The 144,179-nt window shown below is 36.8% G+C and overlaps 5 protein-coding genes across 7 annotated transcripts; 2 read left to right on the plus strand and 3 right to left on the minus strand.

Moving 5' to 3' along the window:
* Window positions 1-14,265: 14,265 nt before the first annotated feature.
* On the plus strand, window positions 14,266-41,853 carry LOC103042601 (death-associated protein). Its single transcript, XM_007252289.4, has 4 exons — window positions 14,266-14,463; window positions 15,812-15,911; window positions 36,289-36,331; window positions 41,288-41,853. Exons 1-4 carry the CDS (start codon window positions 14,409-14,411, stop codon window positions 41,405-41,407), a joined length of 318 nt encoding a protein of 105 aa, XP_007252351.1. The 5' UTR covers window positions 14,266-14,408; the 3' UTR covers window positions 41,408-41,853.
* Window positions 41,854-44,348: 2,495 nt separating this feature from the next.
* Window positions 44,349-85,565, minus strand: ankrd33ba (ankyrin repeat domain 33ba). Its single transcript, XM_007252288.4, has 5 exons — window positions 84,521-85,565; window positions 82,192-82,926; window positions 56,324-56,453; window positions 52,848-52,988; window positions 44,349-49,570 (listed from the first exon to the last, which is right to left on the minus strand). The coding sequence occupies exons 2-5, from the start codon at window positions 82,636-82,638 to the stop codon at window positions 48,723-48,725; spliced, it is 1,566 nt and encodes a 521-aa protein (XP_007252350.1). The 5' UTR covers window positions 82,639-82,926; window positions 84,521-85,565; the 3' UTR covers window positions 44,349-48,722.
* Window positions 85,566-94,607: 9,042 nt separating this feature from the next.
* Window positions 94,608-107,932, minus strand: ropn1l (rhophilin associated tail protein 1-like). 3 transcript variants are annotated; one of them, XM_022681934.2, is made up of 7 exons: window positions 107,759-107,932; window positions 107,587-107,666; window positions 106,274-106,424; window positions 105,110-105,233; window positions 104,831-104,992; window positions 103,523-103,698; window positions 94,608-94,884 (listed from the first exon to the last, which is right to left on the minus strand). In XM_022681934.2, exons 2-7 carry the CDS (start codon window positions 107,612-107,614, stop codon window positions 94,827-94,829), a joined length of 699 nt encoding a protein of 232 aa, XP_022537655.2. In that variant the 5' UTR covers window positions 107,615-107,666; window positions 107,759-107,932; the 3' UTR covers window positions 94,608-94,826. The 3 variants fall into 3 exon arrangements, with proteins under 3 accessions (XP_022537655.2, XP_022537667.1, XP_022537659.1); XM_022681946.2 differs by lacking the exon at window positions 107,587-107,666 and having other exon boundaries at window positions 107,768-107,932; XM_022681938.2 differs by lacking the exon at window positions 107,587-107,666.
* A 2,170-nt stretch (window positions 107,933-110,102) lies between these two features.
* On the plus strand, window positions 110,103-114,705 carry ndufb4 (NADH:ubiquinone oxidoreductase subunit B4). The gene is made up of 3 exons (XM_007252286.4): window positions 110,103-110,320; window positions 112,592-112,735; window positions 114,560-114,705. The coding sequence occupies exons 1-3, from the start codon at window positions 110,144-110,146 to the stop codon at window positions 114,620-114,622; spliced, it is 384 nt and encodes a 127-aa protein (XP_007252348.1). The 5' UTR covers window positions 110,103-110,143; the 3' UTR covers window positions 114,623-114,705.
* On the minus strand, window positions 114,706-130,464 carry hgd (homogentisate 1,2-dioxygenase). Its single transcript, XM_007252285.4, has 14 exons — window positions 130,268-130,464; window positions 127,152-127,223; window positions 126,171-126,259; window positions 125,951-126,056; window positions 124,482-124,541; window positions 124,300-124,391; window positions 124,145-124,179; window positions 122,977-123,056; window positions 122,787-122,886; window positions 122,522-122,646; window positions 118,101-118,205; window positions 116,267-116,393; window positions 115,994-116,175; window positions 114,706-115,116 (listed from the first exon to the last, which is right to left on the minus strand). The coding sequence occupies exons 1-14, from the start codon at window positions 130,280-130,282 to the stop codon at window positions 114,973-114,975; spliced, it is 1,332 nt and encodes a 443-aa protein (XP_007252347.2). The 5' UTR covers window positions 130,283-130,464; the 3' UTR covers window positions 114,706-114,972.
* Between the last annotated feature and the right edge of the window lie 13,715 nt (window positions 130,465-144,179).

Consider the following 144,179-nt stretch of genomic DNA (forward strand, 5'->3'; position numbering starts at 1 on the left):
AAGTATTAGAAGTGCTTGGTAAATGACTTGTAATCTGGTACCGATTACAAACTAAACAGCTCTTTACATAATCTTTCAGAGAAATAGCTAAAAATGTGCACCGTGAGCTGCCAGCAGGAGGACTGGTAGACATAGGGGAGGAAATGGTAGAACTCCAACTCCCAGTATCCCTGGCGGTGATCAGCATCAACCAGCTGCACCTGTGCTCTACCCTATATAAACCTCAGTCAAACCAGACCTTACTGTTGCACCTTTGCAGAGGGGTGACTGGTAACAGAGGGTATAAATTAAGAAAAGAAAAGAAAAGAAAAGAAATGAAATGAAAAGAAAAAAATGAAAAGAAATGAAGAGGAAAAAAATGAAAAGAAAAGAAAAAATTAAAAGAAATGAAAAAAACAGAAAAGAAAAGAAAATGAGATCTCAAAGAAAGGAAAGAAATCTGAAAAGAAAGCCACAAAAAAACTAAAGAAAATATCTCAAAAAAGAGCATAAAGAGAGTACTGCGCTGTGCTCAGCCAATTTTGAGTTGGGTTGTGTTTTAGTTTGGTTTATTTAAAGTTGAAAGCTGATTTTCGTTGGTACATGCTGTTTTGTGGCAGTTCCTTTCTGTGTTCTGTTTCTTGCCTTTCTTTTAACACCTCTTGTGAGTTTTTTTTTTTCCCACCCATTCTCCAACCTCCTTGGAGATACAGTTGCTTAAGCACATTACCTGTAACATTTCAGACCATTATTAGAACTGACTAATAAATAATAGAACTCTATTCATATAATTACATACATTATATATTTATTATATAAATGTCCCTATTTGCTCTGCACTCCAACACCTACCCCAACCGCAACAAAAAAAAATTGTATCATTACCTTTAAAAACAGGGTTGAGTCAAGGCTCTGTGTAGAACCATGGAAATGTAAAGAACCGTTCAAGTACAAAAATCATCTATTGCCTGGGAAAAAAAAACAAAGCAGCCAAACATTTGAGCACCTTTGGTCAACATACAGTTTCACATCTATTGGTGTAAAAATTAACTGATTGTCTTTTACAGATGTTCATTCTTCTGATGCTTATCTTGTGGTGAAGAAACTGAACCTTTTTGTTTTAAACTGCACAAAAGAACAGTATATAAACACTCCAGAGTCTGTAGCTGTGCTACAGTTACTCCAATATAGCAGGATACATTTTTTAGTTTTGACAGACTTGGTTTCAGAACAAAATTAACAAGCAAGAGTTCCGATATTTCCATTTAGGGCAAAATATATATATGGACCTGGTTTCGCGTAATTGGTTTTATTAATTTAATGAACTGTGTCTAATTCAAAAAGGTGGTATTTGGGTGTCTGTGGATTCTTAAAAAAAGTCTTAAAAGGTCTTAAATGCATTTAGATGACTACAGACCTTAATTTGTGTTTGAGTGATATTAAAAAGTCTTAACGTGAACTTCTTCAAATAAGTCAAAAGTATTCACATTCAGGTAACACTTTATGATAACTTGCAGTAATATACCATTCCTTAATATACTATACCCTTCCTGCACCACAGGGTCCTGCACTACTACCCTCCCCATATAAACCAACAGGGAAGCAAAATGGTGTATGTTTATACTTCTCATCCAACCACAATCAGATTCACTCTGGCTGGAGAGATTTATCTGGATAGTTAGTTTGAAAACCAGCCAGAATGAAAACAAGACAGAATGAAAACAAGCTGAAATGAAATAGGAATAACAAGTCTATTTTTAAAATGTAAAGAATAAAAAGTACAGATAATTGTGTGAAAAAAGTAATCTGAAAAATAATTACCCCAACATAACAAAAAATTCTACTTAAGTAAGGTAACGTAAGGTAAAGTATTTCTACTTCATTACTTGACACATCTAAATTCCCCCTATACCTGCAGATACCCTGGATTTATTCAGTGCTGTTTGGCAAAATCATCTTCATTTTCATGCAGTTTTTAAAAAAGATTTAAAGTTTAGCCATTTTGTCAAATTTGTTTATTAAAAGTTTAATCACCTGTTTCCTAAAAATTTTAGACAGGTTTTAAAAGTTTTCCTCTGATAGTGAGGACATAAAGTTTAACTAATAGATATTCTCAGTGTACCCTTAAATTAAATTGCTGTCTATTACTTTCAGACTGTTCAACATAAAACATGCTGTAGTACAAAATGTTACCGGTTACCGGTTGTGTTAAACAACTACGGCAAAGTCTGAACATTAGCAACCTTGGGGAGGAAAGGTACAATTATCTAATGCCTCCACGAATCACAGACAGTAAAAGCTCAGGAGTCGACTTCTAACGTCGCTTCCTCCTGGCACAATGCGTGTAAAATTAAATTAAGCATATGTACCTAATAACTCCATTTCCCTCACACGCTGCCAATGATTACGCCTGCGTTGTGTTCCAAAGTTCTGTCTGTTCCACCGCACACAGTGGGAGCATAATCTAATGTGGCATGAAAAAAAGGTCTTCAATCATACACTGCGGTTCTTTTCACTGCAGTACAAACACCACTAGGACATGAAATTCTTTACTTTACATTCCGTCTGACAGTCTAGACTGGAGGTGTTTGGCACAAAGCCAGTTATACAGCTAATGTGAATTTTCAGGTCACATCCGCCCGACCAGCATAACGTTTTTTTAAACTGATATATAAAATTATAGCAATTCACGTAACACACAACAATCTATCCACCCATTATAATTTTCATTTGTGACAGGCAGGTAAACTGGCAAAGCGATGTGGGAGAAGCAAGATAGTATTGCTGTCAAAATGCCACATTCTGAGTTCTGATCTTATATACGGTAGCAAAAAGTAATTTGGCGTTTGATGTGTGAAAAGCTTTTAAAACTACAGTGTCTACGGTAGTGCAAGGGTAAACTACTGCATGCTAACTGGGTGGATACATGTAAAGGTTAGCTTTTCATGGCATTTTGGACTGAGGAGTGCATGCCATTATGAATCAGACCAGGCTAGGCAGCTAGAGGACTAGAAAAAAATTCTTGGACACAAGAGACAGTTACACCTACAAAAGCAGAACAAACCTGTTCAATAGCCCTAATTTTTAATTTACTACATTATTTGAACACACAAATTGTCCTTTATACTGTATAATAATTTCCTGATGAATGGGCCAATAGAAATTCTACAAAACTACCTAAAATAAACTCATTTTACATTGGCTTCCATTAAGTGTTGGTAAGGTTGTATCTCTTTCTTAAAAAAAAAAAAGCTGTTTTGGAGATACGTATGTTTACCTATGTTTTTTTTTTATTGGGCAGTGACAATGTACCTTGTAAAAGACTGTAAGAGTTTAATTCATACTGTCTAATTTATCTGATAAAATATGATTTGCTAGTGAGGGCCTTGGGAACGAACATGATTCATATCGTGGCTGTTTGTCCAAGTGAAAATTCCCAGTTTTCCTTAACATTAATAATTCGTACAAAATAGACAGAAATGGAACTAAATTGCCTAAAATTTGACCATATTTTGTTTACTTCCATTAAAGCTACAATTGTTTTACCTTCGTCATTTTAGCTGTAATATAAAATGGTACCAGTATTATTACCATCATGTTAAACATCTACAGCAAAATCTGAAGGTCAAGGCACACTATGCAACCCTTGGTTGGTTTTCTCACGAGGCTTAAACTACAGGCTGGAAGAAAATATTTACTGTTGTACTGCTAAAAGACTGTCAAATGCAAAGGAAAAGGAATTGTGCTTTGCATAGTTGAAAGTAAAATACAGTCAGAAAAAAAATCATTAGGTCATTAGTAAACGCTAATCTAGACACAGGCACTATGTTCATTAGTTTTATGGCTAGCGAACATGACTAGATCTTGTAATGGTTTCTGAACGAACACATGCAGCTCATTGTAAAACACGTCAAACCAAACCTGCACATAATAATGGGTTATTTATTATAGTAAATACACATACCTGGACTGAACTTCACTTCTGAAGCAAGTTTTTTAAATAGCAAAACAATAAAAAAGCAGTTATTTACATGTTACCAAAACAACACTGCTTAGCCAGCAAGCTAGCTAACTATCTATTTGAACAAACATCCCTACTAGCCACTTCGCTATCCAGTGTTGTAGAAAAGAAAATGAAAGGTGGGTCAACACCCACCTCTCGCCCGGGGTACAACTCCCCTGCATGTTCGTTTGATAGAGAGAGTCAGACAGGTGGAGTGAAGTTGAAAGCAAACCAAGTATTTATTACAAAGTACTGGATCCAGGAGAACATACAAAACCAATTATTAGCTGTCTCAGAATAAGTTCTGACCCCCCTCTAATCTAACTCCATGTTTATACCCCAAATGACGTGAAACCTGCTGATGAGGCGTTGCTAAAATCATCTCATGTTAGCGTGCGTAATTTCACGTGTTAGTACTCAAGTTTCACAGGTCTGACCGGACCACTAGTGTTTGGCCTTGACTATATCCAGCCGGACAGTGTAGTATTGTTTCAAGAATTGACTGGGTCCAGTCAGACAGTGCGATATTGTTTCAGTAATCAGACAGTGCCGCCCTGTTCGTTCCGAAGTCTCCTTTGTATCAATTCAGTTCGTACAGAGTGCACTAGCTGATGATTGATGGCCGTTAGTCAGAAACATGCAGTGAACGAAATGCTTCAAGCATAAGCTACACACGTCACACAATGGATTCCATATATTATATGTTAATGTGTTAGTAACGCGTGGTTAGTCCGCCATATAATAGGTCCTATGTGTTAGTAAACGCCTTATGTATCATGTGGGTTAATTTGTCATAATAAGGTCGGTGTTAGTCACATGCCTGATCAAACAATGTTTTACTATATATGTAAAGAATATATTGTGATTATTGGTTAATCTTCTATATAAATGCGTGTAAAATACACTGTGAGTAATAAAAATGATCAAATACAATGTGAGTATTGGTTATGCATATAGAATACAAGGTTTCACACAATGATTATGTAATTATAGATACTAAGATAAGTAATCATAATTGAAAGATATTCGTCAATACACCCAAGGTAAAATAAACAGTTACCCTTCACCAGCAACAGATTATATCCATAAAACAGCCTAACAAACACCTGTACAAGCAATGACGAACACAGTGAAAGCACAAACGTTCAGAGAAAGAGAGAAACCTTCCAGTGTTACTTATCAGCCTTTTAGCTCTCATATTAATCAACTGAAAAATGTTGCATAGTGTACCTTTTTTGTTTTGCCAAGCTGTTTGACCAGCATGACAAGCAAGACCATGGTTGACTAGCATCAGTAGACTGGTTGACTAGCATGACCAAAAAAAATATCTATCCACTCACACTAGATTTTTCAGCGAATATTCTTATATGAAATTATTTTATTTCAGTAGGATATGCTGTGATGGACGATTTTACCTCAGCTTTACCGAGTGAATACATTGGTGACAAAAAAAAATCCTTGTAAAAATATCTTTTGCGAGTTAGCTTCTCAGCTGAGTGGAACTGAACTTAATACAAATCACTCTGCTGTCCCTGACTAGCATAGTTATACCTTCAGATATAGCTACTAAAACACTGTGTACTGTACTATACTCTAAAAAATATCAAATTATCTGGAATTATCATGTTTACTTTTGTGTTTTAATGCTAATAGTTAGGTTAGCACCTTTAGCATGCTAATTGGTAGCTGAGCAGAGCTGATGGCAAATCACCCACAGCAATTTAGATACAGTTTCATAGCAAAACTCAGAGTGCGGAATACTGTACAATGGTGAGTGTGTTGTGATATAATTATGTTCACATAATTATGTTTATCTTATTATGTTCACTTTTGTGTTCCGCTGTTCATGGGAACTGCAGTAGCTAGTTAACTGCCAAGATTAGCTCCAAGCTAATTACCTCACTGCTGCCAACCACAGCAGTTCTGGACTTATTTATAAGACTTTGTGTGCTGCAGTAAAGTTAAATTATCTTGTATAATTATGTTTGTATTTTAGATTTTTTTTTCCCAACCCATTTAACCTAGCTCTCAATCAGCCACCATCCCCTTTATTTGCAGTGTCATAAACAAGAAACCTAGACAGCTACAAATTAGAACTTTATTGTCTTTAGTGACAAATGCACATGTTGTTTGGAATCTGGCTATGGTCGAGTTTGAGTATAGAGTCATTAAGGTGAAAGCTTTATCTCTGTCCTTTCTGTAGAGCAACACACTTCCCCACCTGCTGGTGTGATGATCACAGTCAGTGACAGTCAGTCAACCCTGGTAGTGATACAGGAACAGGATTCGTTACATTATAAAGTAACATAAGTGGTTAAAATGGTTAATTTTAGCATGATTTGTTATGGCAGCTTAGTTGAGGTTCTTGGTAATGGCGTATACTTATCATATAAACACAGTTGATGGTGCATTATGATCCCAATTCATAATGCATAATAAACATGGCTATAATGTGTTGTACATTTTTATAAATATTGATAACCATGTTTGTAATGCTTTATGAATGCATTATAATGTGTTATGATTATGTTTATAGAGTCTAATAGAACATGTTACCAGAATTTCTAACTTTTTGTCTCTTTTTGTTTTAAAGTTATTAGCAATGAAATTTTTCGGTAGGGCTATATTATGTTCTATATTGAATTCATGAATTCATGAATGTTGCCCTTTACGTAATTCAGCTTTAAGTCTGATGCTAACTAAAATAAGTCCATCAAAGAAGGATAAATATCTCCAAGTGTGTTCCAGAGTTCACACCTCATATTAAACTCTCCCATATACATAAACATGCAGAGGGAATTATTGCCTTTGTGCGCTCCCCAGCCAGACTATTAAACAATCTGGATCTGCTGATATTCGGCAGGTGATTATCTGCGGTGCAGCTTGGTCTAAGCATATGCGTCTAGTTACCTACAAGAGGCAGCTCTTCAGTCTGGCTGTCAACCATTATAGACTCCCCTGTGAAAACACAACACCACAACAGCACAACCATCAGCAATCCCATCTCCAGAGAGCACAGATCAGGATACAGGCTGACGTCAGAACAAAAGCTTCTAGCTTGAGAGTCAATAAACTACAGCTAATAGGTTCCACTGAAACTCATCTGTAGGATGGGTATTTTCAGTAGGATGTTCTGGTGTGTCTGTGTGTGTCTGGATCGTTTGGTGTGCACATGTATGCTGTAAAGCAGGAGTCTCCCCTCTGGTGGCCACGCTTGATATCATACACATCTCAACACTTAAAAAGAAGAATTATAGAGTATTGAAGATCATAGACAGCTGCTATCTAAATATTGTTTTTTTATTTCATTAAACCCCATTAAATCTAAACACATTGTTTTAAGAGCTTAATCATCTTTAACATTGTTAGTCTTGTAAAAAAAATATAACAACAATAGATCAAATCAACTTTAATTACTTTTAAGTCTTGATTAAAAAAATCACATTATTTTTATTTTTGCTCTAGTCAAGCAATCAAGACTGAGAGCATCTTTTAGCAAAGCATTGTTATTAGTGATGGTAATAACAGTAGAAGCATATACATAGTTATAGTCCATGTAAACATCACTGTAGTCTATAATGAATGGTGGGCACTAGTGCAGTATATCTTATTAAAGATCACAGACAGCTGTAGTCTAAATATTGTTTTTTATTTCATTAAACCCCATTAAATCTCAACACATTGTTTTGAGAGTTTAATTTTCTTTTAACATTGTTAGTCTTGTAAAAGAAAAACAATAGATCAAATCAACTTTAATTACTTTTAAGTCTTGATTAAAAACAATCACATTATTTTTATTTTTACTCTAGTCAAGCAATCAAGACTGAGAGCTTATTTGTGCAAAGGATTGTTATTAATGATGGTAATAACAAGCATATAGTTATAGTCCATGTAAACATCACTGTAGTCTATAATGAATGGTGGGTACCAGTCAGTGACAGGTGGGCAGTTGATCAAGATACCAGAGACAGTTGATGTCTACAAGAAAAATAAAATCTTTATATTTTTCAATGTTAATTCATGTAAAGTTTTGAAAATAAAATATTCCAAGTCATTTATTATGCATTATGCATAAGTTTCCTACTCCAAATTCAGAAGATCAGATGTCTAAGTTCAAATGAAGCACAATTTTAGTCTGGCCAGGGGACTGGACTGCCCTAAGTGTCTTATATAACTGATACAGTTCTCTGAATATTTCTTGCCACCAGATCGGGGCCACATAATGTGTCTTAACCTTAAATGTCCTTTAACAATGTTAGTCTCATTCAAAAATTAAATGATCAAATAAACTTAATTTATTTTACTCTAGTCAAGCAATTAAGACTGAAAGCATCTTTGTGCAAAGTATTGTTATTAATGATGGTAATAACAAATAGTTCATAGCAAATAGTTATAGTTCATATACTGTAAATGTCAGTGTAGTTTATAATGGATGGGACAGGTAGCATCTGCTTAGGGTACCAGAGACAGTTGATGTCTGCAAGTATAATATTTGGAATAGGCTTCATAAGCTTTATAATTGAAGTTATTGGTATTTTAATAAGCCTAAAATGTATATAATTGATTAATTATTCAGGGCCAATTGGGCAATTACTATTTAATTTGTAGAGTTTGTAAGTAGCCTGCAATAATATATTTTCATTTTAGACCTTGACATCCTTTGAAAGAGAATTTTGTTTCTACTACTTAAGTAAATAGTTACCAGTGCAAATAAAATCCTGTTCCCTACTCTATTTCCAAAGATTAGGTCAAGTAAATTGGTTTTCATTATCATTCCTCTGTGTAATGTATATTTGAGAGGGTGGTTAAAAAAAACTCAAATATTGGTGCTGTTTGGAAAAACTGCAAATTCAGCATCATTTACTACACTTTGGCAGTTTGGGTTTTGCCCTACTCTTATAAAGCAGGTATCTATGTGCTGTGTTATCTCAATTAACAGATAGTGCTCTTGCATCTGTCATACTGGAAGACTTCATTTAACAATAGAAGCAGACACCGGGGCTAAGGGGAGGCACGAACTGAGAAGATGTGCTGAAAGAATATTTCCCAGAAGAACAGCACTCTTTAAACAGCATTTAAACTGTCAATGCCAGATGAATGTGTGTGAGAAATGCAGCACGAAATGTGCCTTCATATGGCTGCAGTGTGCTCTCGCATTTCTATTTTAGCACTGGGAGGAATTACGCCCCATACATTGTTTTGGTGGGAAAAGTAACTGACTGAAACTGCTGTCTCTCCAACACTGAACTAAACTTTAACTTTGCATTTTGTCTTAAATTTGTTGATCATTTGAAACCCTGCAGCCAGTGCATACCATGCTGGAACTGTGTTCTCTGTACTGATGGTGCTCCATTTAATACTTAAGGGATGAGTAGGAGAGTCTGGTATGAGTTGGGGAGTTGAGGATGAATGCAGATCAGAAGACACAATTAATCCTAACATTTTCCGTATAGTGTAAATCTACATATGCTGTGGAAAAAAATAAAACATAAATAAAACACATGAGACACATGCCAACTAATTTAACCTGACCTAGTGAGCTTCATTAAGCCTAGACGTGTCACTGCATTAAATGTAGCAGAAATAGTTCTATACATAATTTTCTATTAATGCAGGAACATAATTTCTTAGGATCAAATTGGATGATTTTCTCAGAAGGTTTGAACTCAGAAATTCATTCATTAAATTAGTTAAATTGCTATATACTGACCCCAGGGCTTCAGTCAGGAGAAATGAGAAATGATCTCTATTATTACTTCTTTAGAGACGGACAAGACGGGGTCTCTTTTCCTCTTCTAATGTCTGCTCATGGATCTTCAGGCAATAGAAGAAAATAGGCAGAATAATAATAAAGGAGTCATTAAAAGGGCTTTATCTTCGCTGACCATAGAAAAACATGTATTTCCAATATAGTATGTTTGCAGGAGAAGGAAAAAAAACGTTATAATTTCAATGTAAATTATTGTAAAGATGTTTTTATTCCAAGTGGTTTTGGAAATGTTCTATTGTCTGTTTATTTTGCATTTTCATAAAGTATTGTAAGACTTTTCTACTTGAAATTCAGAAATTCTTATGCCTAAGTTTAAATAGTCTGGCAAGTGGACTGGACGGCCCTCAGAGTCTTGTACAACTGGTGCAGTTCTCTGAATATTTCATGCAACCAGATCGGGCCACATCATGAGTCTTAACTGAGAGGGAGCTTACTGAATCATACCAAATGCAGGCCTTCATTACACAGACAGATGGAGGAACCCCCTTCAGGACTGCAGTTTTGGCATATAAGAGGGTTCTGAGTTTCAGCTTCACCAGTGAACCCTCCATTTGGCATTGCAGATTACAACAAATGAACATGAATTCAGCTCTGTGGGCCAATTGTGTTGGGATAAAAGTATATAATGAGTGTATAATGAGTGAAAGTTCAGTGGGGACTATATAATTGCTTCTGATCAGCTTGTTAGAAATATCTAAAATACTGAAGCTGAAAAGGCTATTCACCATTAATATTTACAGCAGCCATTTATAATAAGTTACAGATAGTTGTGTATTTCATTCATTTTAAAGCTTTTAACTACTGAACATGTGTATTTTATTAACATTAAACCTCCTAAACTCCTTGGAACTACTGAACGTGTATTTTACTCATGTTAAACCCCTTACCTCCACACAGATTTGTTTTATTCACATTAAACCCCCTTAACCCCTGGAAACTAACAAACATGTCTATTTTACTAACCGCAAACCTTTTAACTTCCACACAGATATATACTTTTTTTTTTTTTTTACATAAAACCTTCTAAACTCCTCGGAACTACTAGTGGTTCCTGGCTTGTCTAGTATTTCCTCACTCTTATAATTATTTTTATTTGCAATCCCACAAAAGAAGACTCTAAAAGAAGACTAGAGAGAAATCTGTATAAATATTAAATCCAATTAACTAAAATATTAAATTGCTTTTTTTAATGTCCATTACATTGGTTGCCTGTGTTTAACATTTTTACTTTAGATTCGATAAAGAGCTTTTTATTTCACAAATCATTCATAAACAGTTACATTAACATGATAAAAGTGTTTTAAATAACACAAAGTTATATAAAGTAGTTCTTGTTTTGCCTCTTTGGCTCTAGTGCTGCAATGACCTAATATGTAAGTTTCATTTTCTGATGCAGTGGGAGGTGTTAAGCTACTGTAATTTTTTTTGAATGACTAGTTCATGTTCTATTCTGATGGGAAATAGGCTTTAATTAGCTTTATGTGCAACAAAACATAAAAAAAGAAAACACATGCTGCCCACTGTAATGGACGTAGGGTCTGAAAGGGTTAAGTGTCTTGGGCCATACCCGACCCAGTGACAGAAATACCCCTGGACAGGACACCAGTCCATCACAGGGATCAACACACAACCATTCATATCCACACACTCACACCTAGCGTAGCATTACCACAGCTACATGTTTTTTTTGTGAGGTGAGAAGAAACTGGAGTACCCAGCAGGGGTCTCTGAAGCTCTGTTATATGTGCTACCTGCAGCACCACCATGCCATCCACATAAAAATCCTCAGGGTGTAATAAAAGTCAGGATGCATTAGGGGTTAAAACCAACTATGCATTTATGAGAGACTTAAGAAAGCCTGGGACTATTTGGATGCATTTAACTGATGTATTTGGTGATTGTCAGTATCATAAATGTGTAAAAGAAGTCTTTTCTTGGACCATTATTAGAACATTGTACTCAAAGAATATCAAAATGGTCACTTTGTGCTGAATGACAGTTGTGTTTGTCCAGCTCTAGTTGGAGTCTATATGCCTGATTCTGGCACAAATGCTTGGTTCAATGAAGTAATGAATATGCCAACACCTTGGTTTAAAGCTTAATACAGGAATCAAACCACATTTGGCTAAATTCTGCATGCCTGATGCCAAGTATCGTCAGATACTACCATGCATCAGCTGGGCTTGTGCTATTTCTTAATGCTGTTTGGGTATCTATGTGGTCTAGACTCTAGAGGACACCCAGGAGTGTCAAAAGGTTGGACAGAACAAACCACTGGTCTGAGGGTTTAGCATGTTCAGAGATCTGCCAAAACCAAAGCATATGCAGAACATAATAGGTTTACCACAGATGTTTTGCTATTAACAAAAGATGAAAAATGGAGCATTTCTGTTGGTCCATTTTTCATATTTTCATACAATGCAAACAAATACTTCCAGATTAAAGATTGACACTAACTGACCATTGTCTTACAAAAACAAGATTTGCTAAAAAAGGCGTTAGCACATGGAAGTGAGCAAATAACCAGTCAGTTCATGTCTAGCAGGTTTAGGTCAGTAAATGGTTCATATTCATATTCTTCATATTCTGTGAAGTTTACCCAATACACAATTGTCATTCTTTCATCATCCATAAAGGATGAAGACCATTTCCTGGCCTTAATAGATGTCTTTCGAAGGAAAACAAGTTTACCCAAGGGGCTTTTCAAGTCAAGAGGCTTTTATTGTCATTACATCTGAGTACAGGTACACAGTGTAGTGAAATTACGTTCCTCCGGAACCATGGTGCAACATGGAACAAGCAATAGACAAACATAAAGTTCAAGAGTGACGATATAGCAACAAAAAACTATAACACTGAATAATGGGTGTGGTCGTCCACAATGCTGGTGGCTTTGCGGATGCAGCGTGTGGTGTAGATCTCTAAGATGGAAGGTAGAGACTCTGATGATCTAGATGATCTTCTCGGCTGTCCTCACTATCCGCTGTAGGGTCTTGCGGTCTGAATTGTTGCAGTTCCCAAACCAGACGGTGATGCAGGTGAAGCAGGTGCTCTTTAAAACTACATCTAGATGACTCAGTTTCTATATAGATTCAACACTAAAACCAGTATTCTTGTTTACCAGCAGCTCAAATACTGGATCACCAAGGACAGCAGAGTAATTTACTGCTTTCATTCCTATGTTACCTTGGATTTGATACTTGTGAAATCTCAACAGCACAGATGTATTTGCTTTGATATAGTTGCACAGCTGTGGTTCCCTCTTACATTTTGTTGATAATGTCGTTGCTGTGTAGCTACTATTGTATCACAGATGGTTTCAGGTATGCTGCTTAGTGGTTGCTAAGTGGATGCTATAGTATCCTAGTTGGTTAATGTGGTGTTAATAAGTGTTTTCTTGTTGGTTTATATGATGTAGTCTAGTATCTCTGCTATGATTTTGCTAAGTGGATGCTACAAGGATGCTACAGTGTGGAAAAGTAATTGCTACGGTATATCAAGCAGTTGATGTTGCATAGTGATTGCTAGACAGTCGCTATGGTATCCAAGGTGGTCGCTGTGGTATCCCAGGTGGTCACGGTGGTGTCTCAGGTGGTTGCTTATATTTAATCTCGTAATATTATGACTTTATTCTTGTAATATTATGATTTTATTCTTGTAATATTACAACTTTAATCATGTAATATTATGACTTTAATCTTGTAATATTACAACTTTAATCATGTAATATTATGACTTTAATATTGTAATATTACAACTTTAATCATGTAATATTGACTTATTCTTGTAATATCATGACTTTATTCTTGTAATATTATGACTTTAATCTTATAATATCACAACTTTATTCTTGTAATATTAAAACTTTAAACATGTAATATTATGACTTTAATCTTGTAATATTACAACTTTAATCATGTAATATTATGACTTTAATCTTATAATATCACGACTTTATTCTTGTAATGTAACGACTTTATTCTTGTAATATCACAACTTTATTATTGTAATATTACAACTTTAAACATGTAATATTATGACTTTAAACTTGTAATATTAAATTTTTAATCATGTAATATTTTTACTTTATTCTTGTAATATCACGACTTTATTCTTGTAATATTACAACTTTAAAATGTAATATTATGACTTTAAACATGTAATAATATGGCTTTATTCTTGTAATATTATGACTTTATTCTTGAAATATTACGACTTTATACTTGTAAAATTATTACTTTATTCTCAAAGTGATCGTTTTTTTTAACTATCCTCCTAATCCACTGTTTATATTTAAATTGTCCTAATAAACTTGAAAAAATGAGTTAGAGATTATTTTAGAGAGGAGCGGATACTGTAGTCCAGTATTAAGCGGCAGCAGCAGTGGAAACGAGCGGTTCTCCCACTCCCAGCTCTTGGTCTGTGCGACTCTCCATACTGTAGAGGAGAGGCGTCAGAGCGCACGCTGCGCTCCTATTGGCTGAGGCCGTGCGCGGACGTCATGACGTGCCTATGCCAAACAATGGGCAGGAAAAAGCCACGTTGACGAGCTGGGCTAAAGTCTACCTGATCCGGTTCTCCTCGAGAAGACGAGCGTTTATTTTCCTTTAGCGAGCCGCTGCTGCTCAGTTCAGCTCCAGACTCGGTCTCTGAGCCATGTCCTCTCCGCCTAAAGAGAAGAACGACACCCGGGCTGGACACCCGCCTGCAGGTATTACCATCTAACACCACCACAAATCACAACAACCATAACAACAACACTGCTGCTACTTCTGGAGCTGAACACTGACCAGCCTGAGAGCTCCACCAACCTGAACACTCCTCAGATTAACACACAACTCGAGCTTTAACGAGACAAGCCATATTTGTACTGGTGTGTCCACACTTGTGACTGGGTTTATCCAGGCTGGAGAAAAAAAATCCTGCCTTGGGAAATTTGTCTGCTCTATGGCTAACCTAGCTTATGTTTACATAGCCTAGGCTAATTTAGCTAAGCTAATATTGTGTCACACCTTAAGAACGGTCAGTGTAATGTTTATTAAATTTAACTTTCAGACCGTTTAATGCTAAATGTAAAAATAGAAAATAGCATGTAAAAACTCAATATTTATATATATTTTAATGTAGTGCAGTGGACAAGAAATAAGTTTTTTTTTTTAAATTATTTTTTTTTATCTCTGCCCCTCACAATCGTAATTTCAGGAAAACTAAAAAAAAAAGACTATTTTCTTTATAATCTGATTTTTCTGTTTTTGCATTTTGCAAGTTGGATTATACCATCAGATTTGTGTTACACGATACAAAAATAGACAAATCTGAAAATCAAGAGAAGATTCAACTTTTCATTCTTCTTGAAATTCTGTTTGCAAAAGGCTAAAATGAAAAACTCAATAATTGAAAAATTGGATTAAAACCCATTTCTTCTTCATTTCAAATTTAGCTTAATACAGTCAGAAAATTAAACTGCTAAACGTTAACGTTACACTGACAAGAACCCTCTGTTATAATATAAACATTGGTAATTATGTGACTTAATAACTGGAATATGTTTCTAGAATTAGAGTATTTTAAAGGTTTAGTCTGTAGCTGTAGCTAGCTTTCTAACTTAGTTAACTAGATCAATTCTATGTATTTCTGTGTCTCACTTTAGCTTGCTAATTTAGCTAAGCTAGCTAACCTAACTAACTAGCTGACATGTCAGTTTCATGTGTGCTGAAATTGAAAGTCGTGTTCCCACAGTCACCCTGCCCTCTGGACTGTGTCCAAAAAAATCTGATAACACATTGAATACGTGTGCTTAACAGCAGCTAGTAGGCCCCAGCCTGCCGCATGCAGTCCAAAATTATACAGGAGTTACAGAAGTTACAAGTTAACAACATATTACATAATAACTGTGTGATATTTTGGACTCTAGTTTAATGTAATTACTTTATGGTCATATTTTTGAGCTCCCTAGAGTTCACTGCCGAACACATTTCTCTCGGCTAAAGGTGAATGTGGGTTTGCTCTCTCTGATATCTCTGATTTGTGGCTTTATCTCATGTATTTTGTTGAAATAGTCAAAGCAGGAGGGATGAGGATAGTCCAGAAACACCAGACTGCAGAGTCAGCACCGGACAGGAAAGAAGACAAGGATAGCAAAGAGTTTGAGAGCTGCAGGTAAGAAAATGAACTTTGACCGTTTCTCACTGTGCATGTGCATTACTGTGTGAAGGCAGACCTTCCTCTTTTGTTGACGTTTATAGCTGTATCTGCCTCAACACTGTTTTTTTATTGTATGATCAAATATGCTAATATACAAGTCTTCACAGTCACTCTATGAGTTTGTAGATACCTGCTCATCCATTGCCATGCAGTGTTGTTACCATGCAGTAACAGCCACTGCTTTTCAGAGAGTACTTTATACAAAATATTAGAACATCCAAGGTGGCCTGTCATAATAAATACTTTTATCTGAATTATATACTTTCCCAGAAATAAGTGCTATATATACTGATAGCTAATATTTAAATATTAAAACATTAGATATTGATATTTAAAACCATTTTATGTCATGTTCATGTCGAATATATCTACAATATTCTACGTAAATTAAACATAAATAAACAAAGGCAGCATACTGACTGACCATGTTAAGAAAAAAGTAATGTGTACTATTAAAGCTTTTAAAAATGATTGAGGTCATGCCCATATATTGTATGAAAAGTCGATGATGTAATCATTTTGACAGGCCTAAACGGAAGTATCGGATTGCATGAAGAAAAAGAGGTTCTGAGGTTCTGATGTCAGGTGAATAGTTATTGAATATTTGGCATTGTACTGTAATCCTGCTACAGAATCTCTGTTCAGAATGTTCACTTATTAACTTATTCTATTAACTTAACTTAATGCTGTATTTGCTCTTTAGTGAAGTGATTAGGGAATCTTTGTTTGTTTGTGATACCCAGAGAACGCCTCATTCAGCACCACCTCACTGTATTATAGTATATATTGGAAATGGTAGTACACTACATTTAGTTTGATAGTGAACTATATAGGTAATAAAATGTACTGTTGAGATTTCGAAAAGCGCTACAAACTGGCTGACACACAATACAGTTCACTATTTCTATAAAAGAGAATGATTCTGAACCTAGATGTAGTGTCCCATTCTGTTGAGATTTAGGAATGGGATTTTCTGAGGTATGGAACGAAAAAAAAAAAAAATAATAATGAAGCATTATCTGAATATGATATGAGGCATATCTGGATTATATTTTAGACACATTACTAACCACTCAATCGTGTGAAGGATTATCAGTGTGCTAGATGTACCTACAAGGCAGGTACATGGGGTAAGCTTGCTCAAATTGTACACAGTGGGACTAAATACACCTGGAGTAGCATTACATAATAATGTAACCTTTTTTGTGCAGAGTTACAAAATAATGTGCAAACAGCATCATAGATACTTAACTAACATTCAACTAACTTTCAACTGAATATATATAAATTCATCTGAACTCTCAGCTGAATTTAATTTATTCTCAGTGGAATCTAATCCTTAAACTAAATATAACCCTAACCATTATACAGCCTTAAAACCTAACCCTCAAATTAGCCAAAAACTTAAAAGGTTACATTCAGTACAAAAACTTACAAAACCGTATGTGGCATCAGGTTTTGCCTTAATCATTTAAACTTTTGAGCTCGTAATCTCGTAACATCAGTGCTCTAAGGCTTTTGATCTTGTTAGCTTTTGAACTCAAAACCACATAAGCTTGTAAGCTCTTAAGCTTGTAGATTTATAACCATGTAAGCTTGTAAATTTAGAAACGTATTACCTTGTAAACTCCTAAGATTCTAAATTCATAACTGCCTATGCTTAAAAGATAGAAATTAGTGTTGAAATTGGTAAGCTTATATATTTTATAAAATGATTTATTATTTAATTCTATGCTTCTGTACTTGTAACTTCATATGCTTATATACACATAACTTTACAAGTTTGTATACTTCCTAAGCATGTAAACGCAAAACTTCGTAAGCTTGTGAATTCAAATCTTCGTAAGCTTGTAAATTTGAATGTTTGTAAGCTTGTTAAATAAAATTTTTGTAAGCTTGGGAACTTGTAACTTCATAAGCTTGTTTACTCGTAACTTCGTAAGCTTGTTTACTCGTAACTTCGTAAGCTTGTTTACTCGTAACTTCGTAAGCTTGTTTACTCGTAACTTCGTAAGCTTGTTTTCTCGTAACTTCGTAAGCTTGTTTTCTCGTAACTTCGTAAGCTTGTTTTCTCGTAACTTCGTAAGCTTGTTTTCTCGTAACTTCGTAAGCTTGTTTTCTCGTAACTTCGTAAGCTTGTTTTCTCGTAACTTCGTAAGCTTGTTTTCTCATAACTTCGTAAGCTTGTTTACTCGTAACTTCGAAAGCTTGTTTACTCGTAACTTCGTAAGCTTGTTTACTCGTAACTTCGTTAGCTTGTTTACTCATAACTTTGTAAGCTTGTAATCTCGTAACTTCGTAAACTTGTAATCTCGTAACTTCGTAAGCTTGTTTACTTGTAACTTTGTAAGCTTGTAATCTCGTAACTTCGTAATTTTGTATACTCGTAATTTTACAAGCTTGTATGCTTGTAACATCATAAGCGTTTGTACTTGTAACTTTGTAAGCTTGTTTACTCATAACTTCGTAAGCTTGTTTACTCGTAACTTAGTGAGCTTGTATACTTGTAACTTCGTAAGCTTGTATACTCGTAACTTTGTAAGCTTGTAATCTCGTAACTTCGTAAGCTTGTATACTCGTAACTTTACAAGCTTGTAAACTTGTAACTTCATAAGCTTGTATACTCGTAACTTTACAAGCTTGTAAACTTGTAACTTCATAAGCTTGTATACTCGTAACTTTACAAGCTTGTAAACTTGTAACTTCATAAGCTTGTATACTCGTAACTTTACAAGCTTGTAAGCTTGTAAACTCATAACTTCGTAAGCTTGTATACTCGTAACTTTGGAAGCTTGTATACTTGTAACCTAATAAGTGTGTATACTTGTAACCTCATAAACTTGTAACCGTGTAAATGTATAAATCCATTACCTTGTTTCTCTAGGTTTGTAAACATAAACTGCATGACTCTTTGCTGCATGTGTAAGGTGTGAGTCCTCATTGTGTATAATCTCAATTGCAGGTGAGCAGTTCTCATCAGGTTGTTGAAGAGCAGGCAAGTGTGAGTGTGCATGCGCGCTTGTGTGTGTGTGTGTGTGTATGTGTGGCACAGCTCCAGAAATGAACCCCATCTGGTATTCTTGCTCATTTTGCATTTAAAGGACAACTTTTCCACACTTACACACCAAAGCAACCAGAACATTTCCCACCACGGCAGCATTTGCACTGCCCAGCTGCCACCATTCAGCTTGATGAATATTTCAGCCTCTCTCAGGACCATGAAATGGAGACTGATTTCTGTTTGCGCTGCTGTTGGTATGAGAGTGCATTTTATTTACTTTTTTTTCTTCTTCTTTGGCGATGAGCTGAAGGAAACCTTTGTGCAGAGTCGGGCGTGTCCTCTCCGCACCACTGCCGGATATGACCACATCTTCCTATTTTTCTGTGTGGTTTAAGGGCCCTTTGAGTCGAGTGGCTCTATTGTACTGAACCCTTTTCTTAAGTTAGAACCTGGCAGTACTTTAAAAAGATGGTGAGTCATGGATGACGTGTTGCTGTTTGGTGTAGTGTTCATAAGGCACTTTGAAACATGTCAATCCATTTTTTTTTATTATTATGAGATTCCTTCTTTGAATGCTTCTTTTCAAGAGTCTCTATAGGCACTAGTGTGGCTGCAGGCTGTTCTGCAGGGTGCAGACACTGTTTCAGCTTAGCCTTCCGGATCATTGCCTGATTACTGATCCACATCTCAGGCTTGCAGGTGAGGGCTTATCAGTGCTCAGTGTTAGCTGCCTTCCAGCCTTCTGAAAAGCCCTGGTTAAATGTTGAACATTTCAGCAGTGATTAGTTTAATCTGTGGTCTAAATTAATGGTTAAAATGTTAAGTCTGAAAGCACAGATAGAAGAAATAGCACCTGAGGCTTGAGTACTTCAAAACCAGTTTAATCACATTAAAATGGCAGGTGTTGTAGATGTTAATGTTCATTCATCTCCAGACTGCATTAATTTAAACTGTTTTAGGGTCTTGTAAAATTGTTCCTAACGTGTTGTAGATAGAGACATTTTCTAATAGTGCTTCCTCATTGGAGTAAAAAGAAATAAGATAAACAGTTGGTATTAAACCTGCTGAAATAAGACTGGTTCAGACTCAAATTCTAGTCCAGTTGATTAAATAAAGGCACTGTTGCTTGGGTACTCGCTTGGGTGTTTTATGTACTTCCATTTCCTCACTATGTGAATAAAACAAGGGAAGCCTAGCTATGTAGTTGAAACGGTGTGGTAGCGTAATACACACTGTTGCAAATAGAATGCTGAGGAGTATAGTTCACAATAGTGTTCCAGATCTGCTGCTACAGCTGCAGAGGAGGAATCAACTCCATATGAATTCCTATAGCTTTAGAATAGAATGTATTTAAAGCTCCTGTATGTATCTAAATACTTTTGTTCATATAGTGTATCACAAGACAGTTTAAAATGTCAAAATTAATGTTAGTGCCTTGCCCCCCTGTTAGTTTTCACATTGCCTCAGATTTCTGGCAAACAGGGTGGAAACTGTGAGTTTTCCTGAGTTGGCACTTTGTGCCGGACTGAATAAGCATGGTTTAAATCTAGGAACGCATAGGGGCTTAAGCTGGTGAATGTGGTAATGGGATCCATCCAGCATGCCCCTATTCTATTGTCTCTCAATCCTGATCCTGGAGGCACCCTGCCCTCTACATTATAGTGCTTTCTTTGCTTTAACACACTCACTGTCACCATAAGAGATGTTTAATGAGCTGATAAGTTGAGTTAGGTATGTTGGGAGAAGGAAGACAATAGTACATATTCACAGTAGAATGTAGGACAGTAATTGAATGCCAATATATTTTGTGATTAGAAAAGTTTTATTATGATATGATTCTACTGACGTTTTAAAATGCAGTACTGTGCAAAGGTTTGAGTTGCATGAACTGAAAACTAAAGTAAGCAGTAGGAGTTCCTGCTTGTAAGAACTAAAGATCACATGAGTTAAACAAAATGCAGTAAGAATGAGCAAGATTTTTTTCTCTTTGATTTACCATCATTAAACACTGATTTAGCGAACCAGCTGTTTGACACTATAATTACTATAAATAATACTAGACATCCATGAGGAGAGCTAAGAGACTGTTTTAATAAAAGCAGTAATGTACAGTAAAAACACTTTCTGTTTGAGTGAGATTTGTATTAATTATTATATTACTGTTTTACTTGCTAAATAAACATTTACTGTCAAGAGGGGAAGCTTTTTTTCATTCCGAATGTTCACATGTGCCTTAAACTTTTGCACAGCACTGTACATTATTTGCAGAGTTCATCACACAGATGACTACCAGAGATGTATTCAATCAACCGGAGTTAAGAAATACAGCTCTGGAAAAAATTAAGAAACCACTTCAGTTTCTGAATCAGTTTCAGTTTGAGTAAAATTAACATTGTTGTTTTTTTCTATAAACTACGAACAGCATTTTAACAAAATTCCAAATAAAAATATTATCATTTATTTGGAGAAAATGGCTAAAATAATAATAATTGTTTATATAATTATTTAAAAAATATTTTATATAATACTCTATATAATAACTCTATATACTCTATATAATAACTCTATATACTCTATATATTTTGATAAAATATTTTGGCTGCATCGTCCAGCCCTTGCAGAATGTCTTTAGGACAGGGACTGAGAAACCATGCCCTCCACTGACTGTGTTCTGTGGTTGTTTCTTCAGGGTTTGAAACCTTGCTTCGAGCCTTGATTTGTCCAACAGTCTCGCTCTAAATATAGTAGCCCAAGATTACCATGGAAACCTAACCAACTCTGTGATTTGATTTGAGATGGGTGGATGCTGTTGATTCAGTCTGTGCAGGAGGGAGGGAAAAAAAAGCAGTGTTCCTGGTAATGTGGAGGAATGCAGGGGAATCCAGTCACTGAGTCTGGTGTGTGTGTGTGTGTGTGTGTGTGTGTGTGTGTGTGTGTTTGTGCCTGTGAGTGTCAAATAAGGATAAACACATCAGATGTGCTTGCTAGGAGGCCAGAGTTCCACAGCTTTATCTCAGCAAGTGCACTGTGTACTTTGTAGTGCTTGTCATGCATCCGTCTTTGTTTTCTCCTGGGTAACAGGGTGTTTGTGGCAGTGCATGCTTCATATGTCTAAACACCTGCCCCCCTTACACACATGCATACTCATGTACACACAGAGACACAGGGCAGCCACACCCCGTTCTTCTTTTTCCTCAAGCAGAGCATAGTGTGCCCAGTGTGGGAGCGGTAAGCAGGTGGCTTCTGGTGGAAAAATTGCGCATTTGTCGCAGCAAGTCAAGCAGGATAGTCTGGGGACTGCCTGCCGAATGCAATTTGGGCTCTTCAGATGGATGGTAGGCCGAAATGGAATTGCTCCGAGACGCTGATGCGATCTGCCATCAGGCCGGGCTCACGCCACGCTGCTGACATCTGCCGCTGTGCAGGATCCCACCCACCCATCCATCCCTCCATACCACAAGACCTAAGCCAAACCAGTGGGCCTGTTCCTCAGAAGGAGAACAGAGAGTGATTTGTAAGAGGGCCTCATGCTGTTCAGAATCGGGCCGGGGCGTTTAATTCAGCTATAGGGTCACTGACTTGTCTGATATCGGCATGCTTTTCCTTAAAGGTGGAGTGGCTTGACACTTTTTTTCTTTTAAGCTGAAGCTATAAAACAGTGGTAAAGCTTTGTAATGCCAAGCATGAAATCTAAAATGTTGCCGATGCATAGTTTATCTTTCTGTCCAGTCAAAACAAACAGCCATTAAGCACAAGTTGTTCATATTTCACAAGATATTTCTGAAGAAATAAGATATGAGATAAGCCAGGACTTTCCAAAACTCACGCTCAAGAAACCACTACCACTAAAAGAGACAATGTAAAAAAAAAATGACCCCTTACAGCCCTACAAGACCTGGTGAACCACTAAAACATTCCTTAATACTTGAGAAGATAAAGATACTTAACGCTTTCATCTTGGAGAGGGAAGAGAAAATCAAGTTACACTCTCACTCCAGATGTAAAACAGTCTACAGGTATTTTGGTTCATCCTTTTACTAAACAAAAGAAGACAACTCCATACAATGTGTCCTAGGAATGGGGAACGTGATCAGGATGCTCCTACAAACAGAATAACATAAGAAACCAGAAATAAATTGTTTTCAGAACTAAGGACAGCCCAAACCTAATACTATTTAATTGTGTTTGGGATTTATTGGATGGTAAGAAGAAACTAAAGTCAAAAAGATTTAGTGTACAAAGGCTTGTACATTAGTCATCCAAAAGCATAAGCTGTAAACAGAATGTTGTCTTTTAAATAAGTGAAAAAGACCAGTTGCCAGGATTTCAAAATGGGCCTTAAAAGTGTAGTATTTGTTTTGGGCCACAGGGTACAACCTTGGGTATAAATGGAGCATTGCATCATTCCCTGGGAACTTTGAATGTTTATTACACAGATAACACAGAAACAACTGTACAAACATCTAATAAGCAGAGGTGCTCTACAAATATTAAATCCTTTATTGATTGACTAAGATGCAATGACTGTATTTTAAATAATCCATAATCAAATGCAGCGTGTATTGATTGACATTGATATAGCTTATAGGCAGATAATATAAATATTTAAAATAGATTTTTTTGTTTTACTGTTCACCATACAAACTTAAGATTTAGATATACAACTCTGATAAATATATCATGTGTTTGTGTATGGAGTGTGTGTGTGTGTAAACACCTCCCTGGAGCATGCACAGCAAGTAGCAGTAAGGGTCGTGTCACTAGCTGAACCCTGCAGCAGCTTTTGGTTTCCTCACGAATCTGTTCTCACACGAACTGCCTTCGCTGCACTCAATTCACTGACTGTACTCAGTAAGCTTCATCTACCACTGTACAGAATCCAGCATTGTGCGTTTTTCACGATTTAACCACCTGAAGGCAATCTGAAACCACTCCCACTGCGCCAAGTGTACAGGAATGAAGTACACTGTCATTTGTGCTGCTGTTTAGTAGACATGATTCATCCAATTGTTTCAAGGTGAGTTTATTCACTGTAGGTACTGGTGCTGAGCACAGCTTCACACAGTGTTTCCATGCACAAGGTTGGCAGATCTTCAATATCTTTGATTGTCTCGAGTGCTTCCAGAATTTTCCACTGAAATGTTTGTTGAAAGTGTTTTGTTGAAGCATTTTACTAACATTTCATTCATTTTACTCAAAATTTGAGTTGTTCATATTCATATTGTTGGTGTAATTCCCGCTGCTGTTGTTCAATCAGCAGGTTTGTTTTTTCCTCCTGGTTAAAAACTTACTGCTCAAATGCATGATCCCCTGCCTTATCAAAAACTCTCACAGGGCAAGATATAACTGAGGGTGGGGCTATAACCTGCACTGCATGGACAGGTGTTGCATCATCAAGTGTAAACAATGAATGAGGAACATTGCTCATCACAGCGCTGTAAACTGTTTTTGAAACGATTTAGAGAAACCATTTATCCAGCACTCAGAGTGTAGCACCAGACTTTCAAAACACAACTTTATTGTGTATAAATACCATACAAAGCAAGTCATAAAGAAAACCATGTATTTCAGAGTTACTAAAAGAATAATAGCAGATTTACAACTATGGGTGTAAGGAAAGATCAAACATTGTATCACACCTCAATATTTAGTATTGCAATACTGAATCAGTTTTTCGTGTCAGATAGTGGTTCATTTTGTGTTGTGTTTAAACCCTGCCCGCTAGACAGACAGCAGTAGTGTATTCTTTTCTTAAATCCCACTGTTAAGAATGCATACCAAGTAAACCTTGTTTTTTTTACTTTTAAAGATATTTTTTTAGATATGATGGTGTGTTTTGTTTTCCAAAATTTGATTCAAACATTCACTATACATCGCCTTGCTCGTAGTGATATATTGAATCTTAACTATTGTATTGCAGTACATATTTTATTGCCAAGTTTTTGTTAATACTTAGTTGTATTTGAAACATGCAGTACAAATCTTATATTTTTGTTAAGCCATGTGTTTTGTCTTTAACTCACATTAGATTTATTATTTATTATAATAATATTTATTATTATTATAAAATGATTTCTGATTACATTTTACATTCCTGTACCAAACCTGTTAAGAACAACTGCAGTAAGAAATGATAAATTATCTCCCTGACTATTCTAAGGCTATTGGTCATTTGAAAGCTGAATATTACTATGCACTTTCCCCTGAACCGAATCCATTTCTTCAAGTTTAACTTTTATATTAAGCCCTATCTTTTTCAAAGTCCTTCAGATGCATATTTTGCTGTCTTATTTCTTCTGGTTATTTCTTCTTCTCAGTTGTGTTTCTGCAGTACCTCTGCCCTTGTACCATGTTCTCAATGCTCTATTGAGGTCTTCTCCTCAATGCACTGAAGACCAAGGAGATGATCGTGGATTTCCGGAGACTGAAACATTCCCATCAGCCTGTTATCATCGATGGACAGATCATTGAGAATGTTCAGTCATATAAGTATCTCGGAGTCCACCTGGACAACAAACTGGACTGGTCAGTGCAGACGAGTGCAGCATATAAAAAAGGACAGAGCAGGCTTTACTTCCTCAGGAAGCTTAAATCATTTGATGTGTGTAAAGAGTTTCTGCACACATTCTATCATTCGGTTGTGTCGAGTGCTGTCTTCTTTGGTGTTGCCTGCTGGGGAAGCAGCATTACTGTTAGGGACAGGAACAGACTGGATAAGCTTGTAAGGAAGTGTGTGTCAGTTATGGGCGGGAAAGTGGACTCTGTGGGTCAGTTAGTGGAGAAGAGGATGAGGTGTTTAATGGAGGGTATCCTCAGTAATAGCAGTCACCCTCTGCATGGGATCCTGGCAGCTCAGAGGAGCAGGCGCAGTGATAGACTCCTCTCTCTCTGCTGTAGGACTGAGAGGTTCCGCAGGTCATTTGTTCCTGCTGGAATTAGACTACTTAACACCTGATGTGTGTACTTAATAAGCACCATTTAGCACTTTTTTTTTTTTTTTGTACCTGGGTGTGGACTCTGTCGTGTATGTTTTTTTTTTTTTTTTTTTTTTTTTTTTTTTTGTTATTTGTGTGCTGTTGGACAAATGAATTTCCCCATTGGGGATTAATAAAGTATCTATCTATCTATCTATCTATCTATCTATCTATCTATTACACCAGGGTAACCTCAGGAAGAGTGTGTTGGAAGCCGGGAATCCTCTAAAATGTGCAATCCTACTGTAGTGCCGGACTAAGAGACTAAGCAGTGTTTGCTTATTTAAGTCTAAAATGTCTGGTCACTTTCTGAAACATACATACCGTGTTTCATCCCTTAATTCATCATATTGTATATCTGTTTGGTAAAATGGTACAAGGAACCTTGAACAGAACTACAGAACATTTACATTTGTGTAAGATATTATATTTAGTTATAGTGTTTATTAGTTTTTAAGGTATACATTTGATACATTTTATAAAAAATAGCTTCCATTATTGCTTATGTTTTGCCTAGCAACCACCTGAAATACTATTAAAACCACTACTTACTTAGCTACCACCTGGTATATGCTAGCCACACCCTAAAATACCAGAGCAACTACATAGCAACAACCTATCAATCATCTGCGCTACCATAACTATCAATTAGCAAAAACATTTTTGCCCTTAGTGACCATGTAGCAGCAGCCATTACGTAACCTGAGTCATATTTGTGTAAAGTGCTGTAATGTTTCTCTGGAACATCATTGCACATTCTTGCTTCACTTCAAATGCTTTGTCTGTCATCAAATGCATGTGTACAGCTTTCAGTGAGGGGGAGTTTATAGTGTGAATGGTATTTACAACAATAGGATAAAAAAAGTGAAATACACTCCCCAACTGTTAGAGGAGTGAAATATATTTTGATTCTTGAATAGCACTGCTTTAAATCAATAGTATGTATTGTGGCACTCCACTGACATATAATTGGCAGAACAGCAGTAATTTATTCGTTGCTACTCTGGGTTTAGCTACCTGCGCTGCATAAAATTCTGTAATATTACTCTACTCTCTTATTAGTCTACAGGGGTTGAACCACCTGGTTTAGACCACAATAATTTATTGTCCTGACCGAAAGTTCTGGTGGAAACAGGAGAGTTGAGATGCACATTGAATTCTGCCGTGATTTCGGCAGCCGTGGTTTTAGGTTTTTTGCATACCGTCCGGGTAAGCACCCGAACATCCCTTTCAGACAGCTTCCTCTTGCGTCCACAGTTAATCCTGTTGGATGTAGTTCATCCTTCTTGGTGGTATGCTGACATTACCCTGAATACCGTGGCTCTTGATACATCACAAAGACTTGCTGTCTTGATCACAGATGCGCCAGCAAGACGTGCACCAACAATTTGTCCTCTTTTGCACTCTGGTATGTCACCCATAATGTTGTGTGCATTGCAATATTTTGAGCAAAACTGTTCTCTTACCCTGCTGATTGAACCTTCACACTCTGCTCTTACTGGTGCAATGTGCAATTAATGAAGATCCAATTTAGCCATGAAACCTCCCACCCTAAAATGACAGGTGTTTCAGTTTCATTGTCCAACCCCTGTATATGCATCTGTCACTTTCATTGCTGATGTTGCATATTTTAACTTGTCCAGAAATGCATATATAAAATATTCCCCTCAACTCGTGACTCACTGCGTGAATTACATTCCTGTCTGTAGAGGGGAGCACTGGAGCAAAATATAACAAATCTTGCATAATGCTGCTTTAACTGTACAATACAGTTATATAAAATAAAGCTATAAAATTAGCTTTAGTCTCTTTATGTGGGTCTCAGTAAATCCGCTATGTTTCTTTTAAAGCTGGCCTTAATTATGATTCTCTAGGCATGATTGTAAATGAAAGGAATTAATGCAGCCCTTTGCTAATTGTAGAGGTCAGAGACCTGATTTTAATTCACATTCAGTGAATTGTGCAGCCATGACTTATTGTATTGGTGAATTAAACTGCAAAGAGGTTGGTTTCTCCAGGGGGAGCAGTGAGTGCGATAAGGGGTGAGGGAAAGAAACGCTAACTGACAGTTTGATGACCATTATTTCCATGCTAGTTTCCCCCTCGATGAGTTGGGTGGTGAAGTGTGTGTGCATGCCGTTGGAATAATTGCATAGTGGTATAGCTAATCTGCTCACATTTGCATTGCTGCTGTGTTGGACAAACCCTTTCCTGAGTAACTTTCTCATTACTGGTGCAGAAGCGTCGCAAGGTTTACCCGTCAATCAAACGTGATGTGCTGCTGAGCTAAATAAGCACTTGAGAGCGAAGTTCTTCACAGCTAAACAACCCAACAGGTCCAGCCTCTGTGCTGTCACACCTCATTGTAGACCATGCTGTTTGTTATGGGGGAAGGCACAGAGTCGTCTAGCAGAGGGTGAAATTTGTGCACATCAGGAGATAGCTACAGGTGTCCAGGTTCAGTCCAGTTTACCTTTGTTAGCTTTGTTAGCTCTACTGACTGCCAAGGAACCCGCAGATGTCTTGTTGTGACTTCCAAATCAATAGGCTCTGAGCCACCATGCTGACCATAAATAAATCCAGAGTGAGCGGTAGCTCAGGTGTTTCTAGGTTGCAGGGGCTAATTGCTAATCGTCTTGTTTCCTAAAGCTAAACTGTGAGGCCTCCTAGTTTCACTCCCTGCTGCTCCTGCTGAACCAACAGGCAATAATCAGAGAGACAGAAGCCTTCTAACTAAAAAATAACATCTTATTCTGCTGTATTTTTTGAGTCCACCATTTCTGTTCTGCAGAATCTGCTGGGAGATTTTTTTACACCCTCTAGTTTCCGTCTTAGAAGTTAAAACTCATTGTGCTTCTCTCAGCATCAAAAACCACCTCAAACAGTTTTGACACAAGAATTTTGAGGTCTGGGATTCGGTGTGGCCAGTCTTATTATGATTTCTCAATCAATAGGTTTAAGGATGAAAAAGCAGCTGCTGTGACTGGTCTATTGAGCCTCCAGTTCCCACCTACACATTCTCAGTTCACTCAGACACACAAACACACAAGTATAAACACACACACACACACACTGGTGTAGGTCACTGGCACAGTCTACACAATAGACTCTGCATTGTCTCAACACATAAACCAGAATATAAACCAGCCTTTTATTATAAGCTGCAAGGTTTAGCAATAGCCTGTTATTTGCTTTTGTCTCAATTTATAAAGGGTTTAGAATTTTTAAGTCAGACAAATCTCTAAAATACCTTATTACTCTTAGAGGTAACAAATTGTAAGAAGATCCCAAAAGACAGACTCTGCAAAAAAATATATATATTCTTTGCATTAAACTGAAACATGCTGAATAGCTAGTCAAAAACTGAGCAGAGATAAAGAAATTAAGGGATTTTTTTTACTTTGTTTGTTGAGGTCCTAAAGCATATTACATTATTAACCGCTATGGCTGTGTATTGGCAAATACCTTTAGATATGATTGGTAATAAAGATTCAGGTGTTCGGATTCAGTATAATGATACTAATAACACAACATTTATTAAATTTTTTAAATCAAATTTTGGTAAATGTATATTGATTTTTTGTGGTCTGTGTTTAATCAATAAAACAAATTTAACCACTTTCTGACAGCAGACTTTTCTTGTAAAATATTCATAAAAAAATATATAATGCGTTTCTGAGAATCAATAGACTTTTGCAAAATGTAATATTACAGTACTTCAGTATTGTGTACAGTATATTAGTATTTTTTTTTACAACACTAGTAGCCATTTACCCTCTAGTAATGATGATAATCAACGTGTTTATATGTGCTTTGTAACTGACTCTCATTTGCTGTTCAGGATTAACTCTTGGGAGCACAGTGCTGCTCTAACCTTAGACACAGATCTTAACACTGTGCTTGAACCACTTTATTTACATTATGCTTAAGATCACATAGTTAACAATGTGCTCAGCATGAAAAAAATCTGAAAAAAGGTAAACTTTGGGACAGTTTCCCAAACAGGGATTAAGCCTACACAGCATTCTGAATGAAGATGTCCATTGAGAGGAAAATATAGTAAACTCGGCTTTAATCACTGTCCAGTAAACTGACCCAATGGGTCAAATGTTTGGTTTGTTCTCATAATTTCTAATGAACACATTCAGTTACTTTAAAGTTGCATTCATTGCTGCTATTGAGAAGCATTGCTAATAGCTTTGGGATGTGAAACAGTGGAACTGTGTTCCCTGGAGTAATGTTGCTCCATCTATTGCTTTTGGGATGGTTTTGGGAGGTCATCATCAAACATCCTGACCTCACTAGCTAACTCTCTTGTCACTAAATGCAATCATGTTCTCATAGCAATGCTCCAGAAGCAATAGAAATTCTTTCCTTGATAGTAGAGACAGTTACTCCAACAAATACAGGATAAACTCATTTTATCAATAACCTCTAACTTAGAAGATGCAATAAATGAGCAGGTGTCCCGATATTTTTTTCCATAAAGAAATGGAAAGCAAAATATATAAAATGGTAATATATTTGCTCTTTCACACATGATGCAAGAGCAGAAATATGTAAGTGCATTATCTCTGTCTGCAGTATTTGTTCTAATTAGATTTCTCTGGGCCGACTGTGCCCTCCCCAATCACTCAGTCCCACCTCTTGTGCCTCATAGTGTTTGAGAGAAGCAGCTGATTCAGTCTGCATCTCGTCCTATTTCTTTTCTTTTCTCCGTGAAGAAAATTCACATGTAGCCCAGAGGTAGCAGTCCTCGTTATTAACCTTGACGTTAACGTTATTTCAGTGGGTTTTTTTCTTTCCTCCACTGAATTTGCCAAAATTAGTGAAGAGGTTCAGTCCTCAGCCTCGGAGCTGGCAGGGGGTGGGCTGCATATTTCAGTGAACTGCTAGCACGCTGCTGCCCCCCTCAGCCATGAAATGGCATTTCTCTGAGTGAATGAGACTAATAGTTAAAAGTAATAGTTTTAATCTGTGTGTTTTGGTTCTCCCTGTAAACTTTTCCGACATCCTGTTTTACCTGTCTGGAAATATTAGACTTAAAATCCAATCTGAACTGTAAAAGACATGTGATAAGAGTTTACACTGCTTCTCCTGCCCAGCCTCTTACGCCTTGTCCCCCTTAAATAAAGGCCATATAGAATGAAATCCCCCCATCGGCTCCATAAAAAAGCTGTTTTGGTTTCTCATTATTGTGATTCTGTGCTTCACTAGCACAGCCGTTGATCAAGATGGCACTTTTAAGTGTTGAAATGATTGCAAAGGACGTGACGTCAGGGCCTTTTAAGATTTCCCACACAAGTAGGAGAAAAAAAGTGGCAGCTTAATCTGAGATTACACAGTCCTCTCATTAAAAAGCCACGACGCAGAGACAGGTTCTGTCAGCCGAGCAGCCCTCTGATGCTTCTGGAAGGGATTATCCCTTTGGCAACTTTCTCTCTCTTTCCTTTTGCTCTCTCTCTTTCTCCCTCTCTCTCTTTCTCCCCTTCCCTCTTTCTCTTTATCTCTCTCTCTTTCAGCTGTCTCTGGAGCCCTCTTACCCCGTCACACAAAAGTAAGCCTCAAAACCCCTGACACAAGCCGGATTTCACAGTGTCACAGTAACAGTTTGTGCTTGTCATATTGATATATTCACGTTTATGCGCTTTTCTACACTGAATTGAGATGTTGAGATGTTGTGCGTCAATGTAGTAGCCATTCTATTTTTCTTTTGCGTAATATTTCACCATACGCTAATGGATACACAATGTAGCACAATGTAGTTCAGACATAATTGATGTAAAATAGATGTAAAAACTACTATTACTTTATAGGTGTAGCTAATTTTACAGACTGAGGGATTTGTGTAAAATAATGCAAAAATGTATGGATACTTCTATGTTAAACAGGTTTTCCAACTCACCCTAATTTTATATTGCTGATGTCACACAATACTATTGTAACTTCAAAATGGCAGCTAGGGATGTACGATTATATAGAAATTATATAGGTATAATGGCCAATATTTTAAACCAGTAATTGCTAATGTATTTATTTTATGCTGGCCACGCTTGTTTCAGTAATGTAACATCACTGTCATGCAACAGTCCTGCATTTGAAATTTTCTTCACCTATATATATAAAGTTTGTAAAAAAAAATGTGCAAAAAGGTTTTAAGTGACATTGAGCATATAAGTATAATAAAAAGATTTTATTCCTCAAACTATATCATTGTTAATTAATTCCAAAAGCACACGAACGCCTACATTTTTGTAATACATATTGACTTTCAAATATATATTTTAAACTTTACCTTTGGGAATAGCAAATTCTGTACATATTTATTGATATTTTTTATGATGCTTGGTTGTACCACCATGTTTAAACTGTATATTAGCTGGGCTAGCTGTCGCTGTCAGCAGTTTGCATGCCTCATACCTTTGCTTTATTACTACCACCAAGAAAGACATTCAAATATTTAAAGTCATGCATATAGATGCTGGTTTTACCTATGCAACAAGCTATTGGCCATTTTTTCTAGATATCAGCATGTCAAACACCTTATAAGTGGGGTAAGAAACCTTGCACAATCATAATTACCGTACATATGCTTTCAGTATTGGTTACTTACATTCTACTATGTAAATAACTTTGTAATTAAAATTTTTCAAGCCAATACGGGACCTGGAGTAGAGTTCTGTTTGTAGGCACTCGCCGACTCACTGAGTGGACAACAGACTGAGCCGGTGGCACCAACAGTCGCGTCCCCAAAACTGATTTTTCAGATGTTTTTTCCTTTGACAGACATAATTTCATTTTGGACTGCGATGAGAGTAATTTTTCATGTCAAGGTCAATTATCACTCCTGACCCTGTTCTATGGCCGCTCTGTTGAGGGGAAGGTTTCCTCTTGGAAAACAAACGAGAGTAATTTCCAGAGCTGACGGCTGCTTGGGCCCGGAGGCATGGTTCGGCACAGCGCTCCAATGGAGGCAGGCTACTTTCTCGTCCCATAGGAATTTTTATAGGTCATTTCGTACCTTGGTTGCAGTATGACGCACCTGGTTTAGCATCACCACACACAGAGACAAGCAAGTTCGTTAGCTAGGATTGGAATTGCAATTCGAATTGTACAATATTCCTTTAAAACATGCCTTCAACAATGTGGTGCATTTTTATGATACTAATCTGTATGTACACAATGTTTGGGCTAGGGTCATCCAAAACTCTGTCACACAGAATATGAAGAAAAACATATGGAACTATTATGTAAGCAAAAACATTTCAAACAAACCAAAATATTCAGTGTATAGCTCTATTTGAGTAATGTTCTAATCCATATTATGTCAAGAACTACTCAACTAATAAAGAAAAAAAAATACTTTAAGAAATGTCACTCAATTTAAAACATTTCAAGAACTTAAGGAAAGTATCCTCAAGTACAGGATACTCAAAAACATCATAATGAAACTGGCTCTCATCAGGACCGCCCCAGGAAAGGAAGATCAAGATTTACTTCTTTTAGACAATATTAGTTCATCAGAGTAACCAGCCTCAGAAACCACAAGTTAACACCACCACAGAAATAAGCACCTAAATGCTTCAGAGTATGAGTAGAGTAGGGTTTGGTTTGTTTAACACTTTTTAAGTTAATACATGATTCCTTATGTGTTCCTTTATAGTCAGTATTAATGTACAATGTAGTGGGAAAAAAGATTTGAATTCAAGTTGAAAAAAACTTTTAATGACTAGGTGTCTCCAAACTTTTGACTGGTACTGTACTTGTTCATACAATTGCCTGTAAATCTTCAGAAATTATCCAAACTGCAATAAGTCTGGCACCCACTATTAGGCCTCACTCAAACTGGAACAATAATTTATGATGTCTGGCGGGTGTTCAGCCTCACTCACTAGATGATACCTCATAACTTTTACAGATGTGACTGATCCCAATTAATCACTTGAGGTCACACATCATGATCATTTATACATTTTACATTCCATTGTTCTAATAAATTGAACTAAGAAATAAGAAAACATTGATCATTTAGTGAATTTCAGAATTTTCATGAAGATTGCGTAAGTGGATTTTTAAGATGTTTCTTTCCTTAAGAACAGATAATAATAAGAAAATAAGAAAATCTAATCTCATTAATAACTATACTTTTGTTGCCAATTATTCTGTGGTGTGGTTTAACTATTTTAACGTGGCTGGTTTAAGAAAACAAAAAGAGATTAAATGCATTAATTTATGATCAGTGCACCACTGACACACACATACACATACATTTTTCTGTGTATGCGAGTTTATATCGACTCCCACCGTGCTACACAACTTAACATAAATACTGTGTAATCTGTAATTGCCTTTCATATCACCAAATCCTTGTGCGTGCCCTTGCATAACTCTGTGCCTGCCTCTATCTTGCTTGGTTTTTAAATGAGACTGTTCACCTTCTCCTGCTATTTTTAGCCTTGACTGTAATTACGCTGATAATAATCCAGCTATTAGCTGTGTTGGAATGAGTGTGCGGCCTTCCCCATGGGCTGAATCTCAGATTAGCCTGATCTAGTGATGGTCACACCAGGGCTAGCCGTGCGTTAGCATCCTGTCCACGCAGCCCATTATTCACACTTGAACGTGCAAATGGCCCATTCCTGCTGCTGATGGTGGAGTGTGTTCCACGGGGGACTGGGAGAAGGCCCTAATTGAGAGTTCACAAGACAAACCTGGCAGCCAGGATGGCAACGCTTGTTGACCTTCAGCTAACCAGAGAGTGTATCTGTGTGATTAGTTGCGCCGCGGCCTCTCGGCCACTGCTGTCCGCTCTGTGTGGGTGGAAATAATGAAATCTGAAGTCGTTTTAGACTGACTGTATAGCCTTGAGATGGCAATTTCTGCTTGCTTTAACCTAAAAGAGCTGTTTATTGTGCATTTTCAGTTTTAGTTGTCTAGCTAAAGATGCACAGTTCTATCAGAAAATTATGACTACCTCCTTGTTTCTATACTCATCGTCTTTCTCCAGCTCCACTGACTATATAGGAGTACTTTGTAGCTCTGTGTTTATTATGTATTTTTATCCTCCCTCTTCAATGGACAGGACCCCACAGGACCACCACAGAGCAGGTATTTTGATAGTGGGTCAGATGCAGCAGTGCTGCTGGATTTTTTAACCCTAGAACACATTAAAATGTTAAAATTAGTAACACCACCACTAACGTTGGAAATAACACTGTATGACAAGTTTTTAAACCCTTTTTTAATTTTACAACATACAACAACACATAAAATAAAAAAGGTACCATGGATGACCCTATAAAAAAGCAACAATTCCAACAAGCAACAATTGGTTCAACAATTCCTGGAACATGTGAGAACCTGATTTAAACACACAAACACCAGGTAACATTGGTTAAATTATACCCATTAAATATGTTACTTTCACATCGGATGAAAATCACCCGAATGCATGCCTTTTAAAAAACACAGATGGGAGGAGGAAATCAACTATAACGTTAAATTAAATCAATGAGCGTCTTTAAGATCCCCAAAGTCCCATTCTACTCAAACAGCAGCAACACATTGAAAATCACAGGAAAAAATTGTGTGGTTGAAAATCACTCGGCCCTTTTTTCTAGGGTTAAACACTTTCAGCATCGCTGCTGGACTGAGAATAGTCTACCAACCAGAAATTTCCAACCGTCCTATGGGCAGCATCCTCTGACCACTGATGAATGACTAGAGGATGACCAACACAAACTGTGCCGCAACAGATTCAGTTCTAGCAGCTAGGTAGGCATATCTACCTGTACATAATGTTGGAGGTGGATCCTAAAGTATACAGACAAACAGATACTATAGGACTACAGCCTGTAATTATAGAACCTCAAAGTGCTCCTATATGGTCAGTGGAGTTGATATATATTAAACAGAGTGTAGCCACTAGTAGGTAGTGGCAAAGTTATGGCTGATCATATGGACTCACTGAACACACAGTTTTGCTGTGACATCCATAACCATGATGAGTGTATGTGAAGTTATTACCACAAATGTAGATAATCTGGGGCAAAGTTGGTGTACACTGGTCTGTATCATTTATATCATGTAAATTCATATCATGTACCTTGTATATCCATATTTACCTGTTTACACATTTTCCTGTCAGATGTTCTCTGTATTGTTTTAGAAGTTTATGATGATTTGGACCTGTAGAAATGCTTTAAAATGACTTTGTATGATGAATTAAATCTTGTTTTAAAATTTCCAAAGGTTTTTGCTGTTTTGCAGACATGGGATTTGAATGACAGCAACAGTATGCTTGTTTGCAGATAACATTCTGATTTTCACATGCTATTCTTTCTTTTTCTCTTTTCAGCCCACCAAAGCCAACAGTTGTGGTCTCTGGAGTGGTGACTAGGGTAAGCCAGAATTCTCTATTCACAATGATGCAAGTCCTCTACTTCAGACCAGTATAATCTAATGTCTGATGTGATTAGAAGGTTCTGATGTATGCAGGTGGCCCTGGTTTATCGGGCCTTGCCTTTCCTCCGAATTGTCTTCCGACATATGCTCACAAACTGTACGGGATGTATAATTCAGATGCTCTGTGACGTGTCCTCTGGGTAGCTGCCAGTCTCTGTAAATGTCTAGGGTCTGTGTGGGAGTGTGTGTGTGTGTGTAGGTAATCTGTGTGCAGGTAAGGTACTGTGCTTCACCCCTTCTCTCTGGAGAGCCCAGATGCTTACATGAAAGAACAGAGGAGGAAGGCTGTGCTTTACCTGAAGGATCAAACAAAGTCCACAGAAGGCTCTGGAAGCACATGCGCAGTGTCAGAGCCACATCGCACAGCTCCGGGAGATTTCTGCTGCACTGAACATCTTCAATCAGTTGTGTGAGGGAAGTGCTGTGCAAGGGTTCAGTCAAGTTATCATTGTCTCCAGGGGCCCATTCACAAGTTAATATACTGTGTATGTTAAGTTATTAGGTGACCCTATCATAAGTGGACAACATGAAGTACAGGTTTAATGTAGCTCTGAGCTGTGTTATAATATGACCACTCAAACCACACCTGCAGGTGGATGCATATGACTAGATACTATAGTGTAGCAACATCACCACTATCGTTAACTGCATCATCAGAGCAGAGATTAAAACTAGTGTTGTTTGCCTAAAATTGTCCATATGAACAGATCAATGACTTATAGACAATCAGAAATCATACCTACATTCAATGCAAAGAGATTGCAGACACACGCAGGTGTCACAGGTCAGTGCAGCATTCTTTAGCTTCTTTGGAACAGACACATCACAAGTCTGGGATACTGGTTCCTGTGCCATGACATTTGGCAAATTAGTGGGTTCTGAAACAGTATGTCACAATCTAATAAGGGTATAATAAATGCAATCTGCTGATGATTTGATTCAATTCACGAATCAGGATTCACTTAAAATTTTTTATTTTTTTTTGACTGACCAAAAATAAGGAGATTGAAAAAATTGGTGTGATTAGATTCAGTCAAAAATGACCATAGTATCTTCCACCCTTTACTTACACCCACTGTTTTTCTTGGCCTGCACTAGCAGAATCGCAACCTCTAGTGTTCAAAAAATGCAATTGCATAACATTTCATAAACAAAACAAGGAATCTTATGTTCCCACAAGTTCTTAGTGTTTTCCCCATTGCATGCATCATGCAACAATCCTTTGTTACACCCCTACAATCTAATAAAATGCATTTTCAGTTTGAAAATGAGCTGCTCTATGTTTAAAACACATACAGCTCTGGAAAAAAAAGAGACCTTTTAAAAATAATACGTTTCCTTAATTTAACCAAACTGAAAACCTCTGGAATATAATCAAGAGAAAGATGGATGATCACAAGCCATCAAACAAAACTGAACTGCTTGAAGTTTTGCACCAGGAGTGGCATAAAGTTATCAAAAAGCAGTGTGTAAAATGTTCATTTTACTCAAACATATACCTATAAGTTGCAAAATCAGAAAAACTGATTCAGAAACTGAAGTGACCACTTAATGTTTTCCAGAGCTGTAGTTTTCTAATAGCCAGTATACCTACCATTATTTGGTATTTTAACTGTTCTGTCTGTGCAGTACTCTAATTGACAACACGAACCATCAACAGATTCTTAGCAAATAGCCTTGTATCCCTGTATAAACACTACAAGACTTCAGCAGTAGCCTGATGCTGAGGATCCAAACTGTTTGTTTTGGCACATGCCTTGTTTAACCCCAATTATTAATATTGTCGGTAGTCTGGTGCATAATGTTCTTTGCTTTGTCTAGAACACTTTTCCCTGCCCTTGATTTGTTTTAAGCCAGTGTCACATAAGCAATGCGTAACCTCAGAGGATGCCCTATTAACCTCCTTTGTCTCCACTGCAGGACCCCTAGCAAGACTTGTTGTTGTTGAAAATGCAACACAGTTTTTTTTTTTTTATTCTGGCTGAACAACATGTCTTTAGTGCAGAAAACTATAAAGTCAACATAAAAAATTATATACATTGCATTATGTATCTTAATTAGAATTAAAACAGCTGCACCCTGCTCAAATCAGTGTGAAGAAAGCCATGCTGACCCTAATATCCTCCACAGTGTGGGATTGCCCTGCCTCTCTCCCAGCTTTTAAGCCGGTCCGTTACATAACGTCCATCAGCTGTATGGGGTTTTAGGGATGGGAAGGCAGATTAATATGAACTGGGTGAAGCGAGTAGGTTTTTCATATGGCTTTTTTTATTGTTTTACCGTATTTGGACCAATAGAAATAGTACAGATGGGTTCTACGGGATAAAGTAGGGAAATGGCCATGCAGTATGAATTATGACTATTTTTGGCACATGCAAACACAACAAACAATGGACTATAATGGGTTGGGATGTCATAAGAGGTTTGACTGGGGTTATGTAATGTTAATTATGACTGCTGCACACATGACACAAAAAGCACACGACACAGTAAAGGTTGTGTTGTCAAAAGAGGAATAAAGAATGCTTGTTCATTCTAAGTTGTCTGTTTGAGAATAAAGTAAGACCAGAGAGATTTACAACTTAACTAGCACCTAAAATGTAATTGCAGAAAATAGAAATGGAGGACAATTCTGTTAATCACTGTTTTGATGTCATAGAAAAAAAAAAGGGTTTCAAGATGTATTTTAGATTTAAACAGGCTGGAAAACGCTTTTGTGATAATGCTTTTTTGTCTCATAGTGTATATACAAATACTACAAATTTTATAAGTGGATAATATTTAATATAATCTAGGGGATGAAGAGATGTTTGAAATTGGATGTTCATGGATACTATGAATTATTGCCTCATGAAGATTACAAATGGACTACATTTTATTGTATTTGTAATGTCAAACTTTGTAATAAAAATGTATGAGGATGTGTTTTCTAGAGAATTCAGAGATATTTAGTACATCTGATTAAGCAAACTTAAGAGAGCATGGAACAGTAGGGTAATAATACAATTTTGGTATACAAGAAAAATATAGTGTGTAAACAGAACCAGAGCAATACAGAGTAAATACAACAGATCTTTAGGACAAACAGACAGGATAGTGTAGTAATTCTTTATTTCATATTTTAATTCATCATGGTTGTAATGTCTTAATATTATAAAAAAAATAAAATTATTATGAAGACTCTTGCAAGTAGTTAAAGCAATGGGCTGTAAACGACAAGGTTGTGGGTTAGATACCAGGGTTTGGTGGGCCACCACTGTTGGGTCTTTGAGCAAGGCTCTTAGCTCTCACTGCTCCAGTCCCCACAGCAATGGCTGCCCACCACTCTGGGCACATGTCTTTGGAGTGTATTCACTAGTGTGTTTGTGTGTGTTCAGTGCACGGATGGGTTAAAGGCTGAAGACATATTCCATCTGTGCACAGTATAAATGTCTTGTCTTGCATTTTCTTTTCTTGCATTGTGCGGATATTTTGCTTGCATCTACTCCTAGGGCTGTCAAACATTTTTATTATTATTATTATTAATAATATTATATTACATGTAAACCCAATATTAAACAGAAACTTTTCACTTGGAGTATACTGGCTCTGTACAGCTTATTGTCATCACGCCTTGCTTGCAAGAAACTGGGTAGTGAAGGGTGGTGAAGAATCTGATCAACCAACAAAAATGATTAGATCTTAAATACCTAGACCTGAAATTAAATATTGTCAACTTGCTTTACCTTACATTCTTTACCAATATAAGCAAATCATCCATCATGGTTCCCTGACTATGGCATATGGTGTGCAATGGACTTTATGTATGAAGAGAAGTTGGAAAAAGAATGTGTACTATGAATTATGAACTCACAAAGGTTATTAGTGGACTATAGATTAAACAGAATGTGCTGTCATAAAGTGATTGTGTATTCAAAAAGGTATTTTTGCTCACGAATAGAGATTGTATATTAACTGGTCGTATTAAGTTCATAAAAACCACAAAGCTAGACGTGAACTTCACGTGCAGGTAAAATCAAAGAAAATTAATTTGAGTGTTGGACCTTTAAATAATCCTCTTTAGCACAGAGAAATGTTGCCAGTGTATAATATGACTGTTCCTCTCAAACACACACACTTTCTCTCTCCCTCCTGCACTCAGATGGTAAAATACAGCTGTCTGAGTGTTCTGTGCCCCTCTTGTGCTGGGTGTGTTTTGTGTGAGCACTCGGGTTGCATTGTGAATTCCTGCTGCGTTTCAGAGGGATTTCATGTTTTATTTATCTGAGGACCTGTGACTCCCGCCCAGTGGAGCACTGGTATTAATTAGGCTGAGGCTAATCGGGAGCCACCAGAGTGTGTGGCTGTGAGTGTGTGGCAGGGTGGATATGCTTGCTTGGGGAACAGCTCTGAACTCTGGCCTTGCTCTGAGCCGTCAGCACCCTTTACCTGTTTAGTTTAGTGATCAAAATCTACACTTGTGTCTAAGTGTCTTAATCCCCTATTAGAGAACACAGACATGATCAGAATGCGGCTGCAGATTCGGACTCGCATCTGTCGTATAGAACATCTTGCATGTCAGCCTTCCTGAGTCACCCAGTGTATTTTTAGCCCCAAATATTCAATTTCTTCAGCGGATTTTCCAATCTGAGGCCATGTTGATCCCGTGACACTGCATTCTATTCCTCTTAATTGTTATTGCTTGTTTGCAACAAGTTTGATTTAAGTGTCGTCTGTTGATCTGTCTGATATAAAGAATCATATACATCATGTACAGCACAATACATTTTTTTTTACCTTATGCAATAACTGCAATAAAAAACTGATAGTAAAACAGGTTTTGTGCCAGTCAAACAATCCATTTTGTCTATTTGTAAAACTTTAAATTCTTTGTTTGTTGTTTTACTCCCCAGGGGGACAAGGACTTCACCCCCGCTGCAGCTCAGGTGGCCCATACAAAGCCTGTGCCAGCGGTGCAGAAGCTGCCCCCTAGCCACCACATCAACCAGCACATCCACCAGCCCCGCAAGTGAGGCTCCGCCCCTCCATCCCTTACACCTGAACCAGTGCACCGACCATTTCCAGGACCACACCCACCAACCCTCCCCATGCTCGTGCTCAGGTTACCAGGAACCCCTGGCTTAAAGCATTCCGCAAGACCCCATCTCTGTTCGTGCCTGCAAGAGTTCTGCCTTGACCAATATCAGAGGAAAACTGCTCGACCCAGTTCTGTTCTCGTTCTCTAGATCTTTACGACACTAAATTTTGAGGGCTTCATCACTATCACAGATTTGCCTGGTTAATTTTCTGGGTGTATTTAATGAAAGTTAAATTGAGCTTTATTTTTTCTGTTCTAGAGCAGTTGTTTCTGGAAGAATTATGTAAATTGTATAAATCTCTTTTGTGACATCAGTGGAAGATGTTTGATGTTAGGCATTAGGCACTAGGTGTGGCTGTCTAAATAAAAGAGTTAATATAACATCTGGTTTATTTTGTCTGTGTGTGGTTCCACAATTCACCTGTGTTTTGCACTGTTGAGTTCATTAAAGGGCTAGGTATCATACACTTCATCATGCACTTAATCAGTGATACATGATTTTGGTTAATGCGCATCAGATAATCACCTGCAGATTCTTTGAGTGGTTTTAGTTACAGACAGACAATGCACTGACCAATCACAGACGTTTCTTTTGGAAACTCACTATTTTTATAGGGGTGAAGTATGAGCTATAGGTGGGTTTCATGTGAGCAAAGGCTCTGTGTGGGTTTGTACATGTGCATGTACACCATTACAGCTCACTCTAATCTCAGATGGGTTCCTTCTAGGCCCCATAGGTGCAGTATATTTATGTTTACCCCCCTAGTGGTCTTATCACTAACCCTGATGGGGCCTACATATGACATCCATATGTGGGGCCAACATGGAACCCAAGGTTCTCTTGTTTCCATTTGGACTAACCATTCATGCCCCGCATGGGCATGTAATCTTGGTTTTTGGTGAAAACAATAACAGTTGGTGAGAAAGTTGTAGAGAATTTCAGAGGATTTGGGTGTTGATACTGACTTTCAGAGTGGTTTTGTGCAAAATGGGATCTAATAGCAACTGTTTAGCAAACACCTAGCAACATTACAGTAACCACCTGGAAAGAGTACAACAACCACCTATCAAATCCATACTAACCATCTAGAAACCACTTTAACACCATGGCAACTGTGTAACCAGTGTCGGTAATCTACAGCAATCACCTGGAAAAACCCCTTTGCAATACCATAACCACCAGAGAGCAACACCAAGCAAATAAATACTTGAATACTGTAGCAACAGCCTAACAACTGCCTAAAATTTAAATTCATGTTTTCTATATGTCATTCTATATCAAGTCTCTGAGGAATTGGGTGTGTTTTCCTACTGTCCTCACAGGTTTCCTGTGGCACTTCACTTTCCTCCCATCTTCCAAAAAAATCACATACAGGTGTATCTCAAAAAAATTAATACCATTGAAAAGTAATATTATTGAGTTATTTTAGTAATTCAGTTTAAAATGTGAAACGTCATCTGCTGGTGTTGGTCCTCTGTTATATATCAAGTCTAAAGTCAGTGCAGTGTTTTCCCACAAAATCCTACAGCATTTCATGCTTCTCTCTGCTGACAACTTTTATGGAGATGCAGATTTCATTTTCCAGCAGGACTTGGCACATGGCCAAAAGTACTAATTTGTCTTATATAATATTCAAATTTTCTGAGATACTGACTTTTGAGTTCTCATTGGCTGGAAGCCATAATCAACAACAATAAAAGAAATACACTTTTTTTATTAATTACTAAATTAAAGTATTGAGTATTGAGTTTAAGATGCTCCTGTAGTAGGATTATGTAAATTGCGTTTATTGCTTTTGTGTTAAATTACCCCTAGGTGTGAGTTTGTCACTGGTATTCCTGTCTTGTGTCTGATGTATTCATTATGAAGATACAATACACATCAAAACCCTCTGAATTACTTAGTTTACATCCTAGACATGTATTTATGCAGAAAATATAAATCACTGTTGCCTTTTTTTCCTGTAAAAGAAGAGAAGAATTCTACAGAGGTAATGTTTCCTCAAACTGAGCCTAAAATGCAGGCCAAATATTAACCCCACCAAGTGTTCTGAACTAAGGACCCACCCTAAGGCTGCTGCTGGTACTGGACTGTGCTGGAATAGAAGTTAAGCGCTGTGGACACACACACAGACATACACACTGCAGATCAGAGGGCTCTCTAGGCTCACCAGAAGTTTACAGGTAAGCCTCTGGCCTACTTTCCTCAAACTCAAAGCTTGGTATTCTGCCTGTTAGCTTACATCCCCCTGCCAGCCAGCCACCGCTGGCATCTTTCCCTGAACAGTGCCAGATGTTTTATCACTCTGGATGTTCTCCCTCTCCTTCTCCTTCTCCTTCTCTTCCCTCTCTTTGTCCACACGCTTTATCCTCACAGAGCAGGACTCAGGTGTTCTTCCCAGCTGCCAGACCCAAGCCATTCCCAGGCCTCCAGACCATTTCATACCTGGGAAAAGTCTTACAAAAGCTGCTTTGAGTCAGGTCAAGGTCTTACTGTTCCGCAGCACGTTATCTGCTGTTTACCTGCCCTGACTTTGAAGTAAGTCCAGGGTTGCTGCTGCCTCGGGGCTGCCTGACCTGAAGCCCCTTCCTGTGTTTGTTTTTGATAAAGTGTAGTTAGTCCTCAGTTAGCAGGTCGCTTTCCAGAGTGTCCACTAGAAGGTGCTGTTCACGCACACCTACACCTAATGGAGATTTGCAGAGGAGAAATGCTGACCCTGCAGCAGCACAGCTAAGTCCCTGAGCAGCTGTCGACCCACAGCACTGACCCCAATATACCTGAGGGCTTAATAAAAGCTGCATTTCTCCCTTTATACCCCTGACGCTCCGTCTATATATAACAATAAAAAAATAATAAAGAACAGCAGGGATTCCACTTCAGTCAAGTGCAGAACTGCAAAGTTTATTTCACATTTTCTCAGAGTATTGCTGGCCATTAGATTTGGTTTATGTAGGTAAAGTTTGTAAACACAGATTGATATTGCTTGACCTCGGGCCATGTTGGCCTGGCCTTTGTGTAGGTAAGCCTTTTGTGTGTGTGTGTGTGTGTGTGTGTGTGAGAGAGAGAGAGAGAGAGAGAGAGAGAGAAACTGTAGAGCTGTATACTGAGGAGGCACAGTGGTTCTGTTGTGTTCTAGATGAGAAATAAGCACATTTCACACAAATGTACCGTATAGAGTTTGAATATTTGGTGGACATTATCGTTTCCCATTGAAAAATACCATCCAATACTGTCTCTTTAAAACCTGAGATGTTTCTAGTGGTTACAATACATTTAGGGATGTCACAGTATTTCATTATGAGATCTAGTTACATTCAGTGACCACTATTTTTTCGCTACTTTCCTGCTTGTTGCTTTCTGTAGCACTTTCAGAGAAGTTCAATGTTTTTCAAGTCTTTTAAATTAATTTCTGAGAAATTCATTAGATAAAATATAATCAAAGTAATTCGGAGTGGTTTGATGTGAAATGGTTCATTGTAGAGAAACTTGTTAATTTTTCTTTCTTTTTTTTTTTTTTACAATGGTACTAATAGAAATGAAGGCTGCACAATTTTGGGGGTAAAGATTATAGCAATTTTGTTTTCGCACATTTTTACCAGATTTTACTAGATGTCAGTAAACCAACATGGCACATGATTACTAACACACTTCACTTCACCATATTTAAAGGAGGAAGAAGGATAAAACATGGGGGTGGAAACATCATACTTGGGGTGCTTTTCTGCAAAGGGGACAGTACAACTACATCGTATTAAAGGGAGCATGTATGGGGTCATGTATCACAAGATTCAGGCCAACAACCTTCTTCCCTCAGTAAGAGGGAAGTTAAGTCGAGGCTGGGTCTTCCAGCATGACAATGACCCAAAAAACACAGCCAGATCAACTTAAGAGGGGCTCTTTAACAAGCACTTCAATGTCCTGGAGTGGCCACGCCAGTCAACAGAGCTGAAACTCAATGTTGCGATACAATAAAATATACAGATCTCTCTGTTCTTTGTAGAGGGGAAACTTGCAAAATCGGCAGAGTAACAAACACTTATTTCCCTACTATATCACTGTAAACTGAGCTTTTAGAAAATCCTCTCAAAGGTGGATAGAGAAAACAAGGCATAAAGAAAACTCTGATACCTGAACTTGTGCATGTTTCTTATAGTATTTTAAATACCTCCTTACTCCCTTTATAGCGGTAACTACAAAAGTTATACGAATACAATGTCTTCATGCAGATAGCACTATATATTTTATATTTCAACAAATAAGTGTATAAATGTAAATACTGTTGTATTAGAAAAATATAACTATCTGACACTACATAGGAAGACATGTAATTTGGCATTTAATTTCTCTTTTATACATTTTTACACTGTCTTCTGTGTTTGTTGTGTGTAGATGTCTCTCTTCATGAGGTACTTTCCTCCAATAATAGCACAGTGTTTACGTCTCTTGCTGTGCACAAAATATTTTCAAAAACAAATGTGTAAATTGAGCCTTAAATAAAAGGGGCTTGAACAGTTTATATGCTACCTAAGCCAGCTGTCTAACCCAGTGGACGTATTAATAGTATCACCCTGCAGACATGTGATTCGTATCAGCATTCTAAATCCTAAATAACAGCATTTAACATCAAACCACTCTGAATGACTGAATTTTATATTTTGTAGGACAAACCTGATAACTGTATCCATGTCGTAGCATTATCTACCAATAAGACTGTGCTGGAGTGGGCTGTTCATTGACTGTTTGTTCGACCAATGCATAGAAATTCAAACAAACAATTAATAAAATGCCTAATGTCTTAATAAAATAATAGGAGGGGGGGGTAACATTATTTAAAAAACCTTCTCACAATACACAATATTTTTATCACAGTATTTTAAGAGACAAAATGCATCAGTAGTGGCTGACTGATTCTTAATAACTATTATTTATATAGTCTCTTGTAAGTAGTGCAGAATTTTATTCAAAATGTGCTGCACTTGTGCTGGTTAGTGTTCTTTAAGCACTGACAGCATGTCTGATATGCTCAGAATAATATATTCTGCATCACAATACAGTTTATCACTTTAAGATACAATACTGTCATACAGCCCACCCCCTACATTCCCTACTGTGCACACTGATACCACATTCTGATGCACGGTTACACCCCTACTACATTCTGTTCTGATTAAAACTATTAATATATATGATTCTAAGTTTGTTTCTACCTGTTGACCTTTCTAAATCCACATTTAGTGCAGTCCTTAAGCATCTCCTGCACTCTTAGGTTGACTGTAAGTAAGAGCATTACTTTCACAGAGCTAGCTTAAGAACCTCTAGGGGCTTTAAACAGGATACTTGTGCATAATGTAATTATACGGATGGCTCAGTACGGTCCTGTGGTTCTGCGTGTGCTCCTGCTGTGACACCATTAGACATGATTAAGGATTTATTGCCATAAAATATTGCAGATTTTTCTTTAAACGAGTGTTTCTGAGATGTGTTTGAACTGAGATGATTTGCATGAAAAAACAGCCTGAAAATTGAAAAGGAAAAACATGAAATACCTTCCCCCTAACCCTTCTATTACATTCATCTGAGCAGATCTGAGATGATTTTTTTGTTGGGATATTAATGACATTCAGTTGTGTATATGGTATATGGCAGTGTCCACACACATGATACGCAAATATTCTAACATTCTAACATTCGTTTTGTCCTTAAAACCTACAAAAGAATGAAATATCTTGTAGATAATTTGACTCAGTGAGCCAAAGCTTATAGAATTACAAAAAAACACTATCATACTTTCAAAATGATAAATATGAAAATAAATAGCTTCATACGTTTCAAGTATTGAACAACACCTGCAGCTTGGCCCAGCCTCAGATGTGTAGTGTGTACAGTTCCACTGTAAGCAGAATAACTGACGCTGTCAACAACTGACGCTGGTTACAAGGGTGCTGAAATGTGTGCAAGAACTGTGTTAAGCGTTCAGTCTTGTTGATCACTGAGCGAAGATTTTGTTGACTGAAATCCTCAACAGGTAGCTAGCACTAGAGGTGCCAAAGGGTAACTGAATTACAGGATTTTCCATTACAATAATACAAGAATTTAGGCTGTATCATTAACATATTACAATGTAATGCCCAGTTCTTCAACTAGCTAGGCAAATTATTGAGATGTAACCACAGAATGATGCAACCAACTTGTACAGAGTCGAGTTTCAACATGGTGTCACACATCCACGTTTTCCCCTCCACCTTCATCTAGTCCACAAACTACACTTTCTAGAATCCTCTTTAAGATGATGTCACTTTCACATGGTCTCACTCATCAAATCAGAAACTGCCTCTCATTATGCTCTGTGTACTAATCTGGCTCATCTGTTTTTTTATTGATTCTGTATATACAGCTCTGGAAAAAAATAAGAGGCCGCTTAAAAAGTATAAGTTTCTTTGACTTTGACCAAATTAAAAGCCTCTGGAATATAATCAAGAGAAAGTTAGATAGAACAAACCAAGCTGAACTGTTTGAATTTTTGCACCAGGAGTGACAAAGTTATACAAAAGCAGTGTGTAAGACTGGTGGAGGAGAACATGCCAAGATGCATGAAAACTTGTTTTCTTTGCATTATTTAAGGTCTGAAAGCTCTGCATCTTTTTTGTTATTTCAGCCATTTCTCATTTTCTGCAATAAATGCTCTAAATGACAATATTTTTATTTGGAATTTGGGGGAAATGTTGTCTGTAGTTTATAGAATAAAACAAATAATGTTCATTTTACTTAAACATATACCTATAAATGGCAAAATCAGAGAAACTGATTCAGAAACTTCCCTGCTGCAAATTAAATGTCATTACTGTTTTGTCTATTCTGGTTTTGTTTTTTTATTTTTTTATTTAGATTCTCTAATTTGTTTTGGTAGCTTGGTTATTTGTTGTCTTGGTTTTTGGTTTCTTATTTGGTTTTGGCTATATCTGATTTGGTTGCATCACCCTGCATTTACAATTACAGAAAGTCACTTATTTCAAAGTGTTAAGTTTCTCCTGGGTTTGTTCAAGGCCACCCCTGTTGTTGATTGGGTAACGTCATGGTCAATTAGCAAGCTACCTATCTAGCTAGCATTTTTTAATGCTAACTTTTGCCCTGTATATGTGTAAATACGCATCATATTTAACAGCTCAGGACCTAAGACTTCCACAGGCCAATCAGTTTAGATTTTTTTTTTTTTCTTATCAACAGCGTCAGTTATTCTTGTAACATCCAGTTACTTCTGTTTACGTTTGGAGACTTTTTTCTTGGTGATGGCCTCCTGCTTTTTCTTCTCTGCCTCTTCTGCTTTCTTCCTTTCCTCCTTTAGTTCTTTGTACCTCCACTTAGGGATCTGCAGGAACTGTCCGCTGGTGTTGCTGTTCTTGCGCGGGTCTTTCTCAGGCTCATATGTAGGAGGAGGGGCCTTGGTTATACGAAGTTTGGGCACTACCAGGCCCGGTCTTACACTGCTCCTCCTAACCATATGAAGGGGCATGAGACTGGCTCTCCGTGGATCCACCACCGAGGGGTCCAAGGAGTCCTTGTAGTTCTGAGGCTGTAGGCTAGAACGCCGGTCCTTGGGTTTAGGCACCAGCAGGACGCGAGCGTTCTGAAAGAGTCGGTTGTAGGTGTCCAGGTGTCCGGGGCCGAGGCCCTTTAGGTTTTGTGCTCGGTGCTTAGTCATTATCTCCTGGACTGAGTACCGCCGCTTGCCTACGCAAGGTGGGCTGCTAGGGCACACGGTCCGGCAGGTCAGAGCGATGAAGGGGCTCCCCAGCCCTGTGGTCATGCGCACCATGTGATCCAGAACTCCGTCCTCTGAGGCTTCAGTTACGTTGCTGATGTCAAAAATGTCCCGGATGGCTTCAGAGATCTTCTGGATGCAGCCTTTGGGCTGCTGGGCTTTGGAGACCAGTGCAGGCAGTAAGGGCCACTCGGGACGGTAGGCGTCGGAGCACTGCTCTGGACACGGGCGCTGAATCAGCCGCAGCATGATGAAGGCCAGCTCATATCGGCCAGTGAAGACTGCCCACTCGCGAGGAGTGAAATTACGGCCATGATCCCTGGCCTCAAGGTCCGCTCCTGGCACACAAACAAAAAAAAAATTGATTACATGCAGACCTGTGTTTACAATATACAGTAATATACAATAACATGCCTAAAGTAAAGGGACATCAGTATAAAGTATGAGGTGTTATCTTGTGAGTGAGAATGGATAGTAGTGCTTTTTGGTATGACCAAAAATGTATATCACTATATTTTTTAAGATTCTGATGGTTTCACGGAATATCACAGTATTTTTATTATTATAGTTTATTTATATATTTTTGCATGACTGGGCTTTTATATATAGGTCTGTGAATTACTGTACTGTTAGGAGTACATATAATATAAAACACTAAGGCTTTAAATTACAGCTCTAATTACTACTGGGTTTATTTTGTTCCACAAAATTACACAATATATGAAGAAATCAGACTTTGTTATAAAAAAAACAGATGAAGAATGTGAACAATAGACCCTTAAAAAGGGATACACCAACAACTTTCCAACAACTTTAACATGGTTTCCTTTACAAAACAATTTGAATTAATAGTTCAAGCCATTAAAGGCATTACAGTATTAAAATCAGCCACAATTACTTTCTTTCTCCAGTTCACGGGCAGACCGCGACTGTCCGTGTTGCACAATGCCAAGCTACGGCGTAGGCCAGGGTGTAGGATAAGCTGTAGGTTCGACTAAGGAGTATAAATTGGCTTCACAGACCTCAGCTTCCACTGTGCTACCTTGTTGTGCTAACTGGCTAGCGGTATCCAGTAGGAATGTGACGATTTCGATATTTTATCGAAATCAATCGAAAATATGTCATGGTCTTGAGCCTCGAAGTCAAAAAGAGGATCGACCATCCCTCCCGCAAATGGCGCAGCATGGACATTGTGACTGCTCAAAGAGCAGCCCTTTCTCCAGAGAATGTGGACATTCTCATCTTCTTAAAGAAAAACTTGAAATATAAAACTAACAGTTGTTTTGTCTAGCCTCAAATATGTTAATAGTTTTGGTACCTTAAGGAGCATCTTTCTCTCAGATAAAGTTAATAATATATCTTTGTTAAAGAAAAAAACTTTTCATTCTTAGGGACCGAGTCTTATTTTTCATGTTTAACTATTATAGTAAGATAGAGTTCAGTTTGTTAAGGCTCTAATTGTTCTATTATTTTTTACATAACTGTTCCTGTATTTTTTTATTATTTATTTTAATAGTGCACACTGCTGCTACCAAAAAAAGCCACTAGATGGCATTACATATATATCTTAATTAAATTATTTAAATTTAACCAGTAGTGCCTAATGTGGTGTATTACAGATCACTTGTATCACTTTGCATCACTTATATCAAGCCCACCTTTTGAAATAAGATATTGTAAATTTGATTAATCAAACCAATGACTGACCAAAGACTAATCTAAAACTGGCATAGGCCTCTCTGATGTAAAAAAAAAAAAAAAAAAAAAAGAGAAAATGAGAATCGAATCGAATCGAGGATTTAGAGAATCGTGACACCCCTAGTATCTAGTGAGCTGTCCCAGCGTGCTTGTTTGGAGGCGCTGTTGTACAATGTGTGCTTCTATACAGCACTCCGCTGTGAAAAATGTGAAAAATAAAAAAATTCATTCTAAACTGACATACAGTATACCATATGAACCTGTATACCGCCCAGCACTAATGGCTAGCATGCTCATGGGAGGGCAAGTCTGATAGTTGGCTCCAGGTGAATTAAATATTCCATCTCCCTTTCCTTTAAATTTTACAATTATTTAACATTCCTCGATCCATAGTGTCAAGTGGGTAGTGAAAATACATCATAGAAAGCATTACCACCCACAGTGGACAGTTCAGTGTGTGGTAATGATTGTGACCAGTAATGATTCTGGCTAGAATAATTCATGGCTTAAAATAAACCCACATTTAATGCAGGAGTCAATGTAGAGTGATTAGCTTTTATGGAACAAAGCAGAAGTCATGGGAAACACCAATAACATTTCCTATAATATCTTGCATATCAATATATAGTTTGAGTGTAAATGGATATTTGTTCATATTGAGTAGGCCTATTCACTGTAATGTTTCATAATGAGGAACTGTAAAAAGATGACCAACATTTTGTGCATGTATTATACTGTACTTTATAAGTCCTAAACAAACACATCATGTTGCTAAGGATGTGATGATCAGGGTGTGACCCTTTAGGGCATGACTAAAACACAGATACAGCACATTTTTTTGCTAACTTCTCAATCTATTGTTAGCTAGGTACAAAAACAGTGACAGTATATTTCTCCAAGAAATGAACGTGTTAACACAGCTTTCACAGAAGAGAAAGATTACTTTGTAGATATCTTAGCTTATTAGCTCTTCTAAAGAGGCAGCCTCCATCCTAAAATGACTCATTTCTCTTGGGTATTTAAAAGAAATTCAATGCTTTTTACTCTATGTGCTGCAAAACTTTCATATTACTTATATTTTAGCTTTATAGCTACATTCTAAAGGAGTAAACCTCCAATCCTATGATAATTTGCTGATTTATTATTTATTCATTCTATTGTTTATTTGAACTTGTTGAGTGAAGTTACTAAAATAGACAAAAGTCTAATTAAAATAAAAGTCACTGATACAAACAAACAAATATATGGTGCCATGTTATTATTGTTTGTTACAAAATGTGAAAGACATCCTCAGGCTAACCTCAAGCTATGCTAGGCTACATAATTCAGATGTTCATTGTCCATTTATTCAAATCACCTAAAATATAACTGAATACATGTCCCTAAAATATCTGTTATCATTGTCTAGCTTAAGTCTTTAGCCTTTTTTACTCGAGATTTGATCTGATTAGCACTTACGCTGACACACATTAGAAGCTAATTTTATAATAACTTATTTCTTCCACCATTTATTAGGAAAATAAGTGTAAGGGAGTGGACCACAGATTTACTCATCATTCTGAACACACCCCAAATCATTCCTGTCTTTCTGTTAATGGATTAAAAGCTCTACATTAGTACATGAGATGAATATGGAGATAATTCCAAGTATTTTTCTGCCACCAAATTGGTTTCACATTATTCAAAACATTTCAGACAGTGCTGGTGTGTGTCTCGAGATGCTCTTAAAGCTGGCTATTTTAAACTGCCATTGGATACTAGCACTAGAGGCTAATAAATGGAGTGAAAAAAGGACTATTCTTCTCATAGAATGGCACTGTTCTGAGAATGTCACACATCAGCTCCACTTGAAATGCATCTAGAGAGAAGTCGGCATTAGGCAAGGAGAAATTATAGTGCGCAGGAAAGCTAGAGTACCTGCCATCATCAGCGCTCGGACACAGTCCACTCTGCCCTGCATAGCAGCTTTCATCAGAGCGGTGAAACCGTGGCAGTTCCTCTTCTCGATGTCAAGGCCGGGGAAGTAGTTGAGTAGGTAGTTTGTGATTGTGATGTGCCCTGCAATCATCGAGGTGAATCATGCACAGAGTTACAATAAAGAAGCACCTTCTGCAGCGGCAATGCCTCGTCTAAATCATGCAAAGCCGGGATTCAAAGCTTTATTTTCAACATTTTTTAGAGGCTGCTTTTTTTTATACATTTTTGAACATAAGAGTAATAGAAATTGAATTAATCCATTTGTGATGTTCTGGACTGATCAGTATTTACCTGTATTTATAATTAAATACTAAAAATGGCATCATAGTAGGGCTGCTTCTTTTTGTTTACAATAGTCACTGATACTCATAGTTTTAACAGATATTCCCATTCCTATACACATTCTATACACATATGTACTGCATAATTTTGTCATGTAGACAAATGCTGGTTCAATTTTTAATAAGTCGGCCAACTTTATGCAAAACTGATGTATTCAAAAGAGGGAAAATCTAGATAATCATTCAGGTTCATTCAGTCTTGGCATTTAGCTGTGGTGGAAATTGAGTTTAACTAGATTTAGCAATTTCCTGTCAGTTTAAGGTTGACTTAGAGCTTGATCCTTTTAACGTCTTCTTGTGTTCAGTTCTTGCATTTATGCATTTCATGTTTTTCCCTTCTGTGTATTTTTTTTTCACTTAAAATAATATAATATACTGAGCACTTGAACCTCCAAGTATGTGTTACACAGCAAATTACCCAGTGTTCCTCAGTAAAAGTCAACACTTTTAGTATTAAATTAATGCTGTGAATGTTACATTTGAACAATTAAGTTTTAATTTTACACTAACTGTTAAATCAGCACAGGAAAAAGTTGCTGCTCAAGCATAAAAGTAATGAGAATTAATGTTTTACCTTTAAATACTGGAACTAATTTGATGCCACTACAACTATTTTAAACTGATACTCATAGTTTAATAATCTTAGTTCTTAGAATCTTAAAATCATCTGCAAGTAGGGCTGGGAGGTTAATTAAATTAATTTGATTAATTGAATTACGGTTTTAATGCAATTTAAATGGGATAATTGAGATGAAATAGTAGATGGGTGTCATTTCCATACTCTGCATTCTTCCTTAACTGAATTTTTGAAAGTTATTTTTGCTACTTGTTGAATATAAAAGCTGATTGTAAGGTTAAAGAGAGATGCTTGATTTTCATGAAAAATAGATCAATTAATTTTTTTGTGTGTGTGTGTAAAAATAACATTAAAATGTTTAAAGTTTTACATTGGTCTCATAAGTTAAATTGTGCTGTTTGTTATTATTCTGGGAGAATTACAAATAAATTAAATGGAAGTTGTTCACTTACGAACTAAAAAAATCTAAATTGTAATCGAGAATCATGTATATATTGAGATTTTTTTTTTAAAATATGGCCAAGCCATATTTGCAGGAGGATTTCCTTTCCTTTAAAGAACCATTTTGTCCAGGCAAAATACTATTTATGGATGATTCTTTGAGTTTATTATGGTTTTATGTGGAACCATTGCCTTTACTAGAGAGCCCTTAAAAACTCAAAGTCGCAAAAATCAGATTTGCTTCTCTAACAAACCTCTCACAAGGTTTTTGCAGAATTCCTTAAAGAATCTTCCTTTTAAAAGGTTCTTTATTCTTAAGTAGAAACCTTTTAGAAATATTTTGTATTATTATGGGTTTCACAGCTGCAGGATGAAAACATCTGCTAAAATAATAAAACCTCTAAAAGATCGATAGTCATTTAAACAATGGATAAGCAAACCCCACCCCACACAGAGTGTAAGTGAGTGCACTGTATCATATCAGATCATCATTTCGGAGTTTATGTAATAGCTTGTGCTTGCTAGGTCATGTCTGGACCTGCTTCAAGTATCTGCTGGTCAGAATAATTATACATGACAGATCTCATTAGATGACATTGGACATTTACAGAAACACCAGCTACATCTGTAGAAAAGTGATTCCAGACCCTCTGGGCTGATGTCACCATACAGCACCATAATGACCTGCAACGTGCCGCCATGCAAACAAAGGAATTCACCAGGGGAATTTGGTTATGGAAAGTTCTGGGCAGCCCCAGTTAATCTGAGATAGTATCTAAGGAAGCCCCCACCTTATCGTACTGAACAGGAAAACAGAATTAAAAAACAAAGTGAAAGGAATTATATAACTAAAGGTTGGGACAGTGTTTTAAACTAAGAATGCTACACTATAGAAATTATGCGATGATGCAATTATCATATAATTTTTATGTGCATGTGTTCCAATACATAATCATATAACACAGAAACTACATATATCTACCTAGATTACAAAAGATAAAAAGTATAAAAACTGCAACAAATACTATATCAGCAAATACTGGTTTGAAATATTGAAACATATTTATATTATATACTAGGGATGCAACGATAAAGTGTCGCAACGGTTCGGTTCGTATCGCATTTTTGGGCCACGGTATCGGTTTGGTTTCGATATATCAATATTAAACCTTTGTGGTTGTGGAGAAGGAGGAGCACTCATTGCAACTACCAACCACCGCCCCCCCCCCCCCCCCCCCCAACAGCACGCCCTCAGCAGCCCCTCCCCCTGGCCATTCAGTACCAGAGCGTTCGTTCCCTCTGTTAGTGCGCGCACCGAAATACCGTGGTGCATCCGGGTGTATCAAACCGAACAGGCCGAACCGAACGGTTCGATAAAATACTGAGAACCGTTGCATCCCTATTATATACCTATATTTATATACTTTTTAAAAAACACTATATCGCTACTTACATAATGATATATGATGTAGAAGCAACTGAACAGTTTTAATAGGTGTTCAAGCGCCTATTTTTATTTTATTTTTTTGTCTGTGAGGTTCTCTATTTCACATTTAATTTGTTTGAACAGTTATGCTAACTTAAAATCAGGGGACTGAACACAACCAACATTGAAGTGAATACTATAGAAACATTTAATAATTTAATAATTATTTAAAATGTATTTTATTTAATATTTAGTACACATACTTTTCACTTTTGACTTTTTGATATTTTACTATATTATATGTTTGAGTGTTTTCAAGTGTCAAGTACTTAAGTTTGTATTCAGGCAGGATTTTTACTATTAGTAAAGAGCAGTTAGTCTTTTCGTATTTTATGTTTTTGCATGATTTAAATGAATCATGAAATGCAGACAGACCTACAGAAGCTTATTTACCACATTATTTAATTAAGTATTCATAATTAAGCTGGTTTCAGTCACATTGATTAATTGTTCATCAAAATAATTGTTATAAACAGAGCTGTAAAGTGTTATTAATTGAACATAATATGAATTATGTAACATACACTGTGAAAATATATGGGCACCTTAGCCCTATTAGGCAGGGACCTACCTGCCTGGGCAGCGGTAATAAGGGCCGTGTTGCCCTCCTTGTCCTGCCAGTTCACATCCAAATGAGGACACACTGTGAGAGCCATGACCACGTCCATGTACCCCTGATAACAGGCCACCAACAACCCGGTCTGTGGAGTCAACAAACACACACAATCAAGTACTGCCTGGAGGAAATGACAGATCAGGCTGCAGGAAAACATCTGATTACCTCTTGTTATGTAAATCATACAGCAGGATGGTTATGCAACACAATGAGCACAGGTCCCAAATCACAAGCACAATAATATTTGTGATAATATACAACTTCCATACCAGCCGTTTTCTGCTGCTTTAATACAAAAGTTGAACAAAATTAAAGAAGCAATCTTCTTTTCCAAATCTAACAAAATTATGCATCTGTATTTATTTAGAGTTCCTCGTACTTTTTAAAACTTATAGGAGGATTAAAATAAAAAGACCATTGTTGTTATTTGGAAGCACGGTTCTAAGAAAAGTGTCATATCAGAAATAACAGCACAGAATGTTTTTCAACCAATCAGTCTGTGTAGCGGAACTGTTCAACAAAATGAGCTTAAAATGGAACTCAAAACTGACCATATTGTCTTGTTTTTTCATATCCCTGGTCATATTAAATATAACTTATTGTTTTTTAATTAAAAGACTACAGTTAAAAATATACATTTGTTTCAGTAATCTTACAAAATGTAATGGTCTCTACTATGTATCAATTGGATAAAAAAATAATATTAACCAGTAATATGATATTTTACTTTCCTTTCCTACAAGTTACAGTACCTAAAAACAGTAACAATAGTAATATGGTGATTTAAAGTATTTGTATATTAGATAATTGTCAGATATTAAAATTTGAGTACTAGTTAATTGAAAAAAACACTCCAAATATCCAAATATTATGACCACCTCCTTGTTACTACAATAATTGTCCATTTCATGAACTCCATTGAGCACTTATGGCTCTATATTACACTCTGCGTAAGGTGCATTGCAAAGCTCATTGTTAACTACACCCCGCAAACAATCTATTTTCCACTTAAACTTAAATACAGGATGAAAGGAGGATAATAAACAGATATATAGAACTACAAATTGCTCCTGCTCTAAGTGGATGTACAGCAGTAAGAGGAGAGTGAAGCAGTAAACTCTTATCAATCTCTGCTCACTACAGTGTGTTCGCTGAGCCCGCTGGCATGTCTCCTGCTGTCTTTCCAGCCAGTCTGTCCTAGTTAAGCGTGAACAGTGTGTATTGTGGAGAGACATGTCAGCAGCCTGTCATCACCGACACACAGCTGTAGGCAGCTGCCTAAAAATAAACCCACAGACGACCGTGCTTTACATGGCCGGGGCGATCAGTGAATACAGTGCGCACGCCGCTCTGCATCTCTGCCTCCAGTGTGTCTGGGCTGACTCCTGTCACACAGGTGTCATAACTGGTTAAGACTTGACTGATGCAATTTAATAAAATGTGCTTTTTTTGATGAATGCACTTGTGCGCATGCATCAGTCAGCATTCTGAAGCATGGGTGGTGCTATTTTTAGGGTTCAAGCACCGAAGGTGCGTAGAACCCTATTGTTTTTGCTAAGATTTTTCTTATTAGGGGTTCGAGCACGTAGTGCTAGAAACCCTATTGTAATTGTTCTGATTATTATTATTATTATTAGGGGTTCGAGCACGTAGTGCTAGAAACCCTATTGTAATTGTTCCGATTATTATTATAGTTCTTATTCTTTTTCTGCCATAGAAGTGATTGGGCAGAAGAAACCGTAAGGCCTACAGGGCTGAGACTTGGTCATATGGTAGTACTTCTCACCGCTACTCAGATTCAAAAGATGAGCTCGATCGGCCTCAAGGGGGCGCTATGGCGAAGGTCAACGCGTTTGGCCTCGTAACTCCTACGTCCTGATAGCTAGAGCAAAAATTCTTGCATTATATGATTCCTTGGTTAATGCCAAATCAAAAAGGTCAATAGAACCACTAAGCTCCGCCCACTTAGATTTTTTGCTATTTAGCATAATATGCAAAACCTACTTTTGAGAACTTGTCCTAGGTTCATTGACCAATCCTGTCATATTTGGTGTCAAACAACTCAACAGAGTCCCAACCTCAATAATTATCGAAAAAATTGTGAAATTTGCAAACAATATGGCCGCCATATGCAAATTAATCTTACCGTGGCACACCCAAATTTACTCTAACAGCTGTAACTTTTGAATGCTTAAACCTACACTAATGCCACTTTACAACTTTGATGCCAACATGATTCTGAGGTAGCCCGTCAATCTGTGTAGACATACGCCCCCAGGGGGCGGAGCCAAAGCTAAAAATCTGTTTCTCAGGAACCATACAAGCTATGAAGCTCTCCTTTGGCATGTATCATCTATGGCCTATGTCCTAATGTTTTACAGAAGGAAAATGTGATATGCAAATTTTTGCGATCGTTATTAGCCAATCAAATTCCAGCAAGCTTTTGACAGGCTAAACAATGACCAATCAGGACGATACTTATACCCTACATGTATCTCAGGGCCTTCTATCATCCTTTAAAATATGGCGTTGATTGGCCTCAAGGGGGCGCTATAGCAGAAAATCAGTTATATCTAAAGGTACAAGTGGCCTAGGCTTGTTATTCTTTTTAGTTGTATCCTTTGCTGTAGCCTTTACAACTTTGTAATTACATGTGTTTACCAAAAATGCAAAGATTTTCATCAGTGGCCAAAAGAGTAAAAATGGCTCTTTTCGAACTTGTCTTTAAGTCCTTAATCAATCAAAACAAATTTGGTCTTGATGCAATCTTGAGACCCTGTAGGTAAATAATTATCAAAAAAATCTTGACATTTTAACTATTTGAGGCCCATAAACCTTGATCAAACATGTACGTGAAAGCCTTTTCAGAGTTATTTGGCCAAAACTCTGTCAAAGTTTAAAACATGCCAAAACTGTTGAAGCTACTAATTAACAATGACATTTGAAGCACATGTGCCAAGTATGAGCCAAATAAGTCTTCAGTAGGCTCTACAGTGAAAAAAAACTATTTTCAATTTATTCTATTTATCGCTATTTTCCAACCTAAATGGACAGAAGACAGGAACCTTTCACCCGATCAACACACAAATTTATACACATATATAGACTGATAATCTGATCTTGATTGCAAATTTTCAGCCAAATCGGACATGTTTTGCCTCTACAACGGCTGGAAAACTACAGCGATTTTGTAGGCCTCAAGCCTGTATTATCGCTTTTTTCAAATCTAAATTGACAGAAGTCAGGAACCTTTGACCCTATTGACACAGAAATTGACATACATATATAGACTGATATTGTGATCTTGATTGCAAATTTTGAGCCAAATCAGATATTTTTTGCCTCTAATATGGCCAAAGAGCAACAGCCATTTTGTAGGCCATAAGCCTGTATTATCACTTTTTTCAAGCCTAAATGGACAGAAGTCAGGAACCTTTGACCCTATCAACACACAAATTTACACACAGATATATATATATAATATATATATAGATATATATACAGACCACTTGATCATGAGTACCAATTTGGAGCCCAATCAGACTTTTCTTCTCTTTTTAATAAATAGAAACACACTGATAGGGAATGTTCTGTCTTACTTATAGAGTGATAGATTTCCAGCAGGTTATATGTGGTCTCTTGCTGCGCTCTGGTGGTCATTTGGTGAAACAGCTACAGGTGAATTATTCTAAATAAAAGCTCTGCTGAACTTATTTAATCTTGCTTGTCTTGCTTAATTGAAGATCTTTATCCTTCTTGGTCATGCTAATCAGCCACCTGGGTCATTCTTGTTTATGCTCCACCCACTTAATTTTTTTTTTATTTGCATAATATGCAAAACTTACTTTTGAGATCTTTTCCTTGGCTCCTTGACCAATCATGACATGTTTGGTGTCAAACAGTTCAGCAGAGCTTACTCCTCAATAATTATTAAAAAAATCTTTACATTTATAAACAGTATGGCCGCCATATGCAAATGAGTTCTACCATGGTGCAGTAAAATCTCTTTAACACTTATAACTTTTGAATGCTTAACCTGACACTAATACCACTTCAGTCCTTTGATCATTACATGATTCTCAGATACCCTGTCAGTTTAAGTAGACATACACCCCCAGGGGGCGGGGCCAATGCTCGATAGCTGTTTCTCTAGAACCATACAAGCTATCAAGGTCATCCTAGCCAATTATCATCTATGGCCCATGCACTAATGGTACACCAAATGAAAATTTGATATGGACACTTTTGTGGTCACTATTAGCCAATCACATTCCAGCAAGCTTTAAACAGGCGGAATGTTAATCAGGTCAAAACTTATATACTATATACAGGTTATTTATATGCCCTTTTTATGCCTTGTGTTTTTTCAATTTAAGAACTGAATTTGTTTCACCAAATGCCCACTAGAGTGCAGTAAGACACCACATAAAACCTGATGAACACTACAGCTCAATTTATCAATGATTTCAAATAGTTTACTCACACCACACATCTAGCATTGCCATTATGGTCTTTATGGTCCTGCTGGTCATTCAGCTTTGTCCTCATAGTAATGGTGGTCTTCCAGCTTGGTCATACTGGCCAACCACCTTTGCCATGCTGGTCATCCAGTTTGGTCATTATGGTCTTCCAGCTTGGTCAATATGGTCAACAAGTTTGTCATCCAGATTAGTCATGCTGGTAATCTAGCTTGGTCTTCACGGTCATGCTGGTCATCCTCATCCAGTTTGGCGATGCCGGTCAACCGGCAACATATTTTAAGCCTAACTGGCCTCCAGGGGCCTCTTTGCCTGTAACGCTCGAACCCCGTAAATCGCCGCTTGCGGCTATATTTATAGTTCTTATTCTTTTTCTGCCATAGAAGTGATTGGGCAGAAGAAACCGTAAGGCCTACAGGGCTGAGACTTGGTCATATGGTAGTACTTCTCACCGCTACTCAGATTCAAAAGATGAGCCCGATCGGCCTCAAGGGGGCGCTATGGCGAAGGTCAACGCGTTTGGCCTCGTAACTCCCACGCCCTGATAGCTAGAGCAAAAATTCTTGCATTATATGATTCCTTGGTTAATGGCAAATCAAAAAGGTCAATAGAACCACTAAGCTCCGCCCACTTAGATTTTTTGCTATTTAGCATAAAATGCAAAACCTACTTTTGCGAACTAGTCTGTGGATTTTTGACCAATCCTGACAAGTTTGGTGTCAAACAACTCAGCAGAGTCCCATCCTCAATAATTATCGAAAAAATCTTGAAACTTGTAAACAATATGGCCGCCATATGCAAATTAATCTTACCGTGGCACACCAAAATTCACTCTAACAGCTGTAACTTTTGAATGCTTAAACTGACACTAATGCCGCTTTAGACCTTTGGTAATAACATGATTCTGAGGTAGCCTGTCAATCTGTGTAGACGTACGCCCCCAGGGGGCGGAGCCAAAGCTAAAAATCTGTTTCTCAGGAACCGTACAAGCTATCAAGCTCTCGTTTGGCATGTATCCTCTGTGGCCTATGTCCTAATGGTCTACCGAAGGATATTTTGATGTGTGAATTTTTGTGGTCGCTATTAGCCAATCAGATTACAGCAAGCTTTTGACAGGCTAAACAATCACCAATCAGGACGATACTTATATTGTACATGTATATGAGGGCCTTTTATCATCCATTAAAATATGGCGTTGATTGGCCTCTAGGGGGCGCTATAGCAGAAAATCAGTTATATCTAAAGGTACAAGTGACCTAGGCTTGTTATTCTTTTTGAGTTGTATGCTTTGCTGTAACCTTTACAACTTTGTAATTACATGTCTTTACCAAAAATGTATTGTTTTGCATCAGTGGCCAGTAGAGTAAAAATTGCACTTTTCGAACTAGTCCCTGGATATTCAACCAATTAAATCAACTTTGGTCTTTTCACAATCTTGAGACCGTGTAGGTAAATAATTATCAAAAAAATGTTGGAATTTTAACTTTTTATGGCCCCAACACCTTGATCAAACATGTACGTGAAAGCCTTTTCAGAGTTATTTGGCCAAAACTCTGTCAAAGTTTAAAACATGCCAAAACTGTTGAAGCTACTAATTAACAATGACATTTGAAGTACATGTGCCAATTATGAGCCAAATAAGTCTTCAGTAGGCTCTACAGTGAAAAAATAACTATTTTCAATTTATTCTATTTATCGCTTTTTTCCAACCTAAATGGACAGAAGACAGGAACCTTTCACCCTATCAACACACAAATTTATACACATATATAGACTGATAATCTGATCTTGATTGCAAATGTTAAGCCAAATCGGACATGTTTTGCCTCTACAACGGCTGGAAAACTACAGCGATTTTGTAGGCCTCAAGCCTGTATTATCGCTTTTTTCAAATCTAAATGGACAGAAGACAGGAACCTTTGACCCTATTGACACAGAAATTGACATACATATATAGATTGATATTGTGATCTTGATTGCAAATTTTGAGCCAAATCAGATATTTTTTTGCCTCTAATATGGCCAAAGAGCAACAGCCATTTTGTAGGCCATAAGCCTGTATTATCACTTTTTTCAAACCTAAATGGTCAGAAGTCAGGAACCTTTGACCCTATCAACACACAAATTTACATTCATGTATATACAGACCACTTGATCATGAGTACCAATTTGAAGCCCAATCGGACGTTTCTTCTCTTTTTGATAAATAGAAACACACTGATAGGGAATGTTCTGTCTTTCTGATAGAGTGATAGATTTCCAGCAGGTTATATGTGGTCTCTTGCTGCGCTCTGGTGGTCATTTGGTGAAACAGCTACAGGTGAATTATTCTAAATTAAAGCTCTGCTGAACTTATTCAATCTTGCTTGTCTTGCTTAATTGAACATATTTATCCTTCTTGTTCATGCTGGTCAGCCGCCTGGGTCATTCTTGTTTATGCTCCACCCACTTAATTTTTTTTAAAATTTGCATAATATGCAAAACCTACTTTTGAGATCTTGTCCTTGGATCCTTGACCAATCATGACATGTTTGGTGTCAAACAGTTCAGCAGAGCTTACTCCTCAATAATTATTAAAAAAATCTTTACATTTATAAACAATATGGCCGCCATATGCAAATGAGTTCTACCATGGTGCAGTAAAATGTCTTTAACACTTATAACTTTTGAATGCTTAACCTGACACTAATACCACTTCAGTCCTTTGATCATTACATGATTCTCAGATACCCTGTCAGTTTAAGTAGACATACACCCCCCCAGGGGGCGGGGCCAATGCTCGATAGCTGTTTCTCTAGAACCATACAAGCTATCAAGGTCATCCTAGCCAATTATCATCTATGGCCCATGCACTAATGGTACACCAAATGAAAATTTGATATGGACACTTTTGTGGTCACTATTAGCCAATCACATTCCAGCAAACTTTTAACAGGCGGAATGTTAATCAGGTCAAAACTTATATACTATATACGGGTTATTTATATGCCCTTTTTATGCCTTGTGTTTTTTCAATTTAAGAACTGAATTTGTTTCACCAAATGCCCACTAGAGTGCAGTAAGACACCACATAAAACCTGATGAACACTACAGCTCAATTTACCAATGCTTTTCAACTAGTTTACTCACACCACTCATCTAGCATTGTCATTATGGTCTTTATGGTCACGCTGGTTACCGAGCTTGGTTATCCAGTTTGGTGATGACGGTCAACCAGCAACAGGTTTTAAACCTAATTGGCCTCCAGGGGCCTCTTTGCCTGTGACGCTCGAACCCCGTAAATCGCCGCTTGCGGCTATATTTATTATTATTATTATTCTTTTTCTCCTGTAAAAACAGTTGTGCAGCCTAAACCGTAAGTCATAGAGAAATGAAACTTGGTAGGTAGATGTAGGATCAGTGCATCTCGGTGGACAACAAAAATGGCACCGATTGGTCAAGTGGTGGCGCTATAAACAAGGAAATTCATTTTTCACAATTTTCTCAATAACTCAAAAACCATAAGACCTACATTCAAAATTCTTTGTTTGATGGATTCCTTGGGTCAATACCTACAACTTTCCAATTTGGACCATGCACTTCCGTCTATATAGATTTTTTGCTAATTTGCATAATATGCAAAACATACTTTTGCGAACTAGTCCTAGGAATTTTGATCAATCCTGGCATGTTTGGTATCAAAACACTCGTGAGAGCATGGCCTTCAATATTCATTAAGAAAAAGTTGAAATTTGTAAACAATATGGCCACCATATGCAAATTAGTCCTTCCGGATATATGCCCCATTCACTTCAATTGTTAAATTTGGAACACTGTTTCTCAGCAACCGTGCAACCTAGCAAGCTGAAACTTTGCATGCAGAATCTGTCATACAGCCTCTAAAGGATGTTCAAAGGGCAACTTAATCAATCAACATGGCTGAACACCATCAGCCAATCAGCATTCAGCAGACATTTTGGCAGGCTGAATGTTGCCCAATCTGGATGACACTTGGCAGTTATGTTCAGGTGGAGACGCTGTAGTGACCTGCAAATTGCTGAAACAATCCGACCACTGGGGGGCGCTGTTCCAACAAATCGAATACATGTCAATCATACTATACTATTTTGACATCTAAATGTTTGTGCCATATTTAGTACAGTGGCTCTGACAAATTTGTCAATACAACTATGTTTAAAAAGTGCTTTGTTTATTCAGAACTGCTAATTGTTTGAAAATAGCAATATTGATACTAGTCTCTGGATATTTGGCCTATCACCGCCATTTCAGACTTGTTGCACACTGTAGAGTCTCTAGGTTAAGATTCAATAAAAACATTTGTGAAAATTTCACATACAATAGTGTCCAGGCATCAAGCAGTCTGAGCGTCCTTGAAATTTTCAACCTAAATTGCTGTAACTCTGCAGTATTTGCTGTAATCTCACAATGTCAAAGACCTCTGTACAATATCACTCTGATGAAGCGCCATTTAATACAGAACTAGATTTAGAATATATTTGTAATTACATGTCATATCAGAACATGCACTCCTTTGTGCCTCTTCTCAACATTAATAACAGGTGAAAGACTTTTGATAATTTCTCAATGTGACAGAGTGTCTCCAATTGTGTTACACCTTCTTACACATCACCATCCTATGCTCTAGTAGGCACCATTGTGCCAGTTGCTGTTTGATGAAGCGCCATTTAATTCAGAACTAGATTTAGAATAACTTTGTAATTACATGTCATGTCAGACAATGAACTCATTTGTGTTAATGTAAACTTGTTTGGTAAAACATTTCAGCTTGTTTTGCAAAGGTCAAAAGGTCAATCTGAACACCACTTTGTAAACATTCTGGTTGAAACCACCTGATCAATACCAATAACATGTAGACACATTTTGACTAGATCTAACTCACTTGATGAATATCCTACAAACTTCACTAGATTGACATTACAATTACAATTTACAATTTAAGCACTGATCACGTTGAAAGGCTTCTGCTCAACATTAATAACAGGTGAAAATTTTTTAATAATCTCTAAATGTGACAGGGCATCTCCAATCATATTAGCCCTTTTTACACATCACCATTCAGTTCTCTAGTATGCACCATTGTGCCAGTTGGTGCTTGAACCCGATGATTGCCGCTTGCGGCTATATTTCTCTTTTTGTTTTTTTGTTTTTTTCCTAAAAAAAAAAAAAAAGATTAACCTCATCAGTGTAACTCTTAAAAAATGGTGTGTAAAGTTCCTAACAGCACTTTCTCAGTCATGAAGTGAAATATACTGAACATACTGAGAGCATCACAGGACAATGTGTGAATGTGTGTTTGTTCATCTGACCTCATTTATAGAATGTGAAAGTGCTGGGTTAGCACTGGAAATAAAACTAGCTCTTTTCAAAAGTGTAATTTTTGCTAATACCAGTATGTTCCAACCATTTTAACAATTTCAATGCTTTAATTAAATGTTGTACATTCCATATAACTATACTGTAAGCCTGGATAAGTTGAATTTACTTTTTAAAAAAATGTAGGAAACCATTTGCCTTAGAAAAGTTAAGAAATGGGTAATGGAAACTTAAGTTAGCATAACTTAGAACATCAAGTTATTACAACTAAAAGGGAATTTAATTTAACTTTTTTATTTTTGTTATACTGTAAGACCGGATAAGTTGAGTTTACTTAACTTTTTTAAGGCAGACGGTTTGCTCAATTTTTTTTAAGTAATGGGGAATGATAACTTGAATTAGCATAAATTAAAACATCAAGTTATTACAATTAAAGGGGAACTTGATTTGTTTCAAAAGTAGCCCACGGGGAATCACTACACACTGATGGTGAGTGTCAGAAACTGTTGGACACACCCAGTATGCAAATATATTGTGACAGAAGCCAATGGAAAAGAAGCTGTTAATTGCAACAGACTAAACTCAGTTATTATAAGTTGTCTTAAGTCAAAGATCTCAGTTTGAATGTATCTGTGCCCACAAATGTTCAACTAACTCAAAATAGTTGAGTTTTGTTTAGAAATATCCAATTTTATGTAAAACAGACTTAAATCATTTGAATTCAAACAATGTATGGGTTTACAGTGTAGTTCTGACCTGATTTTTTTTTAGAAAAAAATGTTAAAATATGTCTGCATAATATGATTTTAGAAACTCTGCACTGAACATCATTTGACATATCAGAATAACAGTGGTGTATAAACCAGTAGGAAGCACATTAAATATCTTTAGGTATTTAAAGTGCACACATTTATATATTGTGTTTGTTCTGCTCTTCTGTCATAAGTCTTATTTAATCTTTTTCTTAAAGATCTTGTAACGATCACTTAAAGTGCCTTATATGAGCCGTATGCGCACTAGAGTGTTAGTACTTGTACTTGTAGAGAGAAAGTGGGGTGAAGATGAACTGTGAAGATGTGAACTGTGTTATCCTGGATTGTGATGGGTGAACTGTGGGTGCTCTCTAGCCCAATAAAGTGTCTCCATTACCCTGCACCGACTGTCTCCTGTGTGTTTCCCTATGGAGGACACAGCAAGTAGCTATCCATCCACTAGCATCTCTCCCTCCAGGGAGCATTCGCCCACCGGCCCAGCCTTTACAACCTCATGTTGTTTTTTTTGTTTCTATGAGTCTCCACAACACATCATTTCACATCAAACAACGGTGACCTAGTGACCTAAGCTTACGTTTTCCAGTAAGACTTTGAATCACAATGCTGAATTTCTCTTATGAGCCAAAGCACTGTATCAAACACATACAAGTCTTTTTAAATTTGAGTCAAAGACGATATAGCAGAAACCTCACACTTAAAAAAAAAACTTCCCATTTCCCTTGCTGTAAGATTTGTCTGACCTGTTTTCTACTTATGCCAGTCTGACTGTTTCATTATGTCCTGATAGCTTTGTGCTCTGGATAAATAAATATTTATGGGTCACTAAACTACAAATTATCATCAGCTCTCTGCATCTAAAACCAGATTCAATTTCAATACTCTGAACTTTCTGAAATGGGCATGTTCTCCTGTTTCAAATGAGTCCATAGAAGAATGTGAGGAACATGACAACATAACAACACTAGTAAACACAAATGTAGATACAAATGTCACTAGTATGTACGGATTTTAGACTTTTAGTCACTATCCACTGGAACTATGACAGTGACTTCTTGTGCTTTTTGGACAAATAGTGTTATAATTACCCAAATAAAAAATGTAACCTAATCAGTGTTTTAAGATTTATTTGTTTATAATGTATAATGTATTTTTTTTATTAATGGCTAAGGGTAAATTTTGTGTAATTCCCAGATTGGTACATCAATACTAGAAAAAAATATATTTTTGTGGTTATTTGAAAGACAATACAATAAATTAGACTAAAACAATATAAATTTAAAAAACAAAGAATACATCTTTAGCCACAAATCATGTTTTCTTTATTTAACATTTTAATTTAATTCAAAATAATATAATAAAATGTTGATTTTAATCAGTATTACTTTTTTTAATGAATAGCAAAGTGTTACTTGTTTCCATTATTATTATTATTATTATTAGTAGTAGTAGTAGTAGTAGTAGTAGTAGTTGTAGTATTTTTATTATTAATGTTATTATTATTGTTATTAGTAGTAGTATTAGGTGTTATCTCTTTATCAGCTATCACTGCTGGACTCCTCATTCAGGAAGCATAACTATAAGAGGTTATATTTTCTTCCCATGGTTTCTACTGCTGTCATACACAAAGTAAAGCAAATGATAAAGAAATGCAGTCATCAAGTTACGATACACTGCTTGTTGATACGACTGATGGTCGTTTACAAACTCTTAATAACTTATCTAAAGTCTTTTTATTATCCATCTTATGCACAACCCTACGATATACATTATTATAACCTAACTGTGACATACTGATCACAATAACTATCAGACATTGTTACATTGGTCACCCCTATATAGGCTGTTGTGATTTGGGGCATCAGCAGCAGCAGGTCTTTATTCCCCTCTCTCAGCTCGGACTGAGATATGTGTGTGATGCTGGAGTAATCTGTGGCCTAGTGAGCTCTTAAAATAGAAAGGATTAGCTTTGGGAGCCTCTGAATGACTGGGCCATTCAGTTCTTTCACTTGCTTTCTAGTTCATTTTTTTGGAGAGAGGACACAATCCTATTAATGACGTGACTGACAGCATTTAAATTAATGTGTTTTTTATTTACATAAAAAATAAATGGTTGTAATAACTATAGTCACTACGGGTTAAAACATTTTATAAAACTATCACTATTTAATAAAATAATATTCTGTGATTAAACTGATATCTATGTTGGCCTCAAGAACTTCATGATACATGACACAATGCATTGTTTTAAATAGTCAAATTTTACGTGAGTTACAAGTACTTAATTTATAAGGAATAGGACTGACATCCCAGTTCAAATGACAAAAAAAATATTCCACTTGGACCATTTGGTGTAAACTGAGATATTCCAATAGATATAATAATAATAATATAATTATTATGTAACAAACTGTGAAATTAGAAAGGTACACAATAGGTTTGTCAGTATTAACACACATATTGTTAATTTTACAAAAGTGTTGCTGTACCACTGGCAAATTTACTTTGCAGTACACAGTTAATTAATTTATGAGCATATCATGGATATCATCATAACACTGAAGAAGTGCATGTTTCATTACGTATAGTATAATTTGTATTATTTGTCTTCTTTATTGGGTGGAATTAGAGGTGGGTGACAAACATAACAAAACTCTTGGCGATATGACAAAGCACAGAATTAAAACATTATTTCAAGAATACAGTACTGCAAAAAAATGATCATTTTATTATTGCATATGATATGTGCCACACCCCTAACTGGGTAATATTCAAAAATACAAGAATTTTATCAGATTTTGTAACAGAAGTCAATGATCCAAAATGTCATGATACTAATAATGCACTCCAAATATCTCAGAGTGAATCAACGAGTGAATGTGCAATAGTCACATCGCCGGATGTTCATTGTCATTTGAGGCAAATTAAATCATTCATATTATGCTAAAAACTTGCTTGATACAAACAGTTCTTGTTTTCTATCACAAATAGCATTAATTTTACTCCAATTTTGATACACAGTGGGAATTATTAATATCATGGCATTTTAAATGATTGACTTCTGAAAAGAAAGTGGTAAGAAAAACAGTTTATGCTGCTGAACAAAATAATTTTGCAATGTCATTTATTTCCAATATCATGCAGCTCTACTATATACAATATATCAATGTAATAAAATAAACCAACAATTCGCTATTGGGTGAAGGTATGTGTTAAAAAGTTCAAAAGAAGTATGACCACAGTTCATGACCAGTTCCCCAGTCTACCATAACATACCACTGTAAACCCACCACCACACCTGAAGTGATTTCAGGCTCCAGTAGATCTGCAGCATGAGCTAAAACTTCATGGTGGGATGTGGTGGGATGTGGGAGGAGTGGTTTGTGGTTTGGTGGTAAAGTAACACAACAACTCCTGCACTTCCTGAACTTGTTAGATGCTAAACTGAAACCGGTCACATTATTGTGATATGATGGCTGAGTATATCAAGTTCACTCTTTCAGTCTAAAGAGCATTCTCAAGGTCTGCCTGAACATCAAATCATCCATCTCATAGTTAATACTGTTTAAAGATCATAAGCTAACCGAGATTCACTGAGAACAATGAGGAACATGTCATTGAAGTGTCTCACAAAAAAGAGATTTGCTGCCTCTTATGAACACTTACACCATAGCATTAATTACAAACAGTTGATCTCTAGATATTAATATCCACAGCTTTATGCAGGACAAGTAATTTAAACAGTGAACTGATATTTATTTTTATAGCAACAAACAGACACCTAAAAGGAAGTTGAGGAAGTGAGAAAGTTCTCATGTAGAAACACATCCTTTTCATTTGCATTACTTTATGAATAGGGCATTCATGCCAGAGCTCATTTACATACAGTGCTGTGAAAAAGCCCCCCTTACAGATTTCTTTTGTTTTTGCATTTTTGTCATACTTACATTTTTTAGATTATCAAACAAACTTTAATTCCAGAGAAATATAACCTGAGTAAATATAAAAAGAACTTTTTAAATTATGATTTCAAACTATCCTAACCAATCTAGCCCTTTATGAAAAAGTGTTTGCCCCCAAATAAATGAACTGTGATTTGTTTTTGGAAAGTTGAGTTCATTTTCACTACTAGTCACAACCAGGCCTGATTACTACACATTATGCCCCGATCTGAAGAAATTCAAAAACAGATGAGAAAACAAAGTCATTGACATTTATCAGTTAAGAAAAGTCATTTTTTAAGCTTTGGGACTCCAGCAGACCACACTAAGAGCTATTATTCACCAATGGAGAAAACATGAAACACTGGTAAACTTTCCCAGGAGTGACCGGCCTACCGAAATTACAACAAAAGGGCATAGACAACTCATCCAGGAGTTCACAAAAGAACCAAAAAATAGCCAAAAAATATCTTGATGATTCCCAGGACTTTGGGTAAATATTTTTTTATCAGGGGCTAGATTGGTTTGGATATTTTGTGTGCTTTTTATATTTACTCAGGTTTTGTTTGTCTGATATTAAAATTTTATCTGATAATCAGAAATATTAGTAGGACCAAAAAGCAAAAAACTAAAGAAATCTTATACATTTTTAATGACACTATATATCAGTCTTAAAGGCACAGTTTTGTATAAGGACAGTTAGGCAGTTTTCATTATTATTCATCAAGATATACAGTCATATCAGAATATTATGAACACCTGCTTGTTTTTACACTTGCTATCCATTTTGTCAGCTCTACTGAACGTATAGGAGCACTTTGTAGTTCCTTAATTATAGACTGGATTCTTCCGTTTTTAAGTTTTGAAGTTTTGCCCACTTACTGTCCACTCTATTAGGCATTCCTACCTAGGAGCTCCACCTTGTAGCACGTTTTTTTTGTCACAGTACTTCATCATTGGTCAAGCGAGGCTGCCCACTGGATATTTTAGTACAACAGTAACACCAGCAATAATAAAGTGGACAGTGGGTAAACACAGTGTTTAAAACACCTGCAGCACTGCTGTGTCCGATTAGAGAGTATGAAAAGGAGGATAATACATTTGCAGAGAAACTTTAGAAGGTCTACAGTCTGTAATTATAGAACTACAAAGAGTTCATATATGATCGGTGTAGCTGAGGAAATTAAAAATGATTGTAGAAACAAGGAGGTGGTCATAGTAATGTGATATGACTGAGCAGAATAGAAACAGAACATGTAAAAATGAATTGTAGTTTTTTGGTTATAATGTACAAATATCATCAGATGATTTCAAGGGGGAAATGTGATACAGGAAAAATTGCAGACTCTGGGCCCTTTAGTGATTAAATAATTGACAGTAATATGACAATAATATGAGTCATTAAATCACTGGCTAAGTAAAACTATTAACCTTACACTAATACATAATAATGCTATTCATTACTATTCTTACATATATTTTTTAATCTGTATCTATTTCGGTCAAACACGTTATATAGGTCAGGTCTGAATACACACTCAGGAAATGAAGAGGAAACGAGTGTTTGTGTGTTTCTTTGCACTGTTTGTGATTGAGACTGATATAGCTGGCCTGCATGAGTCAGAAGCTGTCTTGGCCTGTCGTTAAATGAAATTGCTGACCCGGGTTTGGTAATAACGTGTCAGTCTGTGTGTAAAGTATCTCTAAAAGGAGCTTAGTGGGTCACTGGCCATTCACATATGTTTGTTTAGTGATGATTGGACTTACACAACCTTGTCCAGACAAACTCATTAGGGAAAAGTCCAGAGTGCACAGCAGTTTGTAAATGTGGATCAAAGCTCAAACAGTAAAATAAAGCCAAATACAGTAAACTAGGCCTGATACAATAAGATTTTCTTGTGGACGATATATCATCCCAGAAATCATTACGATAAACAATATTACTGTCGTTTTAAAAACAATAAATGCCACTGGTAAAATGATAATAGAATAGCAAAACACTTTTACTCAGCAAAACTTTATCATCCAGAAATATCTAGAGTTGCAGTTATTAAAGCATTGGCCATTGCATGACTGGCTAAAATACTGTTCACTGTTATATACAGCTCGGGAAAAAAATAAAAGAGTTTCTGAATCAGTTTCTTTGATTTTGCTATTTATAGGTCTATGTTTGAGTAAAATGAACATTTTTGTTTTATTCTATTAACTACAGACAACATTTTTCCCAAATTCCAAATATAATATTGTAATTTAGAGCATTAATTAGCAAAAATGAGAAATGGCTGAAATATCAAAAAAGATGCAGAGCTTTCAGTTCATATTCATAAAGTTTTAAGAGTTCAAAAATCAATATTTGGTGAAATAACCCTCCTTTTTAATCACAGTTTTCATGCATCTTGGCATGTTCTCCTCCACCAGTCTTAAACACTATAGACGATATCATGATTATCAAAATTATTGAGGTCATTTCCATTTATTGTATGATAAGTCGATAATGTAATTATTGTGACAGGCCTAGAGAAGACAATGCCTAATTTATACTAAGACTACTAACTACTGTACTAATGAATACTGAAGGATGTACATTAATGAGAATTAACACTAATGAAATATATACATTATTGGCAGAAGAATTCTATATATATGTAAATACACTGAACAACAAATCATGTAACATTTTGTTTTTTTTTTCTTTTTCAGTTAAGTGCGTTTAACACATTTGTTTTTCAGTGTAGCAATCCAGTCAGGAATAAGCTCAACACACACGCTGCTTCTCCTCTCTCTTTCTTCATGCTGTTTTACAATCCATGCCTTGCTGTTTCACCACAGGGAGGGGTGTAATATAGCTTGGCTCTGGCGCTAATGGTCTTATTTACAGCGTTACACAATTCAGTGAGGGGTATGTAAGCCTCGGATGAGCAGAGCACATGCTGGACTGATTATGGAGGAAATCCTCACTGAAAAAAAGTGAGGATTCACATGTGTACTTCATTCCTCATGAATAAAGTATCTTACCAAAGCCATGAGGCAAGATACTTTTATTTACCTTTAATAGTCCAGCGTAGGTAAACACTAAAAACATAAGGTATAAACTAAAATAGTGGATCTGAACTCCATAAGCACAATTTTACAGTACTTTAGTGATGATATGAAGGATTGACACAGTTTCTTCCTGAGGTCACTAAATGTCAATTTACCTACAACTGCATGTCAACCTTTCTGTTTAGCAAACCCAGCCCTGTATCAAGAGTGTAGGTAGTCATAGTGAAGTAATTCTAAAATGAAAACCAGGATATTTACTGCAGTATTAAGTTGTTTTCCTTAAAAAACTACATAGACAAAACTGTTAATTTCAGGTTAAACTCCAATTAATACATTCCTCATGTTTAATTCCCTAAACCTAATCTTATATCTAGATTTCCAACCTCAATTAGCAGATTAGCTACATCATGAACTAGCCATTGTAACCTGTTGTTAGATTTTATATAATAGCTAAACTTTCAGATTAAAATGCAATGTAGCACCAGTTTATGTAATTATTTTTCATTAATGATAATGTAAACTTAGAAAGGTGAGCTAAATAAAACCAAGTGTTCTGCTAGATTCTTTTAGCTCACCATTTAAAGTGTATAGTTATAGTAACTTCTTCCTGGAGGAACACTTCCTCAGTCAATATAAAAATGATTCAATGCTAACACTAGCCTTTCTCGAAAATACATGTTCCCTGTTGAACTACATTACATTAGTACCAAGATTTTGTTTTGTTCCACATCAACAAAATAATAGCAAGGTACAAGGTCTAGTATTATCTTTATAGTTAAGCTAGCAAGGTATTTCTAGAGCTGACATTAGCTCCATTAACATAGTTTGCTAACTAGCATATGGGTTAGCTAAATTGTTACCTTATTCTTCTCTGTCAACTCCTCAGTGATGATGGTGTTAGATTTTAAACATTCGACATCCAAAATAAACCATGATGACTTTTGTGTCACCTTTAAAAGCTGTGTAAAGTACCTTACAGCACCCTGTCCTTTACTTTAACTCATTAAAGTTCCTAAGTAAAATTCACTGAAAACTCTGAGAGCATTTCAAGACCTTATTTACAGAATGTAGGTGTACTGGGGTAGTTGCTGAGATAAAAGCATACTTTTTGCTTTTACTGATCTGTTTTAACCAGTTTAAAAAAAATCACACTTTAATCAGATGTTTACGTTTGATTATTAGGGCAAACTGTTAAAATACAAGTTATGAAATTGTTTTTGTGTTATTTGTGTTACATTAGGAATTTAACATTAAAATATTGACAGTTATGTGCCCACATTAAAAAAAACATGAATGAGCTGCTCACTGAATTTTTCTGATTCATATTTGAATTTGGCATCAATATTCAGAAATGGGTCTGGGCTCTAATAGATTAACACAGTTTTTTTTTTTGACAAAGACTATTACTGCCAGACTACTTACTACAGTGTGTGTTTTGGATAGAAAATCAGTATTGACGAGATATGCAGAATATAGATATATACAGCTCTGGAAAAAATAAGAGACCACTTAAAAATTATGAGTTTCTTTGATTTTACCAAATTGAAAACCTCTGGAATATAATTAAGAGGAAGATGAATGATCACAAGCCATCAAACCAAGCTGAACTGCTTGAATTTTATCACCAGGAGTGGCATAAAGTTATCCAAAAGCAGTGTGTAAGACTGGTGGAGAAGAACATGCCAAGATGCACAAAAACTGTGATTAAAAATGCTTAAATTATTTATTTTGCATCCTAATTTCCACTTACAATCCCAGTATATTCATTCAATTTGGCTATTTTTAAACTTTGTAAATAAAGATATCAGAGGATGTTAAAAGTTTAAATATTACAACTTTTTTTTTAGGAGAAATTCTGATTGCCATATTTAAGCTGTATTTTCCACCCTGGCTGTCTTGCTAGTGACCAAAGCTTTGTTCTCTGGATTCTGCGCAGCTTGGAATCTGAGATGTGACTCTTTGGGGGATGGACTGCCAGCCGTGTGTTTTGCAGTGTCAATGTTTCTGATCAGGACAACAGTGGAGGTGCATGTTTCAACTGATGCCAAACATATGATGCCCCCTACCCCCTCCTCCTCCTCCTCCTCCTCATGAGACGCTGCCATATCACTAATAACATGCTAATAGGATTGCATTAGTTATGGAAAGATCTTAGATCAGCTAAATCAGCAAGTAATTCACTTAGTGTGCTCCAAGCCAAATGTCTGATTACTTTTGAGGAGAATCTCTTTCAGCCTGCATGATTACATGATGCTAATACTGAGGTACAATACTGGCTGGGCAGAAATTAATCACATGTATCCTGTTATACATATGGGATTTTTTTTAATACTCTTAATTTTAGAAATAGATTTATTAGGAGAGTGATGAACATTTTACTTAGCCAAATTTTACTCATTTACATTAAGTTACTGATTTACTTGTTAAGTATACTGGGGACTGCATTTATACTTTTGTGTTCAGTCCCATTTAATTTCTAAAGTATTTTCTTTTAAACTGTTGCTATAGTTCAGACTAATATTGTATAAAAAACAGAGAAAAATATACCCATACCCTAGTTCCTGTTCTGATACAGCTAAAGTACTATGACGTTCACCTGAGAATTAGCTTAGCAAGTTGTTTAAGTTGCTACTTTCGTACGTCTACTTACGAAGTAGACTTCGTAAGCCCATGTTTATGAAAAGGTATTTCCATTTCTACATCATTTATTCACTGAAATATCTCTCCACTTACATGAGTATTGTTTTAGGATGTTGTACATATTTCTGTTCATTTCTATAACCTCAATCCTTCATTACCTTATATAGGGACTATATGATTATTTTGATTTATACATCAATAGTTTGATAGTATAACAGTATTAGACGTGTTTAGGACATTTTAATGAATATGCTTGATTGTGAGTTCGCTTAAAATATAATAATAAATCTCAGCTTTTTTTTGTTAATATAGACAAATTCAGTTGTTATTGCACAATGAATTAAGTAGCAATCCTGATGGAATTGACACATAAGAGACAGTAATAAAAAGAGAAAGGCCTAAGCTCTAATAAGAGTCCAAAATAAAATAATATATGATAAAATATACATTACAGTGAGTAAATCAGATGAGGGAAATATAGATACAGATGTAGATTTTTAAATATATATAACTATGCAGAATATATGCAGCAGCTCAAACTACTTGCTAACCTAATGCATGGTTAGAATATCAGGTTATTGCTGACAGGGAGGGTTGTGGGTTCATTACAAAAGTTTGTGTCTAACAGTTTATGTCTAATCTTCAACTGGTATTTTTGATAGACAATTTGGCAAAACCAGAACAAGAACTACTGGATAAACATCAGTTGAATGACAACAAACAGATAACTTGTCTGAATACCACTGCAGTCCACATTCAGAAACATCTATTCATTTTTCCCTCACCTGACACTACACCCTTCTTCTTCATTTAGCCTTTAGTGTAAAGTGGAACTCTCTGGATATTCATGCTAATGGACCATGGTCTCCTTAATATTTTCATATAACTGTTTAATTAGGTAATACAGTTTCTCAATAATGTAACATTATTATGGCAGAACATCAGTGACAAGTCATTATGTGAACAAAATAAGTCTCTGTTTAATATGATGAAATCTCTAAATCTTTTTCTTAAAATCTCTTGAATATAGAGCTTACACCTCTGCATTATTTATATTATATAAGAATTAACCCTTATTCCTATATAATAATTCACAATTTTTATGTATCTGCTGCCAGAAACAAAGAGGTAAAACAGTCTAAATCTAAATCTAGCTCTTCTAACTGGCACAAATGGTGAAAACTCCCTGTGCCAAATAAATATTACAGCAAAAAGTGTGGCTTTTCACTCTCCCTATAAAGTAACACCATAAAATAAATTTGAAAACTTCTGAGGGACAGATTCCCTGACAGGAATAAACCTAGTCATAGGCTACATTATTCTTCAGTGGAAAACCTCTGCTGAAAATGCTGTATAGTCCAGGACTAGGCTTAATCGCTGTATGGGAAACTGCCTCTTAGGTTATATTAACATGAATTGCTTAAACTGCTCAGCTAACCATTGTTCAGATGGCTAAAACACACTGAAGTATTACTGCTGTATTTGCATTGTATTATCATATGTTTGCACTGTCCATTACGCAAAATTGCTGAACAGGTACCATGTTATTTACATATATTTCTTGTAGTTTTTTTTTTTCATATGTGCTGCTTGTTGGCACAGTACTGATGTCTGCACAGTCTGCACATCCACACAGGAACTGCATATGCATCTGCATGTCTGCATATTTGTATACCCTTATTTTATACATATCTATATAAACTGTGCACTTTCATGTAGATAGTATATATATATGATTCTCATTGCCTTTTCCTGTTCTATTACTATAGATTATAGTGTTGATTCTGTCTCTTTAGTATGTTTCTGTGCTGTAAATAATTACATTTTAAATCTTATCTTTTCTGAAACTAAAGTGTTAAAGTTGTCTATGTTCTTAAAAGTAAAGACTGAATAGTTCTTGGTTTAGACAGATGGTTGCAGGAGAATCATTTCTGGGGTGGATCTTGTATGTCATTGCACCAAAGAATCACGATTGGCACCTTTATCCTTTTTTTTTTAGAATGCAGTCTTTCAGAAGCTAAAGATAGTATCTGAATATAGAAAAATCACTGCCAAATAGTACTATCAGCTATATCTGAGCAGGAGATTAGAGGAATTGAGTGTGATGACAGAAAGGTTTTATAGAAAGTGACATTTTCCATTTATTCCAGCCCTGATGTGTCGTATATTGTCACTTGCATGAGCTTTATCAGCCCCAGCTGTCCTTGCCAATTTCCTCATTTTACAAGATGTGAAAAATACCTTTTATATGGTTGTTTTCTTGTCATTCATGAAAATAAAAGGATCTAGAGTGCTTTTCTGGCTGTTTGTAATAGTAGGACCTTCACACATTGTGCATTCCTTAGGATGATGTAATGCATTAAGAACACATATCTTTTGACCTAGGACACATTCCAGTCATCATAACAGTTTTCCAGCAAAGTTCTTTTCACCAGGAGTTCAAACATTTTAAGGGAGATTCCAAGTCAACTTCCAGTGTGCAGGGAACTGTAAACTGTGTGGGGAAATTCTGAATAAGAGTATCCTCCTTAAGGAAGCTGTTATTATTTATGAATTAAATTACTTCCCCTCACATACCGTAAAGATAATTAGAAACACAAAACTAAACCAGCATAGAAACTGAAAGTTAGTTGGCTACACTTAAAAATAAAGGTGCTACAAATGGTTATTTGATTGGAGCCATAAAAATACCACTTCTGCTTCTATGAAGAACTTTTTTAAAAAGATATGTGTGCAGATAAAGGACATTTTTAAAGATATATTATTACCATTTTTAGGATTCTTCAAACTTACACAATATCTACAAACACGTATCTTTATGGAACCAAGATTGATTCTTCTATGGCATGACTAAAATAACTCTTTGTGGGGCTCTGAGTGGTCCAGCAGGCTAAGCGCTGCCACTATGATCAGGAGAATCATGTGACTATATGCACAGTAGTATGTTTTTTAAAAGAAATGTACATGAACACACAATGCACAGTATTAAGCTAAAGGTTCCCAATGTCAGATATATGATTACTTTTTCTGACCTAATAGGAGCTGTTCTTTTTTATTAATATTTTGTCAAGACTTTAGAACACTAACACTAAGAAATACGAAACTGAATAGAAAAATACATTTGTAACTAAATTCTAGTGACTGAACAGTAACTTTAAATCTTACATTACTTTTTTGCAAAAAAAATACTTCATCAGACAAGGTAATTATCAATTAACTACAGATAGCTGCGTAAATACTCACATACTACCCACCTAAAAATACAAATAAAACTAGATTAAAGTTTCTGCAGAAACTGCAAGTGTGATTGAAGTGCTGATTCATGGCTGGTTGCTATGGTGTTGCTAAGCGTTTGGTAGGATGTTGCTAATCAGTTGCTAAGGTGTTGCTAAGCGGTTGCTTGGTGCTTGCTAAGGTGTTGCTAAGCGGTTGCTAGGTGGATGCTGAGGTGTTGCTACGTGATTGCTTAGTTGTTGCTATGGTATCTGTGGTGTTTGCTATGGTGTTATGAATGTATAGGTGTGAGGAATTGTGGACATACATACAGACCTCTGCAGTTAAAGGGTAATACAATTCATCAACTGATTTGGTCACTTTAGAATAAACTATTTGTGCCTCACACTCACCAAGCAGTAGATATTTTTGTACATGCTTTTTCTGATAATCAGTGAGTCTGTTCTGTAAGTACCTATTCTTTAATGGCAGCCAGTTACATTATAAATGAAATGGACAATGGTCACTAACTGTTTTTACATCAGAAGATAACACTAATGGCTAATGGGGTTCTTTTATGAAAACAGGAACAATGTTCATAAAAGTTGATGGACACGTTATTATACCTCATTAAATATAATAGGAGAGCTGACTAGAGTTTGAATCCATGTGCCTACCAAAAAAGAGAAGGATGCAGGATACAATAGTCTAACTAGTCCACATATTGTTTGGACAGCAAATCTCTGATGGGGTATTTAGCGAAAACATACGTATAAAATATATTCATTCATTAACTGATATATTTAGAATATTAAATTTTAGAATACATAGTTAACAAATTTGAAATATATTCACTTGTTAAATGCTAAACATTAGGTTAAGGCCACACCAACTTCTAAATAAGTGCTAAACAGATATAGATGCAGATAATATCACTGTAATACATTCTTAAGGCACATATTTCAAACCACCAAAGAGTAAAAGGCCAGTGTAACTCCATTAAACACTGCTAAAGGCCATTAGTACCATTTTCCAGGCATCTCTGGGCATTACCATCTAAAGAGAGGTCATGAAATTAATTCCATGACCTTAACCAGGCTTGGGCCATGCTTTATAAACAGATTAACCGCTAACCTTCACAGGCCTGCTGCAGGGTCCTGACCTCTATTACTAAATCGCTTGACTTACCATTCCACGCACTCATTTAATAACACAGTAAAAAGCATTTTTAATAAGTAATGTGTATGGGACAGCTGTCAATTACATTTTTGTACATATTTTAGTCGTCTCTAATTTCTGCCCACTAGCTAGGACTGCTGGGTGAGTGTCAAAGGTCCCTCTGCGATAAATGAAGCAAGCAGATGGTATATTTTCAAACTCAACCTGCTTGGAGGAGAGCATTAAATATCAAATGTATTAGTGCAGCTAACAGACATCAGTGATGGCTAACATCGTACTGAGGCCTTCTAGAGGCAGATCCACCCCCTTCTCCCAAACCAAACATCTCAGACAAAAGAACCAGAGGCAATGCATAATTTTACACTAGATACCTAATTTGTCCAGTACTGGAACATACTGGCTTAAAATAAAATATTTCACATTGCCTTTCATCGAAAGTTTTTGTTTCTCCGGTTAGTTTTTCTTTCATCTACATATGTGCATTTATTTTACTGTACTGACGTGAAATGTAATGGGCATGTACTTAAATAATAAAACGCATTTGGATATTCATCCAGCATTTTGTAAGACATTATATATTAACCTGTACTGCACATTTACAGAGATTGGACAATGAAACTGAAACACTTGTCATTTTAGTGCGGGAGGTTTTATGGCTAAATTGGAGCAGCCTGGTGGCCAATCTTCATTAATTGCACATTGCACCTGTAAGAGCAGAGTGTGAAGGTTCAATTAGCAGGGTAAGAGCACGGTTTTGCTCAAAATATTGAAATGCACACAATATTATGGGTGACATAGAGTTCAAAAGAGGACAAATTGTTGGTGCACGCCTTGCTGGCGCATCTGTGACCAAGACAGCAAGTCTTTGTGATGTATCAAGAGCCACGGTATCCAGGGTAATGTTAGCATACCACCAAGAAGGACGAACCACATCCAACAGGACTAACTGTGGATGCAAGAGGAAGCTGTCTGAAAGGGATGTTCGGGTGCTAAACCAAAAAACATAAAACTACAGCTGCCCAAATCACGGCAGAATTCATTGTGCACCTGAACTCTTCTGTTTCCACCAGAACTGTCCATAGGTACAAGTTATTGTGGTCTAAAAACAGGTGTTTCAGTTTCATTGTCCAACCCCTTTATTTCTAACATAAGCAAATACATGTATCTTTTTTTCTAAATGCCTTTAATTAGAGAATAAAATAATTTTATCTCTAGACACGACTCACCCTGTTGTTCTTGTCTGTTTCCTGGACCTCTTCCTTTTTTACACCCCTCCGTATCAAGAACTTGACAATAAGCACTTGGTTGCTGGAGCATGCCTGAAAGAAGCTCAGCGTTGACGTATCCTGAACCCCCTCAACATCATGGGAGGAGATCTCGGACTCCTCAAAGTCCTCAAAATCATCATCAAAATATTCTGGAGGGTAGAAAGAGTCATCAGAGGCGATGCTCCTGGTGTCGGGAGGGTCAGAGAAATCATCATACTCCTCATACTCCTCATTACCGGCGTCCTCTGAACCGCAAGAACTGACGTAAGAGTCATAGTCGTCGTCGGTGGTATTGGTTGATTCTTCATGTATGGTGGGCTGCACGCGGGCTGAAGCCGCTCCAGCACGGGAAAGGAGCTGAGCTTTGGCCATAGAGGAGCTTCCACCATCCCTACCGTCCAGCATTTAACTTAACTCACATAGGTCAAAGTCTTTAGGGACGGAAAGCGAATCATTGGGCTCCAAAGTGAGTGAGAAATCGGTCATAATCATAAAGATGGAGGGGGGAAGAACATAAACAATTAGAAAAAAGTTTACTCTTGGATCAGAGCTTCATTTGGATGTGTTATTAGAGTCCAGGGATGTTTTAATACTTTCCCATAAATGTGAAGTAAACTCTGGCTAGACTTCTTTTATCCAGTCAGTCTTCTCACATTTCCATGCCATGAATAGCTCTAGCGATGTAGAAAAACCCTAAAAGAATGGAAAACAGCAAAAATTGTGAGGTGGAGTCCATTGTAATTTTATGCTTTTAAGATTTTTTCCAGAAATATAAAGTAGACTCTGGCTCTCTTTCTCCAGGCAGTCTTTTTGCATCTCCATGATATGTATTTTCTTTGTTCAGTGATGTAAAATACCCTGAGAGGCCGGAAAATGAACCCTGGTGTAACTGTATATTACAATATAGTAAAATATTCCTAAATATATAAATATGTTTTTTTTTTTTAATGGTAATAAAAGGTATGTTAAAATTGGATACTGGAAATGAAAAGACTGATTAGGGCCTGGGGTAGCACATCCAGGCATTCGCATTTCTATACCTGTCCCTTCACATATCCACCTCATAAATCGGATTTCCCAGTTTTTTTCCTAGCCTGTTTTCATCCACATGTGCTCTTTAAGCACATGGCCCTGATTTGTTGTTATCTTGTCTCCACCCAAGCCCTGCTCTGGCATAAAAATTCTCAGTTGTCTGTTACCCTGCCCCCTCCTTATCTTCTGCAAGTGTTCCTTGTTTTCTCAGGCCTACATGTTTTCCTTTGTTCTCTCTTGTGCTTTTTTTTTGTTGTCTTTATTTTGTTTGTTTGTTTGGCTTCTGTTTTTGTTAGTCCTTGCTTTTCAAGTTAATTTTTAGTTTTTTTTTGTTTTATAGTCTTAGTATTAACCTCTTTGTTTTTTTTCTCTAGTTTCAATTAAACCCCGTTGCACTTGCAACTGCCTTGTCATTACAACTATCAGAATATTATGCCTTTTGGCCCCCAAAAATAAATAAATCATATTTTCCAAATTAGTTGCTTTTTATTTTCATTTTTATTACCTAATACATGCCTACATCATGTGCTAGAATTGCCAACATTTTGAATTTAGTAATTCATAGTAATCTTGTACTGTTCAAAATGGTTCTGTTTTATTAATTTAAAGTTATTTTAATAACCACATTACCACAACAGAGTAAACAGTTCAATCTTTTCCTCAGCTAAATACGCAGACCATAGGATAAATAGTAAATTAAATTAATATATTTGATTGTGAACATGCAGCAAGTGTCCCCAGTCTCTTGAAAATAAAACAATATAAAGGTTGTGATGTCACTGATAATGTGAAAGGTTACTTTCTTAAAGGGGCGGGGTTATCCCAAGATGACAGGAATAATGACAGTGAATTCTGGGACATATTTAAATAGCTTGATATTTATTTTGTTAAAATAGCCAAATTAATTTTATTGAAATGCCTTATTTATAATTTTCTTTAAATCTTCAGGTGTAGATCTTCAAACATTTTAGCCACAAAAAACATAATATTTTTTTTAAACACTAGAAAGCTTTTTCTACTTAAACAGTAATATAAAAAAACATTAAAAAGGTACTAAAAGTACTGTAATGTAAATGTTAACATATTTGTAACAGCATATTGTAGTTAATTCAGAATAAATCTTGAGAAAATGTGTTGTTACACAGTGTTTGTATAAAAATTAAACAAATATGCTGCACAAACACATTATGTCGATATTGACCCTTATACACTTTCTAGGTTAATCCCATCACATTTAGCTCTACTCACTACTCACCTTGTTGTTGTTGGTGGTAGTGGTGTTGTCGTCAGTCTCCAGGACCACATTTTCTTATTTTATAGTATTTTTTTATATTTCCCCAGTAATATGAAGCTTTTCTGTATCTTGCGTTGCTGAATCTTCATCCAGGTAGTCTTCTCACACCCTGGCAGTGTGTGCTCTAGGTCCCAGCGATGTAGGAAGACGTTGAGAGGATAGAAAGCGAAAACAGAAACAGAAAAAAAAATAAAAGTTGCAGTCGAGCGGTTTCCTCACAGCTCTGAGGGAGAACAGCAGCGTGTTGTCCAGTTTCTGAGTCTCGAGCAGCAGCAGAACTAAAGAAAAGTGTAGCTGTTCCTCAGCTGTGACTGAAACAGCAGTGGACTATGGGCCACGATACCGAGGCTCCAGAGGCTCCATAGTAATCCGATTAGGTGCCCTCTCCTCCTCCTCCCCCCCCCTCTCTCTCTCTCTCTGTATCTCTCTCTTTCTGTCTCTCTCTTTCTGTATCTCTTCCTCTATCTCTCTCTTTCTGTATCTCTCTCTCTTACTCTCTATGTATCTCTCTCTCTCTCTCTTTCTGTCCCTCTCTTTGTATATCTCCCTCTGTCTCTCTCTTTCTGTATCTCTCTCTCTTACTCTCTCTCTCTATCTCTCTCTCTCTCTTTCTGTCCCTCTCTTTGTATATCTCCCTCTGTCTCTCTCTTTCTGTATCTGTATGTATCTCTCTCTCTCTCTCTCTCTCTTTCTGTCCCTCTCTTTGTATATCTCCCTCTGTCTCTCTCTTTCTGTATCTCTCTCTCTCTCTCTCTCGGTGGGATTACAGCGTTCAGGGCTTGTTCACCTCTTAAATCTAGTTGTTCTATCTGAGCAGAACAGCAGTAACAGCAGCAGCAGCGGTGGTGTCCTCTGTTTCTCTCAGTAATTCCTCAGAAATGGTCGGGGAGTGTCGGCAGAAGCTCAGCTCTAACGCCACAGTGTGAACAACGCTGTCCGGTTTCGCTTTCATCTCATCTCGTGGGGATTTCGTCGCTCCTCCAGTCTGAGATCAGGGCTGGTATACCCCCGCATGGCCGGGAATCCCCCACACTGCAACAGCACCCTCCCTCTGAACCTCAGAGCACTCTCATCCGCCTCGTGTTATCACTTTATCATGTCCTCAGATACAAGCATGACTTTTAGAAGATGCCACCTAATCTTCTGAAAATGTTCTGAAAGTCTTCTGACACAACCACCAGCTATAGGACAGATATTTCTCAGCAGATGTCTCACAGTTTTGTACAGTAAAAAGTCTGCTGCTACTAAAAAAAACAAAGCTAAACTTTCAGCTACACGTGTTCTATTCCTTCTGAAAACCCCCTACATCTTAACCCTCCTGTTATGTTTATTTCTTGACCAGACAAGACAGCCATGCTATACTGATAAGAGATCATGTGGGAAACCATTCAGCTCCCCCTGTAATATGAGCATCTACCAGATGCCATAAGCGTAAAAGTACCAGAGCCATTAGTCTATTCAGGCCTAGCCTTAAATTACAAGTTAGACTGAATTCCAACTAAACACACTATAACACTTTAGTAGTTTTATAGGGCCTATATTATGGAAAACTTGTTTTCCCTTCTTTTATTAAATAATTGTGCTTTATATTTTTATAACCTTGCACCATCAGAAGCTTTAAAAATTTCAACTGGAGTGAGAGTGCATATCTTTTTATTATTTTTATCATCAACTTTGACACAATGTAAAGCACAACTGCCAGATTGAAATTATGTCCAAAAAAAAAAAAAATAAATAAATGGAGAATTTTTTTTTTTGTGGCAGCACAGGAATTGAAAACCTGTGCACACAGCCTGTTTTACAATTGAAGGGTTTTGTGACATCATTTACATATTAACCAGTGTGACAGCTAATTATCATATACCTACTTAATCAGCCATTAACCATGTAGCCCTCTGTCCAATCAGCATTTAGTTATTAAGTTGTTATTGTTTTTACTGGAAGTGCTTTTTGATCCAGGTACAGTACAAGGCAGCCTATGATAACCAAGATTGATTTTTTTTTATTTTCATGTCTCAACATCCAAAGTAGTCTGTTTTTTCTTAAGGTAAACTAAGGTGGAAGACACATGATCATATAACCACTGTAACTGAACCTTGGAGGAAAATATAATATTATAAAAAAACAATTAGGATATTGGCCCTGGGTTTGACTAGGCATAATATCACATTTCTAAATGGTCGTGCAAGCATGGCATTAAACACACTCTCTCTCTCTCTCTTTTTCTCTTTCTCTCTCTCCGCTAGTAAAGCTGATCTCAACCTTATTGATGTTTTAGATTAACTGAATTCGGCTCAGTTTTATTTACCTGCTAGTTTAGGCCGTATGTCCTTTGTTACTGTTTGTTACTGTGTTTTTGTTAACAGCATGCATTCTGCTATCCTAAGTGGATAAGTGTTTGAGGTTTGAATGGAATGTAATTATATATAATTATGTACCCATAATTTTATGCAATTATACAGTTATTTATCGCATATTTTTCTGACATTAAATGACGTGCCTTAGAGACAAATATAATAGCAAAGTAAGATAAAAAAAAGAAAGAAAAGGAATGTAGCATGCGCCCCTTTAAAAAAGCAAACAAGCAACAGCTTACAATGTGCACAAGCTTTGATAATGTGCTGAGATTATAATTTTATTTATGTGTGAATTTGCATTAAAAGCAAATGAATATTTTAGCCTCCAGCACTTTTTGTTACTTGTCTTTGCATTTGGGAAGTTGTAGGTACAAGTTTGCATTTGTATTATTCATGCATTGTTCTTAAGTCAGCTGGTGTCTTCTGTTCCTGAAATCCCTGGCTCCTCTCACACTGTGCTCACACTCCAGTTTCCTCAGGGCTCTGAGGTAAGGGCCATAATTGCTAGGTGTAATTAGTGAAGCATTTTGCACTGAACAGCTGGAGCTCGGACAGACTCCTTTTAGTCTACAGCTGAAGTTTTATCACTCCGGCATGCCAAACTACTGTACAGGCTTCCAGGAACAGTTAACGATAGCTCAGTATCTGTAAACAAAGCATCTGTGTTGCCTAACGAAATTAGTGGTTAAAGAAATCAGATTAAAACAGAAAAAGACCTACTGTGAATGAGACCCACTGTAACATACCGTTGTAGTGTGGGATGAATGGGGCATGACCTAACTCTGGGTAAAATGTAATATTTTGTAGTTAAACAGATTCAAGTAGGATGTGCTTTTTGGCCAGTGTTTCACGTTCTAATAGCAACATCATTTGTGCATTTTAACAAAATTCAGGCAGATTTTTACCCTATACCTTTACCTATATCACCCTACAGACATGTTTTTGTGCTGTAAAAGTACATATGTGATCTGCCCACACTGCCAAAAGTACCAATTGTCTTATATATAATATTCTAATTTTTCCGAGGCACTGACTTTTGTGTTTTCATTTGCTGTAAGCCACAACAGTAAAAAACATAAATGGTTCAAATAGATTTCTCTGTGTATAATACATCTATATAATATATGAGTTTCACATTTGAACTAAATTTACTTAAGATATGCAGTAGTATATCCAGCCGGATGCTAAGATTTCTTGTTGTACTTTATGGTAACAATAGCAAATGTGAATATATGAGGATATATGAGAGCTTCCAAACCCTGGCCTCTTGAGGTCCACTGTAGACCGAAACGTGCACGCCAAAGGGTTGAGGATTGAGGGCTAGGGGGAACGGATAGGGCTTGATAGCCCTTTATATAGATTTTTCAGATGCACACTTTAAACTGAGGGGTATGAGAATCACTGCTAAGAAACCCACAAATTTAAGTATTTTCCTTATTAAAAGTGAAGATTAGCACTATAATTACCAGAGTTTAATGTGTAGTTTCAATGTTTTATGGCCAAATTCTTCATAACATAGCTAACTTTCCCATTCCATCTTAAATGGTGCAACAGACGGCAGGGGCTGCAGCATTTAAGGCGGAACGGAAAAATTAAATAAAAGCTAATCAAAGCTAATTTCAGCTCCCTGTCACAGAGACATTAAGAATCCAAGGGGAAGGTTTACACTCAAAAACAAGGGGTAGGGGACTGTTGTCAATGGTGCATTGTTCTCAGGACAGCAGTGAGACTGACAAAGTAGTGTGTAGTAAAACAGCTGTAATTAAACCTCTGATCAAGAAACCAAATCTTGATCCTAGTGTACTGTCTAACTATAGACCTATTTCAAACTTACCCTTTATTTCTAAGATTTTAGAAAAAGCTGTAGCCCAACAACTTTGCTCTTACCTGCAAAGAAACCAGATCTATGAAAAATTTCAATCTGGATTTAGGCCTTATCATAGCACTGAGACAGCTTTAGTTAGAATAACAAACGATCTACTTATAGCCGCCGACCAAGGCTGTGTTTCCTTACTCGTACTTCTCGATCTGAGCGCAGCCTTTGATACAATAGATCATACTATCCTTTTAGAAAGAATAGAGAACATGGTCGGTGTAACCGGAACTGCCTTAGCATGGTTTAAATCGTACTTAACCGATCGCTATCAGTTTGTGAGGATAAATGATATGTCTTCCAGTTATACCAAGGTAAGATATGGAATTCCACAAGGCTCTATATTAGGACCGTTATTATTTACATTATATATGCTCCCACTGGGCAAAGTTATTAGAAAACACAATGTGAATTTTCATTGTTATGCGGATGACACGCAGCTCTTCATATCAGCCAAACCTGATGACAGAGTGAGATTAAAGAAAATCGAGGATTGTGTAAAAGATGTAAAATCATGGATGTCGCACAACTTCCTCCTATTAAATAGTGATAACACAGAAGTTCTCCTATTAGGCCCCAAAGCTGCTAGAAATAAATTATCAGACTTCTCAGCCACCCCTGGTTCAGCAGCTAAAAACCTTGGAGTTATCATAGATTCAGATCTAGCATTCGATAAACACATATCTAATGTTACTAGAACAGCTTTTCTACACCTCCGTAATATTGCCAAGCTAAGAAATGCCCTATCACTGCATGACGCAGAAAAATTAGTACATGCCTTTATTACCTCAAGGCTAGATGATTGTAATGCGCTACTGTCTGGATGTTCCGGCAGTAACTTAAATAAACTTAAGCTAGTTCAAAATGCTGCGGCCAGGGTCCTTACTAAAACTAGAAAATTTGATCATATTAGTCCAGTACTATCAGCACTGCACTGGCTTCCAGTCAAATTCCGCATAGACTATAAAATTCTCCTGTTAACGTATAAAGCCCTACACGGACTCGCTCCTGAGTATTTACAAGACCTCATCTCCTGTTATGAACCACCGCGATTACTCAGATCTCAGGGTGCTGGTTTATTAGTAGTTCCTAAAATTCAGAGGAGCTCTGCAGGAGGAAGAGCTTTCTCTTATAAAGCGCCTCAACTCTGGAATAATCTCCCCGAATATGTTCGGGACTCAGACACAGTCTCAATCTTTAAGTCTAGACTGAAAACTTACTTGTTTAGTTTAGCTTTTGGTAATTAATGTTTTTCCCTTTAGATAAGGCTGCAGATTCAGGGGTTCATGGACAGAGGAAATTGTGGTAAACTGAGATGCTGGTGCTGTTGTTCTCCCACTGCACACGGTCACTCAGGTTTGTGGACGGTGGAGTGGGTGGATGCTGGTGTTTCAGGGTGCCTCCATGTCTATGTTACCTTCTGGCTCTCTGCCTTTAGTTAGGCTGTTTTATTCAGTTCTGCCGGAGTCATTTGCCACACTCTGATAATGTTTTAATATTCTCAGTTTTGCATAAATCCAGTCAAAACTAATTCCATCTCTCTGCTTTCCTCCGAGTTACTGACTGCCCACCTGTCTGACCCGATACCGATGTTGGACCCTCAGGCTCTCGCGTCTCCTGTCCGGCCAGACTGATGGAAGTTTCTGAAGTCAGCTCTTCTCCACCACCACCACAGATCAGCTGCTCATCGACCATCTTACTCTCCACTACAGATTACATCCAAGCCATTAGTGGTGCTATTACACTCCTGAGTACATAAAACCTATATGGATGTATAAAAGACTTTTTAAATTTTAATTTAAAAGCCGTTTGACCAGTGGTAGGATGGTCCCCCCTCAAATGTGAGTCTTGGCCCTCCCAAGGTTTCTTCCTCCTCCTGCAGCTCTGAGGGAGTTTTTCCTTGCCTCCGCGCTCACTGGGGGTTCTGTATTCTGTATTTTCTATGTGTAATGTTTTGCCTGATTCTTTGTCCTGTAATCATGTTTCTGTAAAGCTGCTTTGTGCCAACACCTGTTGTAAAAAGCGCTATACAAATACATTTGATTTGATTTGATTTGATTAGTACTGTACAGCCTGGTATAACCGTATCGATGGTCTCCTGGAGTACAAGGAAGGAAGTTCCTAATGAATTGAGCCCAGACTTTATGATTCAGCTTTTCTTTGAGACTACACCAAAGCCTCAGTCCTGCACCCTGTGGTTCTCCAGAGTGAAGAGACTCTAGAGAGCTGTTTTTGAAGAAGTGCAGCTCAGTGAGGACTAACTTCATTAAGATGCCCGTGTGACTGTGGGCCGGGCTGGGAGGAAACAGCCGTGTGGAGTCGTTTAAATCTGCCGGAGCTTTTCTACTCCCCTGCCACTCTGGCTTAGACAATTACATTAACTCAGCACTCTGGACTGCCCAGCTCAATAAATCCCTCAGACAGCCAATCAGGTAGAGAGAAATCCCTCCAAAGGGAAGGTTCTGTAGAAGTTCTCTAGTGGAGTCTTCAGAATGCTGGAGGTGTTTTGTTATCTTAAATTGGTAAGACGTGCAAAAAACTTAAAAAAAAAATCATTCTACATAATCATAGGTACATTTCATGTTAATAGAATGAATATTACATATTAATGTCCAAAAGGTTGTAGGCTAAAAGAAGAGCTAAAAAACATTTTATAGATTGTTTCCCCATCGGAATACTTCAGCCCTATACATAGCATATACTATACCATTTAGAGACACCTTTGCAACCGCATGGACCCCTAAGCAACCCCCAGAATTGCCACAGAAACCACATAGCAACCCCATAGCAACCAGTCCTAATACCGCAGCAAATACATATTAAAACCTAGCAATCCTAGTGACCAACTATTAAAAGCATAGCAACTGTCTAAAAGTAGTAATCAACTTTTCCAGGTCTTTAATATTGTAGAGTGGAAGAGGAAGGAGGACTCGTGAGACTCATTGCAAGTACTCAACAGCTCTTTATTAACAGGCTTGCCACTCACTTATAGCCTTTAACAAGACTAGGAGAGTGAAACCCAACTGCCACCACAGCTCAAACAGCCCTGAGGCCACAAACCCAGCTATCTAACACAAAGATGGTAGGTCCCCTTAACCCACCCAAAACATACCCCCATAATGCCCCGCTGGCCCCGGATTACCATACCCCGCCCCCACAGGCACACTAAAAGCTGGCACACACACACACACACACAGACGCCACAATATAAAATGTATATTTTATTTGTTATAAATGTATTTTAGAATTGTAAAATACAGTTCCGTAGTGGAAAACGGTTTTAAATTACATCCTTCTTATATTTTCTCACACTGAGGTACTTTTAAGATGCAGTCTTTATTTTGTCCAATACCATATTACGAGATAATTTATTAATATTTTAAAAATATATAAGAAATAACTGAGGTTACAACAGTTCTTTCTTTTGAGCAATTGATATATAACTTGTAGATTAGAAAAAAGCATACATTTGGGCAGATAAGGCTTGTTGAACATTCTGACACTGATCATTATAATGATCAGTTCTTTATTTAAATTTTTCCTTCTTTATGATAGTAAGTATTAATCTGTGTAGCCAAAGTCTTTTATACTTGTGAATCGTAACTGTCAGGTTCATAAGTATAAAATCATTTAGCTACACAGGCTAATATTACCAGTTTATAAACATATATTACACAAGCATAAAATACATTATTAATTACAGGCACATACTGGAAATATCACTGCTCAGCTGAATTTGATCCTAAAGATAAATAAGGGTGAAAACATATGGGTATCTGAAACATTCTAGACTCTGTAAAAACTCGGCTTTACATATATTTTATGTGACATGATCGATTAAGGAATTTCAAATGGCACTTGATTAATATCTAGTTAACGTTATTTGAGGCTAAAAAGCTTCTTTTTTTACTGTAGACTTCAATTTGGCTTGATTTGGTCTAAGGTTTATTTGCATTGCTCAATCAGAGCAAATAAAAATGTAAATGTGTGTGTGAATCGGCATCTTTGATAGCTTTGCCTGTTGGGAATGTATGACACCTTTAAATTCAGAATGTCTATAAATGTTAATTAAATTAAGAGATCTGACAGCTGAAATGTCTTTGTTTATCAAGACCATGTAAATAATCAAGGACTTGATTAATGTTAGCCACATTTGGAACAATTTTCATGAAATGGACTGCTTGTTTTTAAAAATAGGTTAATTATTCACTTATTCATTTGACTCAGTAGGTCAATTAGCTACGGTAATTACCAATTGCTTGCAGCACTGGAAATTACCTTCTTAGCAGGGCCTGGAAACTTGAGTACTCCTTATGTGGTCACAAATAGTCGCAAACTGCTCTTCATTCCTCTGAATTGCAATTAGCAGTTAATGAATGAGTAAGTGGCTGTGCTCTGTGCTGCAGGCAAGGTTTAGCTCTAAATGCGAAGCATAGCCAGTATTCTGTTACCTGTCTGTTCTGATTGGGTGCCTGTGGGATTCAACCCAATTTGTCAAAAGTTCTGAATAATTCAGCTGTTAAGATGTAAACAGATTAATTAATTCAGAGTGGCATGGTGTGAATCGGTTTTGTGAAGAAAATCTTATCAACTCAGATTTCTTTACTGTGCTGGTGATAAAAACCCAGTCAGTGATGTTCTATAGATTTTATACAATGTGTAATGTTGATAATAGTAATACTGTGGTAGAATTGGACAGACAATCCTTTTTAATCCTTTTTTCATAACATTCATAAATAATATCACATTTTACCAGTTTATGTGATAATTTCCTTTGATGGACATTTTAGAATCATTAAACCCTGTAGACATCCACCACAATTGATTTTACATGAAACTACAATGAACCTATTTTCTTATCATTTCTGTAACTGAATTGATCTTTCTGTATTAACAAAGTGATGTCTCAAAAATGTTTATTTAATTTTGAGAAAAGTTTAAAAACCCTATCTGAAAAAGAAATGTATGAATGTTTTAGAAATATTATGAATGAATGAGTTGCACATTGCATTTAAACTTTGATTGTTGATATTAAACACACAAGCAGTGATAAGAACTGTATCTTTCTGAAATTTTATACATTCTGAATCAGATTTGAAAAAAAAATATGGGAGCGCATCCAGCAATAAAAGCTTGTATATATTTTAAAGTGACATTTCTACATGCTGGAGTAGGATGTGGATAAGATCCTCCACATTTAAAAGAGTTCATCATCAACAACTATCAAGTATCTATGAGGAGTAAAACAAATGCTTTATTGCTTTTTTCAAGATAACTGTATCTGCTGCCATTCAAATATATATTTAATAACTATAAATAACTCAATGGATAATGAATTATAATCATTTTATCTTGATGTTGCTTATAATGTGTCCGAAAAAAAAAAAACTAAATAAAAAACTAAACAAAAAAAAACTGTTGGCTTGAAAACACTCATAAGAGAAAACAAATGTCCATTAGCTGAAGCATTTGGCCTTTGGTTTCTATGATATATGTGTTTTGAATGAGCAGGTTACTTGTTCTTTTCTAAATACTGGGGAAGTATTTAAAATGATTATATATGGTAATTAACAAATACTACACAAATGCCAGATGCAGTTTAGATTAGAAAAATACTTAAGTATTCAAATAAGAAGTCAGTAGATTTTCTTTTTGCATGTAAGTAAAATTGAATTTACGATTAAATATGACTCATAGTAAACTCACCTGCACACATACATAGTGAGAGAGTGAAACAAAACAATTTCTTATTTACTTAATCTACAGTGAGTAATCTTTTCAACAGTATATAAAGTTAGTAAACTACTCACAGTCAGCATTCACAGTGATAACCTTTATTCAAACATTCATATAAATAAAATCGCCAATACATTTATGCTACATTCTGTAATGCTGGAATCACTCAGAGTGAAACATTAAAAAATGATGAAACATGAGGCCTTTTTCCTGTTCTTGGTAGTGCAGTGACAGAAGGCTGCCACAGCCCAGCTGAAAGAGCACATCTGACGGCCATCTGTCCTCTCCTCCACTCAGACCCCTATGAGCGACTGAGGCCAGTGAAATTAGTGGGCTGGACCATGCCTCCTTGGCGCTGCCTGTAAACAGGAAAAACTGTGTCATCATGTGATGTCAAGACGTTGCAACACTCTCTCTCTCACATGTGTGTTTTCTTAAACACACATGGCTGACCAGCCAAAACAGGTTTGGTGAATAAAATATGTTTCTTTACTTTTACATTTACATTTATTTAGGGTATTGAGCAGTATTTATTCAGAGCGACAAAAGTGCTTAGCTATTCATTTGGAACCTCCAAGACTAACATCAATACACACTGAATTCTCAAAACTTTAAGATTAACCCTCTATGGCATGAATTATGTTTTTGGGGATAAGACTATTTGAGGTTTTTCTCTGGGATTTGTTTTTTAAACCATTTTTTTACATTTTGTTAACTTATTATTTGAATCACCACTGCTTTATCATGATGGACCTAACAAAAGTGATCTACATAATGATGTCCAAATGCAACAAATGAAACAAACATGTTTTATTAACCTTACAACAAGAATGTAGGAATATAGTAAGAATATAAACAGTCATATATACTTCTTTAGTCTATATATAATTGTATTTGTGACCCATTTATACACATAGATATGCATTGTAACATTATATTAAAAATAAAATAAATAAATAAATACATACATACATAAAACGTAAGGTATAGTATACAGTATAATTTCCAAAAGATGGTTTGTTGCCTGAGGGCAACATCATGCCTACTGCTAATGATTCGACTACTGATGTCAGAGCATAGACATTACTAAACTATGAAAGAACCTGTGGAGAAAAACAAGAACAATACATGTTAAGTGTAATAAAAGCTATGATATGTATTAGTACCCTAAAGGCTCACAGAAGAGGCATTTTACACTGGTGTTAGGAGGCTAATGTTAGCCCACAGTTGTCACGCTAGCATTGTGCAATGCATCACTGAATCAAAACACGCCAGTCTCAAAGTGTGAGGAATTGATGAATAATCTCAAATAGACTTGCTTTTGTGTTTTCTGATACAGTTAACTATTAAAATGTAAAATCCACAATTCTAAGCCCCTGCTTCTACTGCTCTCATCAGTGCAACATTTTACTAACAGTGCTAACACAATAGCCTCACAGCCTGAATGTAAAAAGCTACTGAAGCAAATTTCAGAACACAATCACTTGATTAAACAGTTTTGGGTTAAGGGGGAGATTGGGCAACAAGAAACTGGCAAAAAATAAACAGAGAGAGATAGAGATTGATTGTTAGAGTTTCTTGGCATTACAGTTATTTTTGGCATCAACTTTACTGAAATTCTTTGGATTAACTCTCATCTGCTGATTGATACTAGACAAGCTAAGCTTAGACAAATATTGGGGCTCATCATTCAATACCTTCCTAAAAATTTTTAATGGAATAATTACATTAAAAATTAAAAACATTTTAACCATACTCTTGAAAAGGTGCCATTCTGGTGGATATAAGTGTGGGATACTATTTATGTCACTATAAATTACTATATACAGGGGTTGGACAATGAAACTGAAACACCTGATTTTAGACCACAATAATTTGTTGTTCCGATGGACAGCTCTGGTGGAAACGGGAGAGTTTAGCTGCACATTGAATTCTGCCATGATTTTGGCAGCCGTGGTTTTATGTTTTTTTGGATACAATCTGGGTTAACACCCGAACATCCCTTTCAGACAGCTTCCTCTAGCGTTAATCCACAGTTAATCCTGTTGGATGGGGTTGGTCCTTCTTGGTGGTATGCTGACATTACCCTGGATACCGCAGCTCTTACTACATCACAAAGACTTGCTGTCTTGGTCACAGATGCGCCAGCAAGACGTGCACCAACAATTTGGCCTCTTTTGAACTCTGGTATGTCACCAATAATGTTGTGTGCATTGCAATATTTTGAGCAAAACTGTGCTCTTACCCTACTAATTGAACCTTCACACTCTGCTCTTACTGGTGCAATGTGCAATTAATGAAGATTGGTCACCAGGCTGCTCCAATTTAGCCATGAAACCTCCCACACTAAAATGACAGGTGTTTCAGTTTCATTGTTCAACCCCTGTAAATTCAACAAACCTACGAAGGGCTATTTTTCTTTGGTCACATCATTGTAAAGTAGTTAAAGAAGTAAAACTGAATGTATTTTTCTTTCAATGGAACTGTCTGTTCACTTAATAGAAACAGTCCTAATACCATAATCCTGTGCTATATCAGGTCATGTGTAAAAGTAGGGTTTCTAATAGGGGTGTGATGGGACACTAATATCACGAGACGAGACGAGACACGATATTGGGTTCATGAGAACGAGACGAGACGAGATTTAAAAATAAAATTTTAAAGAAAACCTCAAAAATGAAAATGAGTTTTGTTTGACAAAATCATAACACACAAATTTAACAGACTGGTTTCTCTCACACACTGATTCTATAAGAAATAGAAATAAGAATAAAAAAATTAAAATAAAACTTTTCTAGGTCTTATATAGTGCAAACAATAAGTGCAAACCACAACCAGTCACATTAAGCCTATGGTTTGTTTTTTTTTCCTCCTAAATCTCTTGTAATTTAACTATGCATAACCATAACCAGTCATATTAATACTATGCTTAAAGTGCAAACAGAGACAGAACATTTTTTTTAAAAACAGTACAAAGCTAAGGGATTAGTACAGCTGCCTATGAAACAGTCACGTGTAGGATATAATTACAGTATTTACATATGGTTTGTGTCTTGTTGGTCAATCTGTTACCGTTTATTGTTTCCACTGGAGCTAAAATGCAGCCAGACATACAGTTTAAAAAGGGGGTATGCAGCCTATGCGACGCATAGGGGCGCTGCACTACAGGGGGCGCCAAATGAAAGCCCCAAATAAATGTTCTCCTCCACCCCCTCCCCCCGGGGGGGGGGCTGATACTACGTTTGCATACACCACAAACAGTACTGCTGAATTTTGCTAGAATGGTTTGATAATGGCTGTATTTTTTTAATTAAAAGACAGTACGCATTAATAACCTTCATTATTTTTTATAATGTAATTACCCTTGGATTAGCCAAATAAAGCTAATTGTCACCTGAGGCCCCTGGGCAATTTGATGTCATTTAAAAGGAACGACCTGCAAAACAATAACCAATTATTGTTTTTTTGGAGTAAAAACAAAAAGTTGTAAACCCTCTTATCTTAGTTGGAAGACTATTCCAGTCACATGACACATGGAAGGAAAAAGAAAACTGTCCAGATACACTTTTCTTTAATGGTATTGTACAGTCACCTCTTGTAGCGGAACTAGTTAACGTGGCTTTAGACACAAATACTTCTAGCACTGGGAGATTGGTAATGACACATCATTCACAACTTTTGACTGTGGCATTACTGGGAACTAATGCGAAACCTTTAACAGTCGTGCGTTTGGAGTACCCATGGCCAGTATGAGGCTTCCTCTTTTTAACTACATGACAATGATACATACTGAAGTGGAATTTCAATAGTAAACACCAAGATGACAAAACAGAAACCAAAACTGCCCAGAATTATGAGAACCTCCACCCTGTTTTTACATTACATAAGACTGTAAGTTTATACTGTTTTTTTGTTTGTTATTGAAACAATGGAGAACTGGCAATCATATTATTTTCTGTAATGTATGGTTTAGCTAATACTACAGATAAATACAATGAATAGAATCAGAATAAAAAATATATAAGCTGATATTTGTGGTTGTCAGAAAGTTTAACCTCCTCAAATCGTTATTGCTTTTAACCACAAACTTAACTTAACTCTCAGCAGCATATGTATTTGCATGGAAGTTTAGCCTCATTTACATACCTTGTGTAATTTGCATACCTACATCAGTGGCATCCTTGCCCAGAGGGCTCTCTAGCCTCCTTTAGCTTGTCACTGGCACTCACTCCTCAGCTCTCCCTATGGCATTATCTCTCTCACACTCTCTCCTCTCCAAGCATCTGCTCCACACTGAGCCTTCCTAAACACCCTCTTTCTAGGAATATGCTACACAGAACACCGAGGGCCACGTGCAGCACAGAAGAACAATGAGCTCCAGATCTGACACATCACTTTTGAGCCGTGAATTCCTCTGTGCTCTTTCTGGGTTTCAGCCCACTGGCAAGGAGTTTATGTTAATGTTTGTGTAAGATTTTATTTCTGAGGAAACGATAAATGATGACAGTATGATGGCAACACACACAAACACACACACTCACTTTCTCACACACACTCACTTAGTCACACACAGTCCAAGCATAAAATCCCATGACCCCTCTTGTTAACTGTTTTTAAGTTTCTTAGAAAAAATTAAAGCATGTTTGCATGTTCTAACAACATACTGTCTCAAAGGCTCTGCACTAACCTACAGGATATTGGTGGATAGATATGAATTCTGCAAAAGTTGCTTGTCTGTTCACACAAACAATTTTAGCTGGTCATAATCAAAACCTTATAATCAAAAAAATGCATAATCAAAAAAATGCTTTAATGTGGCATTCCCAGTAAACCCAAAGATAGATTGCACACTCCATCTGACACCTACTATCACGTATCGCTCAAACTTTTGTAGATAATTCATGCCACCTTGTCAGGAACAAGCTGGCCAGTGTTCAGATTTATACAGATTTTTCCAAGCCGTTCCCTTAAGTAACATTTTGGGATCACTGTATACTGTCCCATGACTTTTGTCACGTGATTGTATGTTAATGGTACATTTTTGCATAATTTTTAATCATTTTCAAACCTGTAAAATCTCTCAAATGATAAAATAAAGAAATCTAAAGTACTATGAAAAAAAGACTGTTAAAGTTTGAAAACAGCACGTTTGTCTTTTTTCTGTTCACTGTTTCTGTGATATCACAGGTTTTTTGCCTTTTTACAAATCAATTCAGCCTACCTGCTTTCTAACAATTTTGCCCCATAGATCTAAGCTTGTTGTCACTATGCCCTTAAGTAGGATATAGAGACAAGTAAGAAGGTTTTGGATAACTTTGGTCACATGATATTAAGTGAAAACAAGTGAGCAGCAACATGCATTTACTACACACATTTAAGAATGAAGAGGTTTATATTTAGAGTCCTGGATAAGCTTTCATTTATCAATTATGTTATTATTTCTCCTGAGGAGTATCCTCAATAAAAACATATTTACATTACCTGTCAAAGGTTTGGACACACATTCTCAATAATATTTGTTCTTTGTTTGTATGATTCACTACACTGTACATTACTATAAATACTGTAAAAAGGCAGTCAACAAGATCTCATCACCTCTAGTAACTCTTTTAAGACTACCCAGAGCAAAAGGTCCTACTTTGAAAAAAAAAAATAATAATAAATTGGGCTTGTTCAGCACTTATTTGTTTCCTTCATAGATTTGATGACTTTAATAGTTATCTACAATGTAGGAAATAATAAATCATTGGCTGGGTTCAAACCTTTGACTAGTACTGTATTTAATTATAATTAGTTTCAAATGCTCTGTTGCAGCTGATTGGGTGTGAGTGGATAAGATACGAATAAGTGGATTGGGGAAAGGATTTAGACTTGACCTCTGGTTCTTGTCCAGTGACACCCTCACTAATGCCATTGCCATGTCAATGGCTAACCTTAACCACCAGAGGGAGCAATTTTACAGAAGAGTTCTGACACTGGAAAATGTCTTATACAATGTCTTTATATGTAAAGAATAAAAGCTATATGCTGATAAGTCTTTCAAACCCATGTTCTCCGTTTTGCTCCCCAAATGATCTAGGCTGCATTGCGTGCTGGCAGTATTGAAATTACATCTCTTGCCAAAAGAGAATACAATGGTGGGTGTGTGCTTTTGGACGGAATTTCAGAGCTATCATGCCACATTATGCTATCTGGAGTCTTCTCAGAGTTTTCGAAACAATGTCCTTTTAAGAAATGCGCACATGTCAACATCTGTTTTCTGTTTTCAAGAATGCAGGGAGCCAGAAAAACAGTCAAGCACTAGCCACAGCCAGTTTCAAGTGAAAAACTGGTCTACGCTTAGACAAACCATGCTGCAGCTGTTAAGAGAGAGTGTATCATCGACCAGATAATTTCTGCTCATGTTAGTGACATAAAAGATTAGTGCATTTTAAATGTTCTGGAGTTGTTGTTCACTCTCAATGCACTCCATATATGTATGTCACTGTAGTGTTTAAGAAAAGTGTCAGCATTTAGTGCATTTAGTGTTTGTTTTAATTCTGTAGGTTTCACTAATCTCCTCCTAACTGTGAAACCTAACATTTCTGGAGAACATCTTGGTGAAAACCATACATTCCACACCATGTGCAACAGAAACTGCAAAGAAGTGTACTAATATTAATATATGACTTGCAGTAAGAAATGTTAAATGGGTTGATGAGCTGGAGCAGTTCTCTCACTGAAACAAAACTTGGGTTTCAAAGTCTGGAAGAAGTTCAACTGAAATAGTGGTTCTGCTGTGGAGTTTATTCTCTCCAAACGTGTTCAGTGGAAAGGGCAGCAACAGTTTAGCAATGTGTTTAAATGTTTTAAGATTTTTTTTTTGTACAGGCTGCTTGTAAGAAGTCAGAGTCAGCAGACAAAAGTCCTGATATACCAAACAATACAATGTAGAAGTGCGGGCACTGCACTGCAAACTGCTGCAATACTTGCAATGCAAATAGCCCTTTTTTTTTTTTACTATTTTTGATGTTATGAAAAAACAATGCAGAGAATTTACAGATACCACCTACTCAGCATATAGCAGTGTATCCCTGCTCATTCACATCGAAGAAACAAGCTGAGTTAAAGCCTGAACTTATTTTCTAAATTAAGTGTTAGAGACAGCCATTTAAAACAGGACTTATTAACCTTAAATCAGTCTCAGAGACATAGTCACAAAAACTACCTGAAAACGTCATGAACAAATGAATTACATAAATCCTCATATTAGCCTAACATGTCATAATTACACCTATGGAAGTGTAATACAATGAAAATGTAAAACTTGCTTCTTTAAAGGAAAAATCAGTAATTTGAATAAAGTGTAATCATTAAGATATGAACAAAGTTCACAGCATGGGTTTAGTGTAAAAAGCTCTGTCCTAAAATACTAAAAAAAACAGTGGTTGTGACCGGACCCAGTTTAATGCTTACAAAATAAATATATCATTCTTAAAGTAATATGTTTTATGTCAAATATGTTTATATCTCCTGTTTTTTCTTCAATTTGTCTCTTCATGAACTTTGAGGAGTCGCTTCAGGCCTTTAATTTGCGACTGTAGAAATTGGCCACTTTTATCATTCCATTCTGGTTTGCCCTGCAGAGCATAGGAAACAATAAAAAAATAATAAAGAAGTCTTACATCCAATTAGTCTTTCCAGCTGTGATGTATAGAGAACTTTTCTAAAGTGTACAGAAATGAATGTAGAAATAATGCCTTATCAAGGCAACCTGCTTTAACTTTCTGGTGGAGAAAATTAGCATTCTCAGCAGGTTCGGAGGGCTCCGGAACAGCACATTAATCACCCAGTCAGGAGACTGGAATAATGACAGGGTAAGGGTAAGTATCGAGCTCAGATCTCAGATGTAAGTGAACGTAATAGTTTGAAATTGAGCTGACACATTCATGAGGATGGCTAGGGTGGGGAGGGGGTGTTATGAATATGACAAATGATTAGTTCTTAAGATTAGTAAGATATTCATCCTTATCCTAAAAATAATTCTCACTAATCCAGGTTTATTAGGATTCATGGGGAAACTTCAGCAAAAATGTTTAGGAATTAAACGAATGTGCACGCTTTGTGTGATCGACTGTCTGCAAAAGCATCATCATTATTGATTTGTTTCTTTGCAGAGCACTTCAGCGTCGGCGAAAGTAGACTCAAGACCAGATTCTGATCCAATTATTCAAAGCTTGGCTTACTTTGTGAAGTCTGACAGTTGTTGTATATCCAAAATCATCCTGATTTGAGCTTTTGATGTTATTAAATATATATCATAACTGTCATACACTGGAGGTCATGTTGAGGCCTACCAAGAGGATACCAAGAAATCCTTCCTAGAGAACTGCTCATAGAATTGCTAGAAAGGCAAAGCAAAACATGTTTGACTACAAAAGTCTTTTAGGATGATTTACCAGATTCTGAAGCGATGGTGCATGGTTCTACTCTGCATCAACACCTGCATAAATATGACCTTTATGTTATATGTTATTTTTCTGCTGAACAGTTGATCTCTGAGTTTCAGTAAGGTTGCTTACCATAGCTGGGTAATTTTTTATCACCACTAGCATACTAGAGAAGGGCATTTAAGACAATGACAATTCACTGATCGGCTACATAAAATACATAAAAGTCTAATCTTGCTAAAAGAATAAAAAATGTATCAAGTTCAACATTTTTATATACAGATCACGAATAACATTGTGACCAACTCAATGTTCCTACACCCATTATCCATTTTACAGCTCCACTGAGCATATAGGAGAGCACTGTAGTTCTATAACTGTTACTGCTGGACTGAGAATAGTCCACCAACAGCGTCCTGTGGCCAGAATCACAGAAAACACAGATTTTTTTAAAACCTAAGAAAAGATGGACAGCACTGGTCCTAAAGCTCTGAGGTCATAACTTCAGATGTGGTGCGGTGTGCGAGAGAGAGAGAGACAGAAAGGATGACTGCTCTTGTAGACTTACACAGGCTCCTGTAGACTGAGCAGGAAACTGTCTATCTGATCTTGAGGAATGTCTTCATCCAGTTTGGCCAGGTAAGTGTACAGAGTCACAAATGTGTCAAAAGGGATCCGAGCAGCCCCACCCTCTGGATCCTCAGTCAGGATTTCACAAGCATGTTTTAGAGCACTGATGATGGTCTAGGGGAACAAAAATACTAGTATAAATCTCATAGCTTGTCATAGCTGTCTCTTATTTTTTACTCCATACTTGCTAATAGTATATAGTTATTCTTTTAGCTCCCAATACAGTGCTGGTGAAACTGGCTTTTAATTTAACAGTTTTTCTGATTTTCCTTGTCTGTATACTGTCGTACTAACAGACTTGACTCCTACAAAATTGCTTTTATATAAGTAGCATTATTTATTTGATCATATTTACTTCAGGTATGGCCTTTTCTGAGTGAGATTTATTGTCTAATACTGCCACCATGAGGCACTTGTAGTGGTTACATTGTGCACCAGATACCAACATATTCTGAAGCTCTTTTTTCATTTATACAGACTTTATGCTATGCACTGGAGCATAGTGTGCTCACCAGATCAGATAATTAAATCCTAGTCTGCCACAGAAAGGATGGCACTGTTACCCTTTACACTACACTAAGCACTGTACACATAAAGTAAGACATGTCCATGATTACAACAAGCCCAGAGTATCTAGTCATAGAGTATTTAAAGGATAAACATCCAGTTTGGCACACCTCGAAAGTAGGACAGTTTTGGCAAGAACCTGGCAATATAGTAAATATCACGACACAGGCGTATTAAATATATTGCAATATAAGGATACTGTAAGCAAGGTGATATACTGATATTTTTTATTACCTTTTAGGAAATGTATATTGTATAAAAAACTGTGTATACATAAAACCATAGAAAAAAAGTTGTTTTTTTTCTATTTATGCAGCAAGAACAGTGGGATCTAAAGATATCACTGCTAGTGCTGAGGGTTTAAGCAAAACACAAAATAAACTTTTGAATGAACATTTACCTCTAAACTATTAATCATAAACCAATACTGTGTTTTTGAGAATCTATGTGATACTACAAAACATTGTATTGTGGTATTTGTTTATTATTATTTTTTTTTATTAGGCTTTAAGCAAGAAAACTAGATTTAACCCATAATACCATGCTTTACCCCTCCTCCTTTCTCTTCCACTTATAATCAAGAGATTTTATAATTCACAGTTACTTTTAAGTATGTTTTTAGCCAAAACAGGATTAAAGATTAATAATCATTTTAATATATTCTTTAGTTGTCACTTACTCCACCCAAAGCACTGCAGCTCAGAGCAAAGAACCCCATCCAGTCAATTTGTTCATCAAAGTTGCCAAGGTCAAGGAGTGTATTGAGCTGTTCAACCGGCAAGCACAAGCCTTTCCACTTCTTCAGCAACTCCTCTTTCATAACAGGTTCTTTTGGTGAAAGCTGTGATTATAAAAAGAAAACAGCGTCAGAATATGTTCAGTTATATTCATTCAAAATGTTACATAACCAAACATTTTTATCACTAATAAAAGAGCTAGCTAGGCTTATGTCACGAACCTGCTTGTGAAGGACCTTGAGCAGGCCTGGAGTAAGCCCAGTGTCTGTCTTTTGTGTTGCTACTGGCATTTCTAGCCTGTCCTTGACTGGCAGAGTTTCACCTTTTGAAAGTGCTGAAAAATATCTTAAGAGGAAATTATGCATTTTAAAAGAAAAACTTAAATAACTGTGGATTACATTTCAAACGTAAGTCTCTTATTAGTGACGTAAGTGACTCATATTTAATGTGCTCTACCTGTGTATGAGCTGTCTTTTGAAAACTTTTCAACATTAGTAATCCTACTCTATTCCTCAAAACTTTTGAAATGTATAGCTCATAACCTTTTAAAGATGATGTGCCAAAAATGACCTCCCTTAAAGCCACAGTATGTGAGAATTGTTTTTTTTGTTTGTTTGTTTGTTTGTTTTTTTCGCTTGTAGGCTACCCCTGCAATTGGCAAGTGGAATTTACACTTTGAGACACCCTTCATTTTATGCTTACATTCAATTTGGGGATTCTGTGATACAGAACCATTATTAAAAGTAAAATAATCATGTGAACAGACACACTTGAGCAGGCTAATATTGCTGGATGTTACACACTTATCATTCAGGTTGCACAGTTCTTGCAGTTTTTTCTACTTTTCCTGCCCACTTCAAAAGAGATACACAGTGCAGTGAGCAGCACACTGAGCCTGGAGTAGCCAGAATACAGACACATTCTCTCTTACATGTCAGTGGAGCTTTACAGATTTTGAAGCTCTTTTTAAGGTAAAAATGCTAAATATGGTTGCTTTAATCCTTTATCATTGAATATGCTTTTGGTTGTTACTGCCCTGTAGTAGTTGTTACTGCCCTGTAATGGTTGTTACTGCCCTGTAGTGGTTGTTACTGCCCTGTAGTGGTTGCCCTGTATTGGGTGTCATTCAATAAGCAGTCCGAGCTGAAACACATTTTAAGGCTTCAGGGTGAATGGGCATGACTAAATTGTTTCAGGCTAAAACTTGTAAGATTTTAAGCGCCGCAGCTATCAGAGCATTGATCCCATGATTGTTCTTGGCTGAAGACGAGAGCTGAAATTGGCCAAATTGGAGAGACAATTTCAACAAACAAAAACAAAGATACAATCACAGTACATGTCATGCAATGTGTTTTTTCACAATCTAGCAAAGTGTACCAACTTACGTGGCAGCCCACTGCAGTACATCAGGTGGCTGTGTTCTAATAGCAGCTTTAGTAAACTGTTTCAAGATATCAGGCAGCTCTGGGGGAATGTTGATCTGCTGGGAGCAGTACATCGTATCTGGAGGAGGCATGTCTCCTGTTAAGAAGTGATCTAGTGAAAACCCAAAAAAGATTAAAGGAAAGTAAAATGTTAGAGAATAAGTTACATTTCAGACAAGCACAACATATCTACTGTAATTTAACTGTAAATCATTGATTTAATGTCTGTCTATTTGCTTATTTAGCTGACTACAAACTACATCCCATAAAATCCATAATCCATAAAATGCCTTTATTTTTTATTATGAAGATGTTTTCTATAAAAAAAGAAACTGATAAGAGCATACTCTGAGCATACTCGGACTTTTATTGTAATCTTGGTGATGCGAGCAGAGAATCTCCAGAGAGCAGATTGCACACTTAAACCTGGAGTCTCTGCTCTGGGTTTGTTAGACCACCGGAGGGCGTCTGATTTTTTATACTGAAAATTAGATTAATTTACTGAAGAAAAAGCAATTTCAATTTTAAATGATAGACCAACAGAAAGTAGAATACAATTGTGAATTGGAATGAAAATGATAAATAAGTTTTAAAGTTTTTATATAATAATAATAATAATAATAATAATAATAATAATAATAATAATAATAATAATAATAATAATAATAATAATAATAATAATGGACACCTCATTTAATGTATTATCTTTTTTTATTTTTATTTTACACTCCAACTGTAATATTGTAGACCATAAAATGATACAGGAACACATGCAGATTTATTCTGAAAACTAAAAACGGTAAAACAAATCATAATATGTTACTTTAGATTAATATAAGCATTCACATTTATCTTTGAGGACAGATCTGCACACTCTTGGTATTTTAATCTTAGTGTCTTCATGAGGGAGAGTCTTTTGGAATAGTTTTCTCAGTGTCTTGAAGGAGTTCCTGGAGGTGCTGAACAATAGTTGCTGCTTTTTATTCACACAGTGAAGCTCCAGCTCATCCCAAATCACCTCAAATCACCATCTCAGTTGGAATGTTTTTTTGTTTACTATGTAATTCTATATATGATTGTGTCCCTTACTCATGTGTTTAATATTAATCTACAAAGTAAAAAAAATAAATAAATAAATAAATAAATAAAGAAAAACATTAAATGAGAATGTGTGTCCAAACTTTTGACTGGTGCTACAGATATACAGGATAGTTTAACGTTATATAGGTTCATAAATTAGCTACAACTGTTGCCTATTAATATAATGTAGCTACCCTTTAATCTAGAGCAAACAACAGTCATCAAGTGTTCAGCCTGACTGTGATGAATTACTCGGCCTGGTTAATCAAGTTTTCTATAAGAACAGAATAAAAATGACCAGTGAGAGACTTAAGCTCAGCTCTTTAAACTCTATTAATCCTCTATAAACACCTTGTAACAACTCACCGGACTCACAATAACACACGGGCTTCCTTCAGCGGACAAAAGAGAGGTTCACTATTAATTTAGATGAAATAAAACATCCTTTAAAACAAAGCTAAACTAGTAAACTAACAGTGAGCTATACTAGCTGTCACCATCCTGAGACCCCCTGCTTTCCCAGCGGCGCACTGTTTGTGTATAGCGCGTTACCTAGCAACACGTTATTGGGTGACTAGAGTGCCCCCTAGAGGGCTCATTTAACATTATGTATAACACTATAAATACAGCTCTGGAAAAATGAGACCACTTTAAAATATTAGAACATTTTTTCATTTAGAGCATTTATTTGCAGAAAATGAGACATGATCAAAGCAATGAAATAGATGCAGTGCTTTAAGACCTCAAATAATGTACAGAACATACATAAAACATAGATATAACATAGATGTAAAATAAAATAAAATATAGAATGAACCAATAATGTTCATTTTACTTATATCATTTTGTAGTGATCTCTCTTTTTTTTTTTGTAGTGGTCTCACTTTTTTCCAGAGATGTTCGGATGCCCAAGTTCAAATTACATATATGGTGAACATTCTAAGTAAATGTAAGTAAATAAATCCTGTATATAAACAGCCTTTAAAAAGAAATAAGATAAAGCAAAATTTTTATTTATTTAAAATTTTTAAGCAACGCATTGTATGTGCATGCACTATTACAATAAATGTGGCACATGTCACATGTGTTTTTTTTTTTTGTTTTTTTTTGGTGTTTTTGTTTTTTTAATCCAATATGTTAAATTAGACTTCCTCTCCCTAAAAATCCCGAGTCGAGTCATTTTACAAGCAGGAATGATGGCCACTCGTTTTTCTTTAGTTAGCTGATTGGTTCTTGCCGTAATATGAATTGTACTAGTTTTCCAATAGGGCTGACGGCTGTGTAGTAACCTGACTTCTGCACAACACAACTGATGGTCCCAACCCCATTAATAAATCAAGAAATTCCACAAATTAACCACGATAAGGCACACCTGAAAACCATTTTAAGTGACCACCTCTTGAAGCTCATTGAGAGAATGCCAAGAGTGTGCAAAGCAGTAATCAGAGCAAAGGGTGGCTGGTTTGAAGAACGCGCTCAAGTTATTTACTCACCTGTTCACCTGTACTTGTGTGATGTATTTATTTATTTTATTGTATTAGTCTGCTTTATATGATTTTGGTGTTGTGGTTTTTACTTTTATGTTTTTTAATTATGAAGATGTTTTCTATCAAAAGAAAAACTGATAAGAGCATACTCTGAGCATAATCGGACTTTTATTGGAATCTGGGTGATGCGAGCAGAGAATCCCCAGAGAGCAGATTGCACACTTAAACCTGGAGTCTCTGCTCTGGGTTTGTTAGACCACCGGAGGGCGTCTATACTGATTTTTTTATACTGAACATTTAATTCATTTATTGAAAACAGAGGAATATCAACTGTTTCTGTACTAAAGATATCGGTTTAAACATTTTAAACTTTAGGTTTAAGCCTTTTAAAAGTGATGTGGCTGTAACTTCAGCATCAGTTTATTCACCAATCAATCAGCTTACAGTAGCAGTAATGCTAGTGTCCGTGTTGCCCAAAAATCGTTTGATGTGGAAGATTAGAAAAATGCAGATGCGATTTCTTTGCTTTGTTAGAGAAATATTCTTATTTACTTTCTTAAATGAAAGAATATCCTGGATGAGTAGTAGGAAACTATTTTTAATTTGAGTTTTTATCCGTTTAGCTCCATTCACCCCATGCATTACGGTCTTACTCGCGGGCTCCCTCTAGTGTTTCTCACCTGTTTTCTAATACAGCTCTGGAAAAATAAGAGACCACTTAAAATGATGGGTTTCTTTTTTAAGAAACTGAAAACCTCTGGAATATAATCAAGAGGAAAATGGATAATCACAAGCCATCAAACTAAGCTAAACTACTTGTTTTTTTGCACTAGGAGTATAACATTATTTAGTTGAAGCGTGTAAGACTGGTGGAGGAGAACATGTCAAGATGCATGCAAACTGTGATTAAAAACCAGGGTTATTCCACCAAATATTGATTTCTGAACTCGTAAAACTTTATTATTATGAACTTGTTTTCTTTGCATTATCTGAGGTCTGAAAGCTCTGCATTTTTTTGTTATTTCAGCCATTTCTTATTTTCTGCAAATAAATGCTCTATCTAATATTTTTATTTGGAATTTGGGAGAAATGTTGTCCGTAAAACAACAGTGTTCATTTTACTCAAATATATACCTGTAAATAGCAAAATCAGAGAAACTGATTCAGAAACTGAAGTGCTCTTAATTTTTCCAGAGCTGTATTATATTGTGTGAGTGTGCAGCAGGTAAATCAGTCCGGGTCAGCTCGCTGGTCGTCTGCAGACATGGCGGACTATAAAGAGGCACCTTTGGCTTCCCGGCCAAAAACGTTGGATCCAGCGGAGTATTTCAATCTTTCTCCGGAATACCGCAGAGCTGAGGAGGAGCGGGCTGCGATCAGAGCCCGGCTGAAGCGGCAGTACCAGATGCAGCTCAACAACCCGCTCAGAAAAGAGCTGATTGTAAGACTTTCCGCCGCTCACCTAGATTAGCTTAGCTAACGTTTACTGGGTTATGTTAGCTTAGCTGTATAACTGTATGAAGCCTGTTAGTGTGTGTATAATGGTATAATATGTGTTCAGGCGGTGTCTACAGTCAATCTGTCCTTTAATTGTATCTAGATTACAGTTTTGAACAGCTTATTTCATGTCCTGATATTTAACAGGTGTTTATTAAAACAGTGACCTTGGTGTATGGTAGAGTAGCTTAGCTACCCTATGCTAATGTTTGCGGTCTGATTAGCTAGCTAGCTAGCTAACCTAACTGAAGACTTTAAACGTCAATAAACGCGTAGAATAAAGTCCTAACGTAACACAGCCTCGCCATCTAACTTGTCTAACTAAGCTCTGGCAGTTTTACTGGTTGTTTCTGTGCCGCTGGTCTATCGGTCGTTGACAGGTGGCGTCACGACGAGCTTCTATTTGTGTTTAGTGCCTTAATGCAGTCAGCCTTGTTCTACCTTATTTTAGATCACTCTCCTACAGAGCCAATAAAGGGACGTGGTGTATTTTATTTACGTTAAGTGGTAAGCACTACATACTAAGTGTAGTGAACCCCTGAAGGGACATGGTGAATTAAAAAAAAGAAAAAAGAAGTATTGGGCACCACATACTAGAGGTGGGCGATACTGGGAATTTTGATATCGATCCGATACCAAGTTAATGCAGGGCCAGTATTGCCGATATTGATACCGATTCCTTTTAATATTTTCAACTTTATAGATTCAAAGGATCCAAAAGACCTAGGATAAAATTTCGCCAAACATTGTGCATGACAACGAAATACTTTACCACAATCAACATTTTTGTTTCGAAACAGTGGCACAGTAAGTTTGCCTTAACATTAGGAAAATAAATATTTTTGAGGTAGAAAAGGAGCAACCACTATACAAAAAAAATTCTCACCTCACTAGACATCTTTTCTAGTTCTTTCTTTATTTGTTTCTTTTTTTTTAAATAGAATTGTTCTTAGGAAAAACAATAAAAAACATAAGTAATTTTTTTACTTTCAGTGCAATTCTATTTTTTCTTAAATAAACAGAGTGTATTATATTTAATAAAATATCCAAAAAAAAAAAGAATACTTAGGTGGTGTCTCTCTCCATACATGTTGGCTGTTTGGCTGGCTCCGCTGAGCCACGTGCAACAACAAAAGACCAGAGTCGGGTTTGGGGGTGCAGCGCTACTCTTACAGACAGTAGACTTTGATGAATCTGTGTGCGCAACAGTTGGTGCGTACAGGAAAGAAAAAAAGCTTGAGTATCGATCTTTTTACACGAGTATTGCTCAATACCAATACCAGCATTTATATCGATATTATCGATCTACCACATACTAAGAGGTGAACCTCTGAAGGGACATTGTGTATACTAAGGGGGTGTTCTGAAGACTTTAATAAGCGCGTAGAATAAAGTCATAACCTAACACGATCAGCACAGGGCGTCTGTGAGCTGATGTATCGAAACCGAGTCGCTGTGCTTTTCTCTGAGCGAGCTGTGATGCTACTCGACAATGCTGCATCAACAGCAGTTCTAAAAGAGACTAAGTCTGACTTCATGTGTATCAGAGGAGGCATGTGCTAGTCTTCTCCATCCTTGTATTGTGGCATCACCCTTGATGTGGGGGTATATTCAGCTGACTAGCAGTTGAATATGTGGGATATTTGGCTCTAGCTTAATAGGAAGAAAATTGGGGAAAATTAGACATACATTTAAAATAATACTAATAATAATAATAATGTGGTTTCTGTAAAACTGAATACAGGAATTAGACCTTCCATGATTTTATAAGTAAACTCTTGGTTGAACAGGAGAAAAATTAAATACAGGTAAAGCCTTCTGTGCTAAGTAAAAATTTCTATATGTTTCTGTAAATGATGTTTCTCTAAAACCTCTGTCTTACATAAAGTTATTACACCAGATGATTATAAATATCCTGCCTGATGCCCGAGACACAGTTTTACTACAGTTCTAATAAGATTTTGGGTCTAAAAACTGTTCTTAAAATATAATTAAAATAAGGGAAAAATACATGCCGGACTTTGTACAAGTAATAATCCCCGTTATATTTATTTGTTCAGGCCTGTCTACTCGTATCCAGATATTTTTAATGAACTAGAGATTATAAAAGCATGTTTGTTTCTACCACATTCACTACCTTAAACATGACTCTGAATACCTGATGCAGACTGTTCACTGGTCAGTGTTAATGTGTGCTGTGGTTTTGTGCTTGTAGGAGGATCCAGCTCTGACCCGGTGGACGTACGCTCGAGTCCACGTCTTACCCAACTTCAAAGCAACACCAAAGACCTCACTGCTTGGCGGCCTGTTTGGAGTGTTCCCACTGTTCGCCCTGTACTTTTTGTTTAGCTCTGACCGGGTAAGTTGTTAATGACTGCTGGAGATAAATGTTTGATCTTGGCATTTATCAACAACACGGGTTTCATGAAGTATACTCAACTGTTTTTTGTGACCTTTTTCTATATTGTTATGGAAACTGTTTGTAGCACAAAGGTATTTAGTTTGTGATTCCTGATAGTAGGTGTGGGTGATAAAAAGTAATATCATGTAATGACATCCTTTATAATATGAAAAAAAAACACTGAAAAATATTGCATTTGTTTCATAAAGCTGCAAAGCAGCAAAATAAATTTGAATGTTATAACAGTTTAAAACATTCAATAGAAATGATCTAAATCTATGATCATGATCAGAATAGTGATAAAATAACAAACAAATGTAATTTTGTAAACATAATGGTAACAATGTAATGTAACGAAAATAGCTACAAAATACTAAAGTGTTTAATATTTAGTGCATACACAAACTGCAAACATTAACAGGTGTTGCAAAACTTTCAAGGCAAAATATTGCAATTGTCACAATCAGGATTTTTTTTTTAATTCACTATTACTTTATGTATTGTGTACAATATGATATGCGACCACCTGTTAGCCAGTGTTTCTGGAGGATTGTTGATCTTTCCTTAGTTCCTTAGTAAAGGCTGGTTTGTACTTCAGCATGTTGTCTAAAGCCTAGCCTGCACAAACTACCCTACACTGACTCTCCGCAGAGGCAGTTGAGGGTGTATTTATTACCTGGGAAATCTAGAGTTTTAAACTACACCCAATTTCCTTAAAGATGAGCAAAACCTAATCAAGGTTCAAGGATCTTGGTGTGGTTGTTTTGGACCGAAGTATGTTCTTAAAATAAGTAACAAGAAAAACAGTAATTAGACAGTGAACAGACATAAAATACCTGATGGCAATTATTTGACATTTCTTAAATTATCATGTTTGCCAGTGCATTTTTTTGTCCTGTCCACTGAAGTTTCTCAATGTAAAATATAAATGTAAAATTAAGTAGGACCATTAGAGGGTTACTAACACGGGTAATTACTGCGACTAACTAAATGACCGGCATTTGTTCCATTTATAGCACGGTTATGAAGCATTATTGTCATGGTAGACAGGTTGTACTTTTGTACTTAAAATCAAATACAAAAATACAGAGATGGTTTGATGTTATTTTATATTGACATCAATTAGATTTTGATTTAAATTGTCATTTTATTGTTATAAAGATGCTCTTTTGATGCATATTTTCATCAGTTTAGTTTGATAGCATATTTTACATAATGTTTACAGTATATGTCAATCTTCTGTAGGCATCTACTGTTCTGTTGACAACATTATGAAAGAAACTAATGTCTGACCCTATTGCACCAAACGTTTTGTTATGATATGTGTGAGGCATCCTGTTTTAAATGTGGATGTGACAAGAGTCAATTTTTGCATGGATAACTCTAGCCAGATATTATTTAGTCACGATCATAACCACCCACTCAAAATCCATTGATTCATGATGCCTTGCTATGTGTACACTGGCCATTATTAAACCTCACTCACAGGATAACACCTCCCTACTTCTACAGGTGTGGGTGTTCCTTTGCTGACCCCTGGAGTAACGCTTTATGATCAAATTACATAATGCTATTCCATTTTATAAGTAGTTGTTTTTCCTTTGAATGTTATTGTATTTTCCACCCCTTGACAAGTACCATTGAATCCAGATAATCAATGCAATTCACATTTGAGAGGTTTTGTTGTTTAATGTTGTGGCTGATTAGTGTATTCTTTGAGTGTTTACATACAACAATGTCTTGACTGGTGTTTTAACTGATGTGTTTTTCTGTGTGTTTCAGAACAAGAAGGAGCAGCAGATAAAGGATGGAACCTACCAACGCCCTTATAGACTCTCATACTGAGCGTTGACAACCTGTATTGCAGTTTAAATCTTTGTGTCAAATAGTACTTGTAATTATTAATAAACATACCTTTATTGTTGAAATAGTGTGTACCAAGAGTTTTATTTGGTTGTATTTCTTTTTATTGACTTTTATATTCAATAAGTATGTTTATATTTGCATTTATAGCACATTTTCAGTTCAGACAGCTCAGCTTTGCCTCTAGAGAAGTAGATCTCTGTTCTTTCTCTGGTTGCAGTACAGACATGCTGAGAGGATAATCAAGCGTAGGTTAGGCCTGATCCACTCTTATTCTACACCTTCCATCTGTGACACAGTATCACATGGTGTAGCCACATATACTGTGGCCTCTACTGGCTGCTGGGTCTCCAGTTTGGGTTGAAGTGGCTCTTGAGAGGCTCCCAGCATTTGTAATAGCTCTTGTCCAGACGCTGGCACGTCTCGAGTCCCCACTTGGTGACAGCCATGCTGAAGGATGACTCAAACATAAAGGCCTAGGACAACCACAGAAAAAACTAGTTACACATTTGAACATTGCAAAATTAGTCCACTTAGTTACACTTTCCTTTCTCAAAAAGCAATTTTGCGTTTATTTTCCTTCTATTTGTTGTCATTTTAAAGCAAAACAACTTTTCTCCTCTGTATTTAACCCATCTGTGGCACACAGAGAATACACTAGTGAACCATTGCAACACACATCACCAGTGATGGGCACCCACCTAATGGCTGAGGACAAACTGGAACAGATTAAATTAGACTAAATTAGGGTTTACATTTTCACTTACAGTGATCATGCATGACATTATGACCACCATCCTTTTTGTTTGTTTCTACACCCATTATAAATTTTGTCAGCTCCATTGATCATATAGGAACACTCTGTAGTTTTGTAATTACTGAATGTATTCTTTCTGTTTCTCTGCACACTTTATTATCCTCCCTGTTATTCACCCTGTTCTTCAATGGTTGAGGATCCCACAGGAGCGAAGGTATTGTTTAAGTGGTGGGTCATCCTCAGCACTTCAGTGACACTGGCCTGGTGGTGGTAGTGTTTTAATGTGTGTTGTTCTGGTATAAGCAGATTAGCTAAAGTAGATTTTTTAAACACTGTGTTCACTCACTGTCCTTCACTCTATTAGACACTTCTACCTATAGCTGGTCCACCTTGTAGAAGTAAAGTCAGAGACAAAAGCTCTGAATCTGCTGCTGCACAGATTGTGTTGGTCATCCTTTAGTCTTTCAGTAGTGCTCACGGTGTTTAAAACTCCAGCAGCACTGCTGTACCTGATGATCCAGCTGTGTCTGTTATTGAATAGTTTGTTAAACTGTCACTTTAAATGTTTGGATAAAGGCTTTGAATATAAGATGTACCATTGTTCCCTCAGCAACTCTCTCGGGTTTGAGCTCAGCTGTGCTGTTCTTCTCAAAGCAGTCAAAATCAGGCCCATGTGGAGTCATGATGCTGTGGAGACTTGCTCCCCCAGGCTGGAAGCCCTCCTCCTTCGCCTCATAGTGACCCTTGATCAAGCCCATAAACTCGCTCATGCAGTTCCCTGCAGCACAGAGAGAGGGAGCTGTAAGACAACAGTCCAGCCCTGGGGAACATTTTGGTTCTGAATGTGTGAATCAAACCTTCAGACTTACTGTGGTAGTAAGGGGGGCGGAAGGTGTGGTCAGCGACCCCCCAGCGTGGGGGGAAGATAACAAAGTCAGCTATGGCCACACCAGGCCTGGTGGACTTGGCAGTCAGCACGGTGAAGATAGAGGGATCCTGAGATGGAGAGAATGATATGAAGCTTTTTAACGTTCAGCAAAGTTTAATTTGAAGTATGTATTATCAAATCATCTAGATGTTTGTATGTTTAAGGAATTGAGTGCCTCTAAAAACTTCTTCACAGACACGCATTTCATAGAATGCCAAATAAGACCTACACTATATGTCCACAATTTTGTGGACGCCCTTTACATCCATAGCTGACACAGATGTGCAGCTTAACCAGAGGTGGAAAGTAATGAATTACATTTACTTAAATTACTGTAATTGAGTAGATTTTATGAGTAATTTGTAATTTTTAAGTAGTTTTTAAAATAGGTAATTTTACTTTTACTCAAGTACATTTTGACACAAGTAATTTACTTCACTACATTGGAAAACTCCCCATTACTGAGTAAATATTTAAATGCTGGGGGGAAAAAAAACGAATTGTCTGAATTAAAAAAAAAAGTTTTGTTCTCCATGGCAGCGCAGCTAAACTTTTCCCAGCAGTGTTTTTTAGGGTTAGCGGGAGAGACGCTGTGTGAATCAGCTGTGCTCAGGGGAACCAGTGTTCTGTCAAGTTATGCTACCCATCAATATGTGCTTCTTTACGGCACTGCGCATGCGCCGATCAACATTCTTTTTTGTATGAGTTCATGTTTTTCATGATAATTAATGTAAATATTAATGTAAAAAAAACATGTAAATAGCAGTTAAATATTAGCAGTGGCAAGTTAAAAAATAATAATGACCTGTAAAACTATAAAAATACGGTTTATAGTCACCTATATGACCATAACTTTTTAATAGTAAAGAAAAAAAAGGATCATAGAAACCTATGCCACTTGTTTTTGAAAATGTTTTATGGGGTGATGTGAACAAATACTGCCTGAGGGGTCTAAATTATTATTTGGAATAATAATTCATTGAAAAGATTTAATTTATGATTTGTACTTTTTTACATCAAATAATTAAAAGTAACTATGTAACTTTTTCTATGTAAAAGTACATTTTAAATTAAGTACTTTTTTACTCGAGTAGATTTTTAGATGGGTACTTTTACTTTTACTTGAGTAGATTTTTAGCAAAGTAAAGGTACTTTTACTTAATTACAATTTTTCAGTACTTTTTCCACCTCTGAGCTTAACACACATAAGTTTAGCTTACCTCTAGTACTAAACATAAAGCTTTTGTTATCAGGACAGCACTCAAATAATGTCCAAACTTTAAGAAGGGGCACATCTTTGGACTAAGAGAAATAGAATAGAAATAGAAATAGAACATAAGCCAGCCACCAGTCAGTGGTGAGAGTTTCAGGACTGCCAAAACTGTCCCAACTGCTGGTGTGATGATCTACAGGCCCAGCTATGACAACTGTGGGTAAGTGAGCTACAGAATGGATATATTCACTCCTCTGTATCCCAACTTTTATCCAGAGTCTCTTATCTAGAGTCTCATTTCAATTGTATTAAAATCACTTAAATACTGTATATCATTATTACTTTCACACAAATAAAGTCTCATTAGATTCCAACAACTCCTTCTTGGTGCATTATTTTTTTTATTATTTTATTGCAACTTGCAATGATCCACTTTACACCAAACTTACTTAAAACAAGTATATCTCTTAACAATTAATTTATGCAGACACTTTTTTTTCAGCCAGATAATATGACTACTAGAAGTAGATGATGTGTGGATGTATAGACTAGCCATACTCACAGCATGATCAAACGTCACACAGTTGACCGCCATGAAGTTCTCCAGGTTGTATTTGTAGGGCGTGTAGTTTCCATGCCACGCCACCACGTTAAATGGAGAAAAGTCCTGCAAAGCCAAAAACGTGAATTGAAAAGGATGCAGCCATTGTAAAAAAAAAACAGAATTATCGCTGTGAATTGCCCTCAGTTTAAAAGCCAAAGGAGAAGAATATTGAGTTGAGCATTACAATGACCTGAATTTGATTTTAATTTACTCCGCCTGTTTATCCTTCACAATGTTTTCAATGTGTCCAATTAATTCCTTCAATAAAAGTTGTGAAACTTTTTCTATTTTTCTTCCCAGACTCGGAGAAGAGCGAAATTGTTTAGTGGTTATAGAGTGGAGAAATTTCTTTATCTTGATCGTTAAAAACACAGCAATTTTATATAGCCCTCTGTTGATAATGTTGCAGTGAAGAGACATTGAATGGTGGCTGTAAAATCAATATAATTCATTACAGTCAAGACTGCCTGCAGTCCTGACCCTCATACTCCCCCCGTCGCTTCGCCACACACACAAAGCTCATACTGTGCAACACGTCCCAGTCAAAACTTAAAGAGCAAACAGACACAAACACGAGTCCCCAAACACACAACAGTGCCTTTTTTCTATTTTTCTTTTTTCTTTTTTTTTTTACAGTTACATACATTCTCACAAAGACATACTCTATGCACCCTGGGGGCTTCCTGGACCCCGAGGTTTGTAATCTCACAGACATTACTGCTCTCAGGATAACTCCACCAGACTTGATTAAAAAAGAGAAGAAAACACCCGTACACACAAAATACAAACAGATTGGCCCAGTCAAGCAAATAATAAGTTAATTTGAGCAATTTCAGCACTCAGCAGGAGATCAGAACAGCAGGACCAAGACAGCAGTCTCTCCCTCGAGATGGGGGTCTGACAACCTCTTACATTTTAAGAGAGCAGAGATAGTGGGCTAGTTCTGCCCGGGAACAGGCGGAGAAAGGACGCTCCCTACATATCTGATGCACCATAATGAGGATTGATACCACCCTCATGGTGTGTTTGCTTCCAGTGTGGCAGCTTTCTGAAGGTAAATTTCTCCCGCAAGCCATCGCAAGTCAATCCAATTATGCACGCAACAGGGCACTCAGGAAAATCATTTCAAAGAAGAAAAAAAACGTGTCGAAATTATTCTGTAACGCAGGAAACATTTTCCAGGTGAAAGGATTATGCAGTAGAAAATGCAGAGGATGTTAACTAATTAAAGGCAATTATGACCTGAAGACTGGCAGGGACGGAAGCTTGCTGATCCCTTATCAAAGCATGTAATGGCTTTATTGTTGGAGGACTGACAGAAGACGTGACAAATGAGCAGGTATTAGTGTTACATGGAAGGAATGGGGACTTTTGTTTCATGTGAGAAGGTGATTTGAGAACTAAAATGCCTCTACTAAGACAATGCCTGCAAAAAAAAAAAACATTTTAAAGGGTTGTTACCTAAACAAACACTTCAGTAAATAAGCCTTTAAAATGTAAATGTCCAATAAAATAACCAAAAAGAACATTTATTTCAGGACAGCAGACCTAAGCTTCTTGAGATAATCACAGATAATCTCCTTAAATTTAAATTTCAAATGGAATGAACCCACAAGTCAGAATTCCTACTCAGAAAGTTAAAAGAGCCGCATCAACTCTGATTTTAATCCTGGTTTACCAAGTGAAACCCCTAACAATGATCATTGGGGCACACCCCAGTTAAAATGGTTAGTATAGTATTTTCTAAGTAAATGTTTAAATGTTAAAATAAATAAATTATGTTAAAATAAATCAAATTTAAATGTTACGGTAACACTGCTACATCGTCATTTGTGTCTATGTATTCATTTTTAGTTTTGGAAACATTTAACGTTTTCATAAAATTAGTATTCATGTAGCTGGAAACCATTATTATAATCAAATGTTTTCAGAACATTTCTGTAACGTTATAGGCTAACCTTTCTGGAACCTTTACAAAACCTTGTTAAACGTTCTTAGAACATTCACTGTTAGCTGAGACACTATATTGCTACAAGTATCTGCTTGCCTGCATTGCGTTTGATGATGTGAGGCTTGAACAGAGCTGCTAAGCCATGGAAGCCCATTCCATTAAGCTCTCTAAGCTCTACTGTTCTTGAGTTAAGTGAGATGTTCTCATTTTCAGTCGCTTTTTTTATGTTACAATATCACTGACAGTTGACTGTGGAATATATAGTAGTGAGGAAATGTTAAGACTGGACTTGTTGCACAGGTGCTGCATCCTATCACTGTACCATGCTGAAATTCAAGTTCCTGAATGTGACTTATTCTTTCAATAATGTTTTAGAAGCAGCCTGCCTGTTTAGATGCTTGGTTTTATGCACCTGTGGACATGGAAGTGATTGGAACCTCATTTTAAATAATTGAGTAAATACGTTTGGTAACATTTTTTGCTTAGATTCACCCTAAACATGGCACATTATTGTCAAAACGGTTGTGGAAAACTTCAAAGTCTTTAGCTATCTGTTTTTGGAATGCTTTTAAAATAACTATTATCAGAATGTTTGCTCCGGAATGCTGTCAACTCATGTTTGGCATCATTCCCAGCTCCAACATCTGACTTCTGGAGCATTAATCTGGGCTAGAGTCCTTTTGTAAAATGTGGATCTTAAAGGAGAACGCTGGTGTAAAATTGACTTTTGATGTAGTAAAACATGATAAGGAGTACTAGCCCTGAATAGCCCACCTCCGATCTTCAACATCTTTCCGAGATCCAGCTATTTCTCTGGGTGATATGGGGCATATTGTTGCCCCTGCAGATGATTTGCTTTTTACACCATTATCCAGGCTCAAAGTAGCTCCACACCTCATTGGTAGAATTTGGAGAACGAGGCATCAATAACTTTAAAAGTGCACAAAAAGCTTTTTTTTAAAAAAACCATAGCGTAAGCTAAATGCCATCTTAAAGTAAAATCATGATCAGTAGAGTGACAGGCTGTACACTTGAAGAAGGCATTGCCAGGATATGTGCTGTGCTCGGACTGCAGTTTCAGCTGGCATAACAGTGAAGAAGGCGAAGGGAAAAGAAGACAGAATGGTCTACGTTTGTGCTTTTCCAGGCTGCAACATTAAGTGCTTGTGATTATACTGATCATGATTTTACTTTAAGATGGCGGCGCCTGGAGATGTAGCTAACACTACAGGTTGTAAAACAGTAGTTTTTAATAAACTTCTTATGCATTTTTAAAGTTCTTAATGCCTCGTTTTAAATATCAGGGCTCTTCGTATTCTTTTTTTTTATTTTTTTTTATATTTATTATGGTAGGGCTCTTCGTATTCTACCAATGAAGTGTGGAGCTACTTTGAGCCTGGATAACAGTGTGAAAGGCGATTTATCTGCAGGGGCAAGAATATGCCCCGTATCAACCAGTCTAAAGGGTGTTTGGACAAACGGAATAAAATTGCTGGATCTCATAAAGCTGTGAAACAATGGAGGTGGGCTATTCAACAAAGCTTAGTAATCTTTATGATGTTTTACTACAACAAAAGTCAAATTCACACCAGTGTTCTCCTTTAATTCCACAGTTTATTAGACAGTCAACATTAGATTTCGAAGGGAGTTTCACCTCCATTTCACATTCTTTATGCAGATCAATGCTAAATGCTTCTTCACTCAAAAAAGGTTATTTATATTGTACACAAGAGATTGGACCACAAGCCTAAAATGTCTTGCCTTAAATAATAATAATGAATAAATCCACTGAGTAATACTTATAGTAAACCTGCATGTAATAATTTCTTCTATGAAAATATAAAAGATGCAAATGCCAGTTTCAGACAAGTCTCTCAAGTACATTAGACTTTCCACTGTGTCTTTAATATTACTTTAGTATTGATACTACCATCATATTAATGGGGCTGCATTGATTGTAGCCATAATTGACACAGTGGAAACAAGAGGTAAGAATCACTGATTATTTCTCTCAATGTTCTCAATATCAAGTATCTCCACAAACTACAAATCACATCAATAGAAATAATCAGAACATACTACCAGGAAAACACAGGCCTTTATAAAGAAAAATAGGCATTAATCTTTTCATTTATTATATTTTAGAATGTTTAAACATGGGTTAGAGAAAACTTAGGGCATCAATTTCAGGTATAAAATGGGATATATCTCTTTGTAAATTATTAAATCACTGTTAATAGACAAGTAGATAACTTTGCCTCATGTAGAAAATGTCCAAAAAACCCTCTAATTTATTGTTCAAACCATTTTGTTTATATTCTTTTATTACTCTTGAAGCACTTTAAGTAGGTCATCTGTTATTCTTATTACATTACTACAGAGTAAACTGGGACATACAGCAAATAAAGCATCATTAGCATAATATTACCTGCTGACAGGAGAAGAGCTTTCCCTGGTACTTGTTGATGACGGTGTAACCGGTGGCCACAGTACGGTCTTCAAACCAAGCCACAGGTATCTGGAAGTCCCGGGGATTAGCTAATCCATTAGCCCCTAAAGTAAAGAACACAAGATAATAATTAGATGATAATGTGATGCTTCAGCAGTCACTCAGGTAATGTGTGTGTGTGTGTGTTTGTGTGTGTGTTAAAAAAAGAGAGCAGTAATAAACAACATTGTAGTCCAGGACGTACCTATGGGCCCCAGGTCTGGTAGCTCAAAGTGAGCTCCATACACCTCTAGGATGTAACCTCTGGTCTCACCAAACACATCCACACTGAAACGCATCCCTTGCTGAAACATTTCACACAAGACATACGATCTGAATAATAATATAAGATTATTATAGTGATTAATGATTTAAATGATCTGTGGTAGACTTACCTGAATAACACAGATCTCATTAGGCTCCACCTTTATTTTTCCAAATTCTGTGGTGATCAGAATTTCACCTTTTTGGGGCACTAAAAACATAAAGAACAGAATGTTATGTTAATATTATATTAACCAGTTTGCGGTCAATTTCAGCAATCTGATTAGTTAAATTTTTAACATTTATAGCAGAAAAACTGTTTGGAGTCCAGTATAAAACATGACCTGCCACTATTAATAGTGACAATGACAAATATGCTAGAAATATGCTAGAAAAACATCAGTATTTTAAAAGTCAATGTGAGATTCTGGTCAGTGTTCTTTGGTCTCCCTTCTAGTGGAAACACCAGTGACACACATATCAGACAGAAAAACACATAAACATATTTGTGCTTATGGCTCAGACGGTTGTCTAATGTATGTCCACAGAGTAAGTTATAAGACAGAGATTGTATTATTGACATTTTAACCAGTCATCCATTTTCCCATCTATTCAGTTCCTAGTCAGCTGTGCATCCCCCATCATTAGTGATGCCACAACACAGCACCTGCCTCCTCTGATACAGTCAGCCACCACCTCTTTTTGAACTGCTGCTGATGCAGAATTGCTGAGTAGCATCACAGCACACTATGAGGAAAGCGCAGCGACTCATTTCTGATACATCAGCTCACAGACGCCTTGTGCTGCAGACATCACCCTTTGGGTGAGTGGAGAAAGCACCATCTACCCTCCCAGAGACACCAAAGCCAATTGTGCTCTCTCAGGGCTCCAGCAGCTGATGGCAAGATGCATGACTGGGATTCAAACCAGCGATCTCCCGATCATAGTGGCAAAACTTTAGACTCCTGGACCATTCGGTGCCATAGGGTATATTCTATTTGAATGTGTTCACTCAGTTAGGTAAACAGTTGCATTGCATTTTACACTGTGACAGCTTGTGATCCACTTTGCTCTTACATTTTACTTATGAATAAACATTTAATTATGTTACAAATCAGTTTGTAGCTGAAATCAATTAATTTGTGAGAGAAGCTTTTTTAAATAAACTCTACAGGGAAGTTTTAAAGACAGATTACAGCTAGTCTTGAACTACACCACATTTTAAATGGAGATTTAAAGCTTAATCTCCATCAGGGAAACTAACCCTACATATGCAGTTTGCAGTGTGAAGTAACTAACCAATAAGGAAGTCACCGTCCGAGTTCTGGAAGCACCTGAAAGATTAAAAACACTGCATTTAGATTGTTAAACTGTATTCAGTATTATATAGCAAACTGTACAATGCATGATGATAATATTATCAGTGGAATGATCCAGATGAACTAAACATTTACTTATCAATCATGGATGTGTTGCAGGTGTACATGTGGACACCGATCCCATTACGGGATTTCGAATCTCCAGCCCCACAGACTGTGTGAAGACCCTAAACCAACAAACAGGTGTGAACTGAAATCCTACAGTATTTACAATTTTAGGACAGACAGCTGTGTGAAAGAGCTTGACTGAAACTTACCGATACAAAATCCACCTTCTTCTCAGACAATTTGGAGATGGTAAATGGCAACCACCGAAGCTTTACAAGAAATAATACACTGATTAATAAAACATTAACATAAAAGAACAGACATACTGCCAAAAGTTGATTATTATACACTGACATGACACAAGTCATGAGGTAGCACTATATGTATATTGACCTTGAAGTGCAATGTAAAAAAAATTAACTCTCACCAACGTAAAGATTTCTAGTGACCTGTGCACCTATTTTTTTTTAATTGGTCAAAGTTAAGTTCTGTGAGATGCATATTTTAAATTTGTTCATATTTCAGTTAATTATTAAGCAGTATCAAAGTTGACCAAACTGCCAATTTTATGTTCCATCAATTAAATTTAAAATATACTAAATGTAATTAAAGGAAACACTGAAGATTAAACACACTTGCATTTTAACAAATGCATTTTTGCAAAATAAGACATTTGCTAAAATATAATTAAAATTAAAAAATATATTTTTTATAGTTAACAGTGATTAACCATGGACTTAAAGTTGGATAAAATCCCATTTTTTCATTGGCTCAACAATCATTTTTAAGTTTTCAGGTTGAAGTTCTCTGAACTCTTAAGTTGCACTGGCCGTTAAGTTCAAGCAGCTTAAAAAAAATTGGTTCAAAATATTTTTTTAGGATGTGTTTTATCAGGGGACAGCTAGGGAATGTCCACACTTGCATAAGTTGTGAGGTGTTATCTTGTAAGTGAGGCTGAACACTGGCCATGTGCTTATTGCAGTGAGTGACCATAATACTTCTGTGGCATCAGCTATGCTTATTAAAGTGAAAGAGCACCATTTGTTGGTATTCATATGATCAGAAAGAATAAAATAATCACTTCAAAAAAGTGTATTGGGAGTTTATCCAAGTATTTGTATCAGCAATTATCAAATGATTAATATAGTCACTTAATAGTCACTTTTTAGGTAAAACTAGGTGTTAAATAGCTTGTTGTAAAAATACACCAGAAAACCTACAGTGTGTCCCTTCCACAATGCTTATGATGCCCCTTTAAATATGTTATAGAAGGCAGTGGGTGGTAATGATCATGACCAGCAACATCTGGCTAGAATTGTCCATGCTAACAAACAGCAGCTCTAGCAGAAATCACTTTCGCATTCAATACAGGAGACTCCAGTGAGGTTTGTGAGTGTAAACTACCTTCTTAAGGTTAACATGTCCTCATAAAAAAGGCACTTGTTCAAGAAACACGTAAATTACATGTAAATGTAATCTTTTGACAATGTGATGTTTTTTTTTTTTAATTTAAGGTTCTTCACATTGGTTCTTTAGTGAACTAAACGTGGTTCTTTTTAGGAATCACTCAAGGAATCCCTAGACACATTTTAAAGACAGCACAGACTTGTATAAAAGATTGAAACTGTAGGCTAATTTTAAGACCAGATTTTTTAAAGACTAGAGTTCTCAGAAGTACCTGATTGGGGTCAGGCTCCACTTCATTCCAGTTCTCAGTGAGGTTTCCACAGTTCACTGGAGTGAAGGGTTTGTGCCGTACGGAGGGCAGTATGCGGTACAGCCAGCTGAAATCACAGATATATAGGCTAAACTTCACAGACATAGGCCTCATGTTTGATTGGCCAAACATTAATATGTTTTATTTAATGGTAATTGGGTCATGCACAGGGCAGGTATACCTTCTCTTATTAGTTGGCCGTGGGCAAGTGAAGGCTGAGCCGGAGAGCTGCTCAGCGTACAGCCCATATGGACAGACCTGAGGATTGTTCTGGAATAGAATCATATTAAATGAGTTTATGGCACATAATGATAATGATGCTGAACATTAGATTAACCTTAAATAAGAGACATAACCATCCCAACATTTTATTGTTAACAGATGTTTAAAAAAAACATCAAAGCTTTTCACTGAAACTATTCAATTTTGGTTGAAAGTAAAAGGTGAAAGGACTTTTTTTTTACTTTAACTTTAATGCCAATCTGTACCTAGAAAATATGTCCTTACATAGACAGCATTTCAACCATCTCAAAAAGACCTTTTTTCACCTCTTACTTTCAACCAAAATGGAACATGGTTGCAACAAACTGTTCTGCCATTTTTCAGTGTCTTTCAAATGATATAATGCTGGGCAGAAGAGCAACAACTACAAATAAATACATAGAATCCTTAAATAATTAAAAAAGTAAATTAATTAAATCACAATTTCTGAGTTTGACTTGAGCACAATGTTTTCAAATATATAAATTAAAGGTAAGATTTTACAATAAGGGTCACACATAACAGAATTCTGGCTGTAAAAAACATTGTTAAATGGTAATGTCTCAACTAATCATAATTAACAATAGTTAATACATTATTAAACATTATTAAACACAATTATAACTAATAATGAATTGATCAAATGTTGTTATGATTAATAATGTCTTAACTAGTATCAGTTAATAACTAGATGAGATATTCTGTTGTAAGTACTGTTAATAAATGCCAAAATACCAAAATTACCAAAATAAGGAATCAATACATCATCTTTATAACACATTTTTTCTGTCAATATCATGTCTAACATAAATGCTATGCTAGACAATGAGGAATAAATATAAAAATATATTCAGATGCTTCAGAAAGTATTAATGTTATAAGCTCTGCCTATGTCCGTTACCTGGCCTTCAGGCAACGATCCGGGACAACGAGGATCCTCAGAGGCAAACTCATTGCCAAAGCCACTCATGTACTAAAAAAGAAGAAATATGGATACATATAAATACACATTAAAATGAGAATCAGTTGTGTTCAAGTGAAATTAATTATAAATCACATTTAAAAGGGTTAAAATGTTACAGGACTCTTAGAAAACAAGTTTCACATCTATTTAGTGATTCAAATAACTATTTTAGCATTCAAGTGCTTTGTGAGTTATCATTTAAACCATAGACTGTATATAAAGATGGACGCCGTGTCGCCGTTCCCATTCATTCAATGAAAATGAAGCCAAAATCTTCCGCCATTATGGCGATTCAGAGACCAGAGTCTGCGCAGTAGAGACCAGAGGAGGGAGAAAGGCTGTGGAGAGACCGCCTACTCATTTAAATAACCCCGCCCCTGAGGGCTGCCTCCCGGTCACAGACTGCAAAGCGGGGCGGAGCGGAGCTGACGGTCTGTTATTGGTCCCGCCCATAAGCAGCCCTTTTACCATAACCACACCTTTTTTGAATAGAGCCGAATAAAGTTTTAAAAACCGAATTCTGTGGGATATAAAAATTTGACAATATAAGCAGAGGTTACACTAGCTGCTGCATTTAAATAATGGAGGTAGAATTACAGTATATTAGAAAAAAACGTGATTGAAAGTTGTCTGTTTTGCCATTGAAACCTATGGGGATGGGTGGAGTTACACAGCTTTCTGCAGCCGAACAGCAGGGGGCGCCCGACCTGTGGTGGCTTCACTTTTAAGAGACGATGCTCTGTCCAGCTATATACAGTCTATGATTTAAACCATTGCGTTTGGTAAAAAAAAAATCCTAAACGATTCTCCCCAAGAATGTAAAACTTCCTGGTAACATTTTAATTGTGAAACCTTTATGTAATTAGGACAACGTAGAGCACAGAATTTTGTAAACGCTTGAAACTTTAGTTTATTTGTTACAGTAGATACTTTTAGGTTCTTGTACCTGGATGTTGGTCAGACTTTCATTTTTATTTTAAGCGTAACTTAGTAATTACAAAAAAGGCAGGTTTTTTTTTTTGTCGTCATGCAGGCATAGTGTCGTGGCTGTACTGTGTTTAGCTGTTGAATATTGCATACCTTTATATCTGTCAGTATCTAAGCTTAGAGGTATCTTTGGACTCCAGTCTATTTACTCTAGCCAGGGATATTTTCTGGGTCATTATAGATAAGAGTGTCGGCTAAATGCCATTGAGACCAGTATTATTTATAATGAAGTATCTGGTTTAGTAAATCAGTTCATTAAAGATGAATTGATCTTGGGGGCATTACGAAGAATATCTGCAACTGCAAAATATCTTCTCAAGGTTACAAGTCTTGTGGGTGGCTGGGTGGAAAGGAGGGAGTGAAGGGGGTGGAGGGGTAAGTCTAGGCTGTATTTGGGTTTTGCGCTGAGTCATCCTGCTTCTGCAGTTCCAACAATCTGCCTTCAGCAAACTACTGGACTTTGTAAGCAGACTGAAACCACAAGTATGCAACAAATGAACATCTGCAAAATACCCAAAATACCTAAATGCACATTCTGCAGTTAAATGTTTCAAAATGTTTAAGGTTTTAAAGTGTTTTGGTCTCGTACACACAATACAACAAGCAATGAATTAAAAGTTTTGATTACTGCCTGCTTATATGAAACAATAATATAGAATATATATAAAAAAAAAGTTCAAACATAAAGCATAGAACATAAAAATGTAAACTAACAATGTATAATATAGAAATGAAGACTTTAACAGGTGGTGTGCAATATAGAGATGAGTTAACATATCTTAATGCTTAAGTGCAAAATGTTAAAAATTAGATATGCCACATAATGCACATAATGAGTTATAGAAAGCCATTATAGCCTAAAATGACACCAGCAATAGAAGACCCAACTCAAATTACAATCATCAATCAATTAGTACATTCTTACTTGTAGAAACTAATTTCAGAGATGGCATTACAATATGTTTTATGTGATTTTGACTAGTCATTTTACCATTGAATTGCAAACATGCAATCTCTTGTCTTTTTAGTAAAAACTTCATTTACAAATCTATAACACTATTTTCAAAACCTATAAATACAATTTTACTTGAAAGAATTATAATTAGAAAAGGTGAAGATAAATAGTAATACCAATTCAAGATATCATCATTTCTTATAGTTTTGACTATTTCAAATGTGCATTTCACATATGTGCAGTTTTAGATCTCCAAAATATCATTCTAGATATCTTGAATAGTATTAATTATACTATTATTGATATCTAAAACTAATCTTTTACTAGTAAGTGTTACAGTGTATATTTTTGACATTACCATTTTACCATTAAAAATGTAAATATAGATAAAAGAGAGAGATTGTGTTAAATCAAAGGCAATGTATGATTATCTTCTGGTAATATAACTTGCCAAAATGGATTTTTAGATCCTTAGATCTGATATTATTATTACTGGTAAAATATCCAGAGCTGATATCTTAACTGAGAGTTTCTACTAATAAAAACCATGTTACTAAACCTGTAATTCAGGACTTGTATCACTGATGTAATTTTAGCTTAAACAGCTTGTAATAGATTATTCTATGTGAATAGAATAGAGAATATTCTGACTTAAATCATTTGTAAGTATTAAATAACCCTAAACCACTATTGTGGTGCTTTTCTTGCAGAGCAGAAGCAGGAAACATCTGGGCAGCTGCTGTTAGCAGCGTTCTGATTGGTCAGTGTAGGAACGCCCCCCTGCACCACCTCACCACCCCTTAGACCCGTCCTGCAGGGAGCCAGCAGAGCCCATACAGCTGTTCTACTGTACTGAATATTATGAATATAATAAATGACCCACAGTATCAGATCCTAATTACACTAGTCATGCAAACTGTACTGAAATGTTGACACAAAAAAACAAACAACACACCCTGAGTGGAGTTGTGGAGTGAACTATTGTGACATGTAATATCACTTATAATGACAAGTGGAAAACATACTGTAAACACACACACACAATGCCTTTATACTGGTGCATTACAACAGCACATTGGTTACTGGTTACTGTTTAAAAAGCTCTGCTTACCTTCAGTCCAGCCATTCTGTATCTCAGCTGACAGGAGCTGCAGTTATTTAGTTATCTGTTAAACTTTCCCCAGGAGGAGTCAGTGAACTTCAGAACTTCAGCAGTCCTCAGAGGCTCAGGCTCAGGGGGAGAGAGAGGAGAGAGAGAGAGAGATAAAGGAGTGAGTGAGAGAGCGAGAAAGAGGGAGAAATAAGAGTCTTCCTCTGAATTTATGCTTTTCTCAATCTGGGTTTAATTAGGCTGGGGAGTGCGCTCGTGACATCAGCAGGACGGGGAGGAGAGCAGAACAGAGCAAACAGACGTTTACCCTGAACAAACTCTGATCAAAGTTTCACACAGACAGAGCTGGACTCAAGTCACGTCCCACTACTGACCTCATCAATACTGACCACCACTGCAGTGGGGCTGACTAAAGAGCATTTCAGGAATAGTACAGAGACAGACAGATAGATAGATAGATAGATAGACAGACAGATAAAAAAATTAAGTATTTCTTCCAGAAAAGTATTGCAATTACATGTTTTGTTATACAGGTTTATTTCTTTAGTGTGAACAACATAAAACAGAGAAAAAGGCAAATTTTACAGGATTTTTTAAAAATCGCGGGTAAATAACTTTGATTTAAGAATGTGATGCTTGTTGAAACTCACCTGTGGCATATAACGTGTGAACAATATAAAAATCACACCTGAAACAACAAAAAAGACAAGAAGTTGACTAATCTTTGCATTGTGTGTCTGTATGTGCCACACTAAGCATGGAAAACAGAAAGAGGAGATGTGAACTGTCTGAGAACTTGAGAACCAAGGTTGCAAATCCATCTCCAGAGATCTTGATGTTCATTTGACCATGGTGCACAACATAAGCAAGAAGTTTACAACCAATAGCACTGTAGCGAATCTCCCTGGACATGGACTGAACAGAAAAACTGATGAAAGGTTGCGTTGCAGATGGTGGATAAGCAGCCTTAATCAAGTTCCAAAAAAAAAATTCAAGCTGTCTTGTAGGCTTAGGGTGCATCAGTGTCAGTGTGAACTATCCATCGCCATTTAAATGAAATTAAACACTATGCCAGGAGGACCCCACCTGCTGACACATGCCAAAATGTACGTGAGTAAGCCAAAATCCTTCTAAAAAAAAAACGTCTTGTGGACAGATGAGACCAAGATAATGCTTTTTGGAAAAGCGTGTCATTATAGTATTTACTGAAAACCGAATGAGGTTTACAAAGAAAAGAACACAGTACCTACAGTCAAATATGGTGGAGGTTCAAAGATGTTTTGGGGTTGTTTTGCAGTCTCTGGTACTGGATGCCTTGACTGTGTGCAAGGCATCATAAAATCTGGAGATTACCAAAGGAGTTTGGGTTGCAATGTAGAGCCAAGTGTCAGAAAGCTGGGTTTGTGTCCTATGTCATGGGTCTTCAAGCAGGACAATGACCCCAAACATACATCATTAAAATTGCTGCTGGGAGAAAGCACTCTTCAAATATAAGATTGAGGGTTCCAATAATTTTGTACAGCCCATTTTTGAGTTTTGTCTGAAATCATGTTCTTTTTTCATGTGTTCCAATACACACAAATAAAATAAACAGATGTATAACATGAAATTGCAATACTTTTCTGGCAAAAATACTTTTCTGGAAAGTCCCAACACTTTCTTGCATCACTGTAGATAGATAGCCTATTGGATGTGTCCACATGTTTGTGAACAACGCTTCTAAAGATTTCATTCAACTACTTTCAGTTGCACCCATCGCTGACACAGATGTGCAAATTTGCACACAAACACATACAGCTTGTCTAGTCTCTGTAAAGAATTACTGCCAACAGATTAGCATTTGCTGCAACAGGTAAACATGAACCTGTTGACACCATTTTGGCGTAATGCCAAATGAGAGCTAGAGGGGTATAAAATACTTTCTGGGATGAGTTGGAGATGAGGTGGGGTGGTGATCACAGTTTTGTCACTGAATGCTATTAAATCTTCACAGTAGTATTTCAACATATAATGGAATAATACTAATGGACAGTACTGAAAATTATTATATAAATTATTATATAAATGATTAATGCCCTTAATTTCCAAAGAACCAATGAGCAGATGTCCCAATACTTTTGTCTGCACAGTGTGAATAGTTAGGTTGTACACAAAACATAGCAAACTAACCCATTTGCTGGGAAGCAAAAGTTATGAAGCTTTACGTAATTGCAATCCTATTCCTAACACTTCTGCCCTTTTCGTTTTACATAGAATTGTGGGATTACAGTGTCTATTATATCCTCACTCAAAAAAATTACTGGTTTAGATTAAATATATTGGATTTCCAGCTTTGATTCTTATCTACAGTACATACTCCAAACATAAAACCTAGAGTGGGTATCCCAAAAGGTAGTGTTGCAGTCAAATCCACTAGAACCGAGTACAAACCAAGACCAAGACCCGGACATGTCAAGTCTGAGTCAAGACCGAGATCAAGACCGAGATCAAGACCGAGACCAGATTAAGATTTAAAAATATGTAACATTTAGTTGTCTTTTTTAATCTTTTTTATCTCTATTTATCAAAAGTATGCTTAAACTGTGTCTCTCAGTCACCACATGAAATTAACTGAAACAAATTCTATACATTTTTATTATAAAATATAAAAAAATATATCACAATTTGCCCTCAAACAGGTCGTTAGCTAGTAAGGTTAGCTAGCACTTAGCTAAGATCAGTTCTCCCCCTGATAACATTAATGTGTTAGCTAGTTCGCTGCTAACATTATCTCGCTTATCTCTCCTTTTTTTCAAAATATCTGGAAAAATTAGCTGTGGTGCCTGAGGCCTCTGTTGTTTAAATGTGGCAGAATTTACATTCTGCTGAATGTTTCTTCTTTTGGGGAAGTCCTGCACACAAATTCACAATGATACACATAACCAAAGAGTATAAATCGAGTAAGCTGGGGAAAAAGAGCACATTTAACTTAACATCTGACTATTAATAATGAAAAGTGTTCATTGGTTGGATACTGAACGAAAGCGGGAGTAGCTGTTTTTTGCTGTAAGTTAATCTGTGTGCAGATTTTAGACACACAGACAAAGGACTGATTCAGTCTGTTTGAATGAATTGTTGATGTTCAGTAGAGATAGAAAAAAGGTTTAGTTTATAATGAGCTTTACCTCAGCACGTTTTTGGTCTCGAGACCGAGATTGGACTCAAGTATTACTACATTATCAAAACGTTCTTAGCACTGATGATGAAAGTTAGATGGTCAAACAAGTTTCCCACTTAGCACACTCTCTCTCTCTCTCCATGTTAAGATGCTCTTAATGCTAAGATGCTTTTGGCAAACTAGTGTTATTGAAGTAAAACGTGTTCTTCTATAGTGGCATTACTCACAGAACCTTTAATTATTAATGGAGTTGTTTTTTTCCACTCTCTTACTTCTACTTGAATCATTATGTCACTGAATTAACAGCACCTTGACTTGACTGTGGGTTTATCCTGTTCTACCCACCTGTAGTGACAGGTAGTACGTATGCATGAATGAGCTGCAATTGCTTTTATTTGGAATTGATTATTTTTATTGCTAACACTGTGTAGTGTTGTGGTGTAGGCCAGGTTATGAACTGATTTTCTCTTTACGTGCTGGAGCTCTGCTCCCTTTTTATAAAATTTCATTTTTTCCGTAGGCTAATAAATTCAAAAGGGAAAAAAAACGAAGAAAAAAAAAGATCATGCTGAATCAATTTGCCTCTCTCATTCCGCTCACTGTCCCCCTTGTCTCGTTGTTTTGGGAGGTAAATGATGGCAGATAAACTGCACTAGCTGCTCTCCAGCGAAGCGTGCAGCTGTGCCGAGCCACCCGCTGGCACCCAGTTTAGGTGCTGTGCTCAAGACGAGAAAGCCTAATGCCGGAAAATATCTCGACCCAGTCTGCGGAAATCGATCTGCTCCTCGGGGGAAAAAAATGACTTGATTTTAATTCCGTCACCGCCTTTCTGTTTTTAAATATATACAGGCTACGCTGAACTGTTCATAGTGTGGGGAAGCAAAATGCCTCCAGATAGGTCCAAGAATAGGATAGGCCAGAGCAGCTTATATATATACACACACACACATACACACATACCTTGTGATTCTGCCTCATTTGGGAAAAACTACATGTTGATAAGTAGCTTTGAAATAAGTCTCCAAAGATGTTGTTTCAAATAGTCTTCTTTTCTATCATGGGGCCTCAATAGCCAAGGCCATCAGATCAAGATAATGGGCTGCGCCTGAATTGTGGCCTCAGCACAAAAAAAAAAAAATCAGAATGTGGTACCACAGGTGACACAAAAGTGCAGAGATTTCTGTAGATGAAGCTAGAAAGAGACTGATGGAGACATGTGATAGACACATCTAAAACTGACTGAGACATAGAGACGTGATGGTTTTTAAAGCCTACTGAGAAATGGAGATACTAACAGTACAGGAATATTTTGAGATATACATATATCTGTGACAGTATGATCACAGTCTACAAAGCCCATCTGCTTATCTGCTCAAGAGAGTCTTACTTTTAGCAGGGCTGTCAAATTAAAGCAATAATTTAGATTAAATAATCACAGAATAATCAACTTCTTTTGTACCCGGCTCTACTGGCTCTCCATGCACTGTAACGGAAAGAGGCTTATAACTGAAGACCAGACTAATGTTCACACATCATATACATATCATATCAAACATCAGAACTTGACATATCTATCCAGCAACATCATAAATCTGCTATCAAAAATCAACTATTAAACTCAGAAAAACACTTAGCATTAGGGCTAACACACTTCAGTCCTTACTGTTTGGCTGTTAGCTTGCATTCCAGTGTTCTGAGATATAACAATAATTAAAGATTTCGTTGCTCTAGGCTGCTGAAAAACAGAATTTGTTTGGAGTTTGTGTATGAGTGTTAAAAGAAGAAAATTGTGCTTGCTACCCACTTATCCTCCAGCATCCTCCTTTCTGGTGTAGCCACTGTGCTACAGAATCCTAGTGAGATTTGGACGTGCTTATAAACATGTATGAACCCTACTGAGATATGGAATTACCTATTATAGTGTGAACCTTACTGAGATAGGGAGATACCTATGAATATATATAAACCATACTGAGATATGGATGCACTTTTGCTAGAGTGAAACCTATCGAGATATGAATGGGTCAGTGCAATGCCAATGCAATACTGTCTGAATATGAGAAGGTGAGCATAAGGTGTAGAGGTGTGTAACATGCTGTGACATATAGGTATGCACAGTCAGCAGCTGCTGTGTGGCAGTCAACCACCACAGCAGTTACTGAGGTAGAGAATATATGGTACTTTGGTAAGATACAGTATTCTAGCAACAAAGAATAATAGTATAAAATAATGTACAGGTTTTAGGAGCATTAACAGAAATGTGTGTGTATGTGTGACAGAGAGAGAGAAGTGAGGGATGTTTAAGTTTAGTTTTCCTGTGTGTTGAGGAGTCTGATGTCCCAGGGTAGAAGCTGTTTCAGAGTCTACATGCCCTAGTTCCTTTTGCCCGATGGCACCAGTAAAAAGAGTCTGTGTGAGGGATGGGTGTGGTCATCCACAATGCTGGTGACTTTGCCGATGCAGCGTGTGGTATAAATGTCTATGTTGGAGGAGAGATGCACCCCAATGATCTTCTCAGCTGTCCTCACTATTCACTGTAGAATCTTGCGTTCTGCGACATTTCAATTCCCAAACCAGACAGTGATGTAAGAATGGGAGGTGGGAGTTGTGCTTTCTTTAGTCTTCACATGAAGTAGAGGCATGGCTGGTCTATCTCGGCTATGGAGCTGTTGTTGAGGGCCCAGGTGAGGTTCTCTGCAGTGTACGTCTCCACCTTGTCCACGTCCCACAAGCCTGTTGGCTCAAATGTTTGTGATAGTGTCTACCACACTGAGATTTGGATGAAATTGTAAAGGTGTGTGAAGCCTGGGTATAGAGATACAGTACTTGTGCTAATGTATGCAGTGTGCTGAGACACTGAGATAGTGTAAGAAGACTCTGCCTTTGGGATCCAGCTTAAATGGTGCAATTACTGTAATAGTTCTTCCTCCGCATGTCATATTGTGGCCTAATCTCCACTCACCTCCTACCACACCAGCTCTGCCGCTATGTCCACTTACTTCTGATTAGATTTGCAGAGATGTCCACTATACCCTTTTAAACTGAAGTGCAGACGGCCTCCCGAGTGGAGTCTCTCCCGCCGCGGCCATAATGTTATGCAAATGCAATAATATGGAGATAAAGACTGTTGCTGCATGCTATGCTCTAGTGGTTCAAGCCCTGGCGGATCCTCCGAGCTTGCACTAATGAGGAAGGCATTATTCTGGAGTCATTAAATGGTGCCCTCGCTGACATCGCCCCCCTCCGTTGCCCACTCTGGCCATTAAAGCACTGTACACACACTCCACACACACACACACACACACACACTTCCGAGCTACCTCTTATCACCAGCTCCTAGTTTCTAACACATCAGAATGTCACAAAATAGAAAATTACACTCTCTTCCCACAGAGAAAATTGCTTTGGAATCGTTTGGTTATAAAGCTGTTTTTTTTTTTTGTAAAAGCAGGGAATAAACATGCATATGCACACATGTGCTCATGTGCACACACACACACATTTGCACACATGCATACCCACACACAATCATAATTACAGTGAGATGGAAATCTCATTGTCAGCTGTTGCTGCTGGCTGCTCAGAAGATTTATCATTAGAGGAATTTATAAGAATAGGAGTTTAGGTTGAGAGTAAGGCAGTCGAAGCTGGTCCCAAAAATGCTTGATTGGAGATAAGCCTCGCAACTGGGCAGGCCAACAATGTATTGTAATATGGCAAAGAAACTCTTAGGAAACCCGTGCTGTGTGTGGGCGAGCATTATCCTACTGAAAAAAAGCCAGTTGGAGACAACACATGTGGCTGAAGGGGGTTCTGCACATATCGCTGAGCTGTTAGCGTCCCTAGCGTTACTTGAGGTGACCAACTGTAGTTTGTGATGGCTCCCCAGATCATCACACCAGCAGTTGGGGCAGTGTGTTGTTTCACAGCAAAGGTAAGATTCTCGTTCCTGAACCTGATCATCATCAGCTCCTGAACCTGGATTCAATGCTAAAGACCATACAGTTCCTGTATGTAGCAGTTTATGACATTCATTGACTCATAAACTCAAAACCATTTAATCCCCATACTCAGCAACAATACACTGAGCAGCACTAATGGCCACCAAATACTGCATAACGGCAACAATATGAGCTAACTCAACAAATACCATCAAATCAAAGTGTATCGTCGCTGTCCAGTGGAAAACAAGTATCTATATTTTTATTGATTTTTAGTTTACTACATAATTGAACAAACAAACAGTCACTTACACTGTGCCAAAATGTCTTGATAAACGGACCAATAGAAATACTTCAAAATGACCTAAAATAAACTATTTTCACATTGACAAGTTTAGAATGTATTTTCTCTCTCCTGTAAAGTTGATGTTTTTCATCAGACAATGATGATATCAGTAAACATTCCAAACGCATGCAGTTGTTTTAGTATAATTAGAAACTGATTGATAAATCAGAGAACATCATAGACACTATTCACGTTGGTTCTTGGGCCACAGTATGGCAAGACAACTTTTGTATTTGTCAGAGCTGTAGAACATTGGGCTCAAACAGTTTCAAGTTCCAACCAGAAGGCTGTTATGGCTTGAACGCTGAAATTGTGCCCCACCTGACCAAGAGTAATATAAGAGAGCAGCAGGGATGCAAAGGTGATTTTGTAATTCACTCTCAGGGAGTGTACAGAAACATCTTGGGTCATATTCATGGACCTCACAAGTATCCAGAGCTGTGATCCTATGGTTTTATTGGCATGTAATGGAGAGAAAATGTTGGGGGAGTGAGAGGGAGAGAAAACGGCCTAGATTGAGACAAGACAGAAGCAATAAGAGAGGAAGAGGCGAGCTGGAGGAATGGCTTCTAAATCTCCTCTGTCAGGGGGGCCGGCGTGTGACTGTGGCATGCCCCCGCAGATACACAGAATTTACTGTTATGACTTCCTCACTGCAGGGACACTGAACACCTGGAGACTGAACAGGAATAAATCCAATATAGATTGCACAGTTTCAGCTCAACCTCCCCATCCACACCCCCACTGGGTCACTCAGACCTGCGCTCAAGGATCTAAATGTTTTTCTCTCTGTAAATTGCTCTGGAGAACATCAGAGGCAGGCAAGTCCTCCGCCCCCCAAGCAGGGTCACCACGGACCTAATGATGCCCTACGCTTTATTCCCATAAAATACACAGCCATGTCCGACCCTCTCTGGATGCCCACTGGACTCTCCACTGCTCTGGACCTGCAAACACATGTCAACTCTGTATTTCTTCTGCTTATTACAAAAAAGAAACCAACCGAAATGTCCATATTTACCTCTTCCATTCAGCTCGGATGGCCCCCAACCCCTCGTCAGCTGAAAAAGACGCAAAATAAATATGATAACGATGGGACAGGGTGTCCGGATGGGGACAGGGAAAGAGAGAGAGAGAGAGACAGAAAGGTTGAGAATAGAATAAATGGCTTCATGTGGAGGGTGAGCTCAGAGACAGGGGCTGTGCTGGACCAACCCAAGAGAGATAGAGCCACCAACTCGGCGGCCATTACTGTCACAGCTGAACCCTACAGCAGCTATCTCGGCCGCACGCAGGAAGCTAATTTCATTTGAGATGAAGTCCCTGATGAACCGCTGGGCACATTATTCCTGATAAGTATCCACTGGCTCTATAAAAGAACACTCTGAGGCGTCCATTTCAACAATTTACCAACATCTCCCGGGCCTCGCTAAATTAGTCCTTTTAAAAGGTGATCTTTATTTGTTTGCTAACTAGACTTTCAAATTACAGTCATGAAGCCCACAGCACCCTTTAAATCCACTAGATGTCAGTAAAACCTCTGTTTATAATAACAAGTGCATTTAGACTCATTCATCAACTACAATGTCTAAAAGACGACTTAATTGAAAAAATGAATGATTTAATGGGTTGAATTTGACTCTTCTGCATGCATCCCAAGTTTTATTTTTATTTTATTTATTAAATATTTTTTATGTTACATTTTTAATTTATGGAACACAAAATACACACTAATGCACTAAAAGGCACTATAGTAAAATGCAGATGTGTTTTATAGTGCTATTAACTATATCAGGCAACACTTCCACCAGCATTCATTTACTATTCTTTATTTCATTGGACAAGCAACTGGAAAACCCTGGGAATGAGCTCTAATTCATCACATGGTACCAAACATATACCTATTCACTCACACCTTAGGTCAATTTAGCATAGCCAATTCACCTTCCATGTTTTTAGAAGGAAAGAGGAACCCCCATCCATGCAGACACAAAGAGAACATATCAAACTACTCATAGAAGGTGACTGGAGCAAGGATTCTCCCCAGGCCACTGAAGTAGTGTGGCTCCCCTGTGTCACCCTACCACTGGCACTGGTAGTGTGGTAACAAATTTTCCATTTGCAAAACCAAAAAGCAATTTCCCTGTCTGTGTGACTGTTTACTACTATTTGTGTTTAAAAGTATATGTACATGCCATTGCACCAATCATTATACACCCCGCATGGACTAGGACAGCTTTAAAACTACTTTTCAAAAATCTGACTGCAGTCTTTCTCATTCATTAAGAAACCACTTTGATTAATCTTTTTTTTCTTTTTTTAAACATGAATATCTTTTAAATGCCATTTGCTTCATTGTGTCGTTTTCAGAAATTTACATAAAACTCAGACAAGGTCAAACAGCAGCTAAAGTCCCTCATTTACTCTAATCAGCTTTCATTTGCATTGCGATATTTGTGCGCGATATTGAAGCTAATAAATGGACTTCTTCAAACCCGAGAGGTGTTGGTGGGGAAGGAGGGGTTTGATAAGCTCATGCTAGAAGAAGAATAATTTGCATGCATTATTTTGATTAACTTAATAAAGAATTGTGATCTTTGAAACGTGGCTGTTCCAAGCTTGTTATCAGCACTAATCAATAAAGGCCACCAGAATAAGCAGTGTCATTTCTCCGGGGTCACCAAACACGAACAAGTCTGGACTTATGGGAATACATTTGCCTTTTTTGAGGTTAGGTCTATTTAGAAAAATACAGAGGATACCAATTAATGATTAATTAATCAATTTCTTATCATCATGTACTCCCAAAATCCATAAATGGACATGAACATAGCCAAAATAGCCTACATCTAAATTCTACACATATACATTTACCCTCTTACTTCTTAGTCTAGAGCATTCATTCACATTCTGGTAGTGAGTAGTTTTTCAGACTACTGTTGTATGAGGAAAAAATAAGGATAACAAGTCGGATTAGGGCTCATTTATTTACATTAGTCTTAAAAACACAGTAAAAAAAACTGCCTGTAAAATTCGATGATATACAATTAAACAACATTCAGGTTGGATAAGGGTCTTGTATAATAAATTGTGCCTGTTTTGGAAAATAAACCCACAAGAACATCATAAATAAATAGGACATACATGGGATCAGGCACAGCAGCAGAAGTAATACAAATGTAGAGTATAACCAAAGCAAAGGCTTTCCACACAAATAAACTACAGCCTTTAAGCACAAGGTGAGTTAAACTGTAAGAAGGAGGCCTTTACCTCCCACCCCAAGGGGGCAGCATGGTCTAATAGGCCCTGACATTTACATTGTTCCACTTATTGTTATTGAGAAGAAAAGTTGTATAGTACTTTGCTGTGTATCACTTTGGACAATGTAGTCATACACCCTAGATTAAATGAATCATTTACCCTTAACAATCTTTGTTTAGAACAGTAAAGACAATAAAGGCCAGCAAAACAAAAAAAAGAGATTTTCTCAGAAAAATAGTGTCTCGCCAACCCAGCAGCAAAAGGGTGACTAGTAACACTACACTAATCCCATTTATCAAACCAAACATATAATACATAAACACACAAATAAATCCTCACAAATTATGTTACACCCCAATAACCCCAAAACAAGGAAAATGGTGCCTGTAGCATAATGGGAGATCATGTGATAGCTAATAAGCCACTCAAACACATTAATTATTCATTAAAACATAACAAAGTACTTTTTTGTCAGCACGTATTCCTACAATTAAGAGCACAAGCCCAAGACACATCTGTATATCAAGTAATCTTAAAAAATTGCACCTAATGAGCTAATGAGTGAAGCAAAATAAGTCTCAGACCAGTGTGGGACTGTAAAAAACTAGACTGATGCATGGTTAGAAAGATATAAACTCTGCAGGCAGGATCACAAGAATGGGCTTGGTGACATAAATAGGCTGCTATTTTTACTGTTTTCGGTTGGTAACCTAAATAACTACACTGCTATTATTAACTTTTTATAGTAGATAGTTCATTAAAGAACCTTTTTTTTTAATCAGATATGAGAAGGGTTTTCAAATGAGACGTGTAAAGACGTTTCTTAATGTAATGTGATGATTTATAATGTATATCACAATCACAAGTTCCAGGATGAACCTTTATATTGGTATTCTTAAAACTATTTGAAACAAAGTGGCAAGAGAGGGTTTATATGTCTGTGAGGAACCTCCCCACAATGTAAAGGTTCTTGGTAAGATTGTCATGTAACATTTAACATTATATGAGGATTCCACACAGATGTCTTTATTAAACATGATTCTTAAGGAAACTGGTTTTCAGGCATTAGAACCATTTGTGGAATGTTTTAAGATTACATAAGCTTTACATTACATACAATTTCTTTAAATCTTCTATAGATTCTGTTTCTTTGATAGACTGGTTAAGGCCTTTGAATAACCTTCAGGGAAGGGTATCATTATTGTATAATACTCTTGTAGCCTGTCATTTTAAACCTTTGACAAGTGAACACATTTCAGATGGAGAGCTTTTCTGTTAATAGTGCTTCTTTGGAATGGGAAAATACATGGTCTACTTTAAGCCAAACTTCGAAAAATCTGGCTTATCGTTTAATAATTACATTTTGAGTTTTTACCCTATTTGTAACTTTTTGTACTTTTTGTACTTTTTGTACATTTCTGACATTTCTTGGCCGGCTACTTAATCTGTAAGCATACCTACCACTATATGCCTTCTAAATGATGACTCAACTTTTTAGTTTTCAAATGACAGATTTTACATCTTCCAAAAACGAATCATACAATGTTGGCTTTCCAACTGGTTTTCAGCTATAAAATGTTGTGCCTATAGTTCATGCAAAACCTTCAGCAAATTGTAACTGGGCTTTTTATGAATGTATCCAAAACTTTTAATTTTCAATTGATTTTGATTATGTTATTTGGTTTCTTGTTTTTCTATCATTTGTATCTGATTTTGAATTATTGTGTGAATTCCTGATAATGAATATAAACGATAGTTGATCACACACACAAAAAAAATCTTTGCTCTTATAACGCACACTCTAAAACACAGAGGTACAATATAAATACCATAGTAAAAGGTAAACTTTTCATAATTGTACCTTCAAAGGTATAATATTGGTCTTCACAGGGTCACAAATGTGTTCCCTCTGTCTTTCCAAACAGCAGAAAGTACAGATTTGTACCAACCACTAACCAGTACTAACCAGTCAAAATGTACATTTGTTATTCTTTATCACTGTATCAACCAATAAACAATATATATTTTAATTATACATTTTTAATTTCTGGCGGCACGGTGGCGCAGTGGGTAGCACTTCCGCCTCACAGCAAGACGGCCTGGGTTCGATTCCCGGCTGGGGCGACCCGGGTCTTTCTGTGTGGAGTTTGCACGTTCTCCCCGTGTCTGCGTGGGTTTCCTCCGGGTTCTCCGGTTTCCTCCCACAGTCCAAAGACGGCACGTTCAGGCTAATTGGAACTTGATTGAAATTGCCCCTTAGGTGTGAGTGTGTGAGTGAATGTGTCTGTGTGTCTGTCTGTGTCTGTCTGCCCTGCGATGGATTGGCGGCCTGTCCAGGGTGTATCCTGCCTTCCGCCCGATGCCTGCTGGGATAGGCTCCAGCCCCCCCCCGCGACCCTTCACGGATAAAGCCGTTGACAATGAGATGAGATGAGATGAGATTTTTAATTTACATGGTTACAAAAAGGACTTACACACCTGAAAGGTCATCTATTGTACCTCAATATAAGGTACAGCCCCAGTGACAAGCTTTAGTACAAATCTGTACTTATTTTTGTGTGTGTGTGTGCACTGTATAATATTGATTGTAACAGGAAAGAGGAAGGTCAGGAAAGAGCCAATTTTATGGTTTTATTCATTATATTTTGATATTAGCAGATTTACTTTTTTTCTATTAAAATTACAATTATGCTTTTCAGTAAAGTTCCCTATTTAACATGAACGCTTTTTATGTAATGCTTGAATAGAAATTCTGAAGATTTAATGGTGTAATGTCAGGCAGACAACTGACAGAAATCCTGGCCTGTTAAGGGGTTAAATATGTTTAAATATATAAATAATAAATAAAGTAAAACATATTGACTGAAGGGTAGTCCTGTTTGAGTCGCCCTGTGTGTTTTTTTTAGTAAATTTAAATGATGAAGTCATCTGAGCGAAATTAGAGTCCTTTTGTTTTTATTAGCGCGTATTGCCGTTGGAAATTACGGATGATCACTGCGTTCAGGATTGCTATTGCTGTTGCGATCATCGCCTGTCATTCTAAACTTGGGCTAACAAAGTCATTAAATTGACTCCCTCGCACCCTCATTATGCGGGGTGTTAATAACCACTAATTAACGTTGCTCGTCTTTTTTGTTCGCCCTTTAAAAGCGGAGCAGCATCCAATTAAAGTCCCAGCGACTGGAACGAAGACGCGGCGCCACCGGA

Source organism: Astyanax mexicanus, chromosome 1, assembly GCF_023375975.1.
Source record: "Astyanax mexicanus isolate ESR-SI-001 chromosome 1, AstMex3_surface, whole genome shotgun sequence".
NCBI lineage: Eukaryota > Metazoa > Chordata > Actinopteri > Characiformes > Acestrorhamphidae > Astyanax > Astyanax mexicanus.

Excerpts from the sequence above, each read along its gene's own strand:
- LOC103042601 (XM_007252289.4), top strand. The coding sequence starts at position 14,409 with ATGTCCTCTCCGCCTAAAGAGAAGAACGACACCCGGGCTGGACACCCG. Across the intron at positions 15,912-36,288 it reads AAAGAGTTTGAGAGCTGCAG|CCCACCAAAGCCAACAGTTG; the intron begins GTAAGAAAATGA and ends TTCTCTTTTCAG. Across the intron at positions 36,332-41,287 it reads TCTCTGGAGTGGTGACTAGG|GGGGACAAGGACTTCACCCC; the intron begins GTAAGCCAGAAT and ends TTTACTCCCCAG.
- ankrd33ba (XM_007252288.4), bottom strand. The coding sequence starts at position 82,638 with ATGCTGGACGGTAGGGATGGTGGAAGCTCCTCTATGGCCAAAGCTCAG. Across the intron at positions 52,989-56,323 it reads TATTACCGCTGCCCAGGCAG|GGCACATCACAATCACAAAC; the intron begins GTAGGTCCCTGC and ends CGATGATTGCAG. Across the intron at positions 49,571-52,847 it reads CCGAGCGCTGATGATGGCAG|GAGCGGACCTTGAGGCCAGG; the intron begins GTACTCTAGCTT and ends TTTGTGTGCCAG.
- ropn1l (XM_022681934.2), bottom strand. The coding sequence starts at position 107,614 with ATGACTGTTGTTTGCTCTAGATTAAAGG. Across the intron at positions 104,993-105,109 it reads TCAAGGTCCTTCACAAGCAG|CTTTCACCAAAAGAACCTGT; the intron begins GTTCGTGACATA and ends TTATAATCACAG. Across the intron at positions 103,699-104,830 it reads GCTGCAGTGCTTTGGGTGGA|ACCATCATCAGTGCTCTAAA; the intron begins GTAAGTGACAAC and ends TTGTTCCCCTAG.
- ndufb4 (XM_007252286.4), top strand. The coding sequence starts at position 110,144 with ATGGCGGACTATAAAGAGGCACCTTTGGCTTCCCGGCCAAAAACGTTG. Across the intron at positions 110,321-112,591 it reads CGCTCAGAAAAGAGCTGATT|GAGGATCCAGCTCTGACCCG; the intron begins GTAAGACTTTCC and ends TTGTGCTTGTAG. Across the intron at positions 112,736-114,559 it reads TTTTGTTTAGCTCTGACCGG|AACAAGAAGGAGCAGCAGAT; the intron begins GTAAGTTGTTAA and ends TGTGTGTTTCAG.
- hgd (XM_007252285.4), bottom strand. Across the intron at positions 124,180-124,299 it reads AACACATCCATGATTGATAA|GTGCTTCCAGAACTCGGACG; the intron begins GTAAATGTTTAG and ends TTAATCTTTCAG. Across the intron at positions 118,206-122,521 it reads AGCTCTTCTCCTGTCAGCAG|GACTTTTCTCCATTTAACGT; the intron begins GTAATATTATGC and ends TTGGCTTTGCAG.